The following is a 138,549-nucleotide window of genomic DNA, read 5'->3' on the forward strand; positions in this document are numbered from 1 at the left end:
TGGGTGACGGGCCCTGAGGGGGGCATTTGATGGGATGAGCACTGGGTGTTATTCTGTATGTTGGCAAATTGAACACCAATAAAAATAAATTTATTATTAAAATAATAAAAAAAAGAAAGAAACATCCCTAACGGATGACGAATGTCTGTAACATGCCCACGTGTATGGGGGGGGGGGCAGGTGAAGGTGGTCTAGAGCATGAGCGTCCAAGCTGAGGACCATCCCTTCCCCTGCCCAGGCCTCAAGGTAGTCAGGCCCTCAAGGTCAGTTCCCTTCCTCCGTCCGGGTCATCAGTCTCCCTCAGTCCCACCCCACATCAGCCTTCAAGGAGGGTGCTCTGCTTCCCCCGAATCCTCCCTTGCGTCAGGACTAACGGACCAAGGCACACAGTCCCCCTGTGTCAAAGGCCCAGCCCTGGGGGTAGAGCGGAGGGGTGCACGTCCTGGGTCCAGTCTCCCAGGGCGGCGACTGATGCTATCTGCGCCGGCGTCACTCTAGGTGGGCGACTCTTGGAAGGAGCTGCTTCCACCAGGGCCACATTCAGTTTGCTAGAAATAGAGACAGAGGGCTTCTTGACTTTGCATATAATTTGCATAATGTCATAGACACACAGTCTATTTTCGGGCAGATTCCAGGTTAAAGTGTTATCACTGCTGCCCTGCGGGGTGTCACGTCTGGATGAGTCTCTTCTCTGTTCTTTCTCACCCACCCACTCTTACTGACCTAGATCCCAACTGCAGGAGCAAGTGATGAGGTGAGGGGGAAGCGTGGGGTTGTCCAGGGAGACACGAGGACAGGGCAAGAGGCGCACTGGAATTTCCTTTATCCCGGCCACCACCAAAAGCAGAGCGTGGCGGCCGGAGAGCAGCTGGTAGGCCGAGGGCAGAGGAGCGGGGAGCGAGGTAGCCCAGGCTCTGTGCTACGTAAACCTTCCTGCCTCCTAACCAGGAGGACAGCCAGTTCTCATACTCTGGATTCAGGCTTCTGGCAGTTTGAAGAAGGACGTCTAGATAAACCTGTTCCTCTGAGCCACCCATAGAGGCCAGCTTGGCCCAGATATCCCTCTTGGGCGTTTATTTTCAGCACTAAGATGTGATCTTTGCCTCCTGTGAAATCTGACCCTCAGTCCGTCCCCCTGCTGGGAGCCCCATGTGGGAGCCCCGTCCTGGTCTGGTGATCAGTGTTTTTAAAGCACCTGGCACGTAGTAGGAGGTCAATCAGTGCTAGAGGGCCGCTCCTCCCCTTGGTCTGGAAGTCTCTGCCAAGCACTAATGGTCCCAGCCCTGGATGCCCAGCACAAGTGCCATCCTCTGAAGGCTCGAGGCAAACACACTAGAAGGGCCAATTGGGGTGACTGTCACTAAGTTGCCTGTGACCTTGGCAGGTCACTTGGCCTCTGCTTGGCTAGAAAGGAGGGGATTTGGTGGGTTTTAGGGCCAAGGGCAAACCTCATTTCATAGCTTGAGCTGTTTGGTGACTTGCCTTCGGTCACAGAGGGTAGGGATGGAGCCCCCCCCCCCCCCCACACACACACACTGTCCTGCAGACCTTTTGGCCTCGGGGCCTGTCTGGTGTGCGGTCTCACTACACAGACCTAAGGATTCACCGGATACCAAGGCAAAGAGCCTTACTGGGTCCTGGGGATCATGAGGCCACTTGGTGAGGCTGGACAGCAGCAGTGCACTACCCAGAATTCCCAGTCCCTGGCGTCCAGTCCTCCTGGACCTACCTCGTCCCCTTAGGCAGGCGTTTCCTGTTGATAAGAAGCTCAGTCGCAAACACTGATAAAGAGATGAAAAAAGGAAATTGACGGGCTTGGGTATAATGGGCATTTTGTCTGCCTTTTCTACCTTCTTCCTTCTCCCAGCATCCCTCCCCCACTGCTTCCCAGAACTGAGGGGAAAACAGGCCCCCACCTCCACTGTGGGCCCTATTTTGTAGTTTCCAGGAATTTGGCCCTACAGAGCCCTTAGGAGCAGGGCCTAGTCTGACCTGGTGGGGGTGGAGGTGCAGGGTCAGAGCTCAGGGGCAGGAAGCGCTGGGTGCTGTGAGGCCCCCAAGCCCAGGGAGCAGGGCAGTGGCAGCAGGAAGGAAGGACGGTCCGGCACAGGTTGCATCCATGACCTTCCCTCTTTTCCTCCCCACAGAGGCCTGGCTCCAAGTGCTGGTTAGGTGGCTGCATAGTCTATAATTAGTGGATTTTCCATAATTTTAGTCGTAGGCTCATTACTGGGAGATCTCATTAATTTTTGACTACTCCTTTGGAATCTATGATCCTTCAGGACAAGAAGCTGGACTGATCTTTAGAAAAATAAACAAAGCAAACAAGTTTGCAAAGCCTGCTGGGCTGCCCTTCTTGGGTTTGGATTTGTAAACTCAGCTGGACAAAGGCAGTTTTCCTCAGCCCCCACCCTTCTGCAGTTAAGATAACCTGCCACCAGGTGGGTGACAAGGTTTTACCCAACACTTAGGCATCAAGTAGCCGTTGCTCCTGGCAGAGGTGTTCTATAAAGATCTCTCTATTCAATACTTCTTTTTCCTTCTTCCCCAGAGATGCAATTCCTTAATAAAACTGTTAGGCAAACATAAAGGAGTGGAATAGATTGGTTCTCTGAATGGCCAGTGTTTAAAAGGAAAACAATGGCCATTTACCACGTGGTGACTTTTTCTCCTGAATTCTTAACTGTTTCCAGCCCTGGTACCCACCTGACCAGGGTCTCCTGGCTTCGGTACCTTGTCTCTTTCGTTGCACTTATGATACTTGGGGAAGGAGCAGAGCAGCGAAGAGCAAGGGTTTTTATCCCAGTCAAGATTCCAGCTGGATTTTTCTTTTTAGTAATTCGACAAATTTATTCTTACTTTTATATGGCAAAACAGAAATGTAGCTAAAGAGCTACATCGATTTTTCTCTTATTTTAGGTGACTTTTTGAATGGTTTATACAGTCACATGATTCAGAACCAAAAGTGCCAAAAATCTCTCTTCCATCCTTGTCTCCTGTCTGCTCAAGTTCCCTGACCTCCAAAGAAATCACCAAGTCTTAGTTTCTTATGCTTCTGTCCCTTCAGAGTTTATATAGAGAAAACATATTTCTTTATATTTATGTATTTACATAAATATATATGTAAATTTAATATGGATCATATCCTGCCCAGCCTTTTATACAGAAGTAACATTTTTTTAAAATATTTTATTTATTTTTTTATTTATTTAGAGAGCACATGAGCAAGGGAAGTGCAGGCAGAGGCAGAGGGAGAAGCAGATTCCCTATTGAGCAGGGAGCCTGACTTGGGTTCAATCCCAGGACCCTGGGGTCATGACTTGAGCTGAAGGCAGACACTTAACCAACTGGGCCACTCAGGTGCCCCCAAAGTAGCATATTATATACACTATTCTACACCTTACTTTTTTTCACTTAATAATATACCTTGAGGGTGCCTGCATGGCTCACTTGGGTAAGCGTTCAATTCTTGGTTTCAGCTGGGGTCATGATCTCAGGGTTGTGGGACTGAGCCCTGCATGGGATTCCATGCTCAGGGCCAAGTCAGCTTATCCCTCTCCTCCCTCCCCCTCTGCTCCTCCTCCCGCTTGTGTGCTCTCTCTCTCTCAAGTAAATAAATACATAAGATCTTAGAGAAGAAAGGCTAGGTTGTCTAGATACTGTGGGGAATGCTAGATCATGGTTTTGAGGGAAAATTTAGTTGGGTCTCTACTTCTACATCCACATAAAGATGGCCTCCAAGTGGATTAAGGACCAAAATACGAAAGGCAAAACTGTAAAGCCAATAAAGGAAATGGAAGAGGACTGACTCCTTGTGTCCTGAGAGTGGGGCAAAACTTAAATAAGACCCTAAGACACCAACTGCAAAACAGATAAATAATATAGATATGATGATATTAGTTCACTTTTCAACTAGAAACCATAAATAAAATTAACATAAATAAATTAATAAAATTAAAAATAGATGGAGATATTTGTAATCCCTAAAACTTTAAGGCTTTAATATCTACAATATGCAAGAAATTCCTGCACGTCAACAAGACCCAATGAAAAATGGGCAAAGATGCAAAGAGTCAATTCACTAAAAAGAAGCCCAAAAGATCAATAATACAGAAAGGAATGTTCACATTCACTAGTGATCCAAGAAATGCACACTTAGATGGCATAACAATCAACATCCATTAAATTGGCAAAATTTGAAAAGTGAATAATGCCAAGTGTTGGCAAGGATGTGGGGAAATAGAAACTCTTGCGCAATTCTTGTGCAAATGTAAATTGGCGTAGTCTTTTTAGTATTATTTAGTGAGAGTGAGTGTGCCCATCCCATTGGACCTCGTGTGCGATACAATTTCTGTGTCCATATCTCGGCAAAGTTCTCAGACAAGTCCACAAGGGGACATGAGTGAGGGAGTTCAACACAGGGCTGCTTGTGGCAGCAGGGAGGGAGCCAGCCTTGGTGTCCATCAATGGGGAAATAGCTAGGTAAAATGTTATAAACGAGTATTTCAGAATATTATGTCATCCAATGAACCAGATGATATTATGTCATCCAATGAACATACAGCAACGTGGATAGATCTTAAAAATACAAAACTGATTGGCAAAAAGAGAATGAGATTTATAGCACAGTACCTTTTATATAAATTTAGAATGCATAAGAGAACTACCATATGATCCAGCAATCTCACTTCTGGGTATATATCCAAAGGAATTAAAATCAGGCTCCAAAGAGATATCTGCACTCTCATGTTCATTGCAGCATTATTTATGATGGGCAAGACATGGAAGCAACCTAAAGGTCCATTGACAGACAGATGAATAAAGGAACTGTGGTATTTTGGGGCACCCGGCTGGCTCAGTTGGTGGAGCACACGACTCTTGATCTTGGGGTTGTTATTTCCAGCCCTACGTTGGGTGTAGAGATTACTTAAAAATAAAATCTCTCAGGGGTGCCTACAGGCTCAGTCCGTTAGCATCCAGCTCTTGATTTTGGCCCAGGTCATGATCTCAGAGTCATGAGATTGAGCCCTGCATTGGACTCCACACTGGGCATGGTGCCTGCTTAAGATTCTCTGTCTCCCTCTCCCTCTCCCTCTGCCCCTTCCCACCTGCTCAGGTGCACACCTCTCTCTCTTTCCCTCTAAGTAAATAAAAAAGAAAATGTGATATATATATGATGGAATATTATTCATGCATTAATTAATATTAATGTTAATATTTTAAAAAGGAGGACATCCTGCCATTTGCAAGAATACAGATGAACCTAGAGGACATAATGCTAAGTGAAATAAGTGAAATTATAGTAGGAGGAGTACTACAGGATATCACTTTTTTTTTAAAGATTTTATTTATTTATTCATGAGAGACACACACACACAGAGAGAGAGAGAGAGAGAGAGAGAGGCAGAGACACAAGCAAAGGGAGAAGCAGGCTCCATGCAGGGAGCCCGACGTGGGATTTGATCCTGGGTCTCCAGGGTCACACCCTGGGCTGAAGGCAGACGCTCAACCGCTGAGCCACCCAGGCGTCCCCAAGATATCACTTATACAAGGGATCTAAAATAGTCAAACTCATAGAAGCAGAGGGCAGAATGGTGGTTAGCAGGGTTGGCGTGGGGGGGTGGAAATGGGGTGTTAGTAGTCAAAGGTGCAAAGTTTCATTTATACAGGATAAGATGAGTCCCAGAGCCCTATGCAGTATACAGCCTATTGTTAACAATACTGTATTTTATACTTAAAAATAAGAGTGTAGACCTTATGTCAAGTGTTCTTACCTCCCCCCGCAATAATAATAGAATGCATGCATATTCAAAACAATGTCACATTCTTCTCAAGGGTATGCATGCATTTAAAGACATTAGCAAAGGGGCACCTGGGTGACGCTCAGTCAGTTAAGCATCAGACTCTTGATTTTTTTCTCAGACTCTTGATTTCAGCTCAGGTCAGGATCTCAGGGTCATGAGATGGAGCCCCAGAGGGCTCCACACTCAGCGGGGAGTCTGCTTGAGATTCTCTCCTTCTCCCTCTGCCCTACTCCCTGCCCCCCAATTCGGTTGTCTCTTTGCCTCTTCCAAATAAATAAATAAATCTTTTTTAAAAATTCAGGGGAGAGGGGCAGAAGGAGAGGGAGAAGCAGACTCCCTGCTGAGCGAGGAGCCCGATGTGAGGCTCCATTGCAGGACCCTGGAATCATGACCTGAGCCAAAGGCAGATGTTTAACCGGCTAAGCCACCCAGGCACCCAAATAAATAAATCTTTAAAAAAAAAATAGACATGAGCAAGTTCACCAGAATGCCTGTGGGGATGGAGATTGTAAAGGGGATTGGAGAATGAGGTACACAGTAAAATCCAAGAGGCGCCTGGCTGCCTTGCCCAGGCCAGAGATGCTAATGTGCAACCGCACGCCTAAGCTGAGGCCCATCATGGGGAGTGGTGAAAAAATAAAACCCACAACCGTGGAGTTTTGGGGTCCTGACAGCCCTTCATGGGCCTGTGATCCTGAGCACAACTCAGCACAGAATACTCAGCTTCCCCATCTTGAAATGGGGATAATACATAAGGGGGTTGTGAGCATATCGGATGAAGGCCCGGCCAGCGTTGCTGTTCAATAAATAATCACAGCACTGCCCGCGGTAGTACGCTGTCCCCACTGATGCACTGACGGCTCCGGTTCTGGGGCGCTACTGGCTTGGTGTCAGCGCTTCTAGCTTTGTTCCTCTCTCAAGTGACAAGAGAGCAAGGCAGGCCCTCGCCCCAGCCCCTGGCTCTCTAACCTCCCTGGCCTCCCTATCTGGGCCGCAGCTAAAAAGGAGAGACTTGCGGGCCAAGGTGAGAGCCTAAGGTCGCACACGCACGTCGGCTCGCTCCGTCCACATGTGTGTTCATTTCAATTAGAAAAAGGCTTCTCACCCTGTACTCACTGGCTGATCCCTTTGGATCAATACTTTAGTGAGGTCTTTTGTGAAATGAAATTTATATTCACGCTCCACTGTTCCCTTAGTAACAATCTCCGGCAATCAGATCTGCTCTCTGGTGGAAATGGCCTTTGGAAAGTGCCTGTGCGGTGCACAGTTGCACGGTCTTACCTTTGCCAGAAACAGTTTTCTGATGTAGCCGGTATCTTTTCCAGAAGAAAAAAAAAAAAAAAAGAAAGAAATTAACTACATTTAAGCAGACTTAACAAGGTCTTAAAATAGATATAAAGTGGTTTCACCCCACAAGGGGAATTCTTAAAATACTAAAGTACTGTTTTTAAGCCTAGTCAAGTACTTCAGAAAAACTAATTTACATTCCAAACAATTTCTATGCTAATTACAAATGATTCTTCCCCAACCACTAGGTAATATTTTGTGTTACTGTATGTACCTGAAATGAATAAAATTATCTTTTTCTTTCTTTTTTTTAAAAGATTTTATTTATTTATTTATTCATGAGAGACAGAGAGAGAGAGGTGGGGGGGAGACAGAAACAGGCAGAGGGAGAAGCAGGCTCCCCGCGGGGAGCCCGATGTGGGACTTGATCCCAGGACCCCGGGATCACGCCCTGAGCCAAAGGCAGACGCTCAACCACTGGGCCACACCCAAGTGCCCCTGTTTCTTTACTTTTTTTTTTTAAAACAATATTCACTCATTCAAACTGGCCTTCCTGCAATTCTTCCAGATTTGCATTTTTATTGTATTTCAGATGTGAATTTGAGAATTAGATCCCGTAGTATTGAGGTAAAACCACAAAGACAGATTGACCACAGTTGTCTAAATGAGATGGTTGTGAATCTCGGATTTCCACTGCTTTTGCCTTTCCACAGAAAACGAAAGCCCAGGATGCTCCTTCGGGCTGACACCAAACTTCTCAATTCGCCTGCATCATTATCTCTCCCCCCTCGGGTTCCCCCTTTCAGCTTCCTCTCTTATGTTTGAATAAAACTTTATTTATAAAAATGGGCAGCTGGCTTAAGGCCTCAGGTTCCTCTTTCTTAATGACCCTTCACTCTTCAGAATGGGTCTTCCCCTTGTCCTTCGCTCTGGGTCCTTCCCACCAGGGTGTAGACTCAGCTACAGACAGAAAACTCTCTCCCCCACCTTCCAACCACCCCAGTCTCTCTCTCAGCCACCCCTCCCCTGGCCGGTCACATTTATTGGAAAAGTCTCTGCTTCCTCACTTCCCACTCTCAGCCCACTGCCTTCCAGCTCTGCCATGGAAACTGATCTCTTGGTGGTTACCACTGGCCTCCTTGTGGGGGAATCCCGCGGCCCTTTATCAGTCCTTCCTTATTTAACTTGACCTCTTGGCAGTATTTGACTGCTAACCACTCCCGCCTCTCTGGGTTTTCCTGCAGCTTGACTGGTCCCCCTCCTGCCTGGGGTGGGGGTGGGCCTTTTCTTCTTGGCCTCTCCCATAAACGCTGTTGTTCTGAGCCTCCTGTCCTCCATCTACACACCCCTCCCGAGTGAGCTCATCCCACCTTGGTTTTAATGTTCACTGATGACTTCCAGGTCTGTGTCTCCAGCCCACACGTCCCTCTCGAGCTCTAGACCTCAAGCCCCAGCTGCTTCTGGATGGCTTCTTGGATGTCCCCCGGCTTCTCCAACTCCTCAGTCCCAAACGCAACTGGTTATCCATCACCCCAAACTTGCTCTGTGCCCGATGATCAGAGAATGGTATTACTACCCAAGCAAATGCATGGGATTTGTTCATGACCTCCTTCTACCTATGCCCGCCCCCGCCCCCCAATCCGTCCATCAGTCCAACCCAGGCTTTTGACGGGTCCACCTCCAGGTTACCTCTCCAGCTCTGCCTACCTCTCCCCACCCCCACCTTGGTCCCAGCCACCAGCATCTCACCTAGGTTAGTGGGAACTCTTCTTTCTGGCCCGCACCTGTCTAGTCCCTCCAGTTCATCCTCTATACTGAAGCTGGAGAAGTTCCCCTATGATACAAATGGGTATTCCATGATGTCCTCCACTGCATGTCACTATCCTCAGGTTAAAGTCCAACTTCTTACTAAAAGGCCCAAATTGCTTGACCTGAGCCAGCCTGCAACATGGGACACATCTCTTTCCACAGCCCTCCTCTCCCCTCATGGTCCAGTCACACTGGACTTCTTCCCTCCAGCTCCTTAGACCCACAGTTCTTTTTTTGCCTCCTGGCCTTTGCACATACCATCCCCTCTGTCTAGGACACTCTTAGGTCTGACTAACTTACTAGCAGTAAATGTGTGGTGGTGATGTGATGGAGTGGACTTCTGAGAGGGGCAGACTTGGGTCCGTATTCCAGCTCTGTCTGTGTGATCTGAAGCCTGTCCACTAACCTCCCTTAGCCTTGGTGTCCACACCTGTAGAAAGAAATAATGCTTGCTACGTCTGGCATATGCTGTTTTTTCTTTTCATCTACCTGACCCACCTCCACCTATTGCTCGCTCTTCCCTATTTGTGTAGAAACAGTGATGATTCCCGGCAGGCATGTTCCTATAACATGGTGAAGCTCAATCCCCCACCGATAATGGGGCCCGAGGTTGGCACATGACCCAAGCTGGACTATCAATCCCTACCTCCTGAAGGAGGAGTGGGGACCCAGAGAGAGCCACATGGAGATGTTCCTGTGTGGGTGGCCTGAGCATACACCCAAAGGCTATCAGGAGCCCTGTGTCCCCAGGGGAAAGGAAACAGAGAAAGCTGGTCTGCATCAAAGAAGTTGGAAACAGGTGCACAGAAGCCAAGGCCCGGAGTGGAAGAGAGGGTGGAAACAGAGAAAGAATCTTGTGCCCTTGACAGGCTGCTTCCAGTGACTGACTGGGACCAGCTGCACAGAGTCTGGGAGAAATTCCTGCATCCTTGAACTGAAAAAAAAAATTTTTTTTTCTTAAATAGCTAGATTGGATTTCCACTACTGGGAACCAACAAAGTCCTAAGTAACTTTAATTCTGATCTTACAGAGTTATGGTGAAAGGTGGAAATGAGTAAGTGTCTGTATGGTAGGTGCTCAATGAATAATAAACCATAATATTATTATTAATACATTCAGTGGATGAATGAGGTGAGGACTGAAGATATCAGAACTCTCTGGACCTGTTTCTCTAGAATAGTTTAGAAATAGGAAAAAGAAAAAAAAAAAGAAATAGGGTCCAGTGCTTAGCACTCTATCATCCCATGAGTAATTTTTTTTAATTAAAAAGGCAAATCATTGTATTTTGGTAATTTTGAAAGAAAGGAAAAAATTACACATAATCTCACCCTACCAAATTGAAGCAAATATTTCCACTGCATATGTACAGTACATACTTGTTTTTTTTTTTCGTACAGTACATACTTGTAATCATGGTACACGCTGCATTTTGTGCCCAGTATTTTTCACTTAGGATATCATTAACATTTTAATATTTCTACACAGGCTTTATAATAATTTTAATGATTACATAGTATTTAATACAGTGTGTTAGATAATTTAATAAGCCTTTCTCTCTATATATATTTTTTAATTTTGTTTTGTTTTGGTTTTTACCTTATATCACATTTCAATGTATATTTTTGTGGATAGGCTATTTTTTATTTTTTTTTATTTTTTAAAAGATTTACTTATTTATTTGAAAGAGAGAGAGGGTATGAGTGGGGGGAGGGGCAGAGGGAGAGAATCTTCAATCTGACTCCCTACTGAGCACAGAGCCCAACTCAATCTTACGACCTTGAGATCATGATCTGAGCCAGAACCAAGAGTTGGGTGCCCAACCCACTGAACCACCAGATGCCACTGGATAGGCTATTTTAAATTAGCTCACATTGATTGTTTTAATTACAAAAATAATATGCAGGACTCCATCCTGGACCCTGGGATCACACTTTGAGCCAAAGGCAGACACTCAACCACCGAGCCCCCCAGGTGCCCCCCAAGTCAAATCTTAATGCATGTGTCTAATTGCAGTATTTCTTTAGGATGAACTGCTATAACTCGAATTGTAGGTCAAGAAATATATGGATATTCTTGGGATAATTTCTAGGAAGGAAATTATGAGGTTCAGGTTTAGAAGTTCTTTAAGGCTCTTGATGTGCTATTTTGCTCTTTTAAAAAAGTCACCTTAATTTTCCAAAGTGGAATTTTAGTGGGAGAGGAGGGAAGAGTGCTTTTTTGTCCGCCTGGAATCACTGGGTTATGAGGACCAGCTCTCATCCACCTTCCCTTTTTCCTCTGCACCCAGGCATTTCAGGATAATGGCAAAGATTAAACGACTTGGATTCCAGGGGCTGTTCCCACAATTCACTGACTCAATGATTCAGGCAAGTCACTTAGATGTTTCTGAGGCCTCAGTTTCCCCATCTGTTAAGTGCGGTTAATTATACCTACTCTGGAATAGCATAGATTTCTCAAAGGTGAAGAGGAATAATAAATCAACTATAAATCCCTGTTCTAAGTCGTGTATTTGTTCAGCTTCACAAGGAGACAATGGTGTTCAGTACTGGGCTGACTTTCTTTCTTTCTTCCTTTTTTAAGATTTTATTTATTTCTTCAAGAGAGATGCAGAGAGAGAGGGGCAGAGACACAGGCAGAGGGAGGAGCATGCTCCCTGCGGGGATCCTAGTGTAGGACTCCATCCCAGGACCCCGGGATCACAACCTGAGCCAACGGCAGATGCTCAACTGCTGAGCCACCCAGGTGCCCTGGGCTGTGTTTCTGACAAGATGATGGGAGAGAGGGTGGTGGAGAGTGTTGAATCATGGGATTTGACCTACCTGGCCAGTGGTAGGACAGGCAGGGGCTAGACCTCTATAGGCTCCTCCCTCTAGCCCCCACTGTCTGGATCTATTCTATGGGGCAAGGATGGTGGCCAGCCTACTGTTGTAGTGGCTCCAACAGTAATGTGGGATTCTTTGGCTTTAATTCACAACCCCTTCTTCCCCCAAACCCAGGCAGCCCCTGTAGGTTCCCATGACAACAGCACGCCTGGGAAGGACCAGCCTGAGGGGGGAAAAAAAACAAACAGATTTTACTGTAAGAAAAGGTGGCCAGAAGCCACAGGCAGGGCAAGCTGAGACAAGGGCTAGTGGGGCTGGGTCCTAGGGGCAAAGACCACAGGGGTGTGAGGGCAGGCTCCCTGTAGCACAATACCTGAGATGTTTGGAGCACTTACTCTGGCCGGACACCAGTACATGTGCTGTATGTGTATATTGACTTGAGTCTCCCGACTAACCTGTGAGGTAGGACCAGGACTGTCTGTTTTACAGGTGACAAGACCAGTGCAGTGAGGTTGAAACTGCAGCCTGACTTCATTCAGAGCTTGTATTATGGATCTCTAGGAAGTCATAACTCTTCCGTCTACAGCCTTTGGCAATTGATAAAGTACAGCTTCCTTCTCTCCTCACAAAAATGTTGCAAGATAGAAATTATTATTCCCATATTACTGATGAAGAACCCTCAGGTCAGAGAGGTTAAGTGACAGGTCCCAAATCACACAGCAATGAATAGAGCTGGGATTTGAACTCAGATCTGTCTGAATCCATAGCTCATGGTCTTTCTTCTACCAAAGTGCCTGGAAGTCCATCCGGAACTTCCTATCTGCACATGGGTACACTTGCCTGTAAGCCTGAAGAGGCAAGTCATGGTTGCTTAGTCTAGCTTTAGGGGTGTGTGTGTGTGTTTCTGTGCCTTTAGCCCTGTGCCAACGCTTTCCTCACACACACACACACACACACACACACACACACACACACACGCATGCGTGCATATACTCACGCACACATGTGCACACAGGCCCTGGCAGGCTGACGCCCTCTTCCTCCCAGCCAGGAATGGGCCCGCCTACTCACAACAGACTTCCCAGGCAGGTGAGCCTGCCCACACCTGCTTGCCTCACCCGGGAGAGGCTGCTGGAAGGCACATCTCCCCAGCCCAGCTCATTCTGTGTAAACAGGCTGGGGTTTCCCAAGGGGGGAGGAAACTTCCGGAGGTCTGTGGGTCTACTGGGACTTTGGGGGATTTTTTTTTTCTAAATAGTATGAGGAGCCTAAACTTCAAAGCTTGGAGCCTCAGTTGCTCCAACGTTAGGATAAGGAAGTTTCTGGCATTCCAAAAGGAAAAGTGTCCCTATTGTTCTTCCAGTGTCTGTTTTTTATTTTATGCATGCGGTTTTTTTAAAGATTGTATTTATTTATTTATTTTACAGAGAGAGAGAGAGAGAGCACAAGCAGGGGGAGTAGGAGGGGGAGAAGCAGACTCCTTGTGGAGCAGGGAGCCCCATGCAGGGCTCGATCCCAGGACCCTGGGATCATGACCTGAGCCGAAGGCAGACACTTAACCACCCAGACGTCCTTCACTTAATGTATTTAATTACCTACACCTTGATTTAATTCTTTTCTGGATGTGGCCTTTGATTTTTAAAAGCCCTACAATCTCTGTGGTAAGTGCAGTGGTCTTCCATCATTCCATCTTTCTTTAAAGTTTTTCTTTTATTCCAGTATAGCTAATATACAGTGTTATATTAGTAAAAGTTAGTATACTAGTAAGATTAGTAAAATTATGACATTTGCATAAATTCAGGTGTTACAATACAGCGATTCAAGGGTTCTATACATCACTCAGTGCTCATCATGATAAGTGTACTCTTAATCCTCACCCCCTATTTCCCCCATCCCCCCCAAACCCCATTCTGGTAACCAGCAGTTTGTTCTCTATAATCAAGAGTCTGTTTCTTGGTTTGTCTCTTTTTTTTCTCTTTGTTCATTTGTTTTGTTCCTTAAGTTCACTAAATGAATGAAATCACATGGTATTTGTCTCTGACTTATTTCGCTTAGCATTATACACTCCAGCTCCATCCATGTTGTGGCAAATGGCAAGATTTCATTCTTTTTGATGGCTGAGTAATATTCCCTTTTTTATATATATCACATCTTCTTTATCCGTTCATCAGTTGATGGACACTGGGCTGCTTCCTTAATTTCGCTATTGTAAATAATGCTGCAATAAACATAGCGGTGCATGTATTCCTTTGAATTATGTCTTTGTATTTGGGTAAATACTTAGTAGTGCAATTACTGGGTCATAGGATAGTTCTATTTTTAATTTTTTGAGAAATCCCCATCCTGTCTTCCATAGACGTTTGCATTCCCACCAACAGTTCACGAAGTTTCCTTTTTTCCACATCATCACCAACGCTTGTTGTTTCTTGTGTTTTTTTTTCACTTTACCCATTCTGACAGGTGTACGGTGATATCTCATTGTGGTTTTCATTTGCATTTCCTTGATGATGAGTGATGTTGAGCATCTTCTGCCCATTTTTAAATTGGATTATTTGTTTTTCGAGTATTGAGTCATAAAGGTTCTTTATATATTACGGATACTAACCCTTTATTAGATATGTCACTTGCAAACATCTTCTTGCATTTCATGGGTTGTCTTTTAGCTTTGTTGATTGTTTCCTCCTCTGTGCAGAAGATTTTTATTTTGATGAACTCCCAATAGTGTATTTTTGCTTTTGTTTCCCTTGCCTTCAGGAGACATATCTAGAGAAATGTTGCCACAGCCACAGAGAGATTACTGCCTGTGCACTCTTTAAAAAATGTTCTTTTAATTTGTTTTTAGAGAGAGAGAGTGAGAGCAGAGGCAGAGGGAGAGTCTCCGGTAGACTTCCCACTGAATGTAGAGCCTGACATGGGGCTTGATCTCAAGATGCTGAGATCATGACCTGAGCCAAAACCAAGAATTAGACACTCAACCAACTGAGCCAGCCAGGTGCCCCTGCCTGTGGTCTCTTCTAGGACTTTTATGGTTTTGGGTCTCACACTGAGGTCTTTAATTCCACCATTCTATCTTATCTCTGAAAGACTATTCCATATTTTCACCTGGGAACTCACCTCAAAGTTCTTAAGTGAAATCGCTACATTTGCATAAGATCAGTCATTGCACAGATTTTGGTCCTATGCCTTCCCCTTGAAAGACAGTGTATATACGGGAAACTAAAGACATGTTTGGGTCCACCCCTCTTACCTCTATAGAGTCAAGGGAGGCCCGAGAAACCTCTTCTGCCAAGTGCCTCTGAGGTAGTCAGATGAGGGGCGGAGACCTGAAAGCCTGTTTTACAGCAGGAAGCTTCTACACACATTTCCCCCCCAGAAGCGTAGTTAAGGTTCTTTCCCCAATTCCATCAGTCTGACTATCTGCCTCTATCCTGTTCCCCTCTGAAGCACCCACAAGACATCCTTGGGGATGACCTGGAAACCATCCTAAGCGGCTTTCTCTAGCGTTCAGCAGACCCGCCATGCTTGGGTGTAGGCCCCATTTCTGTTCCGTGCCACCCTGCCAAGGATGGGAAGGGAAGACTAGCACATTACAGCTCCCGGTTTCTCACTTGTGTAGAAACCAGCCACGAAGCCTTATTTTTAGAGGACCCTGATGTCCATCCACAGGACAGCACGGACTCCCAGGGGGAGAGAGGCTGCCGAACAGGGGGCGAGGGCCAAAATATGTCAATATTGTGTTTGTGTTTCCCCCTGGGCCGGGGGGAAGGGCAGGGGCGAGCCTGGCTCACCTGAGGGCGCCTCCCTCCCCACAGGCCCCGCAGGCCGCTGGTGGGCATTTAGCAAGTGCACCCTAGGGCGGCTGGTGGTGTCCACCCGACGGCCGCACAGCACTCAAGTCTGCAAAGTCCAGACTTCTGTCTCTTCCGCCCCCTGGGAATTTCATAAATAAATCCCTGGACCTGTTCCAAGAAGAATTTCAAGGCTTCTCTGCGTGTGTGTGTTTCCAGAAACACAACAACTTTACATGCTGCCTGGTGTGCAACCTCCTAAGCAACTCCTGGGGAGGGATGAGGGCCGGGAGCCTGAGAACGGGGCCTGCCCGGGGCTGGGCTGGGGCGGGAAACCAGCAGTTAACCGGTGGCTTGGGCCGGCTCTGCAGCTGGCTCTGCAGCTGGCTCTGCTAACCTGGCAGCCGCCCAGCCGGCCCCAGGCTCAGGTTGCTCAGCCCCTCCCCCAGTCTTGGCTTTGGCAGTATTCTCCACCAGGTTTTTGCAAAGTGCTGGGGTCTTAAAATAGCATAAAGACACACACACTCTAGACTATAGTGTCAATTCCCGTACCACAGAATCATCAGAAAGGAGGGAGAGTGGAGGGTAGAGAGAGTGGAGGGCATCTTCCTGAGCAGAGGGCAGTGTGAGCATGAGGCCCGCCAGGAGACGGGGTGGGCAGCTGGTGCGAGGACGGGATGGAGGAACAAGAAGGAGGGACCAAGAGAGCCCATGTCTGGGTGTGTGTGACACAGTGACACAGCTGATCGTCGTGTGTGTGTGTGCGTGTGTGTGTGTGTGTGTGTCTGGTATCATGAAACCAGAGGCTGTGTTGGTGTGACCAGTTTGGTGAGGAGACTCTGCATTTCCCCCTTGGACTATGCACTTCTGTAGGGCAAGAGCTAAGAACTTCATCTTAACCATCCCCACGGCCTAGCCCGGTGCCTGGCACATAGGCACTCGATGCCTGTTCCCAGGATAAATAAATGATGGCTGGATGCGTGGATGTGCCAGAACATAGAATGATAGCAATAAAGGTAGTTCAGCCTCAGATGGCAAAATTAGAAATGGGTGCCCCAAAGTTAGAAGGTGCGATCAATCAATATGTATTGACGGAACTTCGGGAGGAAAACGGAAGTGGTGGGGTTTATGGTCTGTCTGGGGAAGGAAAGAGGAGCACACCTCGAAGGGGAAGGCTTCCTGGAGAAGTCAGGCCCTGAGCTCCTTCTGAAGGATGGGTACAATTCCTTGAGCTGGTGCTCTAGCTAAGGCGCGCAGGCCACAAGGACCAGTACGCTCAAATCAATGGAAGTGAAAAGAGGATTTCCTGGAAAGACATGGGAATCTCAGAGAAACGGGTAGCGGAAAATACAGCTAGGACTCATGGAATCTGAGAAGACACTGGGCTGGGTATGTGTTGAGGACAATTTGACTGTTCGAGTGGGTGAGTCTGGAGGGCGTGTGTGCACATGTACACACCCACAGGCACACCACAATAATCTCTCTCTCTCTCTCTGCCTCTGCTCTACTCCACTCTCCTCTTCTGGCTCACCCTGATGCCACATGGTCCAGGGTGGCTTCCAGGAACTACTCTGTAGCTCCTGTCACGATCTAAGTAACTCAATTACTATGCCTCCTTGGTTTCAAATGCCCACGAGAGAGAAACTAAACGGCTCAGCCAGTCTACTTATTGTTTTTCCTTGGTTCAGATGCCCAACCCTGGTGCAATCATCTGTGAACAGAGCGCAGACCATGCACTCACCCAGGAGAAGGGGGCGTTGGCTCTCACAATCCAGATGGAAAAGAAGGAACAAGGACTATCCAGGCAGGGAGGAAACTGTGAGTGAGGATTTGAGGGGTGTGTGTGTGTGTGTGTGTGTGTGTGTGTGTGTGTGTAAAAGGGGTAGAAGGGGAGAGAAGGCAGAGAGAAGCCAGGACAACAGGAGAGCTATCAGGACCAGGATTAGTTGAGTGACCTTGGGCAAGTTATATAATCTCTGTAGGCCTCAGTTCCTCATCTCTACAATGGAGTCGTGAAGATTAAATAAATATTCCATATAAAGCTCCTGGGGCACCAGGCTCCCTCAATCAGAGGGGCATGCAACTTTGATCTTGGGGTGGTGAGTTGGGTGTAGAGATTACTAAAATAAACAAACTTTAAAAAAAATAATCCACATAAAGCTCTTAGAGTAAATGGTCAGTTTCCGTACGCTATTTTTAAGTAAAGTCTGGATGGATATTAAGTTCTCATCATGTGGAGGTCTTGACTGCCAGTTTTGGTTCTACCCTGGACATATCATCGATCTTCTCTGAACCTCAACTTCTCCTTCTGTAAAATGAGATCTGACTACTATAATTTCTAAAATCTCCTCCAGATTTAGAATGTCATGGGTTTGGCTTGGTGTTTCAGGCAATAGGGAGCCTGTATGCTGTCAAGAAGGCAGATGACAGGGATCCCTGGGTGGGGCAGCGGTTTGGTGCCTGCCTTTGGCCCAGGGCGCGATCCTGGAGACCCGGGATCGAATCCCACGTCGGGCTGCCGGTGCATGGAGCCTGCTTCTCCCTCTGCCTGTGTCTCTGCCTCTCTCTCTCTCTCTCTCTCTGTGACTATCATAAATAAATAAAAATTAAAAAAAAAAGGCAGATGACAAAATGAAAGGGGATTTCTTGGACATGGGTACGCAGCGCTGTGCCCGGGGCCAGCAGAGAGTGTGGCCAGGAGGCAGAGAGGTTGCAGTGCCAGCAGTATCAGAGATGTGTGGTATGAGGCTCTGGACTGGGACCTCACTAAGGGTATGGAGAAGAAGGGGCCAGATAGGCAAAAGCGCAGAGGTCCACGACAAAAGGAGAATGACCAGGAGATCCATCCTGTGTGGCCAGAGGGCACGCTCAGATATAAACAAGCATGAATCATCAAGGCTGAGGGCACCAGGCCTGTTTACCAAGGGGGCACTGGAGTGGAACGAGGTCAGAGTGGGGATTAAGGGAAAAAAAATCTAAAATCGTGCAATGGCCTCTGGAGCAGCAAGAGGGTGAGAAAAGCCAGGGGAAGGTTTCCCTCAAGCACACCAGAGCTCAGCACCATCCCATGGGATCACGAGGCACAGACTGCACATGGCTGATGGCGCTGGGTCGCTGATGCTGTTGGGGCCTCTGGGCCTCAAAGAGCCACAGCAGCCCCACTGGCCAGCTTCCCATCCTCAGCCACCAGCCATAACATTCAATTCCCTCCCCTTCCTATACTGCCCTCCCTCTGCTTCCCTCAGCTCCCTGTCCGTTAGTTCACCCACCAGCCCCTATCACCCCACTCCCTACCCCTTCATCCTCCAAATGTCCCCTCTTCTGCTCCCATCCAGGGCTGCTGAGTTTTTCCAGAGGAAACTGTACCAAAGCTTGTTAGGACCTCGGCTTTATGTTCTGCAACGCTGGCTGGACCCTGGTGCCACTCTGACAATCCCTTTCTGCTTTTCCATGTCCCTGCACACCTTTCCCCCTCTCCACAGTGGCTTTTACAAATGCTCACCACTCTTCAAGCAGATCCACCATCATATGCCATCCTGCCTCCTGACCATATTGTACACAACAGAGGGACTGCAATTTGACCGAGAACACCCAGGTGGCCCTCTCCTGCCTGTAAACTCCCTTGGTTCACCTTCTCCTTCCAGCCTCTGGCCAAGGCTATTCCCTGTACCTCTGGATCTTGATCCTGTGTTCCCCATCCATCCTGGGTTCTGGCTCCATCACTTATTCCTTCTTCTTCCTGTATCTTTGAACTCCCGTTGGCTCCTTTATTGCAGTCTAAGTTGCAATCCCTCCCTTCCTATTAAAGCAAGAAAACACAGCAAACCCTTCTGTGACCTTGTGTATCCTCCTAGAAATCTCTTTCTCTCTCTTTCTCTCGTCCAATCTGGAAATCTATATCTTTAAATTGGATTATTTAGCCCATTCACATTTATTGTAATCATGGACGTATCTGAATTTATTTTCACCATTTTGTTTATGCTTTCTATTCATCTTACCTTAATATCATTTTTTTCCTTTCCTTTCTTGCCTCCTTTTGGGTAGATTATTTTTTCTCATTCTATTTTCTTCCTTCTCTTCACCTGGAAGTTATGTAATCTGCTTCTCTTTTATTAGCAAATATCTGACAATAAAGTATGCATGAATTCATACATAACTTATACACTTTTTATTTAGCCTTTATTTTTATAAAAAAATATTTTATTTATTTATTCATGAGAGACAGGGAGAGGCAGAGACATAGGCAGAGGGAGAAGCAGGCTGCCCATAGGAAGCCTGATGTGGGACTCGATCCCAGGACTCTGGGATCATGCCCTGAGCCAAAGGCAGAGGCTCAACCACTGAGCCACCCAGGTGTCCCTAGCCTATATTTTTGAAAGACATTTAAAAAAATATTTTATTTATTTATTCATGAGAGACACAAAGAGAGACAGAGAGAGGCAGTGACACAGGCAGAGGGAGAAGCAGGCTCCAAGCAGGGAGCTGGACGTGGGACTCGATCCCAGGTCTCCAGGATCAGGCCCTGGGCCTAAGGCGACGCTAAACCACTGAGCCACCCAGGCTGCCCTGAAAGTATTTTTTATGGGTACAGTAGCCTCCCTTACCTGTGGTTTCCCTTTCCTCAGTTTTAGTCATCTGTGGTCAACCATGGCCCAGAAGCAGATGATGCTTCTTCTGACATATTGTTGGAAAGTCAATAGAAGCCTACACGACATTACAATGCCCACGTCATTTACCTTATTCATTTCATGTTGTAGACATTTTATCATCTCACATCATCACAAGGAGAAGGGTGAGTACAGTACAATAGGATATTTTGAGAGACCACGTTTACATGACTTTTATTATAGTATATTGTTATAATTCCTCTATTTTGTTATTATTGTTAATCCCTTACTGCGCCTAATTTATAAGTTAAACTTTATCAAAGGTATGTATGTGGGCAGCCCGGGTGGCTTAGCGGTTTAGCACCGCTTTCAGCCCAGGGTGTGATCCTAGAGACCTGGGATCGAGTCCCAGGTCGGGCTCCCTGCATGGAGCCTGCTTCTCCCTCTGCCTGTGTCTCTGCCCCTCTCTCAGTGTCTCTCATGAATAAAGAAATAAAATCTTTTTTAAAAAAAGGTATGTATGTATGTATGTATAGGAAAAAACAGTATATAGAGGGTTTAGTACTATCTGCAGTTTCAGGCATCCATGGGGGGTCTTGGAATGTATCCTCTGTGGATAGGGGGAACTACTGCATACAATTTAAGCTGACTGTTATTTTTCTCTTGTCCCTATTTAATTGTTTTTGGATTTTTGACTACAGAGATTATATTTCTTGGAATTTTGTCTGTGAAAATTCCTTGTAGCCTGAGTTGAAGGTGGCTCATCTAGAGATGATCTGCTCTTCTTTCTTCCAGGTATTGTCAGGAGGTACCATCAGCCCAGGACCCTTTGATTCTAAACAGTGTTTAGTTTTTCAGATCGCACTGGTAGGGGGAATTTTTAATGAGGCCAGCTTGGAGTTGTGCTTCTCAGGGAAGACTTTCCCCCATTCTCACTCAGAGCCAAGGGTCAAGTCCGGCAATTTTCCTTGCCTATCTCCTCAAGGAGTGAATTATTTCTAGTTCATCCTTCAACCTAGTATATTATTACCCATGATGGGTCACAGCTTTGTGCAGATGGTTGCTTATTAGACTCCTCACCTTGGGCAGGGCTGGGCTCTGTCTTCTGTTCCCTGTATCCTGCTTGCCTTTGAAAACCAAAATTCAAGTTCACCTTGTATACAAATAATCTCAAGGTGAAAGCCAGCTTTGCTACTCTGCTTTCCTCTCTTTTGTTCCTTAGTTTTTGACTTGAGTAATTTACTAAGCATCTTGAGTTGCTTCTTCAGCAGAAGGTTTGCTCAGGGAAACTGGTCCATCATTTTGAAGGAAATCCAAACCTCCCTCACCGATCACAGCCACATTCTTTTATTTATTTATCTATTTATTGATTGATTGATTTATCTATCTATTTATGAGAAGGGGAGCGGAGGGGCAGAAGGAGAGATAATTATTTAATTAATTATTTATTTATTTATTTATTTATTTATTTATTTATTTTTAGGAGAGAGAATCTTAAGCAGGCTCCATGCTCCATGCCTAGCACCCAGTGCAGAGCCCAAAGATGTGAGACTTGACTCAGGACCCTGAGATCATGACCTGAGCCAAAATCAAGAGTTGGACTCTTGACTGACTGAGCCACCCAGGTGCCCCTCAGCCAAGTTCTTTTAAAGAATAGATGACTCTCGGCCTTTCTAAGCCTTCATTTGCCATTCACTTGCAGCCCACCAGGCCTCTACCCCACAGTGCACGGAACCCACTCAGGTAAGCTTCACCAATGGGCTTCTAGGCAACAGATCCTAGACACTCTTTGTTCCTCATCTTACTTTACCTATTCTCAACATTAGAAACCATTGATCTCAAGAGAACCCTTTCCTGCCTTGCTTCCATGATTCTACTCTTTCTAGGTTCTTTTCCTATTTGACTGTTCCTTCTCCATTTCCTCTTTCCTGCCAGTGTTGCTGTACTTCCAGCAACACCCCTGAGCTGTTTGAACAACTACGATATGCTGCTGACTTCCAAATCCACATCTTCACAGTTCCAGATACCTACGAGAGGCCCTTCAAACTCAGTACGCCCAATGTGGAGCTCATTACCTTTCTCCCAAACCAGCTCTTGCCAGTCTGTTGGGTGGAGCCACCAAGCATCCAGTCAACCAAGCCAGATCATCTTGGAATCGTCTGGGCCATCCCCACTTCCTTTTCACTTTCCACATCCACTCAATCTTTCAAATCTCTCAAACCCACATTTGTTATTTTTTTCTAAGACTTTATTTTTTAAGTCATCTCTTCATCCAACGTGGAGCTGGAACTCAAAACACTGAGGTCAAGAGTCATGCACTCCACTGACAGAGCCAGCCAGGTGCCCCCACATTTCTTTCCCATTTCCATCGCTGCTGCCTAGGGTCAGGTCCTCCTACTATCTTGTCTGGATTACTGGAATTGCCTCCTCTTTGGCTTCCCTACCACCAGTCCTGCCTTCCCCCAACCATCAGCACAAAGTTCAAGTTCATTTGGTTTAGCAAAGTGGTCTTTCTAAAACAAAAATATGATAAAAACAAACAAACCAAAAACCATGTCTGCTTAGAACCTGGCCAAGAACACTGGAGAAAAGTGCATTTCCAAGTATACTTCGACATCTGTCTATCTCCACAACATCCTTGGGGGGTGGTGCCATTTTGCTCATGCTTCCCCTACATGCCAGGCAATTTTACTTCAGTATCTTGCTCATTCTGCTCTGCTCTCTCTGCTGGAAACAACCTCCTGCTTCCCCTTGCCCCACACAAACCTGTCTATCTAGGGGACGTTCTTTGATCTTCTAAGAGTCAGCTGTAGCATGGCCTCTCTGTGAAACCTTTCCCACCTCCTTAGCTTGTGCCTGCAGAGTTGAATCATCCATTCCCTCCTGAGTGCCCCCACTGACCCTTTACTGGTGTGTATTGTAGCATATATAACATATTGTTGCCTTTTTTTTTTTTTTTTAGAGAGAGTGGAGGGGTGGAAGGAGAGGGAAAGATAGAGAATCTTTTTTTTTTTTTTAAGATTTTATTTACTTATTCATGAGAGAGAAGCAGAGACATAGGCAGAGGGAGAAGCAGGCTCCCTGCGGGGAGCCCAATGTGGGATTTTCTTTTTTTAAGATTGTATTTATTTATTCATGAGAGACAAAGAAAGAGAGAGGTAGAGACAGGCAGTGGGAGCCTCCATGCAGGGAGCCTGGGGTGGGACTCTATCCTGGGACTCCAGGATCATGCCTTGGGTCGCAAGCAGACGCTCAACTGCTGAGCCACCCGGGTGTCCCCAATGTGGGACTTGATCCCAGAACCCCGGCATCACACCCTGAGCCCAAAGCAGACACTCAACCACTGAGCCACCCGCGCGTCCCGAGAAAGAGAGAATCTTAAGCAGGCTTCATGCCCAGTGCAGGGCCTGACGTAGGGCTTGATCAGGACCTGAGCCGAAATCAAGAGTCAGACGCTTAACTGGCTGTGCCACCCAGGCGCCCTGTTGTTGCCTTTTTAAAAATACTTGTCTCTACTATTGTAAGATCCATAAGGGCACGGATCCATAAGGACCGTGACTTATCTGTGTTTACATGTTACACCAGGTATACCATAGGTGCTCCATGCATGCTTGTAGAATGGATGAATGAAGATGAGCTATTACCTTCTTGAGGTTAATGAGCCTGCTGCCCACCAAGGGGAACTGTGCCAAATCCCCTAAAATGACAATGTCCTGGTGCACTGTGACTAAGACGGCAGCTGTAACACTAGATGGTGTAGTCAGTAGAGAGCGTGGGGAGTAAGCTCTGAAGAATCCCATGACAAAGGGACTGAGCAGGGCAGGCAGGAAGTTTATAGATTGTGATGTGGGTCCAGTCCTAAGATTAAGGAGGTTTACAGAAATGGACACTTTGCTGAAGCCTTCAGGGATGGTCAGAGATCTGAGCTGTGGACGGGACACAGATAAATTGGGCTCAGTAGGGCTCGGCTCAGTACCTAAAAGGGAAGGTAGGCACATCACAGGGGAAAGCTCTAATTTGAAGGGATGAGCCAAACTCTCAGGAACGGGGTGTGAGGATCTAACTAACCCCTCCCACACTCCAGCCAGTCTAATTTCCCCCTCTTCAGCTGGATCTTAGAGACCAGTCCTGGGGGAAGCAGGAGATGCTATGATGTTGAAGGTGCACAGGACCAGCAGGTTTGCCTTCAACACTTAATTATATGTGAGCTTCGGCAACTTGCTCACCTTCCCTAGGTCTCAACAGCCTCACCTGCAAATTGCGCACACACTGACGTGCCTCAACCACTTTACAGGATTGCAGTAAAGGTCAAATCGTCATCATAATAATAGCTATTCTTTTTATATCACTTCCTATGTGTTCAGAAGCTATGCCAAGTGCTTTACATATGATATCCTCACAGCATCTTTGTAAGTTAGAACTTTTTTTTTTTTAAAGATGTATTTACTTTAGAGAGAGAGAGGGAGGGAGAGAGAGAGAGAGAGCACAGGGGAGGGGCAGAGGAGGAGAGAGAGAGAACTTCAAGCAGACTCGCTGCGGAGCTCGGAGCCTGACACAGGGCTCACTCTCCCAACCCTGAGACCATGACCTGAGCCAAAACCAAGAGTTGGATGCTTAACCGACTGAGCCACCCAGGTGTCCCTAGACAGAACTATTATCAGCTCCATTTTACAGATGAGTGAATCGAGGTTCGGGGAGGTAAAACGCCTTGCTCAAAGTCAATTGCTATCAAGCGAGACGGCAGAGCTGGCTTTTGGGTTGTTGACCCGTGTTCTGGTTCCCCAGGCTGTGTATACAGGTACGTAGCTGACCTTGCAGTCTAGGAAGCAGCCACAGGTTCCTTCTGTGTCTGTAGCACAGTGCTAGTGCTTCGCAAGGTTTTGGGGAAGGACAGTCCCTTCTTTTTGGCCTCAGAAATGTCCCCCTGATGGATCAGCTTTCTCTCCCCAACCACAGGGGTTGGTGAATGTAACTGTATTGAATAGTGTCTCCCCCAAATTCATGTCCACCCAGAACCTATGAATGGGATCCTTTTTTAGAAATAGGATCTGTGCAGATAGAATCAAGTTAAAATTACTTGAACTCATACTGGATTAGGGTTGGCCCTGATCCAGTGACTGGTGTCTTTATAGGAAGAGGGAAATTTGGACACAGAGATACACAGAGGAAAGATGGCCATGTGAAAACGGAGGCAGAGAATGAAATTATGCTTCCACAAGCCAGGGAACACCAAGGATTCTGGGAACCACCAGAAGCCAGAAGAGACAAGGAAGGATTCTTCCCTAGAGGCTTCAGAGAGAGCATGGGCCTGCTGACACCCTGGTTTCAGATTTCTAGCCTCCCGAACTGCGAGAGAATAAATTTCTGTTATTTTAAGCCACCCGGTTTGTGGTACTTTGTTAAGGCTCGGTAACCCAGCGCTGCGCACAGCATAGCTGGGTGCCCTCAGTATGGGTGGAGCAGAGCCTGAGAGACCAGTTAGATGGACTGGGGTGTGTGTGCCCATTTTGGGGTGATGAGGGAGAGCGGTATAAAAATAAGGTGTTTACTCATCCAGCCACTGACAAGCTTGTAGACAGGGTCTCTGCGTGACTTTGCACGTGTGTGTTTGTGTGTGAGTTGTGTCTGGGGAGTGTGGCTGCTGTCTTGTTTTTTTTCTGGATGCGAGGATGGGCATTCTTCAGAATGGTAATAACTTATGAGGATTCCTTTTTGGGAAACGCTGCCCCCACCTCCGGTCATCCTCTCCACGCCTAGATGTTGGATGATGAGGCGCTGTAATTAGGTTAAGAGGGGCACCTGGGTGGCTCAGTGGTTGAGCGTCTCCCTTCAGCTCAGGGCCTGATCCCAGGGTCTTGGGATGGAGTCCCACATCAGGCTCCCCACAGGGATCCTGCCTCTCTCTGTGTGGCTCTCATGAGTAAATAAATCAAATCTTTTCTTTTTTTTTTTTAAAGAGAGAGAGAGAGAGAGGTTAAGAAACTTGCCCACGTTTTCATGCCAGTTAGTAAGAAAAGGAAAAAATCAGATCTAGAACTCTGGTTCCAAAGACCTAGCCCCCTCCATGAGCTCAAATTATTTCTCAAACTAAAGAAAGCAAAGTCTTTTCTTTTCTTTTCCTTTTTTTTTTTTTTTTAAATTTCATTCACCCATTCATGAGAGACACAGAGAGAGAGGCAGAGACACAGACAGAGGGAGAAGCAAGCAAGCTAGAGGTGGGACTCAATCCTGGGACTCGATCCCCTGACTCCAGAATCATGCCCTGGGCCAAAGGCAGGCACCCAACTGCTGAGCCACCCAAGGATCCCCCAGCAAAGTCTTTTCAAAAAGATATGGGTGATTCAGTTAACCTTCTATAAGTACTCTTCTCTAAATTTGAAAGCAACACTTGTTTATTTGTAAAATATTCAGAAAACATTGAAATACTTCAAGAAAAAAGTAAAAAAAAAAAAAATTCTCTATCATGGCCATAAGTACTGATCATACCCGGTAATCCCTTTCCACTCTTTCCCCCATACAGTTATTATGCGTTCTCAACAAAATCAGAATAATAACTGTAAATAGGTTGGTCTTTTGCTTGCTCATTTAACATGATCACACAAACATCTTCTCACCGTATCAGCTTTTATAAACATAATTTTGTAATCGCTCCATAGCTCCATCCCATGGATGGGCCCTCATTTATTGGTCTTCCATCCCTGCCTACTTTTTTTTTTTTTTTTTTTAAGATTTTATTTATTCATGAGAGACACAGAGAGAGAGAGGCAGAGACACAGGCAGAGGGAGAAGCAGGCTCCATGCAGGGAGCCCGATGTGGGCGGGACTCGATCCCAGGACCCCGAGGTCACGCCCTGGGCCCTGAGCCCAAGGCAGATGCTCAACCCCTGAGCCCCCCCAGGCGTCCCTATCGCTGCCTACTTAAGTCTCCAGCTGCTCACAACCATCAACACGCAACCTGTTAACATTTTTTCCGCGCGTGTTTTGTCATCTCTTATTATTTCTCCAAGACGGGTAACAGCAGCCCGTGGGGAATGGGTAGGGGTAGTTTTAAGGCGTTTGTTTGATGCAGAATGTCAAACTGCTGACCTCGGGGCAGGATGCGGGCGCCTCCCGCAGTGCCCCCCTCCCCCCCGCCGCCCCACGCCCCTGCAAGACCGAGCTCAGCTCCGTCCTGCAAAGGGGCGCCGCAGGCTGCGATCGCACAGGTAGTGCGTGCAAGCATCCCCGCCGCGGGCCGCAGGGGTGGGGGGAGGCGGGCGGGACGGGGAGCGGAGGGGGGATGGAGGGGATGCGGGGGGCAGGGAGCGCGGCGAGGTGCGGCTGCGGGGGTCCGGGGGCCCGCCCCGTGCGCCCGCCCCGTGCGCCCCGCCCCGCCCCCGCGCGAGGCGGCCGCGGCGCCGGCCCCTCCCACCCCTTTAACACTTAAAGGGACACTCCCCTTTAAGGCGGGCGCCCGCGCGCCCCGGCCCCGCCCTTCGGGGGCGCGCGCGGCGGCGGCTCGGCCGGGAGCGCACGTGCGGGCGGGCGGGCGGGCGCGGGGGAGGGGCGGCGCCGGGGGCGCGCGCGCTGGGCGCTGCTGGGCTGCGGCGGCGGCGGCGGTTACTATGGCGGAGTCGGCCGGAGCCTCCTCCTTCCTGCCCCTCGTCGTGCTCCTGCTGGCGGGCAGCGGCGGGCCGGGGCCCCGGGGGATCCAGGGTGAGTCCCGGGCCGGGGCGGAGGCGGCCGGGCGCGCGCGAGGCCCGGGGCCGCGGCCCCCCCCCCAGGCGCACGGCGCGGCGGCGCGGGGGGCGCGGGGGGCGCGGGGGGCGCGGGGGGCGCGGGGGAGGCGGGCGCGGCGGCCCCTGCAGCCCGACCCGGCGCCGGCCCCTCCAGCGGGGCGGGGGCCGGGGAGCCCCGGGGGCGCGCGGCCAGCTCGGTGCTCCGCGGAGGGGGCGCGGGCGGGCCCCGGAGCCGCGGGCCCCCTCCCCCAGGTGCTCTGTGCCGCCCGAGGTCTCCTGGTGCTGCGAGCCCTTGCGCACCTCCGATGACAGGGCCAGGGGGTCTCTAACCTGCCCTTAGGGACCTGCCCTGGGGCGTCCCTACCTCCCCTTCCTCTCTCGGGTTCTGGAGAGGGAGACCCCCCCCGCCCCGACGCGCAGCCCCTCCGAGTTCAGCGGGGCAGCCCCCCCGGACACATGCCCGGAGGAAGCGAGACCAACAGGCCCCTAAACGTGGGTTTTTTTTTTTTCCCCTTTTTTTTTTTTTTTTTTTTTTTTGGAGCTTGGCTTTGGAATCTCTCTAACCCTAGGAACCCTGGTTCCACAACGGTTAACCTGCATCTAGGTGTATTTGCTTTCCGCCTGGCTTCCCCCCGCCCCCCACCCCCACCCCCAGCGCACCGCACCCCACCCCACCCCACCCCACCCCACCCCAGGGGGCCCATCCAGGTAGTCACTTTGTGGATGCCTCTCAGGTGAAATCCTAGAACCTCCCTCCTACCCCCCAAGATCATGCAAAGATCCCACCCCTGGATGGGCTCCCCCTCACCCCCCACCCCGCCACCCCCGCCACCCCTCCACCCCTCCACCCCTCCGGCCCTTGGTCAGCACTTACTTACCTGCCCACACGATCCCTGTGGCCCGGCCCTGCCCCCCACGCACTCCCCCACCCTCACACACCCCTTACCTTCCAGCCCCCACAGCCTTCTGCTCCCCGATCCCACCCCCACCCTCCCCCTCCTCCCGGAGAGAGGTGGGTACCTTTCCGTGGGACACACCGGCCTGGGCGTGTTGTTTATGAGGCTTTGGGGGCTGAGAAGAGCCGCCCCGAAACCCTAAAATACCCCGATTTAAGAGAGTCGCCTGGGATGTGTTTTGGCATTGGGGTAGCAGAAGCAGGTTATATGTGGCAGCTCTATTGAAGTGATTATTGACCCACGGATGGATCCGGGAGAATCCGGGAGAGGCGATCAGGGCTGGGCTGGCCCCTGATGTACAAAGCCCGGGCTTTGACTCCTCTGCAGCCCCTCACCTCCCAGCTCTGGGAGAGCCAGTGTGCAGTTCCCCGGCTGCCCTCGCCACTGAAAAATAAAGATTCTCAGGTGGGCTTAGGCTTCCTTAATAAAACCAGACAAACGCGAGGAGACATCAGCCTGCTTGGGAGCGTGGAAAACAAGTTCATTATCGCCAGCTTTGATATTTGTTCCCAGCGGTGGAGCCTGTGCAGTGGGGTCTTTGTTCGCTGGCTAATGCGTGTGTTAGGCACCTCGTGTGTGTTCCTGGGGCCCGCCGCTCTGCGCGCGGGTGATCTGCCGTGGGGTCTGGTGGCCGTGGGGAAGGTCTGCCAACGCCGGCCGACAGTTGTGCTGAGATGATGGTTTTGGTGAATAATGTTTGCTTGCCGGGCCTTATCGTGGGCCCTGTTTCTGGAATGTGTAGCATAATGTCATTTCTCTAGTAGGATAGTAAATAAGGAGACTCCGTCTCGGGGGCTGTCATTCTTGTGTGTGTCCGGAGAAATCTTGAGGTTCTTCCCATAGAACGTTTTGTACCCTGTCCCTGATATATTGAAGATTTTTAACCACCATTTCCCTGTTGATTTGGTGTAGCGTCTGCGGGGTTTTTCTTGTGGTGAGCCTAGTTAAGAATGTTTAATTGGTGATCCGGCTTAGGACAGAGGGGTTTTTTTTGTTTGTTTGTTTTGTTTCATTTTATTTATTTGATTTTTTTTTTGGTAGCCTTTCTAAAATGGATGTTTGTTAGGGTGAGGATGGGGTGGACATAATGGGGAGTTAGTTTCTTTTTTTGGTAAATTGGAAATTAGGTTGTGTGTCCAGCAAACATTCTCGAAGGCCTTTAAACTTCTTGGCCAGACACTACAGTTTTTTCCGGGACACATGTAGTTGCCAATAGTGCATGCTACAGAGACCACTGTTGCAAAAGGCTGAAGTAAAACGTCAGTTCTGGGAAAAATAGAGGCTGTGGGATAACAAGAAGTTGATTGCTTTCCTCCCCTGCACTTCCTCTGTGCGCTGCCCTAGGTGAGCTGGGGGAGTGGCCGGGCCGCCGCTCCCTGGGACTTGACCTGAGGGCGGCCCGGCCCGGCGGGGCGCTCCTGCCGGCGCGTTAACCGCGACCTAGGCAAAGGCCGGTGACCAGGAGAATGAATTCCGGGTAATGGGCAGCCTTCCCTTGACAGGCATAGCAGGTTTTCTAGCAGGTTTTCGAGGCCTCGCTTTGGAATTTTCACATGGGTCTTTGAAAATGTAAAGTCGCCTGAGTTGGTGGAGGGAGAACAGGACATTCGTTTCTCAAGACAAAAGCATCGAGGGAGACATTTGAGGTTCTGATGGGAACACTCTGAGTTTCCGTGAACAGACTTGAAAATCTAATTCCAGGCCAAATCCTTGTACTCTCCCGAGTGCACGTGGACTTGAGGTGCAGTGAGAGTGAGCTCTGTGAGGGAAAGAGAAATCTCTGCTTGGTTCCTTGTTGGAAGAGCTCCCGGAACAGATGTGGTTAAAACATAATAAACGGCCGCTCTGGTCAAAGGTTGGGGCCCGGCGGAGGGAGGAGGCCGCATCGCGGATCGTGGCCCCGGAACTTTGCTCCCTTACAGGTTGTCCTTGAGCGAGTCACTTGCTTAACCTTTCGGTGACTGCCTCAGTCTTCCCTCTGCCGTGGAGGACAGAGTCCGTGGAGTTCCTCCTGGGACATTTGGAGACGAACTTACTGATAGCCAGTTGGCTGGGAGGTATTTTTAGACACAGTTTCTGACTTCAGGGAACGAGCACTGTTGGGTTACTTCTTATCTTATGGGACAGAGTAACATGCTCTCGGGGTTGATAGAAGCACCACATGCACAGAGTGGTTCGCTTCTTCGGATTTGTGCCTTTTTTTTTTTTTTTTCCTCCTGTGGACCCTATCAGATCTCCTCCGGTTAATTTCTGTCCTTTGCCAGGCGCCTACGTCGGACACCGGGCAGGTACCTGTGCTAATCAAAGACAGTCTGGAGGGAGTGACCTCCTTTAGGCTTTATTGGTTTGGCAACGTTTTGATTCTTACGCAACTCTGGGTATGTTTATGGCACTATGTAAATGTTACATAAGAACATGGAGGCTGCGAGGTGGCTGGAATGGTGCCTGTGAACACAGGAAGGTTAGACTGAGGACTTCATCCGAAAGGACCTTGGGAATCTGCAGTCAGCACAGGAAGAAGCTGCACTTCATTTTCCTCTAAAAACCTTTTTAGATGATTGTGTCTTTCAGGTGGACTGCCGTGTTATAAATAGGTTTATTCTCCACCGGTGAGCTAATTGTAACCTTGCTACCAAAATATGAATCAGTAAACGAGGAGACGAGGAGACGTGCTGCTGCTTTCGGCGTGTCCTGTTGGAGCTGCTTGTTGCGTTTGGGAACATGAGTGGAACTGCCTTGCAGTCTGCTCTCATAATAACTCGGGAGTACAGGGTGTCGAGGTGGAATGGAATTCTCAGTTCGTGGTGCTTTAGATCTTCTTTATTTTTGAAGGTTAAATTAGAATACTGAAGTGGCTCTTTTGTTTTAATTTTGAAATCCTTATTGTTTACTGTTCAAGTTTTGCTCGGAGCAGCAGCGAACATTAATTCTGGAATCCCGCCTCTTTGTCTTGAATTCTTGTGTTATTTGTCTGTTACAGTAGGAGCTGATGTAAGAGGGTCTTATCTCATTTTCCTCTCTGTGTTTATAAAAAGAAGATCCTAGAGTCCTCTTTCTCATCCATCCTTCTGACGTTGGAGGTGCTGCTGGCGTTCGGAGCCCATCAGTTCCACCTCGACTGGGAATGCCGAAGCATTTGAAGGGATCAGCTCCTCAGACCTGCAGTCCAGTCTGCATTTCTCCCGCTCTGTAGGCACCACCTCATGGCCAGGTTCAAATACCTACCCACCTGCCATGGGGTTTTGCCCTCCTTAGTGCCTCTCGCACGTGTGGTCTGACCCGAGCTTGGGCTTCCAGAGGTACCGTTCCTGCCCTTGCCTCTTCTCTCTGCCTGCTGGCTTCTCCATCAAGGATAGCTGTAAAACCAAGCAAAAATACGATTTCAGAGTGTATCTCTCTTTCCCTTACTCGGTAGAGCTGCCAGCGTTTGGTTGAGCCGTGAAGTTTGCATCCCAGACCATCTTACCAGCTCGCTGGGTTTCAGAGACAGTGCCACTTGAGGCACTGTCTGGTATTCTTTTTGGTTCTCTTTCTTCTCTCTCCACTTCATCCTAAGCCTGCATTTGTCTTACTAAATATTTGGAATTTTTTTTTAAAGATTTTATTTATTTATTCATGGGAGACACAGAGACACAGGCAGAGGGAGAAGCAGGCTCCCTGCAAGGAGCCCAATGTGGGACTCGATCTCGGATCCCAGATCCCGGGATCACGGCCTGGGCCGAAGGCAGACGCTCAGCCGCTGAGCCACCCAGGCGTCCCTAAATATTTGGAATTTAACATAATGAAAGTAATTGCCCGTCCCTTTAAAGTATCCATCACTTCTGGTATTTACACGATTACATATAGGAGAGTTCTTTACTCATTAGGTTGGGTATATGCCTGGAATGGTTCTTGGCTTGGGGAAATAATCCCAAGAGAATAAGATGGACAAAAATCCCTAAATCCCTAACTGTCATGGAACTTAAAATAGCAGTGGCTTAGACAGAAAATAAATAAGTAAACACAATTCTCAGTCCTAAGTGCTCTGGAGAAAATAAAACAGAATTATGTGCTAGAGTGTGCTGAGAACCACCATGTCCTCTCTCTCTCTCTCAGATTCACTGTTTCATCTGTAAAATGAGGCTCATATAGTCAAGTGTCATTATTCATGGTACTTCTGTTCTATAAAGTTGACTGGAACACTGGATTAGCGAATACTGAGCCGCTGCTCCTAGGGGAATGACGGGGCTTGTTCCTGTGAGCCCCTGGCCGCTGTATTTCCACTGACCCATCAGTACATAACCTTGCTATGTATGTGTTTCTGTTTAAAGACGCCTTATTTAATATATATTGTTGGTTCGTTAACCTTGAACTCGAGGCCAACAGCACTATAATGCAAGCCTGAACGACAGTTATCTGATATAGGTATTTTCTCTGCAAGGCACATCGTTGTCTGCTTGAGCTTTGGAACGCTGGAGAGCATTTTAGCACCATTCTTGGGGGCCATTTTAAACAGTGAAATCCCCACCGCCAGCAAAAACAAAAACAAAAAGGTGAAAAGCATGGCACAGGGTATGCTGTGAAAAGAACACGTATTTACAATGTGAAAGCTGAGGCAAGAAGGCAGAGCATGGTTACCTTGTTCGCCATCAGCTGGGAACATGTGCATTGGGTGACTTGTATTTTTTTTTTTTTTTACCACTCTGAACGTGTCTGTGAATGACCACGAAAGCACCGAGAGTATTGATTTTGGGGTTACAGATAAATTTTAGTGAATATAGAATCTATGAACCATGAGAATCACCTGTATTTTGTTAAAGCTATATAGATCATTGTGGCAGGGAAAAATTATATCCTATGGAATTCCAAGGATTCCTGGATGGTTTCATTGAACCAGAATTTGAATATAGAGAGAAGTCCCATTTCCAGCCTGTAAATATATAATAATCTGAAGTAACTATGCCTAAATACAGTGATCTAAGTCAATATATAGTGATAGCTGAAGATTCCTTTAGCTCACTCATTTATTGAGCACCTACCATGTGCCAGGCACTGTCGTAGGTGCTAGAGGTGTAACAGTAGGCGAAAGGACATACAAAAATGTCTTCGTTGATGAAGCTTAACTTTCTGGCATGTGAGAGATAATAAGTAAAATATAAGGTGATTTTTCCTACCGCAGTCTGCCCTCTGCCTCACCCCCCAAGATTTCCTGCCTTTGGAGTATAGGACCTTCCAATTACTGAGCATGAATCTAGGTACTGCCTTGAAGGGATTTTGCTGATGCGATTAAGGTCCCAAATCAGTCGATCTTCAGCTAAGGGGACTGGTGTGATCGACCTGAGCTAACTACACTAGGTCTTTGAAAGCAGTTTTCTCAGCTGGTTGCAAAAAAGGAAGTCAGAAATGCTCCAGCTGGTTTGGAAGAAAGTAAACATCCATGTGTGAACTGCCCAGGGGGCCACCTGGCTGAGAGTGGTCCCTGGCTGTCAGCAAGGAGGCAAAAGGGAACCTCAGGTTTCCATCCACAAGGCAGTGGAGTTTGCCAACAACCAGTGAGCTTGAAAGAGGTCCCAGCCCTGGATGAGAAGGCAGCCCGGGCCAACCCCAGTCACGCTGTGCCTGGACTTCTGACCTACAGAAACTGAGATAGTAAATAAGTGGTGTTTTTAAAAATGTGTGTGTGGTGGCTCAGAGGGATACGTGAGGAGAAGGGAAGCAGGAAGGGAACTAGCTATCTAAGGTGGGCTCAGGGAGACTGAGACCTGGTGCCCGGTCGTGCTGTTAATGGAGCTCTCATGTGAAAAGTCCTTGGACCGCACGTGGCCTTCGCCTACTGCCAGTTACCTTCTCCTAGATATTTATGATTGATTGGAGGAGAGAGAGAGAGGAGATTGTGGGTGCTTTGGAGATAAGTTTTTTGGTTTTTTTTTTTTTTTTTTTTTTTTAGGTAGTCCCAATGTTTGGGTTGAGGAATCTGAACTGAAGCCTGTCTGTTTTTATTAGGTAGTTATGGTGAACCTGCCTTGTCCCAGATCTTCGTGTGTTGACTTGGTGTACACCTGTGTATTACAGTTTATTTTATTTTATTTTTTTAAAGATTTTATTTATTCATGAGAGACACACACAGAGAGAGGCAGAGACACAGAGGGAGAAGCAGGCTCCCTGCAAGGAGCCCGACGCGGGACTTGATCCCAGGACCCTGGGATCCTGACCCCAACCGAAGGCAGATGCTCAACCACTGAGCCACCCATGTGCCCCTGTATTACAGTTTATAATCGGGGTCGATAAGATTGAAATGTAATCAGTGTTCATTTCTAACATCCAGGACCAAGCTGAATGGTGAGAGGGATACCGAGGAAAGAGTCTGTCCTTGCCCTTAAGAAGTTTACACAGATTGACCTTTCTTCTTGTTGGAACAACCACAAAACTAGGAAGAGTTTCGACCCTTCTCGTGCACCTGGGTGACAGAAGTAGTAAAGGCATCTGGTTTACTGAACGTTTACTATATACTCAGGTGTGATGCTGGGGACTTGGGTTATGTCAGTTACTCTGTGCAGCTACCCTCTGAGCATTCTCATCCCCGTTTTACAGATGAGGCAACTGAGGCATGGGGAGGTTCAGTGGCTCAGGTCTGTTGGACCCCAAAGCATGTGCTCTGAGTGCTGTACTGTCCCACATCCTACGAGGACCGTGCAAGTCATTTTCTAACCAGTCTCTGCCTCCAGTCTCACACCTGTCATCCATCTCGTTGCTGGATTTAACTTTGGGGAGAGCATCCCCTCTGCGTCTTGTGGTTCCACTGCTTTCATGTGGCCTCCAGGATCAGCCCAGACCCCTTCACCTGGCGTCATGGTGCACCTGATGTGGTCTCATCTTCCGTACTGTTCTTGTCTCCAGCTGGAACCTGGCATTGTCCATTCGCTGTGGACCTAATATGCCTTGTGTTTTGCTTGGCCTTGGCCTTCTCTTCTTGGCCAAAGTGACCACCCTCCAGTGTGGGACCTCCTTTGTCCTTCTGCTGTCCCCCTGGTCAGTGGTTCTATCCTCTGTGCTTTTCTCTTTGGTCCGTCTGCTCCTCCCACTCTCCCAGCCTCTGCCCCGTAAAAATGGATGCTAGGAACTAGCTTATTCTTTTTTATGTGGCTTTGTCCTGTCACAGACCCTTGCACATTTTAAGTACTTAATAAGTTTGTTTAATTGGATCCATTCAGTTTTTTTCCATCCTCTCAGCAATATCCTAGGTAAATAATTCCAGTTCTGGCCTGCTCTGCTTTTGGTATCTCCTCTATATGCAGTTGGGTTTTTTGTTTTTTGTTTTTTTCAAGATTTTCTGTGTTCATGAGAGACACACAGAGAGAGGCAGAGACACAGGCAGAAGGAGAAGCGGGCTCCATGCGGGGAGCCCGATGTGGGACTCGGTCCCGGGACCCTGGGATCACACCCTGGGCCAAAGACAGATGTTCAACTGCTGAACCACCCAGACATCCCTCTATATGCAGTTTTTATCCCGGTCACTCAAAAATGCTGCAAACATTTGAGTTACTTGGAACACGATAAGCTCTCTTCCTACCTCACCTCTTTCATCTCTGTTTCATTCTACCACCTACCCATTTTATTCCAGCCAAATGTACTTGATCTCAGCCTCATTAGTTTTATTCTCAGCCCTGGCTGTTTTTTTTTTTTTTTTCTCCTTCATTGTCCCAGTTGCCTGAAACCATTCCTCCTATTCCTCTTCTCACTCAAAACCGTGACGTACACGACTCCTCTCCACTCATCCATAGTATAGTAAATAGGTCAGGAAGCAAATACAAAATACCGCTCATAAACATCCTCCCTGCCCTAATGAGCCACAAAAACGTCTATTTAAGTGCAACAAAGAAAGAACACAGAATGGTTTTCCATGTTCGTTATAAACTGTTAAGTAAAGGAGAAGTACCAGGTTACTTGCAGACTGTCTGAATGGGACAGCTGAGTCCATACGCTTGGGTCCGAGGAACGACCAGGCACGCTGTGTAGTAAGACGCGCTCATTCCAGTTTTACCGTGACCCTCTCCTGGGCAGCAGGTGGGCCCTTGCTAAGATATTCAGGTATTTACAGTCAGCCATAAATTAAGTTGCAATGACAGGTCTCCTTAGCATAAACATCAAACGTCTCTTTTTGAGGGAGAACAAAGCTTTCATTCTCTAGACCTGAGGCTTAAGGGTGAACTTGTTTAAACAGCTCTCTAGGGTTGGGTTTGTCTCCAAGTAGAATGTCAGAAAGGCAGTTGGTGGAATAGATAGTGTGTGGAGCTGGCTTTTCAAACACCTTTCTCTTATGCAAACCCCATTCCGAGACCTTTTCCCAGATTGGAATTAAATACCAGGCTTATCAAGTGTCTTATTGTTAAATCCCTGGGTTTTTTTTTTTTTTTTCCCCTCCTCATACAAATAGCTTCCTTTATTAAGTCAGTTACATTTTTTTTTCTAAGTGCTTTTTTTTCACCAGTACAGTTTTTGGTTTTGTAGGTACCACTCAATTGCACATGTAAAATTTGACTTCATTTTGGCCCTTGGGTACTTGAGAGGTTTGGTTTTATTTTGTTTTAATGTGTTTTTAAAATCTAATTTTGATGATTATGAAGGGTGAAAATGTAACTTGGGTCTCTTATCAACCAGTAGCGTCTAATCGCTTTACTTTAACACTGCATGATATTTCTACTTAGGTTTGAGTTTTCGCCGTTGGCGCATTGTCAGTTCCCAGTTACTGTCTCCCGTCACCCCTACCAGGGGAACCGACCATTACCTCTGTTTCGTGATGGTTTCGTGCCCGATGCCTCCATTTTTTAACCTGATTCAGGATTTTCCTAAACATTTTGGCAGTTGTCTAGATCAGGAGTTACTGGACAACATTTTTCTTTTTTTCTTTGCCTTTTTAAAGCAGCATGACCCTTTTAAGAATACAAATGTAGAAATGTATGTACAGCAGATGAAAGCCACTCCTGGGAGAGCCCCCTTCCCTCTCACGTTATTAGGCTGAGATTTATTGCCTGAGATTTATTAAGCGCAGCGCTATTTGCCAGGCACTTTGCTAGACACCAGTGAGAAAATGGTGAAGCAAAGCAGGGCAGTGGCTCCCCCCTTGTGGAGCTCTGAGGTTCCTGGGACATCTTGGAGAGCACAGGGATTCAGGATGAATATGGTCTGAAGAACACGAGACCTCCAGGTTGTGTTTTCCCTTGTTATTTATTTATTAATTTAAGTGACCTCGGCACCCACAGTGGGGCTCAGACTCATGACCCCAAGATCAAGAGTTGTGTGCTCTACCCTGGGCCAGGTGCCCCAAGTTGGTTCTTTTTCCTCTATGCACGTATTAGGTGTTTAATGTTTTAGTTTCATAATTGAGATTATACATACTGCTTTTCAGAGACTTGGTATTTTTTAAATTTATGGTAAAGCACAACAGAAAATTTACCATTGTTAACCATTTTATTTTTTTTTCATTTTTAACTATCTTAAAGTGTATAATTCAGTGGTGTTAAGAACTTTCATAATGTTATCACCACTATTTAGTACTAGAACCTTTTCCTTACCCCAGAGGAAACCCAGTAACCCATTAAGGAGTTACTTTCCATCCTCCCTCCCACTCTGCCCCCAGCCCCTGACAACCATTAATGTGCTTCCCGGATGTTTAATATAAATGGAATCATAGGGCAGCCCGGGTGGCTCAGTGGTTTAGCGCCGCCTTCAGCCCAGGGCGTGATCCTGGAGACCCGGGATCGAGGATCGAGTCCCACGTCGGGCTCCCTGCATGGGGCCTGCTTCTCCCTCTGCCTGTGTCTCTGTGCCTCTCTCTCTCTCATGAAAAAATAAATAAAAATAAATAAATGGAATCATAAGCTTTCACTTAACATAGTGTTTTTAAAGTTCATATTGTAGTGTATACCAACAGTTTATTCATTTTTTTTCAGTTTATTCATTTTTATGACTGAATAATACTCCACTGTCTGAATAGACCACATTTTGGTTTGCCTTCATTATTTGATAGACATTTGGGTTGTTTGCACCTTTGACTATATGCGTGGTGCTATTTTGAACATTCGTGTGCAAGTTTTTGTATGAACACTTATTTCCAGCCTTTTGGATATACACCTATGAGTAGAATTGCTGGGTTATATGGTAATTCAACATTTAATTTATGGAGGAACCATCAAACTGTTTTGTCCTGAGCCAAAGGCAGACGCTTAACCGCTGAGCCACCCAGGCATCCCATCTTTTTCATTTTCTTAAGGCCTTCCTAGTGGGTGTGAAGTGGTGTCTCGTGGTTTTGATTTAAACCTACATTTAAAATTCATTTGCATCTGGGATGATATTGGACATCTTTTCATGTGCTTGTTGGCCATTTGTGTATCTTTTTTGGGGAAATGTCTATTCAAGTCCTTTGCCCATTTTTTAATTGTTTTATGTTGTTGAGTTATGAGTTCTTTTATTATTGTTATTATTATTTTTATTTATTCATGAGAGACACAGAGAGAGGCAGAAACATAAGCAGAGGGAGAAACAGGCAGCATGCAGGGAGCCTGATGTGAGACTTGATCCCAGGACTCTGGGATCATGCCCTGAGCCAAAGGCAGGCACTCAGCCACAGCCACCCAGGCGTCCTGGGTTATGAGTTCTTTAAGTATTCTGAATACTAGGCTGAATACTAGGCAGTTATTAGATACATGACTTACAAATATTTTCTCCTGTTCCATAGGTTGTTTTGTATTCTCTTGATATTGTCCATTGATGCACAGAAGGTTTTATTTTTTTAAGATTTTAATTGTTCATTTGACAGAAAATGAGAGCACAAGCAGGGGAGCAGCAGGGGGAGAGGGAGAAGCAGGCTCCCCCCTGAGCAGGGAGCCTGATGTGGGGCTCGATCTCAGGGCCTCAGGATCATGACCTGAGCCGAAGGCAGACAGACGCCTGACTGACTGAGCCACCCAGGTACCCCACGGAAGGTTTTAATTTTGATGAAGGCCAGTTTATGTATTTTTCTTTAGTCCCTTGTACTTTGGGTATGCTATCTAAGACAGCGTTGCTAAATCCAAAGTCCTGAAGCTTTACCTCTGTTTTTTTTTTTTTTAAGTTTTAGAATACAAGTCATAGCTTTTATATATTTAGCTCATTGATCCATTTTGAATTAATTTTTTTTTATACGGGGATGCCTGGGTGGCTCAGCGGTTATGCATTTGCCTTCGGCTCCGGGTGTGATCCTGGGTCCCGGGATTGAGTCCCACGTCGGGCTCCCTGCAGGGAGCCTGCTTCTCCCTCTGCCTGTGTTTCTGCCTCTCTCTGTGTCTGTCAGGAATAGATAAAACAAAATCTTTAAAAAAAAAAATGTTGTATATGGTGTGAAGTAAGGGTCGACTTCATTCTTTTGCATGTGGATATCTAGTTGTCTAGCATCATTTGTTGAAGACTAGTCCTTCCCCCTGAATGGTCTAGACATTCTTGTCAAGAATAAGTCAGTTATGGATGTATAGGTTGGTTTCTGGACTCTCAATTCTATCCCATTGCTTTATGTGGCTGTACTTAATGCCACCACCACACTGTTTTGATTGCTATAGCTTTGTAGTACGTTTTGAAATCAGGACGTGTGAGTCATCCAACTTTGTTCTTCTTTTTTCCCCAAGATCATTTTGGCTATTCAGACTCAGAGTTGCAGTCCTGTCCTATCCTCAGGAAGCTGTAGGGGGATTGGATAAGGTCCAAGGAAGACTAATTAAAATAATCATGCGTTGTAATAGGCTATTCTTATCGGTTTGGCCTGTCTGATGGATGCTGCCATCTGGAAGGAGGAGGGCGGAGAGTCAGTTCATGATCGAACTGTAATGCGAAGAGGAAGGGCTACACAAGCTGGTTTGGGCAGCTCATCTTGGATGCTGTAGGACTAGAGAGCTGCCCAGTGAGGTTTGGAAGAGGCAAGCTTAGTGTCTTAGCGTACCTGAGCAGGACAGTGCCCTGTGGTGCTACAAAACTGGTGAAGCTTATTATCCCAAGGAGTGATTAATATAAGCTAAAAATCATAAATATTGTAGCTTTACAATGTTTAAGGACGTTTGTGGATCTTTATCTGCCGGGACGACTGCGGATGTTTTGTGGCTTGCCTCTTACCTTCTGAGGTTGGTGCCGCCGCCCTGTGCTCTCCCCCACATCTCCTGGAGATGTGTTCTGGGACAGAGTAGTGGGCTGAGTGGCTGAGTCTGTGCCCGGAGGGCGGTTCTTGGGAATTCCCATGAGCCACCACCCGCTGCTGAGTGTCCTCCCGGTGTATGCCAGTGGGTCAGAGAACCCAACCCATTGCCCTGCCTGCAGTGGGGTTGTCTTCGCCGAGACTCGGCTTTTAGTGCCTCCGTAACACGCAGCTAGACGGAGGCTGCCCAGGTTGGGACTTGTTGGTCTTCCTCAAAATACAGCCTCGCTCATGAATCAAATTTGCATCTACATCCTACCACAAACCACCTTCTAATCATGTTGGAGCCACATTCAAATCCTGCTTAGGTGGTTTTGTCTTCAGTTTAGTTTTGACAGACTTGTTAAGAGCACAGTGCTGTGCTAGTGAGAGCTCGTTCTAAGCACATTCGTGGGGGGCAGGGAGAGGGAGAGAGAGGATCCCGATCCCAGCACCCCGAGATCAGGACCTGAGCCGAAATCCAGAGTCGGCCGCCTCACCGACTGAGCGGCCCCGGGGCGCCCCCTCCTTCTGACCACTTTTTAATTCGGTTGTGTCTCCAGTGATTCTGTTACTCCTCTGTTACTGGTTTTCCAAATTATGTTATTTCTACTATGTAACTCCTTGGTTGTGGAATATGGAGAGTCTTAGGTATGTATTGTTTATATGCATGTGTGGAGACTGATTTAACCTGATGAGTCACTGTGAAGTAGATTATAAAGGGCTATTAGCATTCATTAGTCCAGATTTCGTTTTCAAAGAAATCGCGCATAGTTTTGTGATTTCGCATGCTAGTACGTTTATGGTTAAATTCAGTTATTTTTATGATTTTATTATCACTTTCTTTTGAAAAATGAATGTTAACAGAAAACTGGCCCTAATGTCTATCTTTAAAGTTAAGGAGAAAGTATATCCAGTGTAAAGCAGAACTTCCCAGTGTTGGATCAGTGGTCCAGACAATGTGAATTTAAAAACAAACTGGATTCAAATTTCAACTGGAGGATTTTAGAGGTCATCTAGTTCATTGCCTTCTTTCTGATTAATCATGAGGAAAATGAAGCTCAGAGGTTAAATGACTCGCCCAATGCCACACGACTAGTTACTGGCAGAGCTGAGGCTAAAACAGTCTCTTGCTGTGCTTGCTGCGGTCTTACGGTAACTTGCCACTTCCTAATTAGTGGTTAAAGAGACATTTTCTGTGTGCGTGCCTGCGTGTGCGTGCCTGTTTATGCTTGAGCGTTATATTTAGAGGAGAGGTTAGAATTTATTGAGCACCTATTTGCTGAGCACTTTTAAAATGTGTTATTCCATATAGTTCGCACACAGCCCTGTAAAGTGATTATCCCCAGTCCCACTCGGCAGATTAGGAAACCAGGGTGCAGGGAGGTTAGGAGCGTGCTCCAGGTCACGTGGTTAACGATAGCGCTGGAGTTGGGGCCGTGGGTGTCTGTGACCCGTCCGGGCCCTAGTGCCCTGCTGTGGCTGTAGCGGTAGTAACCGAAGCCTTTTCAGGGATGCGAGCAGCCGTGATGGTTCTCTTAAAAATCCATCCATCGGGATCCCTGGGTGGCGCAGCGGTTTGGCGCCTGCCTTTGGCCCAGGGCGCGATCCTGGAGACCCGGGATCGAATCCCACATCGGGATCCCGGTGCATGGAGCCTGCTTCTCCCTCTGCCTGTGTCTCTGCCTCTCTCTCTCTCTCTCTGTGTGACTATCATAAATAAATAAAAATTAAAAAAAAAAATCCATCCATCCAGACTTCTCCGTCACTCTGTAAACTGTGTCGATGTGCCCAGATGTGCGCAGAGAGAACCTTCCTCAGGACACACCACGCTTAGCGGATGTTTGGCTAATCTTCATACCATCTCCGTAAGATAAATGGCATTTTCTGGCGGGGCGGCCGAGGCCGAGGCCGGTGGATTCAGGGACTTGCCTAATCCCTTATCGCAAGCCCGCATGGCCCCGCTCCCAGTTCCGCTCTTCATCCCGTCTCACATAGATTTCGCCACTTTTGTTCTTTCCTGTCTTACACCAAGATTGTTTAAGTACTTCCCAAAAATAATGAGCCACGTGTGGGTGTGTTCGTTCTCCAGAATGAATCACTGTGAAAGAGGCCGTGAACCAGCGGAGGGAGAAGTATCTGGAGCTGGAGCCTCTCGGCCCTGCCGCCTGCTCAGGGGCAGACCCCGACCCCGAGGCGGGCGAGCTCTTCCTCGAAGGCCGCTCGGTCTGGGTCTGCCCGTGGCCCCTCCTGGCGCCCGGAATAGCCCCGACGCTGTTCTCTTTGCCGCGTGTCACGCACGCGTGTTGAGAGGTGTGCACCCCACGGGGAACCCCTTTGTGCCCCGGCCTCCCGACCCACGGGGGAGGGGCGCCAGCGGGAGTGGAGGGCTTGGCCTGAGGACCCGAGGGGTGCAGGAGCAAACTCCGGTTAGCGGGAAAACTAAGAGGGGGTAAGGGGGGGCAGAAAGGCATTTGGGGGGGATGAGGCGGTTCCTTCGGCTTTCTTGTGTCTAAAAGGGTTGGAATCGAAGTTCAGGAAGGACGTGCTTTTAAAATTCCTTTTATGATTTGGAGCCTAGTCCGAAGGTACCTGCTTTAAACTTCCTGCCCTTAAAAATAGCTCGTTCCCCTCCACGTCAGCAGGCAGCGCCGTGGAATTTCTCCCAGAAGAAAGGGCTCTGATCAGAGGCCTCCTGGGAGGCTCCACGGCAGCGTTACCTGTCAGTGCGCTCCTTTGTCTCCTCGGTGGGAGTGGCGAGGGATTGCATCATTTATGGAAAGCCTGAGGAAGGGGCCTTGGGCACAGAGAGGTCTAGAATCCGTCCTTGGAACTGAAAAGCCAAGAGACGCCTTCCAGAGCGTTGCAGGGAGAGACAAAGATAGCCTGTCCACAGCCCCAAGGGGTGACTTACAACAGGCGCGTTTTGCACGGGGCTGGTCATAAACGTCTCTTCTCCAGGGGCCTTGGTTTGAATGTCGTCCCACTTGGTACCCAGATACTCTTGGCTGAGTGTCCAGGCCGGGACTTGGGTGGGCCCTGCAGCCTCCACTGCCTGCGGCCGAAGGCTTCATTCAGCTCCGGGTCCCAACCTCAGGGTCCTGGCGGCCGCAGCCGCACTCCTGCCCGTTCCGAGAGGTCAGGGCTAGGTTAGGCCCATGGGAGACAGTGTTGGGGAGAACCAACTGCCGCTGTCTGTGCTATTCTTGTTAGACGGATAAATAAAGGATTTCAGATTCCAGGGCTGCTGAACTGGCTTTCAGAGGCGCCAAATTCATTTACAGTAATTTCCTGTCAACAGTGCACACTTATGTATAAAACACACCCAGCAGAACTCATTAGACCCAGGCATGATCGCACAAACTGCCTATTTCAGGGGGGAAAAGCATGTGTATGTGTGTTTGTATGTATAAAATATATATTTATATATATATATAGTGTGTGTGTGTATATATATATAATAAAGATATATAATATTTTTAAATGATATCCAGCGACCTTCCAGAGTAGGTTAAATTTATTGAACACTTTATGCGTCAGCCCATTTAATCCTCACAATAACTTTACGAGTTAGGTGTTAATATTATCCTCTTTGGAGGTTATTCTTTTCCCCCCCATGAGAGGTGCACCTACCATGGACTAAAGGGAGGAGGAGGACATTGGACTAGTGGATGGGAAGCTTTTCAAAGGAAGTGATGCTTAGGCTGAATTTTAAAGGATTTGTGAGAAGTAGCCAGGAAGAAAAGCATTGCCGCAAAAGAATGTGTGAGAGCATGCATACTGCATTCAGAAAACTGTGGGCATGCCTAGTGCCAGAGAAAGAAGATGGGGTTGATGAGCCATCCTCAAGCAAGGGAGCCTGGGTGGTTTTGGGTGGAGGATGGAGGGGTGGGGCGGGAGGTGGTATCTGTATCCTCTGAGGGGAAAGTGCCTTCCTCTCATCCTCGGGCATCTACATTTAAAGGAAAACTTCATTCCCAGCCACAAAATAATGTGTAGTAAGTCTAAGGCAAAGTTCAGAAGGTTTTTTTTCTGTTTCTCATAGGCCTAAGATAGGGTACTTAGAAGAAAAAGTTGGGGCTTGGAAGCCTGGTTTCTGAGCTGAATGAACAGGCGAAAAGTTGGTGCTCCCATTGACGGTGTCGTCTCTCTGGCCCTGTCTCCATCACAGCTCCTTATTTGGGAACATCAAGTGTGCTAGAGGATTATATTCTAAGTCTGGAAAAGGACCTAGGATAAGATCTCACCGTTAATGTCAGTGTACTCCCAAATTTCCTGCAGCTCTGCAGTGTGCGTGTACCAGCTGCCTCCAGGCCAACTACACGTGTGAAACAGATGGGGCCTGCATGGTTTCCATTTTCAACCTGGATGGGATGGAGCACCACGTGCGCACCTGCATCCCCAAAGTGGAGCTGGTCCCCGCTGGGAAGCCCTTCTACTGTCTGAGCTCTGAGGATCTCCGCAACACCCACTGCTGCTATACTGACTTCTGTAACAAGATCGACCTGAGGGTGCCCAGTGGTGAGTGGACACCCTTGTTGGACTATTGGCTCATCCTGGAGGTAGGGCACCCCTCCCATCTCATCCTACTCTACTCTTCCCCAATCCCTTTGTTTGATGATAGGTAAAGGTACCTTTTGGATGTTCCCCAACATGACGAGGGGATGGGATTCCTCCCCAGTCAGATTTGTAGACAAGAGTTTGGGGAAGACAGATTGTCAAGAGGTGAAAGCCACATTTTGGATGCTGGCTGAGCAGCCATGGGCAGCTGGTGAGGAGTGGGAGAGCCAGGCAGGGATCCCCATGGGAAGGTATGGAGATAGCCCCTGATCTGCGTGAAGGCAGCTGCTGGGTGAGTGTGATGGCAAGATGGGAAGAGGGGCCAGAGTTGGAAAAGAAGGACAGCAGTCGGGGCTGCGAAGTATTAGCTGGCAGCCCTTTGCAAGGGTCCCATTTAGAAGGCATGACTGGGGAGAGCAGAGGAGGAGGGACTTTCAGCTGCAGGGCTTAAAGCAGCTGTTTCGAGTGGAAGCGCAGAACCTGGCATCTGTCTGGGGCACTGAGGTGGGACGGCCCGGGAAATGCCGAGGATGACAGTGAGTTGTGAGCTGGACTGTCGTCGTAACGGCCTCCTCCGTTAGAGAGGTTCGCATATGAGGGCGCCAGGCACACCCAGAGCCCGGTAAGACCAGGGAGGTCAAGAGCACCTTGAGCGCAGGCAGGAGGGAAAGGGCACATTCCCGCGGACGGGGGTGTCGGGGACAGAGAGGGTCAGAGCTTTCCCGTGTTTTTACCGTGTTCTTTCCCTCTCCTCTCTCACTTGACCCAGGTCACCTCAAGGAGTCTGAGCACCCATCCATGTGGGGCCCCGTGGAGCTGGTAGGCATTATTGCTGGCCCAGTGTTCCTCCTGTTTCTCATCATCATCATTGTTTTCCTTGTCATTAACTATCATCAGCGTGTCTATCACAACCGCCAGAGACTGGACATGGAAGATCCCTCGTGTGAGATGTGTCTCTCCAAAGACAAGACGCTCCAGGATCTTGTCTACGATCTCTCCACATCAGGGTCTGGCTCAGGTACTGAGTGCTTCAGCAATTGTGTCTGTCGTTGGTCTTCGTCACCATTTCCCAGCAGGGATAGACCATGCACGGAGAAGGCTGGGCCTTGCACTTGTTTCTGCCGGCACCAAGGCGTTTGGTTTCAGGACACCCCTTCTTTTGGAGTCTGATATGGAATAAGATAATGGGTCCACAGAAAATCTTTGATTCCCTGGGATTCCAAAGGTCAAGAGTAAAACTCTCCATTCCAGAAACCCCGCCTCTCTCCCAGTCTTGTAAGCGTACATCTATTAAAATTCACCTGGTTCCATCTGAGCAGTAGAGTGCTCAATTGAAGGGCCCCTTGGAGAAACAGGAGTGTGCCGGGTTTCTGTGAGGTGGTGACAGCTAATCATTGATCTCTGAGCAACCACAAGGGGAGTTTAAGGACATTGAGTAAAGCTGAGAGCTGGGGTTTGGTGAATCATTGACTCGTACCCGTTGCCCAAGGGTTTTTTTTTGGTGGGGGTTACATAAAGGCAGCTTGGGCTTGCCGCTTGGTGTCAGTACCCTTTGTTTCCTGCACTGCCTATTGGTAACCGAGTCTTTCTTACTTGAGGGAATTGAACTGAACCCTGGCCCTTGATGTGAGCTCAGAATTCAGGATAAAGGGCCTGGGGTTGCTCAGGTCTCAGGGTATAGCTCAGCGAGCTATTAGATGTGAAACAACTGCAAAAGAGTCTTTTTTTTATGAAGATAGACAATTATTTTAGTGATGGTGGTATTCTTTTCTTGTGGAAAAAAAATCATCTGCAAAGGTCTCTATTGCCATTCTAGTTAAAACATACAGAATCATATTGTGAGAATTTTGTGTGTGTTTATGGTATGTTTCCTTGCCATGTGACAAGACTATTGTTCTGTAGGGAAATTATGCCATCAGTCATGGCCAGACATTCCTCCTTGAACACAGGGAATACTTTGAGCTGTGACATCTCCTGAATTTCAGTGGTTTTGCCTTTATTAAGCTCTGCAGTAGAGAGTGCCAAAATGATGGATATATTTAAAAGCTGCATATTTTTAGGAAGAGAGAAAATATATGTCTTGTTCTTTGCTGAAAGAGGTAGGGCAGTGGTTAGAACTGCCTGACTGACTCTCTGACTTGATTTGCTGTCACAGGAGGGTAGCTCAGGTTTTCTGGAGTCTTTTTTAAGATCAGAACTAGCTGAGGCCAGTGAAGGTCCATGGTGGTTACTTAGTCATCTGGAGTAAAATGATTAATAACTATTTCTCCTTGGATGTTTAGTCCCTTCTTAATCCAGGGCTTCCAAGGTGTTTGAGTTTCAGTACTGTGGTTTTTAAAGTAGTAAGTCCATGCTGCTTATGTGACTTTCAATTCCCTTTAACAAATACGTGTCGAATGCCCTCTGGGTGGCACAAGGTAAAGAAAGATAAAAAAGGCTGACCCAGGACTGGGTAGAAGAGACTGGGATTGCTGGGAAAGGGTCTCCTGGGGGAGGATGCGTTTAAAGGGGTCTTGAAGACTGAGTTGGAGGTTTTAAGAGTGGTAAGAGGACAGGGAACATTTCAGGCCAAGGAAAACCCCTTGAGCGAAAGGACAAAAAGGCACCAAAGTTCACCATGTGTTTAGGGAATGAACGCGGGGGGGTGAGGACGGGGGTGGGGACTGGCAGGACAGCCCGGGTGGGAAGGACCTTGGGTGCCGTGCTTTCTCCAGTACGGTGAGAGGCATCTACTGGAAGTTTTCATGTGGCAACATAAATGTTCTTATTTTCCCATGGAAGGAATTCTGGCAGTGGTGTGGGGTGAATTCACTCATTCACCAGCCTCCTGTTAGGGCAGGGTGAGGCAGGGCTGTGTGTGGGTGTGCAGGGCAGGAGCAGGGCGACCAGGGAAGCAGAAAGACCAGTTGGAAGTCTTTTAAAGAAGGGCCAGGACTCAGGCAGGCACAGAGGAGATGGACGGGAGGGTTGTGTAGTGTTGTAGTTGGAAGCATGAACTTTGGGAGACAGTTCTAGACTTTAGTCCCATCTTTGACACTTGCTGCCTAAATGAGTTCCAAGGAGTTACGTAACTTTCCCTTTCAAGCTTTAGTTTTCCCATCTGTAAAATGGGGATAATAACACTGTCTACCCAGCGTACAGGTGGTTGTGAGGAAATGAGATAATCTGTGTAAAGCCTCTATCATAGTGCCTGGTGCACCGTGAGCATCCAGTAAGTGGCTTTCCCGTCCGCAGGGCGTAGGGGTTAATAACATGTTTCTTTGGTCTGGGAGAGGAAGTGAGAGCTCGGCGTCAGTCTTGATGGATAGATAGGGAGGCCACTGACGGGGCAAATGAAGCAGTAAATGAGCCCTGTAAGGACAGTAGAGTCACCCTGAGGGTCAGCGTGGGCAGCCTGGTGTGCCGCATCTGGAGCTGGCCGGGGAGCAGGGCTTTGCTTGGAGGGCGGTGGGAGCCTCGTAGCCCCAGCCGCCGCCCGGCTTTCGTGGGCCACGCAGCGGCGCCCTCTAGTGGCTGCGGACAGGGCAGCCCGGGCACCCCCAGCCCCAAGCCCCGGCCTTCACCTTCTCTGCCCTCTTCCCTCTTCAGTCAGCATAAAGCAGATGTGCGTGGACCGGCCCGCGAGAGGCTGGCTGCACGGTTGGCAAATCTGGTCAGATGCTGTGTGCAAACCTGTCGCCCGTACTAACTGCAAGGAGAGATGCCTTAGATAAGGCACAGCTAACGGCATGCGTTTCCCTTCCTCGTGTTCACTCACTCCTGGTCGCGGCCTTGCTTGGCCCTCTGCTGGCTCCCCGGGCCGTGGTGCAGCGGCGCCTGCAGCTCTCCCTGGTCGGTGGACCAGGGCAGAGCGGAGGCACTGTGTGGTCATGGCCTTTCCAGTGTGGCAGTGAGAGTGGGAGTTGCAAAGCTTAGCAAAATTTACAATGTCCGCTTTCTGTTTTTTGGTCCACAGGGTTGCCCCTGTTCGTCCAGCGCACCGTGGCCCGAACCATCGTTTTACAGGAGATTATTGGCAAGGGCCGATTTGGGGAAGTGTGGCGTGGCCGCTGGAGGGGTGGTGATGTGGCTGTGAAGATTTTCTCTTCTCGTGAAGAACGGTCTTGGTTCCGGGAAGCAGAGATATACCAGACGGTCATGCTGCGCCACGAAAACATCCTTGGATTTATTGCTGCTGACAATAAAGGTAACGAGCTGGGTTTGGAGCCAACAGCAGCCCCAGATGGAGGGGTGACTGGGGAAGTTGAGCACCTGTGGGCTGCCTTCATGGTTATTACCTGTAGAAGGAGAATCTGAATAAGCCGATGGTCCTTCAGCTTCTCTTCTGTGGAAAGCTTATATAGAAACCCAGGCTGTTAAGCAAACAGTCATTAAGCAGATAAACAAGATAAACCCCTCACCCTTCCTGCTCACTTCCTGTTCCTAGCACCCCTTCCCCCGCACTCCTAGTGTAGTCCTGGCAGGGGCTCCAGTTAATTGACCTTGAAAATCACTGGAATGAAGAATTGTGGCCTCAACTCCTGCCAGAGAAGAATAGCCCAGAAAAGTATGGGATGTGCGTTCTGTGACATAATCAGCATCATACACACTTGTAGTGCAGCAGGCGCAGCAGGGATGACCTGGCTGCCCCCAGAATGTTACCTTGTGGTCTCTCAGGCTCGGCTTGTGGACTGCTTAGACCTGAGGTCTCTTGGTTCCTCCTTCCTCTCCCTTCTGATTTTTCTTTTCTTTTTTTTTTAATGTTTTTTTTTCTTTATTTATTTATTCATAAGAGACAGAGATAGAGAGAGGCAGAGACCCAGGCAGAGGGAGAAGCAGGCTCCATGCAGGGAGCCCGGTGTGGGACTCTATCCCAGCACCCCCGGATCACGTCCTGAGCCAAAGGCAGGCACTAAACGCTGAGCCACCTGGGCGTCCCCCTTCTGATTTTTCTTTAGTTTTTGAGTCCCTCTTGTGTGGCCAGGCACGTCCTTGTTTTTGAGGGGGCCTCACTGACCAGCAAAGGAGAAGTAAACTAATGGTTGATACAGGACATAATCAAACAGCAAGCTGTTCTAGTGAGCACGAATTGGGAGAGAGATAGGGGTCAGGGAGGCCATACCTGAGCTTGATCGAGGACAAGGTCAAGAAGAAAAGTCAGCGAGAAGGACACTGCAGACACACGTGTTGAGGTTTGGTACCCCACAAGTAATAGGGACGCTCTGTGGGTGCGGGGCAGTGGATGCCGGAGTGAAGGGCCTCCTTGAGAGGATTACATTTTATTCTGAGATAGTAATTGGAATTTCATTCATTAATTCATGAACATTCGGTGACCACTGTGATCATCACACGTAAGAATGACTCACAGTCCTAGCCCTCACGCTCGGGGTGGGGGGGGTGGGCAGCAGACAGTGGCCAGGTAGTGCACCTGAAGTCAGAAAAGCTGTGAGATGTTTGCAGCTTACGTTTTAGAAGAGTCTCCCTGGCAGTTGAGACCCAGGCTGCTCCCGTGACACGGCAGTTTTTACAAGTTAGTGTCTACAAAGCCTACGGAAGATGCTAAGTATTTATTTTTCCTTCCTAAAACAACAACAGACTGCTGATTCTTCACATTGCTGTGGGGGTTGGTCATGGCCTCAACTGCCCCCAAGCTGAAGAGGCTCGGACTTCAACACAAGGGGAAGGAGGGGAAGGGAGAAAGTGTTTACTCTGAGTAAGCTGTGCCTTTTCAAAACAGCAGCATCTTTTGATGACAGTTGAATTTCACCTACAGTTGAAAGGCTCAGAAGATGCCTTCCCTTTAACTTTAACTACCTACCAGGGTCCTCGCAGCTTCAGGGCCGGTTGGAGTGCAAGCGTATGTTGGGTAGACCCCTGGCTGGTCAACCGGAAGCCAGGCCTGGTGCTGTTCCAAGAGCCACTCCCTTTATTGATTCTGGCGGTTCGTGTGCGCGGGGATCTGGCTGTAAAAACTCACGTTAGGGCCAAGGGAGGAGAAAAATCGGACTCCTTCGTTTTTGCCTTTTTAACATGATATATATATAGTATAGTGTCCTGGAACTAGCACCAGCCTGGAATCTGGAGATCTCAATCCAATTTCCAATCTTCCTATTGACAGCAGCATAACCTAATTAGATTACCAGCTTTGGGTTTTTTTCTTCCTTCCTACTACACACTGCCTCTCATCCCCCACCCCGTATAAAAGTGCACACTGTCCACCTTCCATTGCTCTTCTCAGGAGAAGATGACCTCTCTGGAATACTTGGAATTGTGCTCTTCATGCATTGAAAAGCATTTTTTTTTTAGTCTGGAATACAATAACGCACAAAGGAGCTCTTTACTCCTCCCAGGGAGAGAGCTCATGGCTCGGTAGGAGCAGTGGACTGAAAGGAAACATTACAGATGAGCCAGCTGCTGGGGCTAGGCTGTGCTCACAGGATCTTGGAGCACAGAGGAGGGTCTGCGAAGCTTTCCTCCTTGGCAGCGGTGGGTGCAGCCAGTCATGGTCTAAAGAGTAGGTCTTGTTCAGACCCCGACAGCCACCTGCAAGAAAGAAGGGAGCGTGTCTAAGAAAGTATGATGTTCTTCTGTCCTTCCTCAAGGACACACATTGGTGAATAAGTGTAGATGAAACGGGGGCGCCTGGGTGGCTCAGCGGTTTGGTGCCTGCCTTTGGCCCAGAGCATGATCCTGGAGTCCCGAGATCGAGTCCCACATCGGGCTCCCTGCATGGAGCCTGCTTCTCCCTCTGCCTGTGTCTCTGCCTCTCTCTGTGTCTCTCATGAATAAATAAATAAAATCTTTAAAAAAAAAAAAAGTGTAGATGAAATGGGTACAGAGGGGGAGCCTCAGGAGGTATGGAGGCAAGAAGCACGGATTCAGGAACATCTCGGTGGAGTTTGTGTCGTTCACGTATTCTTTTTCTCCTGCCTTAACCTTTCTGCTGGTAGTTGTGCCTCTTCCAGAACTCCTCTGTGGTTCTCTGCAGATAATGGCACCTGGACACAGCTGTGGCTCGTCTCAGACTACCATGAGCATGGCTCCCTGTTTGATTATCTTAACCGATACACGGTGACGATCGAGGGGATGATTAAGCTGGCCTTGTCTGCGGCTAGCGGGCTAGCACACCTGCACATGGAGATCGTGGGTACCCAAGGTGAGTGAGCGGACCCGCCGAGGGGCAGTAACATTGAGTAGACTTTAAAGGCCTGTACCATTCCTGATTTAGTTTCCAGGACCCTTTTCTTTCTTTTTTTAATGAGGAGGTTGGAGGTGGGCCTAATCTCAGAGAGGTGTCTGCAGTGGGGTTTCTTCAACCTCCGTCTTGGGCTCTAGAACATAAAGATTCCATTGTTTGTCATTTGGTGGCCAGGCATGATTGTTGGGTGGTGAGCTCAGCCTGCGTTCTGAGTTATCACCCCAGAAGCCCACCATACACATGTGAAAGAATGGAGCCAAGAAGCAACAACCAGCTAGGGCAGAGGAGCAGCAGTGGGGTAATCCCACACGTTCACTGTTGGGACCGTTGGCTTACGGACTGCATAGTGCATTAGACACTGGGCTTTACTAACCTAGGAAGGTTCTGGAGGAAAAAGACCCCGAGCTTCCTTGTTTGTTGACTGTAACATCAGCTCTTTGGGGGATCGTGGTTCTCCTCAAGCTGGCAGGCTGTGCTGGCTGTGCTGATTCCTGGTTGACCAGGACAACAGCTCTTGCCGCCCATGACAGAAAACCAGCCATTAGTGTTGGATCCTGTTCCTTGCTCGCCCCTGTGGTGACAGTAGTGGTCCTTATCTTTGCCTGTTTGATGGTGAGAAGCTTAGCCAGTGCAGCAGCTTTTCTTGGGATTCCTTGGCAGTTCTGACCCGGAGCGTATCAGTTCAGGAAGGCGAGGAGGAGGAGGAGTAGAAGGAATGGTAAGAGCTGATACACACGCCCTTCAAAGCACTTCACTTACTTGCATTAGTGCATTTAATCCTCACATTGCTGTGAGGTAAGGACTGGGGTAGCCTTATCTTACAGAAGAGAAGACAGAGGTACACGTGGGTCAGGTTGATTTTTTAGGGTTATCGGGTTAGTGGGAGGCAAAGCCAGAACTCGGACCCATACAGTCTGGCTCCAGAGTCTATGTTTTTAACATTTTCGCTATCTCTCTGTAAAGATCCCTATTTTTTTCTCTGCCAGGGAAGCCTGGAATTGCTCATCGAGACTTAAAATCCAAGAACATCCTGGTGAAGAAAAATGGCATGTGCGCCATAGCAGACCTGGGCCTGGCCGTCCGCCATGATGCGGTCACTGACACCATTGACATTGCCCCAAATCAGAGGGTGGGAACCAAACGGTAGGAAGGCCCTGGGCCTCTGCCCTTGCCTTACCTTTGTACTGAGTAGCTCATGGGCACCCTCTCCCATCTACACAGGAGACAGAAGCATAGAGAAGGAGGTGTGGCCCTTGCTCTGAGACAGCCGAAAGCTGAATTGAAACCCCACTCCCCACACTGGAACGCTGCACTGGGGGCATCTAACAGATACAGGTGCCACGGGCATGGCTCCGTAGAACTATATACACCTAGCTAGCTGTTCATGGTATTGGGTAGGGAGAGGCAGCAGAGAAAGAATGTGCAGGAAGACTTGGAAGGGAGATGGGCAGCAGGCTCGGCTGGGACAAAGAGGAAGAAGGTGCCACCAAAGGGTTGCTTGTGTGGAGACCCTGAGGAGGCAGGGAGTAGGTCCTGCTGGGGGTTAGAGAGCAGCTTTGCCAAGCTGGAGCAGAGGTGATCTAGGTCAGAGACTGGGGGCAGCTTGAGGATTATGGGCCTGCTCCCTGCCTCCTACAGAAGTGAGGTAAGACATAAGGACCGTGACTGTAGATTGACTTCCTGAGTTAGAAATGGAACTGTCGTCTAATGGGTCAGAAGAGGAAGTCTGTTTACCTGCCAGATCCAGTGCATTTCACTCAAGTGAGCTGTTGCTTTCCCCCTTCCTCCTGACCTGAATGAGTGCAGCTACCGAGGCCCCAGAGTATGTGTGAGACCTGTTGACCTTCTTGGGGCGAACGGGGCGGGGGTGCGGTGAGGAGAGTGTCATGAGTAGTCTTAATTAACTGAGGGACACTTTGATGATCACCTAGAATTAATTTTCATTTCTCTGTAATTAGGTAAGATAACAAAAGAGATTCAGAATGAAATTTAAGCTCAGCCCATCACTGTAGCTACATTTAATAAAGCCCAAGACCCCAGCAGCAACCAGATATTATGGATCATTAGTGCCCTGTGACCCACTGTACAAATACTTCTGCCAAGAAATCAAAGCATGCTTAAAATACATCTCAACGGTTAAACAATAAGACCAGCCGAGTAGCACCCAACCTGCTGAAGGATTTGGATTTGAATCCAAAGCATGGGAGTTTGCAGTAAAGAGAATTGATCACTTCCTGCTCCTCAAGGGGCATTCTTGGGGTGATGCCTTCCCACATTGAGGGCCCCTGAATCACTACTTGGATTTAAACAAAGAAATCATCCTTCTCTCTGCATCATCTTGTTTCCTTTGCTGTTGCAGATATATGGCCCCCGAAGTGCTCGATGAAACCATTAACATGAAGCACTTTGACTCCTTCAAATGTGCTGATATCTATGCCCTCGGGCTCGTATACTGGGAGATTGCTCGGAGATGCAATTCCGGAGGTACCTTTCTTTTTTTGCCTTTTCTTGTTTCTACATCCCAGTACAGGTTGCTGGATCACCTGAGGGTGGTGCTCGGGAGAGGGCTGGTGTTTCATTGCCTCCTTTCTTTTTACAACATCTTGGGTGTTAGTGCCGCGGCCCATCACACATAGATGAGGGAACTTCAGATGTGGTTGTACAAAAGGTGTGTTGACTGTTGAATAGTGTTGTTGTTGTTGTTTTTTTAATTTTTTTTTTGAGTGAGAGAATGCACATGTGTGCTAATGATTGGGGGAGCAGAGGGAGAGAGAGAATCTCAAGCAGGCCCCACACCCAGTGCAGAGCCTGAGTAGGGCTCAATCTCACAACCCTGAGATCATGGCCTGAGCCAAAATCAGGAGTCAGCTGCTTAACTGACTGAGCCACCCAGATGCCCCTCTTGAATAGTGTTTTAAATTGTGGTACCCATGGGACGCCTGGGTGGCTCAGCAGTTGAGCGTCTGCCTTCGGCCCAAGGCATGATCCCAGGGTCCCGGGATCGAATCCGTCAGGCTCCCTGAAGGGAGCCTGCGTCTCCCTCCGCCTGTGTCTCTGCCCCTCTCTCTGTGTCTCTCATGAATGAATAGATAAAACCTTTTTTTTAAAAAAATTGTGCTATTCATTCTGGAGGCTTGTTTGGCTTATTTTTGTTTGGTTTTGTTGTTGTTGCTGTTTTTCTTTTTACCCTTTTTATACCTTATCCTTATTATATCCCTTATATACCTTTACTTATATCCCTTATATATAAGGGATACTTATATACTTATATCCCTTACATACCTTTATATCCTTATTAATCCTTGGAGGTTGGGAAAGCCCTGGGCAGGAATGGTACAGGACTGATGCAGGGCGTCTCCTTCACATGACAGGCGGTGGGTATGTTTTGGTACCAGCTCTCGGGCCGCAGTGCTGGGGTTTTGTTGATAAAATAATAGTGGTGATTTCTGTTCCACATGGAACAGACGGAACAGACAGTTTTTATTAACATAGAATTTTCTCAAAATGAGGTTTTTGTTCTGTGATTTTTTTTTTTCTTACATCTTTGGCATTTGCACCTGCTCACCCATGTCAGAATCCCATAAAAGGTAGTATCAGATGTAGCAGGAAACATTTTTTTGTCACTAGCTTAGTATATCAGTATTATTCAGTGACTTCCAAGTGTTCTGTTCACCTGAACAGGCTCAAGAACCACTAGAACCTTTCCCTCAGCCATTTATCTCTGATATAAGAGATTCAGGTCAATGGAAATGAAATAAATTAAAATTAAATGAACTTAAAAGAACCAGTCAGTCTCCCAGCAGAGCTCTCTTCTGTTTTACTGTCCTTTTCCATCTCTGATAGGTTTGGGAAGATTCACAATATGGAGCCAGGCACCCAAGTATTATTCATGGAATTGGACATCTAACATTTTTTTAAATTTATTTTTTAGGTAAACTCTGCCCTCAACGTGAGGCTCAAACTACATGATCCTGAGATCAGGAGTCACATGCTCTGCTAGACTGAGCCAGCCAGGCTTCCCTAATATTTTGACCATTATATACAGGTAGATTAAGAAAAACCTGGGCAGCCCAGGAGGCTCAGTGGTTTAGTGCCGCCTTCAGCCCAGGGTGTGGTCCTGGAGACCCGGGATCGAGTCCCACATCAGGCTCCCTGCATGGGCCCTGCTTCTCCCTCTGCCTGTGTCTCTGCCTCTCTCTCTCTCTGTCTGTGTGTCTCTCATGAATAAATAAATAAAATCTTAAAAAAAAAAAAGAAAGACCTGGTTACACAGATCTTAAACTGTGAATAAGCTAATTTGTTCTTTCTCACACCATCCAGAAATTGGGGCTAAGTACTATAGTCATACTAATATTTATTCACTACTCACTAGGTATGAACTTACCTAATCTGTACTATAAAACCTAAGAGGTGGGTACTATTATTTTCATAATTTTGTACATGAGAATGTGTCACAGCAAAATTAGGTAATTTTTCCAAAGTCACGCAGCTAATAAACTAGGATTGAAACACGGGCAGATTGAGGCACCTGGATGGCTCAGCAGTTGAGCATCTGCCTTTAGCTCACGGCGAGAACCCTGTCCCAGGGTCAAGTCCCGCGTTGGTCTCCCTGCATGGAGCCTGCTTCTCCCTCTGCCTGTGTCTCTGCCTCTCTCTCTCTCTCTCTCTCTCTCTCTCTGTGTGTCTCATGAATAAATAAATAAAATCTTTTAAAAAAATAAATAACATCAGTCCTGATTGAGATTTCCCAAGTTGCCTCCAGATATTTTTTTAAAACAGTTTATTTAAATTAGAGTTCACATAACGTCCATCCATTGCAATTGATGGATACACGTCTTAAGTCTCTTATAATCTACAGATTCCTCCTCCACTTTTTTTTTCTTCAGCAGTTTAGTCTATTGGCAAATCCAGGTCATTTGCCCTGTAAAGTTTTCCTGTCTAGATTTTGCCAATCACCTTTTTGTGGCATTCACGTTTTACCATTCCTGTGGATTTCCTGTGATAGTTACATCTAACGATTAGAATCTCATCTCATCTCGTCTCTCTCTCTCTCTCTCTCTCTCTCTCTCACACACACACACACACACACACACACACACACATATACACACATTTATATACACACACACACACAGTTTTTTTTCCCCATAAAGTTCTCTTACCAGGCACACAATGCTGGTTATCTCTTTTTTTGTGTCTCTGTGATGTTAACAGCCATCAGTGGTCTTGTCCAAGCCCAATTAATCCTCAGATATTAGCTAGAGATCTTTATTTTTTTTAATTTAAACAAATTTTTTAAGTAAACTCTACTCTACATGTGGAGAGCCCAGATGTGGGCTTGAACTCACATCTTGATGACTTGCATGCTCTCCTGTCTGAGCCAGCCATGTGCCCCTAGATTTCCTCTTTAAAGAGAAATTTCCCCTAATTGTCTGTTAGGTTACCAAGATGTGTAATTTGAATAGGGAAGGCAGGAAAAATACTACTTGATTCTTTCCATTTATTTACCATTTTCTTTCTTTTTTTAAATTTGTATTTATTCATGAGAGAGAGAGAGAGGCAGAGACACAGGCAGAGGGAGAAGCAGGCTCCATGCCGGGAGCCCAACGTGGGACTCGATCCCGGGTCTCTAGGATCACACTCTGGGTTGAAGGCGGCGCTAAACCGCTGAGCCCCCTGGGCTGCCCCCATTTTTCAAAACAATGAAAAATGAGCTTGTACTCTCTTATCCTGTAAAAGTGACTGAAGTTTTTGGTATTATTTTTTTTAAAGTATCACGAACTGGTGGGTTTAAAATATTTGCTTCCATTGAAGTGATTAATTAGTCTTGTGCTTAAATGTTCTCATCTCTGGCCACTTGGGAGCTTTTCAAGTTGGTGCCTTTTGACATGACCTTAGTATTTTTTGATAGTTTGCTTGCTTTGAAAAAAGTGTTCCTGGCTAACCTTGTGCATCTCTTATCCCATTCCTGGAACCCACCCGCCTCTCCCAGGAGCCCGAGCTCCTCTTAGAAGAGCGGGAATCGTATTTAGATCGCAGTGTAAGTGTTGTCATAGATCTTTGAGTACTGCCCTGCTTCTGTTGATAAGTCAGGTGGACCTTTTCTTTTCTCTCAGGAGTCCATGAAGAATATCAGCTGCCATATTACGACTTAGTGCCCTCTGACCCTTCCATTGAGGAAATGCGGAAGGTCGTGTGTGACCAGAAGCTACGTCCCAACATCCCCAACTGGTGGCAGAGCTATGAGGTAGGAAGCTTCCCTGCCTCCTGTGGCTTTTCCATCTGCCTGATTTTTCTACTTTAGAAAGAGGGTTTCCTAATTTAAAAAAAAGTTAAAAAGGGGTTTCCCAGCAGGAGGCCATGCCCAGAGGTAACCCCTGAGTGTGTCAGTTATATACTACTACGTGCTGTTGTATACTAAGCCCTGAGGGTCCATGGTGCCTTGTCCTGGGCCTGTAGGTCCCCTTAGGAATGGACAACCTAGTAGAAGAAAAATCTGTATGTTGGGGACCGAGCCAAGGGGTAGTCAACAAGAGGCAGAAAGACTGGGACCTCTTAGACCCATCTAACTAGAGACATGGCTCTGCTACCACAGAGGGGAGCTGAGCTCTGTACAAGAGGCCAGGAGAGGAATCTGTAAAAGAAGCTTAGCCTGGGTATAGAAGAGTCACAGGACAGAGCTTAGCCAGAAGACATGTCTGTGAGGGAGGTGGCCTTTCTAAAAACCTCCGAAGGGAGGAGTGTGTGAAGGATTGAGGGTTTGGAGGGTTGGAATTTGGAGGAGCAGGCAGCTGAAGTGGGGCAGAGACAGCATTTGGGGGGAAATGGAAGTTTATGGCATAGGTTTCTTATGAATATGGCATTCTGGGGTCTTCGAGTCTTCAAGGGGCACAGGGCTTGAGTAGCCAAGTACACGCGGGCCTCCTTTGCCCTCGAGGCTCTGCTTTTAGGGACTAGAACCACTAGAGGGCATTTCTGCATTTAAGAAGGAAATCCCTTCGTTCACATTTGAGGTGCTGTCTTCCTGTTGCATAATAGCATTTTCCAAAATGTTTCTCGACACCCTCAGGTCAGGGTTTCCAAGGATGAGGGTGAGGCTGAAAGAGCTGGTCTTTAGCTGCCCCTGTCCCACACCCTCTTCAGTCGGTTTTTGACATTTTGAAACCCAGTGGCCTAGAGTAGCAGCTGGGGACTTCTGTGGCGCCCAGGAGCCAGCAGAGTACGTAGGCGACCGTCCGGATCCATCTGTTGGCCTGACCACCGTGCAGCGGCCGTGAACCTTCCCGCCTCTGACAGGATTGCTGTGCGGGGGCTCCTGTCCTGTCCTGTCTATCTGTGAGCTGTGGGGTCGCAGCCGTGCACGTACTCGTGCCAGGCTGGGTCGCTGTTGTTCCCGGTTCATACAGTCTAGAACCGTCGAGACGGATCCTCCAGGCTGACAGCAGGATTTTCAGAGCCCTGCTGTTTTGGGTGCCCCCATGCAGAGCACGCCAGCCCCGGGCCGGCTGAGTGCGCTGGCCCCGCTCGCAGGGCAGGACCCCAGGCCCGAGGGAGGGCCTCGGTGGGGGTGGGCGTAGAGGGAGGCCCCGCAGGGAGGGGACGCCACGAGAGGTGGTGCTCAGGAAGGCCTCCCGGGGCGGGTCCCTGACGGCCTTGTGGTCCCCGAGCAGGCGCTGCGGGTCATGGGGAAGATGATGCGAGAGTGCTGGTACGCCAACGGCGCGGCCCGCCTGACCGCCCTGCGCATTAAGAAGACCCTGTCCCAGCTCAGCGTGCAGGAAGATGTGAAGATCTAAGCGTCGCCCTCCCTGCACGCGGCCCGGGCAGCGGGAACTACGCGCAGCTGCCGTGCGGAGCGTCCGATGAGGCCTACCTCTCGTTTCTGCCCAGCCCTCTGTGGCCAGGAGCCCTGGCCCGCAAGAGGGACCGAGCCCGGGAGACTCCGTCACTCCCATGTTGGGTTTGAGACACAGACACCTTTTATATTTACCTCCTAACGGCACGGAGACTCCGAGTGGACAGTGTGGAGAACTCGATGCCACACCTCAGACTGGCTGTGGTGGGAAGTCCCCGGACCCGGCGCGTCTGGCGGGTGGTCAGGAGTGGCGGCAGGCGGCCTGGGGGGACCCAGGAGGAGCCAGCGTCGCCGTCGCCCGGGCCCAGTGCGGAGCAGCACTGAGGGTTTTCCTCCAGGGACCAACCCAAGCACTCAGAGGTGGAGGTGGCCCCCTCTCCCGGGCAGCTCTGGGCCCCGCGCCCCTCCTGCCGCCGCGGACACCGCCAGCCGAGACGGGATCTGCCGCCTGTCTGTCCAGCCGTGTGTGCATGTGCCGAGGTGCGTCCCCCGTTGTGCCTGGTCCGTGCCACGCCCTTACACGTGTGTGTGTGTACGTGTGTGTCTGTAGGTGCGCACTTACCTGCTTGAGCTTTCTGTGCATGTGCAGGTCGGGGGTGTGGTCGTCATGCCGTCTGCGTGCTGGTGCCTCTGTGCAGTAGTGAGCAGCGTCCAGTTTTCCCTGGTGCCCTTCCCAGAGGTCTCCCTCCCGGCCCACCCCCCACCCCCACCCCGCCGTGGGGCTCCTTTCCCAGCAGGCTGCTCCACCCACCCCTGTGTCAGCACCTCTATTTCAGACCGTGGAACCAAAGCTGGCCCCGTTGTCCATGTCAGGCGAGGCTTTTGGGTCCAAGTGTGAGGCGGGGGTGGGCAGGGAAAGAATCTGAGTGGAAGTCTCGGGTGTTGTGATCAGCGGCAACCGTGGGAAATGAGCCAGCCCAAGGGCATCGTCCTCAACGGCATCAAGGGAGGGCGGAGGGCTTTGAAGCCCAGATCCTGGGACTCCGATTGGAATGTCACATCTGTCTTTCATATCCCAGATTCTGGAAACAGCAGTGTATATTTTTGGTGGTGATGGGTTTAGGGTGGGGAAGGGAAGGGGGGGCGAGGAGTGGGGAGGGAGTCGGGGTGGGAGGGAGGCATCTGCATGGGTCTTCTACTGGATTATCCAATCACGGTGGAGGGAAGATGTGAGACTTGCACCCACTTCAGGGGCCCTAGGAAAGGGAACAGCCCGAGCCAAACCTGTTATTTTAACCTGAGTATAGTATTTAATGATGCCTAGAAGCACGGTTGTGGGTGGTGGTTTGGTCAGCATATCTTAGGTATATAATAACCTTGAAGCCATAACTTTTAAACTGGAGTGGTTTGGTTTTCTTTCTTCTTTCCTTCTTTCCTTCCTTCGTTCCTTCGTTCCTTTGTTCCTTCTCTCTTTTTTAATTTTATTGGAAGGGTCTGAATTTAACTTTTTTTAATATTGTTAAGTTTTTATAAAAGGAAAACCATCTCTATGTGATGATTACCTCTCAATCTCTTTGTTTTTAAAGAAATTCCTACAAAACAACCACAAAAAAGTGCTCCAATCAAACGCACATAGCTCAATCACACTGGAAATGTTTGTCCTTGCACCTGAGCCTGTTCCCACTGAGCAGTGAGAGTTCCTCCCTCTTTGCCCTGGAGGTTAGTCTCTCTTGCACTGTGCACCCCCTGCCCCCAGTTCTGTGAGTGGTTTTTGCATCAGGGCCCTATCCTTTTGTGCATCGTTCAGCTGGTTGCACCTTTTCCTCCAGGCTCTTATTCAACAGATGTTTGCCGAGTGCCTGTCGAGTGTCAGGCACTGTGCTGGGCACTTGGAATATATAGATGTGAGCAAGACAGGCGTCGGTCCTCCTCTGGGAGCACTGAAGAAGGGGCTGATTCAAGTCAGTGGGTGCCTGTTTCAAGACCAGAAGTTTGCGTAGTTGGTTCTGAGAGCCTTTTGAGCCTGGAACGATTGCTCTTAGAGAAGACCACCGAGGAGCAGGTTGTCTCCCCACCCCAAAGAGCCCGGTGGTGGGCAGCAAGACCCTCCGGGCATTCGCTCCCAGCCTCCCTCCTGCCCCCGGGGGAGGCGGATGGTGTTTGCAGCCTGAGAGCTCGCCCGCCTCCAGCCCAGTGACTCTCTGCCAAAGCTTGTGGAGGAGGGGCGAGCCTCGCCCTGCTTACGGGGGTCTCCCCAATGCTCCTGGTCTTCCTATTTATTTTCCTGATGTGTTGCTTCTTTCCTTGCATTAAAGGAGATCCGCGCCTCACCCTTTGGGCCAATTTACTGGCTACTGACTAATTTCCCTTGAATACCAATTGTGTCATTAGGGGGACCTTCTTGCCCCACCCCTGCTGATCCCCCCACATTTGCCCTGCAGCAGAACCTGGCAGGGCAGAGGCGGTAATGGAACTTAGACTCCTGTGCCCAAGTCACAACCAGCCTCTGGGATCTGCCAACACTCCTCGACCCAGGGACTCCCAAGCCACTAGCCTGTTTCCCAGGGGGCCCTTCTGGCCTCACACCCTGGGGAAGAGTGAGCAGTTTTTTGGGGAAGCTCCCACCCCCATCCCGCCACTCTCAACACCAAGAGTTAGGAGTTAGAGAGGTGGGGGGACACTAAAGCCCGAAGCCGTGGTTTTTGGCCCCTGGGGCTAACCCTGATCCATAGGGCTACCTGCACCTCTGGATTCTGGATTCACAGACCAAGTCCAAGCCCGTTCTTACGTCGCCATCAAGGCCCCCGAACGGCATTCTCGGTACTTCTGTTTGTTTTTGTACATTTTATTAGAAAGGACTGTAAAATAGCCACTTAGACACTTTACCTCTTCAGTATGCAAATGTAAATAAGTTGTAATATAGGAGATCTTTTGTTTTAATATAAGAATGAGCCTGTCCAATTTCTGCTGTACATTATTAAAGTTTTATTCACAGAGCTTTTCTGGCGTCCTCTGTCTTTCGTGCGTGTAGACCGACTGCCCGGCTCTTGGGGGAGAGGCGAATGGGGCGGACGTTCTGAGGTGCTGTGACCACCCAGTCACGGCCGGTCCCGTTGTCATCGTCGGAAGAGGAGCCGGTCGGAACGGGGGTCTTCCTCCCTGAAACGCAGGGAGCGGCCTGGCCTGTGCAAGGGAGCACCTTTTCTTGGGCTTTGTCTGTATCTGCCTGTGCCTTTCAGCTTCTCTCCGCGTACAGAACACGGTCTCGATGCCGCTGCGTCCCCAGCCACCGACTCTCGAAGGCAGCCGGAGAGCTCTGCTCAGTCTGGGCCTTGCCCCTTGTCGATGAGAGAGTAAATGTGAACCGGGGGCACTTAGGTGACTGAGATGGGAGCCTTCCGTGGCTCCTCAGCCTTTCAGGGTATGGGTGGCGGTGAATGTCTCTCTAGGCCACAGGAACCCAAGGTAGCAAGTCCTCGGGTCGTGGAAGCTCAAGTGTAGCTGGGACCCTAGAGGCCGCCTGCCTGGTCCCTCGGTGTCGGGCACCGGACTCCCCTGCACACCGGCCCCCTGCTGCCGGCCCTCGCCTTCCACACCTGCACCTGCAGCCCATCTGCTCAGTCGCAGGCCCTCGTGGAACCAGGCAGCCTCTGGCGACTTCTCCACAGGCCGTTGAGAGCAGACCTCTTTCTTCCCTGTGCGGCCCTTCAGTTAACAGTAGTTAGGGTCACTGAAAACTCACCGTGTGCCCAGCAGCGCACCGAGTTTGCCTTAGGTACATGAACTGCTCTGACCCTCAAACAGCCTAGGAGGTGGGCTTACTCTCCCTTTGTGGATTAGGAGCTGAGGGTTAGGTTGTGAGCTGGTCATCTGTGGAGCTCGCAGGGTGGGAAAGACCTCGGGTCCAGGGTGCGCCTGTGCACTGTCCTGCCCGCGTGGTTCCCCGCCCCCGCCCGTGCCCACTGCTCCCCCTGAACCTAGCTGGGGCCTGCAGCCGGGACGGGGTTCTAGCATAAGCAAAGCGCGGACCGGAACAAGAACCAGGTTGTGTCCGACTCGCGCGGGTCACATGCGAGGACCCCAGGACTGCATCTCCTGGGTTGGGTGAAGCACAGCCACCTTCTTCATCCCGCACGTGGGAAGTCGGTATTTTGAGCTCAAGTGCAGGACCTTACATGTTTGCCCTGTTAAATCTCACCAGAGAATGTGCTCTGGCTCCAGCCTGTCTGTATTTAAGAATCCTGATTGTGGGGGCGCCTGGCGGGCTTAGTCGGTAGAGCATGTGACTCTTATCTCGGGATTGAGTTCAAATCCCATGTTGGGTGTAGAGATTACTTAAAAATAAAATTAAAAAAAATAAAAATGCTGATTGTTATCCAGAGTTTTCCATTGTTCTCTCATCTGAGACTGTTGGGCTGGGGAAAATCCAGTAACTCACCTCTAAAAGTTGGCTTTAAGTTTGGCACATATCCCAGTAACCTGGAATAGCTGCTAATTAAATTGTCCTTGTGCCCTCGCCATAATTCATTTATGGACAGAGATAACAGCAGAAGTCCAAATATCTCTCTGAAGTGGCAAGGTATTATTGTGGCTGTTGCATCTCTTTGTTGAAAGAAAGGTGAAGTGGCTCATGGGGAATCTCAACCCCATTAAAAAGCCATCCTGTGAAGAATCCATCATCTTGCCGGGCATGGGCCTAAAACTCATTAGGCTACGGGTTGCAGCTTCAGCTTTACCATTCTGAACATCAGAATGGCAACTGTTGTGATGCCCCTTTGTGTGCCCTTGACACAAAAGTCTCACCTTTGTGAGGCCCATGACACAGGAGACCTGGATTCCTTTGAACAGTGTATCACTTGGGTTTTTGTTAAACACATTGTAAATTTTTGTTCCCAGCAGGTTGTGTCTTCTGATCTTTACAATCCGGAGAACATGCTTGCTAAGTACAACCAAAACAAAATTAAAGTAGTGGAGTTCAAGAGACGCTCAGGAACATGTGAGGGATGCATAATGAAGGTGGCGGGAGGGGGGAAGGCTTTGGAACAAGCCAGGAATAGTGTACTAGGGTTTTCCAGAGGAACAGAATGGATGGATGGACAGATGGACGGATGGACAGATGGATGGGCTGATGGATGGGTGGGTGGGCGGGCGAGCTGATGGATGGATGGACGGGCAGATGGACAGACGGGCAGGTGGGCCGATGGATGGATGGATAGATGGACGGATGGACAGGCGGACAGACGGGTGGGTGGATGGATGGGTGGATGGATGGGTGGATATTTTTAAGGAAGTGACTCATGACTGTGGGGGCTGGCAGGTTTGAAATCAGGCCGACAGCTAGAGATCCAGGGAAGAGTTGACATTACAGTCTTGGGTCCGAAGGCAGTTCCTTCTTCCTCAGGGACTGCAGTTGGTTACGGCCTTCAACTGATTGGACGAGGCCCATCCACATAATGGAGGGTAATCTGCTTTATTCAAAATCTGATTTAGGGATGCCCGGGTGGCTCAGCGGTTGAGCATCTGCCCTCAGCCCAGGGCGTGATCCTGGAGAACTGGGATCGAATCCCGCATCGGGCTCCCTGCAGGGAGCCTGCTTCACTCTCTGCCTGTGTCTCTGCCTCTCTCTGTGTCTCTCATGAATAAATAAATCTTTTTTAAAAATCTGATTAAAATTAAAAAAAAAAAAAAGACTATTTGACAGAGTGAAGGAGCACAAGCACAAGCAAAGGGAGCTGCAGAGGGAGTGGGAGAAGTACAAGGGAGAGGGACAAACAGACTCCCCGCTGAGCAGGGAGCCCGATGAGGGGCTCGATCTCAGGACCCCGGGAACATGACCCAAGCCGAAGGCAGACGCTTAACCGACTGGGCCACCCAGGCACTGCTGCTGACTTCAATGTCATCACATCTAAAATATCTTCACAGCAACATCTAGACAGGTTTCACCAAACAACGGGCACCACACCTTGGAGGTCGTTGGGCATCCCGCGCTCGGACAGGATGGAGCTTAAGGAACATGGCGGAGCCTCGGGTCCATCTGGGGCCGCTCCTTGGGAGCCGTGGATGGGGGCTAACGGTGTAGGAAGGTCTAAGGAACAACTGCATAGACGAGGCTCTCTTTAATTTGTTGAGCAACCCTAATGTGTAGAGCGGACAACACCAAGGCCACCTATGGCCCTCGCCCTTCGAGACAGAGGGTTTGTACGGAACAATAGGGCAGAGTGTGGTGTGTGCCGAGGGAGCCCCGTGCATCCCTGCCCCCGAGGGGATCCCCAACTGCTGGACTGGACCAGCACGTAGATGACCACACAGTGCGAGGCACATGCTGGGTAGGGGTTGACCCAGGGCATCTCAGGAGCACAGGGTGACGTTAGTTGGGGTCAGGAGAGGGGACCTCTCTATTTTGTTGTAGGTGTTGGCCTGCTGACTGAGGAGAGGGTTCTAGTCAAAAAGAGTGTGTCACCAAGAGCCACAGATGTCCTCACAGATGTCTAAGGCTAGAGCAAGGGAGCCAGAGCTGCAATGAGGGAGCCTGCTGGGGCTGTCACACGCTGAGAAGACAAGACTCCATCCCTCGTGACAGCTACCTGCGGCCGTCGAGTCAGCGGTCTGGGCTCGGCCTCCAAATGTTTCTCCGTAGCACGGCTTGCGTGGAGTTGCCGTAGGTTGAAACCTCTCTGGGGTCCCTGCTTCCTGGTGGAGGGCATAGGCCATTGGCAGGGGAGTCCCGTGGTCCTGTCTGGGAAGGTCGCGGTGCAGACGGCCGGTGCGGTGGGGGGGTGGGGGGGTTCAGGGGGAGATGGTGGCGGGCAGAGCGCACAGGCTTGGGGCGTGACCAGAGGCAGGCAGAGAAAGAGGGGGGCTGACTTCAGATCGGAAGAGGTGGGAGGAACTTAGTTGGGTGCACAACACCACTGTGCCCAGGGAGAGAGAACCGGGGATGAGCCACCAGAGCCAAGGGGGGAGGTGGGCCGGGGTGTCCGAGGCCCCAAGTCCGTGGTTTCTGCCTCCTGTTATCCGGTGTCCTAGCAGCGGCGTGTGGATGCCGCGTGGAAGGCTGGGGAGTTACCCCTCCCTCTGTGCGACCAGCCTGCTCACGGAGACCCCGTGCCATCCCCACCCGAGAGGCAAGGTGCTCCCAGGCCTCTGGCCAGACTGCACCCAGAGGCCACCCATATGCAACACAAACTACTTTATCTGCTTTGCCCTGACTCCCAGATGCCTCAGCACAGGCTCTGGGGACTGCGCTGGATCCTCCCTGCTGCTGGGCTCCCCTGGGCCCCAGCACCAGGCACGCGCGCGCGCGCGCACACACACGCTCTCTCTGTCTCTCCAGTGGAAACTGTTGGGCAATAAGAACCAGTAGGAAAAACAACCACTCCCTGCCCAGGCAGCTGCCCACCGGCTGTCTGTGCCTCCCTCGCTGTCATGCGACCAGGGGGCCCAGGCCCTCATTTGCGCCAGAGCACCCGCTGAGGCCCAGGCCCCTCTCTCCCACCGCCCGGCTCAGAAGCAGCGCCAGTGCCCACACAGGAGCCTCGGCGACCTGTTACTCATCGTCCCAGGTCTGGGATCAAGTGACGATGCTGGAGCTGAGTTAGACTCCAGAGCGGCCCGAGCTGCTGGCGCCCTCGCCCCAAGTGCCCCGACTCCCCGACCGTACCCTAGACCTGAGCACGGAGGTGGGCACAGCATGCAGCTGTCCCGCTTCCTCTGCCGGGGACTGGGGACCCGTAGGCATCCAGGCAGGGGCTCATCCCAGAGAGAAGGGGTGTCCCGGGGGCCCTGTTCCTGGGCTGAGCCCCCGACACAGACGGCCAGCCCCATCCTGAGAGCAGAGCCAGGGCAGCTGGAGCGAAAGTAAGAAAAGCTGGGGAGCTGCTCGTTCTGACAGGGACTGGCTCGGGGATAAGCTACAGATTGAGTGCAGATGTCTGGGGAGCCGGAGCCCTGGGACTTGTGCAAGGAGGCCTCCCGGAGGGACGTGTCCTCGCACGCAGTTGCAGGCAGCGTGCAGCATGCCCCCCCATCCTCCCCGCCACCCCCGAGCTTTAAGGAGCTGCGGAAGGTAGGATGGGGAGAACAGATGCTAGACAAGAGACTGGGCTTAGGAGGAAGTCGCGGAGGGTGGGAGAAGGCACAGCTTCAAGGACCCCGCGTGTCTGCCGCCCAGAGGACGCCTGCCAGCTGTCTGCCCTCTGTTGGTTGAGTCTGCGCCTGCGGCACAGCAGCCCTGGGGTTGGTGGGGGTGGGGGGTGTCACAAACAGAACTTCCGAACCGCGACAGCGGCCAGGCTCCAGAACTCGGTGACCCAAGCGTGGCGTCTCAGAGGGACACAGGCCCTCTTGCACCGGAGGAGACGCGGGAGCTCCGCAAACCCTGCTCTGGGCCCAGGAGGAGGCCGGGCCCCAACCAGACCGGCCTGTGCTGCGCGGGTTTGAAGACTCTCCAGCAAGAGACGCGTGGCCACCAGGGGGCATCGCCACCCAGGTCGCGTGGCATCCTGGGCTCCCCATCCATCCCCTCCCTGGACGACTGGAGCCGGGAGCAGGAAGCGGGCACAGATCTCAGCCCCCGGGCAGCTCCTAGCCGCTGAATGCAGTCCGGAGACCTCGGGCCTAGTGGCTTCTAGCGCCCAGCCTGCCGCCGGCTCTCCTCCCTGGCCTCGGTTGGCCCCCTCTGTCCTTGCACCTGTGTCGTGCCCGGGCCCGGGGCCCTTCCTTGGCTCTCCAGCTCCGGGTGGGAGGGCAGGGTGCAGTGAGCCTCGCAGGAACTGCATCTCCTGGGCCCACCCTGACCCTGGGGTTCCGAGCTACCGGGCCTCTCTGCTGCTGCGCCCTCCCTGGGGGGCAGAAAGGCGGCCTCCGGGCCAGGCCAGGGGGAGGAGTGCCTCAGGGGCTGAGACGCAGGTGCCCTGTCCTGTCGCCCGCGGCGCCCACCGCTCCGGCTTTCAGACAAGGCCGAGTCTTTGGGTCGCTGGCCCTTCCCACGACAGGTGCCCTTCCGCTGCTCCCTCCAGGGATGGCTGACCAGGAGCCCAGAGAACAGAGGCCATCGCCTCTCGCTCCGCACCGCCACCCGCACCCCCGCCCACACCCCAGACGCCGTCTGTCGGGGGAGGCAGCAGACGGTCCGGGGGTCCCCATCTGTGCTCGCGCTTCACAATACAGTCCCGTGTTTCCCCACCAACACCCCCTCGGCCCTCGGCTGATGGCCACTTGGTGGTGCCCCGGGGGAGGTGGGAGGAGGGAGAGGAAGGCACCGAAGGAGCTGGCCCTCGGCTCCCAGCAGCCCGCGGCCCCCGTCTGCCGCCCCCCCACCCAGCAAGCAGCCTGCCATCTGGACTTGTGCACCCCCCACCCACACCTCCCGTGGGCACCGGCCGGGGCTGGGGCTGGGGCCGGGGCAGGGCAGAGCCGGATCCGGAGGCAAGGGAGCACAGAGACGGAGCCCTTCGGGGCTCTCCGGGGGGACCTGGCTGCCTGCCTCCGCACTCGCCAGGCCGGTGCTACCGCAGCTACCGCAGCTTGCGACGGGGAAGCAGGCAGGGCCGCGCTGTGCCAGCCTGGGCCGCACCAGGCAAATGGGGACCCGAGGGACACAGCGTCTCACCGGGTGGGATCGCAGGCTCTGGGACCCGGCTGCCTGGGTTTGAGTCTCGGCTCTGCCACTCAGGGGCCTAGAGCGAGTCACCCAACCCCTCTGGGCCTCAGTTTCCTCAAGTGCGAGGTATCGATTTCATAGGGTTGCTAGGAAGAGCAAGCGAGTTAATGCACGCAAGGAACAGCCCCCGCAGGACAGTGTGCGCGGCCCCACGGCAACTGCCCAGTAAATGTCAGCTGTGAAGGTGAAACACAGGTTTGGGAAGACTGGGGAAGGGGACAGATGGGGACAGTACCCCCAGCCCCGTCCGGTGGCCACTGGTGGGGTGCGGAGGCCCCAGCTGGTGCTGACGCCCTGTGGTGGCTAGCTGCTCTTCAGACGCCAAGACTGGCCTTCCACTTCCTCCTCTCACTTCTTATTTGGGCACCTCTGACGACAGAGACTTCAGCTGGGCCACCCCAGTCTCTCCCACTGCCTGGCAGCCACGGTAACACAGGCGGCAGGTCGGGGGCTGGGGGGAAGATGATCCCAAAGTCCCGTCAGACAGTGGTGGAGCACCCACCCCCCCGCCCCCCAGCACCCACGCAGCTCAGGCACGGTCCCCTCCCCAGCAGTCAACACAGAGTGAAGATTTTTCTGCTGCAAAAAGGGGCATCTGAGCTCCAACCTCAGGAGCTGGGGAAAGGCACATTCAGGAGGGACCGCTCCTGACCCCCGGTGGGGACAGGCCGTGGGTGTCCACTGCCTCCTTTTTCACCTCTTCTGGGGCAGCTCTGGAAGGGGAAATGCTCGGGCCTCACTCCCGGGGGGCTCGTGCAGAGCCAGGGGTATTTCTAACCTTCACTTCCTTCAGGCACTTCACCCCCCTTTGTCCATACCCCTGCCCCTGCACTGCCCTCCCGACCCTCCCCCTGCCTAAAGGCTCCCGCAGCGCCCCGATGGCCTAGACTCTTCCCTGGGCTTCCGACGACCCCTCTCTGTGCCCCCCACGCCACCAGATTCCCCATGAATCTCCAAAGTCATCCATCTCGGGATTTTCAAACCTCGTGCACAAGCCCCTTACACGCACGCACACACACGCAGACACGCACACCCGCCGCAGGTACCCGGGGGACCCCCGGCCCCTCCCCCGCGGCCAGGCTTCCCCCGGGGCGCGCCCGGGTCTCTGGGCTTCCCCAGCCCCGCGGGGCCGGGGACGCCGTGGGCGGGGCTTGGGGCAGCGGCCCCGGGGGCGGGGCCTGCCGCGCAGGGGGGCGTGGCTACGCGAGGCCCCGCCCCCGCCCCCGCCCCGCTCCCCGAGCCTATAAAGGGAAGCGGCCCGCCGCCCGCCCGGCTGGCAGCCCCGAGCCGCTGGCAGCCCCGCCGCGCCGAGCGAGCGCCGCCTCCGAGGGTCGCCGGGCGCCGGAGCCATGACCCTCCGCCGACTCAGGAAGCTGCAGCAGAAGGAGGAGGCGGCGGCCGCCCCGGACCCCGCCGCCCGGGCCCCCGACTCGGGAGCGGCCCCCGCCGCCCCCGCCGCGACCCCGGCCTCGGGCCCCCGTGCAGCCGCCGCCGGCCCCGGGGCCCCCGGAGACGAGCTGTACGCGGCGCTGGAGGACTATCACCCGGCCGAGCTGTACCGCGCGCTCGCCGTGTCCGGGGGCACCCTGCCCCGCCGGAAGGTGCGTGCGCCCCCGCCCGCCCCCGCCCCCCGCCCGCGCCCGCGCCCTGGAGCGCGCAGCTGCGCCGCCGACCCCACCGCGCTCGTCCTGCTGCCCCGCGCCCGGCCCCCTCGGCCCCGTCCCGCAAGGGCGCGAGCCTGCCCCGCCGCCCCGAGCCCGCCGGCTCCTCCCGAGCACCCCTGCTCCTCCCGCCCCGTCTGGCCCCCGCGCCCCGCGCCCCGCGCCCAGGTGCCTCCAGCCCCCCCCGGGAGCCCCCGTCTGCGCGGCCTCGGTTGCAGCGGGGAGGCCCGGGGCTGCGGTCCCGCCGCGCGGGGAGCGGGCGCGGGCGGGGTCCCCGGGGCTCACGCTTCCGAGGGGGCGCGCGGTTGCTGCGCTCCGGCTGCCGCCCTGCCCGGCGTCGGGGTGCGGGGCGCCCGGGACTCGGCCGGGACCGGACGCGGCGGGAGGGGGCGCCGGCGCCCGCGGGGCAGGAAGGATGCGAGCCGCGCCCGCCTTCTGCGGCTCCCCCTCCGCGGCGCTTCCTCCGGCCTGGGGGCACCTGAGCGCCCAGAAGTGGGGACACGCACCCAGGTTAGGGAGAGGGCGCTGGTGGCCTTTCCTCGCTCAGCCACCCCCCCTCCCCTGGCCCCCGGCTCCCCCCCATACAATGAACAGCTTGTTGAGAATTTGCATTTTATGAAAATCGGAATGAAAGACAAAGGGGTCTCTCAATGCTGCGCAGCCCTTCCGTCCCGGCCCGGTTGGGAGCTGCCCCCACCCCTGAGGGCCAGTCTTGGGTTCTGGAGAAAGAGGACTCGCTTCTCTTCCCAGCCTCGGGTGGGCCCCCGGGGGAGGGTTGACTGGGCGGTTGAGGGCACGCGGGACCAGGGCTGGCCTGGCAGGGCCTCCTCCAAGGCCCAACATTTTAGGGAACGAGAGAGAGGAGCCGCTCCCGGGGCCCCAAGGAGGCAGGAACCCTCAGCTCTGACATCTCCCTCCCGCCCACCTCCCCAAAACCCTCCCAGTCTCTCTCCTAAGTATAGTGAGACTTAAGGACAAGTTTGAGATTCTGTGTGTGTTTGTTTTGTCCCAGAGAGCAACAAAATAAATGGCAATGTCCAGAACCCCGGGTGGAGCAGGGCGCAGCTGGACACCTGCAGCTGGCATCCACGTGGGCCCCTGAAACAGCCTGTAGTTTGGGAGAGGAGGGTTGGCCCTACCCTCTCCTGATTTTCCAAGTTCAGGCTGGGATTGCCGGCCCTCCAGACCCGGGTCTCCGACCCCAGCTTCCCCGAGTGGCTGAGACATTAGAAGGAGATGCCTAACTGTGTGGCCGGGGGGTCTCTGGAGGACCTTGATGGGCAAGCCCAGGGTCCCCCTGCCCTTCCTTGGCAACATCTGTAAAGAGCCTCTGCCTCAGCTTTCAGGGTTTGGGGGGCGCCTGAGCCCTGCAGACACACACCCCGAGGGTAGAGACTATTCTAGCTTAATGAGTCCCCTCAGCGCCCCCGGCCTGGACCAGCCACAGTGCTGAGAGGTTCGTGCATCTGGACCCCAGGAGGACTGCTGTGTCTCACAGTCTCCCTTATGGGGTAGAGCCTTAGGGAGAATTTTGTGGAGTGATGCTAGAGCCGAGCGGCACTCAGCAAATAGTCACGCTGTCGCCAAAGCAAGTATGGAACTGGGACCAGCCAGGCGGGCACCAGGAAGTGAGGTGCTGGGTCCAGGAGCTGGAGCCCAGGGGAGCGTCTTCCCAGAGTGGACTCTCAGCACCTGCTCCAGGACAGTCCTCCTCTCACCTGCTCTTTCCTCTCTTTCTTCCCACCCAGGGCTCAGGATTCCGCTGGAAGAATCTCGGCCACAGTCCTGAACAGCAGCGGTGAGTCACCAGCACCCCGGAGCCCCTGCCCTGGTCCAAAAGGGTGAGGTGCTGAGGTGGGGGTGGAGGGCAGCACGACACAGCTCTCAGCCCAGGGGGAGTCATGCTCCTACCCTTTCAGCGTGGTTCCCTCACTAGGAGTGAGGGGCAGGTGGGGGTGTGGGCTGTGTTAAGGGGGTGGCAGAGAAAGGAGGTAGGGACTTTTGAGTCATCAGGTACTCCTCATGCCACCCCCAGTCCCTGCCAGTCACCCCTCCCCGGGCAGATCTAGATCTGGGAGCCGGAGGAAGTAGAAGTCCTTGGGGGCTCCCCTGAGAGCTCTCCCAGCCCCAGCAAAGCCCCAGGGGGCCCAGACCCTAGCCCAGCTGTGTCCAGCTGTGTCCAACTGCTTGAGTGTGGCCGCCTCCTGCCTCCAGGAGCTCCGTCCTCTGCTGCTCCCATCCCATGGCAGCCCTCTTTGGAAGCATCCGACGTGAGGGCAGAAGTAGGCGCTGCCCTCAGGCCCTGAGCCGCTCAGGCCAGGCAGACTGGGGCCTGGCTTCTGAAGTGGATCAGCGGACTCCAGCCTGCTAGCTAGACTGGCCTGTTGGGCCCTTGAGCGAAGAGTTGTTTTTATATTTCTAAAGGGTTGTAAAAATAACAACAAAGAACAATATAGGACAGAGGCCCAACGGAGCCCGCAGAGAAAGCCTAAAATATTTACTAGCTGGCCCTCTGCAGAAAAAAGTTTGCCAACACTTGAAGAAACCCAGAGTAACCCAGAACTTCAGTCACCCTGTTGCCCGCCCGACACAAAACACACACGGAGCGGGCGGCCCAGCGATCCCAGTGGGGAGGCGCTCCAGGGAGCGCTGGGAGTTGCTTGCTGCTCAGCATTTGGGGGGCATCTGGGTCGGGCTGGGAGCTGTGGACCCGCGTCTCCAGGGCCTTTCAGAGGCCGGGAGACTCGAAGGGGCCTTTGGAGGCTGCTGTGACTCTGCCTCTGGCGGGGGCGGGAAGGAAGGGGGTGGGGGTGGGCAGAGGAAACTCTGGGCTCCCCCAGCAGGCGAGGATCTGGAGCGGCTCCAGACCATTGTGTCCGGCGGGCAGGCCTTCAGTGCGGGAAGGGGCGGCCTCCAGGCTCCCCTCCCCCGGCCTCACATCTGGTGGGCTGGGCTGGCCCGGCGCAGCTGGGAGGAGCAGCTGTGGTCTGGGCTGAGCCTCGTGACCGGCCTCCGGGGGTGGGGCCAGCCCGCTCCCCAGGGCCTGGAGTGGGGCCCCGGCTAGGCAGCGAGTGGTACTCCAGGGCTCGCTGGAAGGCTGCAGGCCTGCCTCCCAACCTCCGGACGCCCGTTCCCTCTGGGGACCAGTGTACGCTGGAGGCCAGACTGATTGACTCTCTGTGGCTCCACGAAGCTGATTTCAGCTGGGGACTGGGACGGGCGTTCCAGCGACCCATGATGAGAGTGAGTTGTCGCTGGAGACAGTGAGCCCCGCCGGGTGTTCTAGAGCAGACCCCGTCAGTGGAAGGCCACGCGACGGGACCACCAAGCTCCTTCTAACCCTGACAGTCCCGAAATGGCCCCCGTGTCCCCTTGCAGGAAAGTGCTGACTTTGGAGAAAGAGGAGAACCAGACCTTCGGCTTTGAGATCCAGGTGGGAGAAGCTGGGTGCAGAGGAAGGGGGGGATCCGGAGGCCGGCCCGAGGGAGGGCTGGACCCTGCTGCAGCCTTGGCTGATGGTCCTCCTGCCCCTTACAGACTTACGGCCTCCACCACCGGGAGGAGCAGCGCGTGGAGATGGTGACTTTTGTCTGCCGGGTCCATGAGTCCAGCCCTGCCCAGCTGGCCGGGCTCACACCAGGTGAGGTCTGAGCCCAGGTGGCAAGGCTCCGGGCAGGCGGGATGGCCTTACTCCCAAGCAGAAGGGGTGAGAAATCTCTTCTGGAATCAACTCCCCTTCCTTCTCCTGTTTTGAGAAGGCCGGAAAGAAGAATGGATAGAGTCTAAGCTTTGGATCCAAGCAAATTGGCCACGTACTGTGTGCTCTCAAGCAGTCCCAGCTGCAAAATGGGGGCAGTGACCCACCGAGGGTTTCCCTGGGCACAGAGCTGAGGCCTGGTGAGTGGCAGATGTTGCTGCTACTGTTTGCCTCCTCCTGGCGTTCTGGCCCTCTGGCCCTGGGCAGGAGTCGGGGAAGGTGCGCCACTCCATTAGATCTGCTTGATGGCGGCGATCAGGGCCCATCCTGTGCCAACCTGGCCCAACTCCGCGGGGCACCTGTGTTACTTCCTCCAACAAGGAAATGGTGCTTCCAGTTGGGGGGCCCTTGGGATTGGCCAAGTCTAGAGTCCCCGGGCCCCAGGAAGGGGATTGAGACTGTATGAACCCCCCCAATTCCATCACCACTTTCTTCTCTAAGCCCCCGCCTCCTTGCCCACTTACCAGCAGCCCCTGGTAGCCTAGTGGTGTACAGCAACTCTGCAAAATGCTCTGAGGCCCGCTCTCCCTCCTGATCCCCGAAGTAGCCACAGTGAGGATCCACATCCTTTTTCTACAGATGGGAAATGGGGCCCTTGGAGATGGTGGCTTGCCCTGCCTCGAGTCAGGAGGCTCTGCGGTGGCGCGGGGAGTCAGAAGCCGAGGCCTCTCATGCCTGGGGCCAGTGGTAGTTCCCAGCTGCGTGCTCCTCACCCTGACCCCTTCCTGTCTTGGCTGGGTCTCATGACCGCCTGTGGGCTAGACAGGAGTAACCGGCTCTGGTTGCAGCCCACGGTTGCTGAGAGGGCTTGGCCTTTGGGTGCAGCCTCCTGAGGATGGGGTGAAGGTGTGGGCGAATGAGGGCCTGACCCCCACGCCCCGGTGCTGGGTCAGGACCAGGTTTCCCCACGACCATGGGGAGTGGCAGGAGGGAGCTCAGGAGTGTTCTGTGGGGTTATGACCCTGACCCTTGCCGGCTAGGCTAGGGGGCTGGGACCGTCCCGTCATGCCCCATGGGACACACGCTGACCCTCCTCTCCGCCTGGCAGGAGACACCATCGCCAGTGTCAACGGCCTGAACGTGGAGGGCATTCGGCATCGAGAGATTGTTGACATCATTAAGGCGTCGGGCAACGTTCTCAGGTACGTCTGCGTGCCGCCGCCGTCCTTGAAGATTCCCCAGCTCAGCTTCTCTCAATGTTTCCACACCCCGTGGGCTCGCTCATCCTCTGATTCCCCAACCTCCTCAGGCTGGAAACTCTCTACGGGACGTCCATCCGGAAGGCGGAACTGGAGGCCCGGCTGCAGTACCTGAAGGTAGAGCAGCCCGGGGAACGCCCAGCCGCCACCCTCTCCTCCCCAAGCCCGTCCCTCCAGGCCTCACTCTTTAGTTGGGGGCTCCTTGATCTGTCTGAACCTGCCTGGAAAAAACCTTAAGATGCCTCCTGGGTGCCGCCTGAGCCCTCCCAGCCTGCGTGTACCCACCTCCTGACAGTGCGACGACCTGGGGGGGTGTCTCTTGCAGCAAACCCTGTATGAGAAGTGGGGAGAGTACAGGTCCCTAATGGTGCAAGAGCAGCGGCTGGTGCATGGTGAGTAGGGGTGGGGGTGCAGAGGGTCCCCTACGTACACCCCTAGTCATGCTTCCCCCCGCCAAGGGAGGGGGTTCCCTCCCTCTCCAAAGTGAAGAAAGGTTGGGTGCGCTCCGGGTGCAGCCCTGACCTGGGCTATGTGACCCAGACATTTGCACTTACGGGGGGCCCCAGTGTCACGGGGCACTGCGTGCATGCCCCTTCCACGGAGGAGCCCCATGCACGGGTCCCCGCGCCCTGACCACCCCCCTGCCCTCCCCCCGCCCCCCGCAGGCCTGGTGGTGAAGGACCCGAGCATCTACGACACGCTGGAGTCGGTGCGCTCCTGCCTGTACGGCGCGGGGCTGCTGCCGGGCTCGCTGCCCTTCGGGCCGCTGCTGGCTGCGCCCGGGGGTCCCCGCGGGGCTGCGCGGCGGGCGGGGGGCGACGCGGACGACGCCGTCTACCACACGTGCTTCTTCGGGGCCGCCGAGCCCGCGCCCCCGCCCGCCCGCGCCCGCGCCCCCGCCCCCCGCCGAGCCCCCCGCGCCCCCGGCGGCGCCCCCGGCCCGGGCTGCGCTGAGCCGCAGCGCCAGCGTGCGGTGCGGGGGCCCCGGGGGCGGCGGGGGCGGCGGGGGCGCGGGGGGCGCGCTCTGGACTGAGGCCCGCGAGCAGGCCCTGTGCGCCCCGGGGCTGCGCAAGGCCAAGTACCGCAGCTTCCGCCGGCGGCTGCTCAAGTTCATCCCCGGACTCAACCGCTCCCTGGAGGAGGAGGAGAGCCAGCTGTAGGGGCGCCGGCGGGGAAGCTATTTATTTATTTATTCGTGGCAGCCTGTGCGGAAAGGGGGTGGCGGGTGGGGGGGACCCCGGGAGCCCAGCAGCCCAGCGCCAAGGGGGAGGGTCCCCCGGCCCCAGCTGGCCTGCCGCCCCCCACCCATGCAGGGGCGCCCACACCCCTCCCCGCCTCCTCCTCTAACCCCGGCGGGGAGCTTGGTTGGGTTGGGGACGGTTTGGGGGCGTTCATCCTACATCCAGGTCTGTAGTGCCTTGTGGGGTGTCCAGGAGAACTCCCCTGGAGGGGAGGAGCCCCCTCCCACGAAGCCCTCTCCCCAGCTTTACGTGCTCCTCGCCCTGGCCCTGGGGGACACAGGGCCTGGGGTCGGGCCTCCCCCCTCCCTCCACGCACAGCCTCCCAAGGTGCTGGGCCCCCTCCTTCCCGGCCTGGACCCCTAAGGGCTTGGCCCCTTTCCAGGGGCCTGTAACTAAGTTGGGTCCTGCCGGGCAGGGGTCCCCAGTTCTTCTCCGCCCCCTTGGGGGACAGGAATGGGCACGTCCAGGTGGGGTGGGGGCAGCACAGACTGTTCCGCCGTTTTGCATATTGTTGCTTCTGAACCACAAACTGTATAAAATTGACGGTTTTTTTGCATCTGTTGTCAGCGTGGTGACTGCGGGGGTGGGGGGTGGGGGCAGGATTGGGCTCCGGCAAGCTCCGACTCTACCACGCACCCCATCCCCCAACACACACGCCTCCCCCCCCCCCAACATAGACATGCGCAGGCACACACTGTATTTTACATCTTATTTGCTTGGAGCCTGCAGCCAGGGGGATTTTGACTTACATGTGTGAACCTGAGCAAGAGGCCCCACACCCTCCCCAGAACTCCCAGCAGGTGGTGGCCAAGCCTCCTCTAAAGTCCTCGCCCACCCTGCCCTGCGCAAATAATTGTGCTTGGAACCCTCTGGGCCCTAGGCCTGGGTCACCCACAGCCACCCCGCCTGTGACCGGCCCAACCACTGACCGCTCCATTGTCGAACTCCCTACTTCTAGAATGAGATTCTAAGTCCCACGCTGGCTTATCTGACCCTCGCCCGCCTCGTTTTCTTGTCCCCCTTCTCGCTTCCTGCTCTGGCCCTTTTGCTCCATCTGGTGCGCTTCCCACCCCATCCACTGGGGCCTCTGCATTCGCTCTTCCCATAATTGGCCCCTTCAGTCCTCAGCTCTGCCTCCCGAGGGACTCCCCACCCAGTCTGAAGTAGCCGCACCTTCCACCGTGACAGAGCCCTGCTTTTTTCTGTCCTATTACTCATCACTGTCCACGGTTGTCTTGACTTTTGTGGATTCTGGTGTTTGCCTGGCTCCCGTCCCTATTACGAGGCACACTCCTTGCAGCGGGGCCCAGGGGTCTTTCCTGTCTTAATCTGCTGCTTTACATCCTGCCTGGTACGAGCTCATAGTAGAACCCCAATAACGACAGTGTGTGCCCACAGCATGTCCGTGAGGTGGACGCTACCTTTCTTGGCAGTGACCAAGGGCAAGCGACCTGTCTAGGGTCACACAGAAAGCAAGTAGCAGAGCTGGGCCTGGGACTGGAGCCTCGTGTGCCCGTCCTCCCTGGCGGTGACCAGCATACAAGGAACAGCTTCAAGGGGTCTAAGCAGCCCCCTCCCCGAGCCAGGCCATCTCCCACCTGCACCACTGCACTTGCCTCCTGCATGGGCTCCCTGCTGCCTCTCTTGGCCCCAGAGACCCCTTCACACAGTTTGGGAAATTGAATCGTAACCCTCCTCACTTAAAACCCCTATGGCTTCCCTTCAAATAAAAGAATAAAATCCAAACTACTGCCCGTGGTTCACCCATAACACGTCGTCCTTCCGGGCAGACAAATGACAAAAGGACACCCCTTCCTCTGAGCTGACAGCAGCCACACAGGCCCAAGAATTTGGTACCTGGGAGCCGTTGTGCTGGGACGCCCGGCAGGAGGCCCTGCAGGCCAGAGCTCTGGCCTCTCTTCAAGCTCTGATCGTTTCTCCTCCCCTGACACACGTCTCGCGTTCTCGTGTGTAAGCCGCACGCTTCTTCCTGTCTCCTTCCTCACGCGTGCCAAGCTCTTTCTCGTCTCTGCCCTTTGCCCATGCAGCGCTCTCCGCCTGGAATCCTCTTCTTCACCAGGCTGATTCCTCAGCTTAACACTTTCTCAGCTTCCCCAGATCAGATCAGCAGTTCCCTGTCCTTACGCTTCATCTCCAGGCCTCTAGTGGGTTTTTTTGTTGGTTTGTTTGTTTGTTTTTTCCTTCACACCACTTACCCCCATTGGTAACTATACCGACTTCTCTGCACAGGTGTCTGCGCCTAAGGCAGGCACGGGAAACAGCCTTGCTTACCTCGTGCCTCCAGGGCCTGACGGGTGGCACGCAGCAGGTGCTCAAGAGTGGGGCCAGGCCAGCCGAGGGGAGGTCATCGCCCCCCAGCCCCGCTCCAGCTGATGCTGGCATCTGCGGGCCCCTCTCATTATATCCCTTCGGGGCTGGGTGTCAGCTCCAGGCCTGACACCTGCACCTGGCCGCCCTGCCCTCCCTGGTTCCCGGGGAAGGAGGACATTTGATTAAGAAAATGGAGCTTCCCCAAGCTCCCTGTTTGAACAGCTGCTCTGAGCCATGACAAACTGCAGCTCCCGGAGGCTCAGGTCTCGGGGAGGGGCCCTACCTTTGTTCCAGCGCCCAGGACTGCCAGGAGACCAGCCGCCCAGGGGAAGCCTAGCACCTTCATGGGGGCAGGGTCTGTGGCTGCCCCGGCTCTCCTCCCAGCAGAGCTACCAGCCCCTCGCTGAGCAGCCTCTTCCTCCCTCCCCTCCTCCCATGCAGCTAGCCCTGGGAGTGATGTCGGTACCCCTCACCCAGGTGGAAGGGGGCTCCTGGCCCGGGCACGCACCGAGCAGGGTGAGGGGGTGCCCAGAGGGGGGCTGGATCCCACCTCACAGATGATGGGATGACGGCACCAGCACAGCAGCCTCCTGCCGTGTAGGTGGGTGACAGGGAGTGACTAATGTGCGAGCTGTGATGCTAAAAATTAACCCAGGGATCGTGTTTGGTGGAGGGTGGGGGTGGATGGGAAGGGAGCAGGGACGCGGAATAGTGTGTGGCTGGTATTCCCCTGCCCCTGCCTCCCCTCCTTCAACTCCCACCAGCCTTCTGGTCCCCTCAATGCCTCAGGGGACTCTGTGGGAGCCCTTCCCCAGCCCCAGGCCACGAGGGGCCCCGAATAATTCCAGGGAGAAGAGTGGACGCCGCTCTAGGTCTTGTGTGCCGTAGAGTCAGGACACAGCCCTGCAGAGGGAGTTCTGGTCTGGGGTCCCTGCAGAGCCCTGCCTCTGCCCCCATCTCCCTAGCATGGGGTGGCTGCAGGCCCCTGAGTGCCCCTGGGGCTTCCCCTCTTCCCCAGGCAGAGCTCTGCTCAGGAGTGGAGTGGGGAGCAGAAGTAGCCAGTGCACGGAGACAAGGGCAGGTTTCCATCCGCAGTGGAGTTGGGGGTGCGGTACCTGAAGGAAAGGACAGGACCTGCCTCCCAGAACACCTGCATATGCCAGCACGCGCTAAACACTTCCAGAGCCATTGACCACCTCGGCCTCACAGCGTATCTGAGAGCCATGTGCCACTGTCCCCACTTTACAGATGAAGAGGAGGCTCAGAATTGGAGAAGTTGGATGCCTGGGTGGCTCAGTGGTTGAGCATCTGCCTTTGGCTCAGGTTGTGATCCTGGGGTCCTGGGATCGAGGCCCACATTGGACTCCCCGCAGGGAGCCTGCTTCTCCCTCTGCCTGTGTCTGCCTCTCCGTCTCTCATGAATAAATAAATAAATAAAATATTTCTTAAAAATTTAGAGAAGTTAAGGTAGCACAGCTAGTCCCTGGCAGAGCCAGCATTCCTGAGAGCCCGGACTGGGCAGAGGGAAGACTTCCTGGATGAAGGAGTGTGTGAAGGACAGGATGTCAAGATGCTAAGGAACCATTTAGAGGAGCCACTTCTGGGGAGGGAAAGAGGGAGCATGGAGGGTGGATGAAAGGTGGGACCTGGGGGAGCAGGGTCTGAGATGTGCCAGAGAGCAGATGGAGATCAGGTCCAGGACGATCCAGGCTCCGTGTGCGTGCTGTGCTGGAGCAAGGTGAGAACATTCCCATCTAAGGATCGAGGGGCTCTTGAAACTGGGCTCTGGGTGCCACAAAGGGACCTGGGCTTGGAGAAGAGCTTTGCTGACACACATAAGAAGACACGTTAGAAGGAGTAACTCATAAACCCTCCCATTTTGCTTGGAGACAAAACCAGAGAACTTGAGCTGAAGGGCGGCCCCGAGAAGAGATAAGATAGGAGAAAGCACTTTCTGCTCACTAATTAGTCACTCCTAAAGTCGGGGAAGTGAGAGGCTGTGGGACTCCCCGGGGGTCAGAGAAATGCCAGGCTGTCTAGTCTGGAGGCTGTCTGGGCCTGCGCTGAGGCTGCATGGGCTGGCCTAAGGGAGGAGGAGCGGGCTGAGGGAGGCGGAGAGAACGGAGCCTGGGGTGGGGAGAAGCGGGACCAAGGAGGGCTCCTCAAAGAGGTGAAAGAGCCAAAAGAGAGGGAGAGGGAGAGATGACACCGCAGGCGAGCCCGACCCCTCGTGGTGACCTCAGAACACTGCGCCTCTCAGCCCTGACCTTACAGAAATAGGGTGCGGGGTCTGCAGAGCAGGCCTGCCCCACCCACGCTCCCCCAGAGGGGAGACGCCTCTGGCCTCTGAACCGCCACCCATCCGAAGCTCCCTGCGACCTCGATTCTCCTGGCGCTGGGTGGGCCGTTCAGACCACACAGCTTGAAGGCAGGTAAGTCTGAACGAATGAACAACACATTCAGAACTGATAAATCATCAGGCTTAATTTATTTCAACCAACATAGCTTCTCTGTGTGGAGGCCCACTGAGTCTGAAGGTGCATAGACTGGAGTTGGGGGGTAGTGGAACTCGCCTGCTGAACTGCAAGACGCGGAATTTCTGCCCTAAGGGAGACCTCCTAAGCTTCAGGGGATGCTTCGCTCCTGGAGTTTCAAAAACACACCAATTTACACACAAAGAAAAAATTATGGAAAAGAAAGGGTGCTAATTAGTAGCAAGAAAACAGGTAAGGATAAATCTTATTGGAAAAGCATATGTGCTGCCAAAGCAAGCACGGACAAGTAAATACACAGGGGCACCTGGGTGGCTCAGTCAGTTAAGTGTCTGCCTTCAGCTCAGGTCAGGATCCCGGGGTCCTGGGATTGAGCCCCACATTGGGCTCCCTGCTCAGCAACGGGTCTGCTTCTCCCTCTCTCTGCCTGCTGCTCCCCCTGCTTTGCTCTCTCTCTGTCAATTAAATAAATAAAATCTTTTTAAAAAGTAAATATATAGTAAAGGTAGTAGGTTAATTATTACAAAGCTAGTATGAAGGTTAAAAGACAAAAGTAGTAAAAATATGATTACAATAATTGGTTAAGGGATATAAAGGTAAAAAGATGTAAAATGTGACATCAAAAATACAACATGTAGGTGGGGGAGGAGAGTAAAAATGTTGAGCTTTAGGATGGGATCAAACTTAAGTTGTTATCCATTTAAAACAGATTGTTAGGGGATCCCTGGCTGGCTCAGGGGTTCGGCGCCTGCCTTTGGCCCAGGGCGTGACCCTGGAGTCCTAGGATTGAGTCCTGCATCGGGCTCCCTGCATGGAGCCTGCTTCTCCCTCTGCCTGTGTCTCTGCCTCTCTCTTAATCTCTCTCTCTCGCTCTCTCTGAATGAATAAATAAATAAAATCTTAAAAAAATAATAAAGCAGATTGTTATAAGTTGTTATATGTAAGCCTCGCAGTAATCACAAAGCAAAAACCTATAGTAAATACATAAAAAACTAAAGAGAAAGGAACATAAGTATAGCACTAAGGAAAGTCGTCAGACCACAAAGGAAAAAAGCAAGAAAAGAAGAAAGGAGCAGACAGGAACTACAAAAACAGCCAAAGGGGATCCCTGGGTGGCTCAGTGGTTTGGTGCCTGCCTTCGGTCCAAGGTATGATCCTGGAGTCCCGGGATCGAGTCCCACATTGGCCTCCCTGTGTGGGACTTGTCTCTCTGCCTGTGTCTCTGCCTCTCTCTCTGTGTGTGTCTCTCATGAGTAAATAAATAAAATCTTTATAAAAAAAAAAAAGGCAGAAAACAATTAACAAAATGCCAATAAGCATATGCTTTTTTGTTTTTAAGATTATTTATTTATTTATTCATGAGAGACACACACACAGAGAGAGAGGCAGAGACACAGGTAGAGGGAGAAGCAGGCTCCATGCAGGGAGCCCAACGTGGGACTTGATCCTGGGTCTCCAAGATCAGGCCCTGGGCCAAAGGTGGCGCTAAACCGCTGAGCCACGCGGGCTGTCCTAATACTGACTTTAAATGTAAATGGACTAAATTCTTCAATCAAATGACATAGTGGCTGAATGAATTAAAAAAAAAAAAAAAGAATACCTGGGGATCCCTGGGTCGCTCAGCGGTTTACAGTGCCTCTCTTCTGCCCAGGGCATGATCCTGGAGTTCCAGGATCAAGTTCCTCATCAGGGTCCCTGCATGGAGCCTGCTTCTCCCTCTGCCTGTGTCTCTGCCTCTCTCTCTCTCTCTCTCTCTCTCTCTCTCTCTCTCTCTCTCTCTCTGTGTCTCTCATGAATAGATAAATAAAATCTTAAAAAAAAAGAAAAAAGAATACCCTTCTATGTGCTGCCTACAAGAGACACACTTTAGATGCAAGGACACATAAAGGCTGAAAGTAAAGGATGGAAAAGATATTTCAGGCAAATGGAGACCAAAAGAAAGCTGGAGTAGCTATGCTTCTATTAGACAAAATCCAGCAAGAGGATATAACAACTGTAAATATTTATGCACCCAACATAGGAGCACCTAAATGTATAAAGCAAACATGAATGGACCTAATGGGAGAAAATGACAGCAATACAATAATAGTAGGGAATTTTAATACCCACCATTTACATGACTGGATAGATCATCCAGATAGGAAATCAATAATAAACATGGCCTTAAATGACATGTGAAACCAGATGGACTAAACAGACATTTATAGAACATTCCACCAAAAAGCAACAGAAATATACATTCTTCTCAAATGCACAAGGAACATCCTCCAGGAGAGATGATATGTTAGGCCACAAAACAAGGCTTACTAGATTGAAGAGAATTGAAATCATATCAAGCATCTTTTCCAACCACAATGGTATGAAACTAGAAATTAATTACATGAGGAAAAACGGAAAATTCACAAATATGTGGAGATTGAAACGTGCTACTGGGCATGGCACTAGGCCAAAGAAGAAGTCAAAGGAGAAACAAGGGCACCTGGCTGGCTGTCAGTAGAGTGTGCAACTCTCAATCTCAGAGTGCTGAGCTCAAGCCCCACAGTGGGTATGGAGCTTATTTTAAAAAAAAAAAATTCCTTGAGACAAGTGCAAGTGGCAATAGAATATACCAAAATTTATGGGTCACAGCAAAAGCAATTCTAAGAGGGAAGTTCACAGTAATAAATGCCTCTCTCAAGAAACAAGAAAAGCCTCAAATAAACAACCTAACTTATTGCCTCAAGGAACTACAAAAAGAATAAATGAAGCCCAAATTTAGTAGAGAAAGGAAATAACATAGAGAAGAAATAAATGGAACAGAAACTCAAAAGACAGTAGAAAAGATCAAGAGCTGGTTCCTTGAAAAGATAGATAATACTGACAAATCTTTAGCTAGACTCACTGAGAAAAAAAAGAAAGAGGACTCAAATAAATAGAACCAAATGAAAGAGGAATTGTCACACCTGACACCACAGAAACACAAAGGATAATGAGGACCACTATGAACAATTACGTGCAATAGATTACACAGCCTAGAAGTGGCTACATTCCTAGAAATGTGCAACCTACCAAGACTGGATTAGGAAGAAACAGAAAATCTGAACGGGCTGATTACTAGTAAGGATATTGAATCAGTCGTCAAAAACCTTCCTGCATGGGGCGCCTGGGTGGCTCAGTGGTTGAGCATCTGTCTTTGGCTCAGGTCACAATCCTGGGGTCCTGGGATCGAGTCCCCACATCGGGCTCCCTGCAGGGAGCTTGCTTCTTTCTCCCTCTGCCGATGTCTCTGCCTCTTTCTGTGTCTCTCATGAATAAATAAACAAAATCTTTAAGGGGAAAAAAAAAAAACCCTCCTGCAAACAAAAGTTCAAGATCTGATGGCTTTACTGGTGAATTCTACCAAACATTCAAATACTTAATATCAATCCTTCTCAAACTCCTCCAAAAAATAGAATAGGGGAACAGTCTTAAACACACTTTACAAGGCCAGCATTACTCTGATACCAAAACCAGACACAGACGTCACAAAGCAAGGAAATTACGGGCCAATATCCCTGATGAACATAGAGGCAAAAATTCTCAATGAAACATTAGCAAACTGAATTCAACAGTACCTGAAAAGAATCACACACCATGATCAAGTGGGATTTATTCCAGGGATGCAAGGATGGTTCAACATCCACAGATCAGTCCATGTGATTACACCAATAAACAAAATGAAACATAAAAATCATACGACCATCTCAATAGATGCAGAAAGAGCATTTGACAAAGTTCAACATCCATTTATGATAAAAACTCTGAACAAAGTTGGCACCCCAACACAACAAAGACCATGTACGACAAACCCACAGCAAACATCCTACTCAATGGCAAAAGGCTAAAAGCTTTTCCCCTAAGATTAGGAACACGGCAAGGATATCTACTCTTGCCAGTTTTATTTAACATTGTATTGGCAGACCTGGTCAGAGCAATTAGGCAAGATAAAGACAAAAAAAGGCATACAAACTGGAAAGGAAGGAGTAAAACTGCCAGTATTTGCAGGTGGCATGATAGTATACAAAGACTCTATCCCCAATCTGCCAGAACTAATAAATAGATTCAGTAAAGTTGCAGGATACAAAATCAATACATGAAAATCTGTGTTTCTGTTGTGTTTCTAAACACCAACAATGTTTACAATAGAGAACTATCAGAAATTTACAATTTCACCATAAAGAATAAAATACCTAGGAATAGATTTAACCAAGTAGGTGTATATTGAAACCCACAAGACATTAATAATGAAAGAAATAAAAAAAAGACAAATAAGTGGAAAGCCAATGCTCATGGATGGGAAGAATTATATTGGTAAACCAATGTCTATACTACCCAAAGCAATCTACGGATTCAATGCAATCATCATCAAAATTCCAATGGTATTCTTAACAGAAATCAAACAATCCTAAAATTTGTATGGAACCACAAAAGTCCCCAAATAGCCAAAGGAATCCTGAGAAAGAACAAAGTTGGAGGCATCACATTCCCTTATTTCAAACTATATTATAAGGCAGCAGTAATTAAAATAGTATGGTATTGGCATAAAAACAGACACAGGACCAAATGAACAGAACGGAGATCCCAGGAATAAATCCACGCTGATATGGTTAATTTACTACGAGGGAGCCGAGAATATACAATGGAGAAAGGACAGACTCTTCAATAAATGGTGCTGGGAAAACTGGACAGCCACATGTAAAAAACTGAAACTAGACGACTGTCTTACACCACACACAAAAATTCCCTCAGAATTGAACGTAAGACCTGAAACCATGAAACTCCTAGAAGAAAATGTAGGCGGTAAGCTCCCTGACACAGATCTTGATGATGATCTAACACCAAAAACAAAAGTGACAAAAGCAAAAATAAGTAAGTAGGACCACATCAAACTGAAAAGATTCTGCACCCCAAAGGAAACCATTAACAAAATGAAAAGGCAACCTACTCAACGGGAGAAAATATTTGCAAATCATGTATCTAGGGATCCCTGGGTGGCGCAGCGGTTTGGCGCCTGCCTTTGGCCCGGGACGCGATCCTGGAGTCCCGGGATCGAATCCCACGTCGGGCTCCCTGCATGGAGCCTGCTTCTCCCTCTGCCTGTGTCTCTGCCTCTCTCTCTCTCTCTCTCTCTCTCTGTGTGTGACTATCATGAATAAATAAATAAAATCTTTAAAAAAAAATCATGTATCTAATAAGGGGCTAGTATCCAAAATATGTAAAGAACTCCTACAAAACCCAAACGATCCATGTTAAAAATGAGCAGAGGGGGGCACTTGGATGGCTTAGTCAGTTAAGCATCCTACTTGATCTCAGCTCAGATCTTGATCTCAGGATCATGAGTTCAAGCCCCATGTTGGGCTCCACACTGGGCGTTGGAACCTTTCTTTCTTTCTTTCTTTCTTTCTTTCTTTCTTTCTTTCTTTCTTTCTTTCTTTCTTTCTTTCTCTTTCTTTCTTCTTCTCTCTTCTTCTTTCTTCTTCTTCTTTCTCTTTCTTTCTTTCTTTCTTTCTTTCTTTCTTTCTTTCTTTCTTTCTTTCTTTCTTTCTTATATTTATTTATTTATGAGAGACACAGAGAAAGAGAGAGGCAGAGACAGGCAGAGGGAGAAGCAGACTCCCTGCAGGGAGCCCGATGAGGGACTCATCCTGGGTCCCAGGATCACACCATGAGCCAAAGGCAGACGCTCAACTGCTGAGCCACGCAGGCGTCCCTGGAACCTACTTTAAAAGAAAAAAAAAAAAAAAGATGAAAAAAATGGGCAGAGGATTTGAATAGAAATTTTTCCAAAAAAGACACACAGATGGCCAAAGACTCATGAGAAGATGCTCAACATCACTCATCATCAGAAATGCAAATCAAAACCACAATGAGTTGTCACCTTATACCTGTCAGAATGGCTGGTATCAAAAAAACAAAAAAAGAAAAAGAAATAATAAGTGTTGACAAGGATGTGGAGAAAAAGAAACCCCCTGCACAGTCGGTGGGAATGGAAACTGGTGCAGCTACTGTGGTGCAGCTACTGTGGAAACAGCATGGAGTCTCTGCAAAAAATGAAAACTGGAATTACCATATGATCTGGCCATTCCACTTGTGGGTATTTATCCGAAGAAAATGAAAACACTAATTTGAAAAGTTATCTGCACCCTCATGTTTACTGAAGCATTATTTATAATAGCCAAGATAGGGAAACACTCTGAGTCTCTCAAGGGCTGAATGGATGAAGAAATCATGGTAGATATTATGTATTCCTCAGCCATAAAAGGCAACTTGCCTTCTGCGGCAACAGGGATGGACCTCAAGGGCATCATGCTAAGTGAAGTAAGTCAGAGGCAGACAACTACTATATGATCTCTCATATATGGGATCTAAAACAAAAACAGGGATCCCTGGGTGGGTCAGCGGTTTGGTGCCTGCCTTCAGCCCAGGGCACGATCCTGGGGTCCCGGGATTGAGTCCCACGTCGGGCTCCTGGCATGGAGCCTGCTTCTCCCTCTGCCTGTGTCTCTGCCTCTCTCTCTCTCATGAATAAATAAATAGAATCTTTAAAAAATAAAATAAAATAAAACAAAAACAACCCAAACTGATAGATACAGATAAAAAAATTGGTGATAGCAAGAGGCAGGAGGTGGGGGATGGGATAAATGGGTGAATTGTTTTGATTTTGTTGTTGTTGTTTAAATAAATTGAATAAGGGGATCCCTGGGTAGCGCAGCGGTTTCGCGCCTGCCTTTGGCCCAGGGCGCGATCCTGGAGACCCGGGATCGAATCCCATGTCGGGCTCCCGGTGCATGGAGCCTGCTTCTCCCTCTGCCTATGTCTCTGCCTCTCTCTCTCTCTCTCTCTGTGTGACTATCATAAAGAAATAAAAATTAAAAAAAAATTTTTTAAATAAATTGAATAAAAACATTTTTTAAATTAAAACTTATGCAAACAGTGACCCTGTGGGCCTCTTTCCCCAATGCTTCCCCCGCAGAGTCACTCAAGAACCCCCTCACAGCTGGCCAGACGGCCCCCCACCTGCTGCCTCACAGGCCCACCCGGCCTGGCTCTCACCCCACTTTCTCTGAAAAACTGGTCTCTGGTGAAGTGAGACTGCAAGACCAGTGATGACCAACTGTGGCAACAAACCACCTGCGAGACATTTACAGTAACTAAGACCCTACCCCTTCCCTTGAGATTCTGATTCAGGACTCTCCGCGTAGGAGGCCCCTCCGGTGTTTTAAAGCCACCCCAGATGCTCAGTGAGCAATTACTGAATGGGTGATGACTGAAGATGCTTCTATAGACCTCTGAGCTCCCTCCCACCTAGACCCGTGGCACTCCACGGTCCACCGAAGTCTGGCTCCCCTGAGGTCACATCATCCACAGGGAACGATGACCCGTGTGGCCCACTGGCCCTTTCTGCCCCGCGAGGCGGTGGCCGCTCCCCCACAGGCTGGGAGCTCTTGGAGGGCAGGAGACCCCATCGGACACAGGTGTGTCCACACCTTGGTAGGAGCGGGGACACTGCAGAGGCCTCCGGGACCTGCTCCAGGCCTCAGGCAGGTGCTCAGGGGGGAGGGGAGGGGACAGGAGGCTGGCACCTGGGGGGCAGGCAGGCTAGGTCTTCCCTGCAGGTGGCTGGTCCTTATGGGTTCATCTCTAGGCTAATAGCTGGGGGTCGGGGGGTCCGCAGGGGGAGAGCAGACTCGTGGTGGTGCTCGGTGGGGGAGCCCCAGGAGCTGCCTCAAGGGCCACAGGAGTGACCTTCAGGTTCTGGGTTTGGTTGAAGTGGGCTGGGGGTGGGGGTGCCACTTCAGGGCACCACCTGGAATCAGCGGGCGGAGGAGGACGAGGAGGAGGAGGAGGAGGAGGAGGGCCCTCCCCCCACTCTCAAGCTGCGGATTGCAGACGCAGGTTCCAGCCTGGGGGCGCAGCCGTCATTAGCCGGGCTGGGGGTGGAGACGGGGCCTCTGGGTTGCGTTTGGCTGGAAGCTGGGAGGGAAGCAGGTGGCGAAGCTCGGGTGGTAACCGCCTCCCCGCAGCAGCAAATCCCTCTGCCCTGGGAAGCCCCACAGACGCTCTGCACCCCCGCCCCCCGCCCCCCGCCCCCCGCCCGCGCCGGGACCTGCTCCCTGCAGACGCCCGCCCCGCTGCAAACCCCCAGCTCGCCCGCGCGCCCCGGCACCTGACCCGGGGCGGGCACCCACCCGGCGGCCCGGGCACCCACCCCGAGGCCCAGCACCTGACCCGGGGCACGGGCACCCACCCCGAGGCCCAGCACTCACCCCGAGGCACGGGCACCCACCCGGCGGCCCGGGCACCCACCCCGAGGCCCAGCACCCACCCCGCGCCCTGGCACCTGACCCGGGGCGGGCACCCACCCGACAGCCCGGGCACCCACCCCGAGGCCCGGGCCACCTCTCCGGGGAGTAGTCCCCGCCCCCTCCCCCGCCCTCCCGCGCCGCAGGCCCCTCGGCACCCCTCGGCACCCCTTGGAGCAGGGGGGCGGCTCGGGGTCCGGGAGCGCGCTCCGCGCAGGGGGCGTGGCCCGGGCGGCCTCGCGGAGCCTGGGGCGCCGCCGCCCCCTGCCGGCAGACCCGGGAAGCGCGTCCCCGCTGCTCCGCGACCTCCCTCCCGACCCGGGGCCTCTCCGCCCTCCGTGACCTCCGCCCCAGGAATCCGGACGCGCGGCCCGGGGATGGGGACGGGGACGGGGACGGGCACTGGCTCTCGGTACACAGCGAGGCGCGCTGCTGGGCCTCCCCTACTTCCCGGGGCGTGGGTCACGTTTAGGGGGGACCACCCTCCCCCCACCCTCCCATGTGGCCCATGGGGAGCTGCAGCAGGTTCACCCCTAGGGATCCTCCCATTTTGATACACTGCCTGGTAGTCCTTGCCCCATACACAGAAGCATATACACGGATTTTAATACAAATGTGACCGTACCCTACATACTGTTTTATATCTGGCTTTTTTTTTCCCTCTCCAGGTGCACAGGTCCTGGCTAAAAGCCTTGACTCTGCAGTCAGACAGACACCTGGATTCAAGTCCTTCTGTCCTCAGGCAAACCACGGAGCCTCTGCCCTTCGCAGCCCGTTCCCTGTCTGCAAAATGGTGCTGATGCTGGGAACAGCCGTTCGCAGGCCCCGGCACATCCACCCCAGAACCTGGGTCAGCCCGTGTTGTCTCGTGCCTGTATTTTCAGCAAGACTCTTCTCCAGCCCCGGGATTCTTGGAGTGTGCAAGATGTTCCCCTTCTACGTGAGCCGAAACAGCCCGGGGCAGAGGGAGAGCCAGAGGGAGAGCGGGAGGGAGAGCCGTCCCTCTCTGAGCTGCCCCCACCCCAAAGCTGCTCTTGGCTCACGGGTCCATTATCCTTCCAGCACACTCGGAATTCCCCCTCCTAAGTGCACTGCAACCGCCCTCTGCCTCACCGGCCTTCCCCCACCTAAGGGCTCTTCCCCTCCCTTCCCTGGGGTCCCTGCTACCTGGAGCCCCTCTGGCTGTTCCTTTGTGATTAGCAGCCCCAGGGGCGCCTGGCTGGCTCAGAGGATTGAGTGTCTGCCTTTGGCTCAGGTCATGATCTCAGGGTCCTGGGATCTAGCCCCCCCACCCTCCCACCCCCATCAGGCTCCCTGCTCAGTGGGGAGTCTGCTTCTCCCTCTCCCTCTGTGCTCTCTCTCTCCCTCTCATAAATAAATAAACAAACAAATAAATAAAATCTTTAAAAACCTCTCTCTCTCTCTCTCTCTCTCTCTCTCTATATATATATATATATATATAATTAGCAGCCCCAGGCATTCCGATGCCACTTACTTGCCCTGTCTGTCTACACAGCACTTCTCGGTATGTTACATGTGTTTATCTGTACCTCCCCTCTCCCCAGCAATATATCTTTTTTATTTTATTTTATTTATGTATTTGAGGTAGAGCACACGAACAAGCAGGGTGGAGGGGCAGAGGGACAGGGAGAAGCGGGTTCCCTGCAGGGCGGGGAGCGGGGTGCAAGGCCTGATCCCAGGACTTTGGAGCCAAAGGCGGACACTGAACCGACGGCCCCGGCACCCCTCCCCAGCAACATAATCTTCAAGGAAGTAGAGACTTACGGAGGGTTTTTTATTGCTCTCCCACCCCTGTGGTCCCTAGAAGACTGCCCCGCACAGAGTGGGCCCTGGACAGGTTGGGGTGTGAGTATGAATAAGCCCCCCACCCCCCTCGCAAGCTCCCTTCCCAGGCAGCTGCCCGCCAGAGGCCACGTCTGTCCAGCAGAGGGCACCACCGCACAGCATTTTGGGGGTGGTCCGGCCTGGGACTAGGATGGGAGACACTGATGAAGCCCACGGGCTTCCCACCCCGTGGGCCTCTGTGGGGCTCCTGGGCTAAGCTGTCCTGCAGCACGGAGCTGGCGAGCCCTGGCCCCGTCCTCCAGCAGCCTGGTGCCCGAGGTCGGAGTACCCTGACTGCTGCCCCGAGACACATGCTAGCAGCTGATGCCTCTGGGTGGGTCACGCCGGCCCAGGCGGTGCCAAATGAGGGCAGTGACACCAGCTGCGAGGCTTGCTCCCCGGTTCGCCCCCGGGCCCAGAGAGGAGCGTGCTCCACGTGTTTTGTGAACATAAATACCAGGCAAATGCGATTTCTACACGCCTTCGCTGGTGGTGGCGGCAGGTCAGCGACAGAGGAGGAGAGATCCGAGGGCACTTGAAGGGAATTGCCAGGCTCAAGGAAGGTGGGCTTAGGAAGATCAAGACAGCGAAGGAGGAAGAAGTTGTTAAAAATAACAACTACCTTTCACCAAGAGCTTATTAGGAGCCAAGGCTGAGGAAAGTGATCTGGAAGGCGGTCTAATTATAGCCAACACTTAGGCGACGCTGCCCTGTGCCAGGCACCGCTCAAGTGCTCCTTGCCTCCAAACCCATCGGGTCGCCACAACTTGGGGAGCTGTGGCCCATCACTGCCTCCAGGCTGCACATGAAGAAGCTTAAATCCCCAGCTTGAGTAGCTTGCCCGAGGCCACACAGATAGGGCAGGGACACAGACTTAGGCAGTGGCCTCCCGGAATGGGTTCCCAAGCCCCCGTGGTCACAACCACTCGGAGAAGCGGCTCTTATTGTTCTGTTTCCCCCGTGGGAAATTGAGGCTCAGCAGGCTTTACAAAGGCTGCGAAGGCCATGATGCAAACAGGTGTATTTGAACCCTGCTTGAACCTCCCAGTCCCCGTGGAGTCCAGCAAGGAAGGGGCTGGGGTGGGGGGGGCCGGGGTGTCTCCGAGGGACCAGCAGCAAACACGCCTGCTTTCCCCTCTGAGGGTCAGGGGAGGGTAAGAGAACAGAGGCCGCATGGGGCCCAGTGGTTGAAAGAGGCTGCTGGGCGCCTCAAGTTCGTGGAAGGAAGGAGGCTGAGCCGCCTTCTGGGCCAAGACGGGAGGGAGGAAATGAAAAGGTGCCGGTAGACGCCAGGCTGTTCACCGTGATTCCACCCAGGCCCATGAGCTCCCTCCCCTCCCCGCCACCCCCTCCACCCCCTCCACCCCCTCCACAGGTAGAAAAGGGGCGCCGAGGGGCTGGCCAGATAGTGGGAGGTGGGAGCAGCCCCATCCCTTGCCACCAAGGCCCCCAGCCCAGCCCCTGGCTTCCAGCCTGTTACATAAGCTGCTCCATACCCGGGGACTGGAAATAGCCACGGCAGTGCCGGGCTGGGCCGGGGGCATGATGAATGGTCCCCAGGAGCATCAGCTGACCGCTCCCGAAGTGACCTGAGGGCCTGCCGGCGGCTCAGGTTACCCAGCCCTCCCTGGGAGGAGGCCCTGCCTGGCTTGCAGAGGACAGTTCCAAAGTGACTCTGCGTCTGGACATTTATGGTGCGAGCGTCTGAAGGATCGTCCTGCTCACAAGCCTGAGTGGCTAGGGCAGCTCATAGCCACACTCCGCCCCCGCAGGCCCCCAGGATGTAGGCAGCACCAGGGACAGCGGGAAGCTCTGCTCCTCTGGGTCCTCCACTCAGGGCCCCAACAGAGAGCAGGAGGACATTGAGAAGTTGGGGGGCGATGGGGACAGCTGGAGGCTGTGGGCCGCATTGTTCCAGCCCAACCCCGCACCCACGTCACACCTGCCCGGTCACTGCCCTTACGGCCCCTCAATCGGAGGAGGGGCTCACGCACTCTGACACCCAGTGGAAAGGGCAGAGCTGCTCGACCTCCGGTCACTAGGCACACACCCCTCCTCCTGAACACAACTTGGGGACACCCTCACAGAGCCCCCGGGGCATGGGGGCTGTTCTCCCAGTGTACAGGGATGGTGTGTGAAGATAAGGGGGAACGTCTGGGGGGCTCAGTGCTTGAGCGTCTGCCTTGAGCCCAGGGCGTGACCCCGGGGTCCTGGGATCGAGTCCAGCATCGGGCTCCCTGCAGGAAACCTGCTTCTCCCTCTGCCTGTGTCCCTGCCTCTCTCTCTGTGTCTCTCATGAATAAATAAATAAAATCTTAAAAAAAAAAAAAAGAGTGATGATAATGGCTATTATAATTTTGTGCCTTTAAGATACTTAGTCCTCAAAAAACAAATGACAACAACCAAATAACAACCACCGCCCTCTCCCTAAAAATATAAGATTAACGCTTTATGTTACCTAGCAATTAGATCAGCTAAGTATTTTCCCCCAAATCTTTGCGTGGAATGAGCACTCCCATCCGAGGGAGTTAAGACCTCTTTACTCCAAGACTCCAGAACCCTCTGACACGTAGGAACGCCCCAACTGGAGCAGTGTGGGAAGTTTTACAAAATCAACAGAAGGCAGGTGAGTTGCCCAACAGAAGGCAGTTATCTTCCTGATGACAGATTCCCTGCTCAGCGACCAGACCGACAGACAGACACACACACGGGCACACGCCGTGCTGCTGTTCTTGGCGCTCAGGAGTGGGGGCGGACCTCCCCTGCCAACAGCCTTCTCCGGAAAGGCCTGCCTATGCCTGGGCACTGTCCACCCTCTGCCACCCTCCTGTGCGCCTGTGGGTCCTGGACCTCTGGGCCTGTGGAGGAGGCACAGGAGAGACGGGCCCCAAAGGCACGCCTGAGGGTTAAGGGATACCCATCCCGCTGCCAAGTAAACCCATACGGAGAAGGGCCTGGCCTCTCCTGTTCCCCTGTCTGCCTCCGTGTCTCTCCAGGCGCTCCCCTGGGTGTTGTCACCGGTAACCAAAGCTGGCTCTGCTGGTGAGAGCCGGAGGAGGTGTCGCTTGGCAACAAGGACAGCACACAAGATCCAGCTAATCTGGGTTGCCCTGGCAGGCAGCTGCCTGCTGGCTACCAGCAGACCCCCAGACACAGATGCTTAAAATTTTCTACCTATTTCTGCATCAGGAAACGCCAAGTGCTAGGCGAGTTCCAGAAACCCCAAAACGTCTGGGCTGAGAATGCTTTTTCTCCCCATCCTTCCTATCCTCCCCGTCCCTATTCCTTTTCTTGAGCCCTATCTCCCCTCACAGCCCAGTGACCTCTCTGGGGATCCCAGGCCCTGGTACCAGCCGTGAGATTGAAGGCGAGTCAGTTCACCTCTCTGAACCGCACACTCCAATCGGGGAGGCAGTAACTGGCGGTTCAGTGCATAGGCTTTGAGGCCCTGCTGGCCTGGACACTAATCTGCACTGTGCTATTTCTCAGCTGCGTGACATCTGGCACGTTCTTTAGCCTCCCGGAGCCTTGGTTCCTCCAAGGCTCCACACTAAATAGTGCCCACCTTAGAAGGCTGTTGAAAGAAAGAAGAGACAAAGCAAGGAAAGTGCTTGGCCCAACGCCTGGCACGCGGTCCTGCAGCCCTGGGCCAGGCGCTCCTCTCTGGCTGCACGTCCCGACACCCTCTAGTCACTGGGCTCGGGTCATTCACCTTCCTCTGCTGCTCCAGGGAACCAGACTCTCTCCCAGCTCTCCTTTTGCGCATATTGTTCCCTCTCCCTGGAAAACTTGACACACACACCCCCATGCTCCACCTGACAAAGACTCCTCAGTTGAAAAATTACTTTCTTGGAGAAGCATTCCCTTACCCGTCACCTCTTCTAAATTACAGCTCCCCATTAAATATCTTGCTGGCATCCTGCATTTAGTTTTTCTCTTCTCCCTTCTCTCTCTCTTTTTCCCCCCAGGGCTCAAATGATTTACTGCACAGTACTTCTTACCCATCCGGCTGCCCCTGGAGGGGCAGCCCTCTCGTTTTCTCTCTCTCTCTCTTTTTTTTTTTTTTTTAAGATTTATTTATTTATTCATGGTGGACATAGAGAGAGAGAGGCAGAGACACAGGCAGAGGGAGAAGCAAGCTCCATACCCGGAGCCCGACACGGGACTCGATCCTGGGCCAAAGGCAGGTGCCAAACCACTGAGCCACCCAGGGATCCCCTCGTTTTCTCTTTATGGCACTTATTTATTACTTATTCCCAGGGTGGTTTAGCATTAGTCTCCCCTACTGGGCTGTAAGAGTTCGTGTGGGAGGACAGAGGCTGTGTCTGTTTTGTTCTTTAGGATGTCTCCACGGAGGACTTGGCCTAGGTGTTCTCCAAAGTACGTTCCAGCTCCTGTATCTCTTTATTCCTTTGTTTGTTTGCTTTTTGAGGAAGGGGGGAACAGAAGGAGAAGGAGAGAGAGAGAATCAAGCAGACTCCATGTCCAGCGGAGCCCCACTCGAGGCTCCACCTCACAACCCTGAGATCCCCACCGGGGCAGAAATGGAGTAGGAGGGTTAATGCACTGAGCCACTTAGACACCCTTGTTTCTCTTTATTTCTTATTTGTTCCTCTTCCTCAGCTCCAAGTTGACCTAAATACTTAAAAAAAAAAAAAAGATTTTATTTATTTATTCATGAGAGACACAGAGAGAGAGGAGGGGCAGAGACCCAGGCAGAGGGAGAAGCAGGCTCCCTGCAGGGAGCCCGATGCATGCGGGGACTGGACCCCAGGACGCCGGGGTCCCGCCCTGAGCCCTGAGCTGAAGGCAGATGCTCACTCACTGAGCCCCCCAGGCGTCCCCTGACCTAAATACTTTTTGCATCATTTCTTAGGTTCACCGACTCTCCAAGAAACGAGGTCTAACTGGAAAGACAGCTCAAGAATTAAGGGAGTTGGGCAGCCCGGGTGGCCCAGCGGTTTAGCGCCGCCTTGAGCCCAGGGCGTGACCCTGGAGACCCGGGATCGAGTCCCACGTCGGGCTCCCTGCACGGAGCCTGCTTCTCCCTCTGCCTGTGTCTCTCATGAATAAATAAAATCTTAAAAAAAAAAAAAAAAAGACTTAAGGGAGTTGAGCCTTGAGTCTACTCTCCTGTCCCCCGGGGACGGGCTGGACCAGGCCCCAGCCCCTGCGGACTTAGGGACCCCTCCCCCCTCGACCCGGGGCGCGCGGGTCCTCGCCCAGGCGGCTATTTGCATACCCCGCACCGGGAGGAAGCGGAGGCCCAGCGGCTGATTTGCATACGCTCGCGCTATTGGTCGGAAGGGCCGCAAGGCAGCCAATGGTTTGCGGCGGCGTGCGCCCCGCGGCCCCGCCTCGGTGACGTAATGGAAGGCTGGCGGCGCGGCGCGGGCTCCCCCCTCCGCGCGGTGACGTAGCGGCTTCCCCGGGCCGCACCCGGCGGCGGGCGGGGGGCGGCGGGGGGCGCGGCCCGGGCTGAGCGCGGCGGCGGGGCCCGGCCCTGTTCCTTCCGGCCTGGCGTTCCGGTCCCAGCCGCATCTGATCTCTGGCGAGGCGGAGGGAAATCTGGAAGCAGACGCTAGAGGATTAGCAAACCCAGCTCCTTGGGGAGTCGCTGACCAGCCTCTCTCTCTCGTAAATCATGTCGCTCCGTAACATTCTGCATTTGTTTACAAGCCTGCTTGATTTTGTGACTTTAAAAAAAAAAGAAAATTAAGTTGTCGAGGTTTGCTGCTTGTTTGCAATGAAGGGCCTGGCTTGCATTTAGGGGAAATCTTGGCCTTCATTCCAGCCTAGTGACCTTGGTCGCTTTTTCTTGCTGGGCCTTTCTCTCATGACAACCAGGGAAAAAGCAAACGTGGAGGCACTTTCGAAAAAGCACCCAGCCAGGCCTCCTCCTCCTCCTCCTTATGTAATTCAGAGCGTGTAACCCCATCCGGGCGGTGTCCCTGGGAGGCCCCTGATCCCTGGGAGAGCCCCAGGAAGGCCCTGCCCTGTCTTTGCGTCCCTATTTTTCCCCCCTTGAATTGCTCCTAAAACTGGGGAGGGGTGGGGGATCCCAGCGAAGTCTTTCTTGATTTCTCAGGATGAGAAAGGGAACCATGAAGGGAATCCCCTCCATAGCCCCTCTCCTCACTCAGGACAGGGGAGCCCCTGCTGGCCCCACAGGGGCTGGGGAACCCCCTTGACATAGTTTTACCCCCAGCTCCGGTGGGACAGGGGTGTCATGGGGTAGAACCGCATCTCCCTGACTGGGTGGATCAAGAGTTTGCTGCTGTGAGAGGGAGGGGGGTGTGGGGAAGACCACCAGGACTCCGTTATCCAGGTTCTGGGGCTTTCCACCCCCAGGCTCTCCACCCTGTCCCCCACCCGGTACCTAAAACCTTCAAGGTCAGCCTTTCCCCTCCATGGATGCCCTTGCTCCTCTCTGCCTTGCCTGGTCCTCTCCCTTTACACCCTGAGTGCTCCATGTTCTCTTCTTCAAGGGAGGCCTCTCAGATTAACCCTCCAAATTCCCATCCCAGTGCCAGCTGGAGGCCTCCTGGAGGCCACCCTTGGCGTCTTCTGGCAATGTTTTCATAACCATTCCGTGTCCTGCCTCCCCCATCACACTGGGAAGCAACTCTCTGCCCCAGGAGCTTGTCCTTCTCCCTTGGGAATTTCCCAGACTGTGACAGCACTGGCCAAGGGGCCTGTTGTCCCCTCTGGTCCTAGCTCCTGCTAGTCCAACACACGTGGTTGGACTTCCCTCTCGTCAGTTTTCCCATCTGCCAAAGGGGCTCGTGTGGTAGTTCCTGGAACTTGTATAGCAAGAAGAAGGGCTTGAAGGAACAAGATGGTGCGTAGAAACTGGAGCCCTGGTCTGGGAGTCAGAAGACCAGGGCTGTGGTCTTAGCTTGGACACTGACTAGCTGAGTGGCCTGGGTCAAGGAGGCAAGGGGGGGCTGAGAGCTATTGGACGTCTGTAATGACACTAAAAGGTGACATTGCCTCCATCACTGTGTAGCTCCTTCTCAAGCCCTCAGATAAAACATACCCGCTGGACAAAGCTAGGTGCGTATCCTGCATGTGCACATTCAGGACCAGTTCCCAGGTCCCCCAAGGCCTCCTGCGTGGAAGTAGCAGGTCTGCTACATGAGCCAGGCTACTTCCTACATCCTTTGTAACCACTACCAAAGACACACTCTTCACGACAGCTCTGTGACATCTTGTCATCGGTATGTTTTCATCTTCTTGTTTCAAGCGAAGCAACTGAAGCCCAGACCGGATGAGTAATTTCCCTGAAGTCACACAGTTGGTAATAGTTGGCACCGGCCTCTTGAACCTATGCTCCTTCCACCACCCCGTGCGGCCATCGGAAGCCACACAGGTGTGTGTGTGTGTGTGTGTGTGCTTTGGCATGACATATCTTAGTATATGATTTACTTGATTATAAAACAGGAGAATATATAATAAAGCCAAGTTGTGCTAAAGTATTTATAGAAGGGAGAGACCTCTGTGGGTTGGAAGCCTTCATGGAAAAACTGGTAATCAAGCCTTTTTCTTTCTTTTTTTTTTTTTTTTATCCTTCCTGTCCAAATAAATGTATTTCTCCTACACAGGCAAATATTTTTAAAATGTATTTTGAAAGTTAGATTTCTGGAAAAAGAAAAAGAGAGGGTGGGGGTAGTGGCTTCTTGAAAATGCCTAATTGGAAGGAGCTGCTGGGCTAGGAAGGAGAAGGGGTTGCTGGCCCCAAGGCCTCCCTACCTTGCCATTTTGAAACTTCAGTTTTTTTTTTTTTTTATTTCTATGTCTGCCTAATCCTTGAATCTGGGAAAGAAATGTCGAGGTTCCGAGGAGAACCTGGATTTTGAGACCAACCAGAGGTCCTTGGGATCATTCTGAAGAACGAGAGAAAGGGGCTTCTGAGTTGCAGCAGTTTAGGACAGGTCCACAAAAGGATTTCTGCGGGTGGGCAGGGAGGTGGGGAGAGGAATGTGCCCCTGGAATGAGGGCTGAGTGGGGCTGTGGGGCCTCTTTTGGACAGTTTTGAATACAGAAGAGATTCTTTGCTGCGTGGGGCCTGGCTTGGGTGCTGGGGATATGATAGCATGCTTGTAATTTAAGGTGGCTCTAAAAATGAGCAGGGCCTGGTGGCTGGCGCAGCAGAGTCCTGGGTCCTGGGTCCTGCCTCATGGCTGTTCCCCAAGAGGCCTGCCTGACCCAACCGGCAGTACAGAGCAGCCCCGTAACCCAGCCCCACCCAGTCAGCCCCCACCCAGTCCCGCTCTCCAGCCTTGGCCTGCCTCCCCTGAACCGGCCACTCTGCAATGGGGAGCTGGTGGGGGGCGGCAGGGGGAGAAGGATTTGTTCTGGACAAGGTAGTTCCCTCCCAGGTGTGAGAGAGAAACCTTCCGAGTACTCCCACCCCTAGGACGATGCTTACTGAGGAGGCAGGGGCTTGGAGACTCGGGCCAGAAGAGGGGGGACACTCATGGCTTCCTGGGCCCTGTGGGGAGCCCCTGTGTATTTCCTGCACGAAGCCCTCCTGTGTGGACTGGGGGAAGTCCGACTCCGAGGAGGGAGCAAGGAGAAGAAGGTAAGCATGAGTGCCTGCTGCGTACAGGGCCCCTGCGCAGCTGTCCCATCTCCGGATCACCCGAAAAGGTGGGTCATAGTATCACCCTCGTTTCGTGGGTAAGGAAGCCAAGGTCAGAGGGGCGACGTGACTTGCCCTTGGTCACACGGGAGCGCGGGAACAGCTGGATCAGGGAAGCCAGCACCGCCACCCCGGGGAATGCCTCGGCCCCGCTGCCGGCTTGCGTGGAGGCTGGGTCCCTGGCCCTTGCGGGGTGGCACGCGGGCCAAGCCATCGAGGCCGGGGGTGGGGGTGGGGGGGCGCCCAAGGCTCCGAGGCCCGGGCCCTGTCCCCTTGGCCAGCCCAGGTGCTGTGTGCTCCGCCCCGCGGGGCCTCTCGGGCGCCCCTCTCCCTCTCCCTCTCCCTCTCCTCCCGGGGACGCCCGGGGACCTTCAGAACCCAGCTCCAGCTCCAGGTGTGCTGCCCCGAAGGTGCCCGCGCGCCCCAGGGCCGCCCCGGCCGCGCGCGCCCCCGGCCGCAGCGGGGCGGGTTATGCAACGGGGGTGCGCGCGGGCGGGGGGGCGCGGGCGGGGCGGGGCGCTCGCGGCTATTCCGGGCGCCGCTATTTTTAGCCCCATTGATGAGGCTGCGTCGGCCGCCGCCGCCGGGATTCCGGAGACGTCAATGGGCGCGCGTCACGGTCCCCGCCCGCCCACCGGGGGAGGCGCGCCCGGGGCTGGGACGGCGGCGCTGGCGGCCGCGGGCTGCGGGGGCGGGGGGCGCGGCCGCGGCCGGAACTGCGGGGCGGGGGGCTGCCCGGGCGGGGGTCCGAGCCGCGGCCCTCGAGCGCGCGGCGGCGGCGGCGGCGGACCCGGCGGGGACCCCGCGCCCCCCGGCCCCGGCCCCGGCCCCCGGCATGGGCGCCCTGCGGTGCGGAGCGGCTCCCCGCGGGCGGGTGCGCGGCCCCGGAAGGCGGGGGTGCGAGGCGAGCGGACTCGGCGGCCCAGGTGACGGCGGCCGGGTGGGGGCGACGGGGTCCCCGGGAGGCCCGGGACGGTGCGGTCTCCGCGAGGGCCGCGAGCCGCGCTGGGGGTCCCGGGGGTCGGGGCGCAGCGAGTGCGGGGGGGCGGGGGGTCGGGGTGCAGCTGTGCGGGGGGGGGCGGGAGTGCACCGTGTGCGGGAGGGGGCTGGGGAGGTGCAGCGTGTGCGAGGGGGGCTCCCGGGGGGGGTGCAGCGTGTGCGGGGGGGGGCTGGGGAGGTGCAGCGTGTGCCGGGGGGGGGGTCGGGGGGTGCATCGTGTGCGGGGGGGTCCCGCGGGAGGTCGGGGTGCAGCGTGTGCTGGGGTCCCGCCAGGGGTCGGGGTGCAGCTGTGCGAGGGGGGGGGTCCCGCGGGGGGTCGGGGCGCAGCGTGTGCGGGGGGGTCCCGCGGGGGGTCGGGGTGCAGCTGTGCGGGGGGGGGTGGGGGGTGCAGCGTGTGTCGGGGGGTCCCGCGGGGGGTCGGGGTGCAGCTGTGCGGGGGGTGCAGCGTGTGGGGGGGGTCCCGCGGGGGGTCGGGGTGCAGCTGTGCGGGGGGGGCGGGGGGTGCAGCGTGTGGGGGAGGTCCCGCGGGGGGTCGGGGTGCAGCTGTGCGGGGGGGCGGGGGGTGCAGCGTGTGGGGGAGGTCCCGCGGGGGGTCGGGGTGCAGCTGTGCGGGGGGGGCGGGGGGGGTGCAGCGTGTGCGGGGGGGGGGGGTCCCGCGGGGGGTCGGGGTGTAGCGTGTGCGGGGGGGCTGGGGAAGTGCAGCGTGTGCGGGGGTCGGGGGGGTGCAGCTATGCGGGGGGGCGGTCCCGCGGGGGGTCGGGGTGCAGCGAGTGCTGGGGGGGGGCCCGCGGGGGGTCGGGGTGCAGAGAGTGCGGGGGGGGGGCTGGGGAGGTGCAGCGTGTGCGGGGGGGGGGCGGGGGGTGCAGCGTGTGCGAGGGGGGTCCGGGGGGGTCCCGCGGGGGGTCGGGGTGCAGCGTGTGCGGGGGGGGGGGGAGGTCGGGGGGCGCAGCGTGTGCGGGGGCGGGGGGGGGGGGGGGCTGGTTCCCGGAGGAACCTGCCGGCTCAGTTAGCCCCCGGGTGCGAGTGTGGCGGCCAAGGCTTTCCAAGGCTTTCTCTCCCCGCCGCGGAGGGTGGGGTTTGGCCCACGAGGGGCGCTGGAGGTGGCCAGGCCGAGACATTCCTTCCATTTCCCCACCGGCTGCGGGGGGGGGGGGGGGGGGGGCGGCGATGGGTTCCAGGAGTCCAGGAGTTGGGGAGGGGAGGGACCAGACTTGCCCGGTGCAACCCCATCCTGGGATTGAGTAGAAGAAATCAAACCGGAGAGGGTCAGGTAGTCAGGAGCCGACCTGGGGTTAGAAATGCTGCAGAAGTGGCACTTACAGGGCTTTCCAGCGAAGCATTCATTTGGACTTGGGGCTAGTGTTGGGGCACGCAGGGCAAAGGAAGGCTGGGGAGAGGCAGGTGTCTTCACAAAAGCTGTGCCCAAAGGGTGCTGATGGCTCAGGGGGCTGATAACACCCTGGACAGGGGGCTGGGGGGTGGCTACAGCCATGGTCCCTACACCCACTGCAAGTGAACGTTTAGATCAGTGATTTGGATGATTTGGATGAAGACTTAAAAGGGAGGCCGGCTGACTCTTTCTAAAGACCTAGAGCCAAGGGGAATGACAGGTGTACGATAGGATAAAATCAAGATTCCAGATGATGGCAGCCGGGCAGAAGGGTGGACCAAGATGAACAAGATGAATGTGACTGATTATAAATGTTGGGGCCTGTGCTGGAGTGAAGAAAATTAGTTGCAGGAGTTCAGGCCTAGAGCCTGACTCTAAGGCCCAGAGCCTCCCACTTGCTTTCTGGCGTCAGCTGCCAGACAACTCTGTGCAATCTGAGACCTCTACCCACTAGAGTCGTCCAAGCGGGGAAGAAGGAGGCCTGGCCCTGGGGCTCCCTGGGTCCTCATCCTGGTTTTGTCACTTCCTAGCTGTGTGACCTTCAGCAAGTTGCATAGCATTTCTGCACCTTAGTGTCCCCTCTGGTAAAACTTAGTTCGTTATAATAATCCCTTCCTCATAGTGTCATGAGGCCGAAATGAGAATGTGCATGTAAAGTGCTGGGTAATGTGTCTAGCGCATGGTGTTCAGTAGGTGTTATCTGCTGTTATAACGTTAATACTAGTAGTATGCCCGTTTCTGGGGGGCGGGGGGACTTGGCTGATGCAGAGCTTACATCCAGGAAGGCACCAGGGCTGCAGAGGGTCTGCCCACCACGTCCTGTGGTGAGGAGAAGTTGAGTTAAGAGAAGACAAATACTTGGTAGGAAGGAGGAGGAGGTTTGGGGGGGGCCTGTGTGGAGCTGGGATGCAGGGCTGGGGCTCTAGGAGTCGGGGTCGTAGCCCAGCGTAGGGAAGGATCCTCGGACTTTGGATCTGCCGTCGAACAGAAGGGACAGTTCCTTAGCTCCGGTGTCCTTTCCACACCTCCTTCCAGGCAGCTGGCCGGTTCTCTCAGCCTAGTTCTTTTTTGTTTTTAAAGATTTTGTTTATTCATGAGAGACACTGAGAGAGAGGCAGAGACCTAAGCAGACGGAGAAGCAGGCTCTACTCTGGGAGCCTGATGAGGGACTCGATCCCAGGACCCCGGGATCATGCCCTGAACCGAAGGCAGACGCTCAGCCACTGAGCCACCAGGCGCCCCGCTCAGCCCGCTTCTGAGGCAGGCATGCGTGAGTCTTCTTCTTCGGCAACATTCCTCAAATATTTCCCAAGTACCTAGTAGCGCTGAGCTGTGTTTGGGAGAGTGAAGACCACAGCGATTAGGGCAGATGAGTGAACAGCTCGCTCCGCTGCAGCTAATCAAAACAGGGCCGTGTGCCGGCGGCGGGGGCCGAGGCTCTCCAAGGAGGTGAAAGAGGACAGGAGGCCTGGCTGCTGAGAAGGAGCTAAGCATATAGACCCCCCGGGCAACGGCCTCGGTGGAGGGGACAGCCAAGCAAAGGCCCTGCCTGGGGAGAGAAAGCCGGTGTGCAGGGGGCAAGCAAGGAGGGGGTGCAAGAGCTGGGTCCCGGGTCTGGCCTGATGCTTCCACGCCACTTAGGGGGCATCAGTCTCTTCTCCTCCAAGCCCCCTCGGCCCTAGGCTCGCCCTCTGCACAGGTGACTGACCTGGATTCATTCCCCCATCGCAGCCTCCCGGGGCCCAGACATGGGGTTCGTGGCTCACTGCCTGGCCCTCCAAGGCCCTCCAAGGCTTGTGGAGGGAATTTTGATCTGAGACAGGAGACGGCTTCAGATGTCGGCTCCGAGATGTTAAGAAGCACTTTCTGGGCATGACCGATCCCCGACTCTGGCCCCTATTTCTCAGAGTCTGGGGAAGATGCGTGCGGAAGACCTGGGCACTTGGGGCGGGCCTGACTGTGGTGGGAGCTGTTGGTCCTTCCTGCCCTTCCTCCTCAGCTGTGGACTGGTAGGGAGAAAAGGGAAGGTTGTGCAGGGGAGCCCTGGGGCCTTATTGCAGACCTGTTTCCGGGGTACGGGACGATGATGGTGTCACTCTGGGAAGCAGGTGTAGCCTGTGAGCTCAGACAGGTTGGAAGCTGATTTGGCCGCCTTTTTTTTTTTTTTTTTTTTTTTTTAAGATTTTGTTTATTTATTCATGAGAGACACAGAGAGGCAGAGACAGGCAGAGGGAGAAGCAGGCTCCCAGGACCCCGGGATCATGCCTGAGCCACCCAGGTGCCCCCTGATTTTGCCCTCTGTTAGGGTTGGAAGCCCCCCAGATGCTCAAGACTGCTCCCCTGCCTTTCACTCCCGGTGCCTTCACCCCTTGGTCCATTTCACGCAGAGGAGCACGGGAGTGCTCATAGCTCTGTTAGAGGAGGATCTGGGTACCATGGTGCAGAGTAGCTCCCTTTAATCTGTGGACCCTGGGGCAGGGGTCAGGAGTTCAAGGAAGCCCATTACATCATGTAGCCTCCTCCTTGCACCCTCTACCTCCCAGCATGGGAGCATCTACTTCCCTTTTTCCACACCTCACATTGCCCCAGAGGGCACCCGGTCCTGCTCTCACTTTGAGGCTCAGTTGAGAGAGGAGAGGGCTGAATTGGGGTGAGAAAAAGGGAAGGAGAGATGTAGGGCCTGGAGTACTCTGGCTGGAAGGGTGGTGCTCACAGTTGGCTCTGGAAGGGGAGACCAGGTGCCCACAGATGGCTTGGAATAAAACCCAGGGCCTGGGACTGGCTCTGACGTGTCCTCATTTAATTTCTCCTAATAACCATAGTGCTGTTGTGTGTGTGTCTGGCGCTCTGCTTTGTCCTTTACACACGTGGACTCATTTTAAGTCCCCCGGCAGCCCCGTGGTTGCTCATTTTGGAGATGTCTATCACTGGTTGGCATTTCCACAGTGGGGGAGCCTGGGGCGCAGAGAGGTTCTGCAACTTGCCCAGGATGACAGGTGACAGAGCCAGGACTTGAACGCAGGTGCCGGGGTTCCAGCGTCGGGGCCCTTAACCACTTTGCTTCAAGTTGGGCCTTCGTGTTTGGGGCCCAGAGTGACTTCACAGAGTTTTTCCTGGGAGTCCCCATTGCTCTGGTTAGAAGTCTGGGCTGCCTGGAGTTGGGATGATTGAGCCCCTGCCTTGTGGGGTCCTCAGAGACTTTAGGGCCCAATGTGGAGCCCCCTAGGGAGAGAGGGGTATTATTAGCCCTGTCTTCACAGTAGCTCCCTTTTCTCTGCCTACAAAATGCCCTTTTGTGCACATCAGGGCCAAGTGTTGGACTGAAGCCTCCCCACCCAACGCAGGAGTGGGGAGGACGCTGAGGGGCTGGATGCTGGCACATGTCTCCATGGCCCTGACACGGCCCAGATACTGGCAGCAGTTCCTGATCACGTCCCATGTCCCCAAGAGCTGTTTGCCTGCGGCTCTGTGTGCCTCCCGGTTCTGCTGCCCAGCCCAGGGCAGTCCTCGGGCTGGCCTGTCGCCTCTCATGGCCTGGGTCCCGCCCCTGTTTCTACTCCTGTGTTTCCTGGCTGTGCTGTCTCTAGGGATTGTCCCTGCTGGCGGGTTCCTCCTCACTCACACTGATTCTCCCTCTGTAGGCTTCCACCATGGACAGAGGCCCGCCCTGGTCCCTCTCTGGTGTCCCGGTTCCTTCTGCCAGACCCTGAAGGCCCAGGGGTCGGTTGACTGTTGTCCGAAGTCTGTTGGCTCATCCAGACTGGTAAGTGCTCTACTGTTGTCTTTTGTACACCTCTGGGGCCCTCAAGCAGGTGGGGCTGGGGGAGCAGAGGTGGGTGTGAAGCTGCCGTAAGGGGATGTGGTTTGGGGGATGGAGGGGGAAGCCCTGCAGAGGTGGCAGGCGAGGTGCTGCTCAACTCTGGGAGATCTGATTTCTTTGGTGACAGGTGGGGGGTGAGGAGGGATGGAGAGGGGGAAAGCCCAGCTTTCTTAGCAGGATAGGCTGAGGGGCTCTGTCTGGGGGGCATGGGCTGGTGTGGGAGGAGAGGGGCAGGGGTGGGGGTGAATGACGACTGTTACCAAGGCAGCATGTGTCTGGTTCTGATGGGGTGTGGCCGGATGGCTCAAGGCCAGGCTGGGAGTATAGCGGGGCATAGGGGATAGGAAATTGGTTTGTTTCCAGGGCGTACACCAGGGGAGTGCACCGGGGAAGGCTGGGATCATCTCCTGCATCAGGGCAGTGACCACCCCCTTCCTCCACGGCAGGTATGGGGAGGTGCTTCTATGCAGGGGGAGGATCTTCCTGACTAAGGGCAGTGCTAGACCCTCAGCGGCGACTCACCCAGCAGCCCGGAGCGGGAGGGGAGAATCTCAGACTTATGGCCACGGCCAGAGGGATTCTAGGCCTCTAGTCCACCTTCTCCTCTTATAGATGAAGAAACGGAGTTATAGAGCAGAGAAGTGACTTTTTAACATCCTACAGTGAGGATGTGTAGAGCAGAGTTTTTTTTTTTTTTAAATAATTTATTTATTCATGAAAGAGAGAGGGAGTGAGGGGCAGAGACACAGGCAGAGGGAGAAGCAGGTTCCCTGCTAGAAGCCTGATGTGGGACTCGATCCCGGATCCCGGGTACACGCCCTGGGCCAAAGGCAGACGCTCAACCGCTGAGCCACCCAGGCGTCCCTAGAGCAAAGCTTAGAATCAAGGTCTACCAGAGGCCTGACCGGCTGGTGGACACACGCCTTCCTCGCCTGAGGACACTTCTGGAGAACTCTCTGGTGGAGGTACAAGCAGATTCAGGGGTGAGGGGTGGAGTGTAGGAATTGAATTTTCACCTGGCCTTTCCTGAGCCATCTCAGATAATAGGATGGGGCCAAGGGCACCATGGTCCTGGTTACCATGTTTACCTAAGAGCTGGAGTTCAGCCTGACACCCGGGCCGGGGACCTGTGATGGCCTTCCTCTTCCCCCAGAACTGTCTCCAGAACTGTGCCACAGCCCCCTTCAGGCCTTGAGAGATCCCCAGATGAAGTAGGGGCTGGCTCTGTATCTCCCCCAGCGCCCCAGACACCATTGTCTCATGTGGTGTTGGCATTCAGGGCACACATGTTGGCATGGAGTCCCACAGAGGTGGCTGCCAGTGGGGGAGGATGGGGTGTCCAGTCGGAGCCTGGGTGGAAGGAGGGGAAGCCCTAGGAAGCAGGGCCTCCTGTTCCAGGGGCTGGGCTGGGTGTGCACCTGGCCACCCGCTGGCAGCAGGCTCCGTGCCACCGACCTTGGGCTGGGGGCAGGGAGAGGAATTACTGTACGGAGGAGAGGCAGGTGTCCCTGGTCAGCCGGGGATCTGGACCCGGGAGGCACGTGAGTGAAGATGACAGCAGCAGGCCAGATGGCTTCCCCCAGCCCGGCCCCCACCCCTACCTTCCCTCCGGGTACAGAGCGGCCCCCGTGGGCAGAGTGCTTGTGTTCCCCTCGTTGTCTGGGTGATGGTGGTGCCTGAGTGGAACTCCCATGCCATATACACTGCCAAGGCCACCCCGAGGGGCTGCCAGCCGGGGCCCCGTGAGTGCTAGAGCTGTTGGTCTTGTGACGTGGGCACCTGTCTGCCAGGCCCGGGCACGGGCCCAGGGTCACGCTCACGCCGGGGCTCCCGTCAGCTGACTATTTTGGGCTCTTGCTGACCTGGGCCAAAGTCAGGCCTCCGCCAGGAGGGCCCCGAGGCAGCTCCCTCTGTCCCCAGAGGCCGGCTCTGGTTTCGGCTATATAAACAGAGCAGGACATGCTGGCTTGGAGACAGCTCCACGTCCTAAGCCCGCTCAGCTGGTGCATAGCCTTGGCCGGGCAGGCCGGGCTAACCGGGCAGTCCCGTCTGTTCCCGCAGGGCTCCCTGAGGCCGCCAGGAAGAGCCCCTGACCAACCCCAGGATTCTCGCCTGGTGCAGCTGTCCAGGATCTCAGAGAGTCTAAGCAGATCGTGAAGAGATAGCTGGTGAGTCTCAGGGATGGGGAAACTGAGGCACAGGAGCTGAGCTGTGTGGCTCTTGTGCCATTGTGACCATCCGTGTTGTGGTTTCTTTGGCCTTGAGAGGAGGGGGGCGGAGGAGGAAGCAGGAAGGGCTGACCTTCCCAGGCAGTGAGAGTAAAGCTTGACTGGGGTTGGGTGGGGGGGGGGAGCTGCCCTTGGGAGCTCGCTGTGGTCAAGAGCTGGGAGACAGGGAAGGAGACAGGTGCTGGCATCTCTTGGCCCTCCTTGGAGATTTCCACCGCGTTCTCGGTCCTCCCCTTCTGCTGCCCCGGCCCTGGAGGAGGCACGGGCCTGCTAGGCTGGGGAGGGACGCTGAAGTGGGCTGGGTGTCCCTGGGTGGGGGGGCCTCTGCGTGGGTCCCTGAGCAGGGTCCCTGAGCTCCCCTTACCCCCCGTTGGTTGGGCCTAGGGGACTTGGCTTCCCGGAGCTCTCAGCCCCTGCCCCGCTCTCCTTGCCTGGCTCCCTCGCTGGTCTTGGTGCCTGCGAAACAGGGCTGGAGCAAGGTCTGGCAAGTCCGCCAACCATCCTGCCACAAACACGCTCCCCGGGCCCGGGGCCAGGGGCTGCAGCCCGGCATGGAATAAGTGGCAGCTCCTGACGTGGGAGGCTCTTGTACTCTCCTCGGTTCTCAAAAAAAAAAAAAAAATTTTCCCCCTTTCTGAACGTGAGTCTCTAAATGAATCCAGAGCCTGTGACTAAAAATACTTTAACAATAGGAAAATGCATCAGTCTTTCCGGCTGGGGCTCGTTATCGGAGGGTTTTTATTTTGGAATTTGAAATTTTGCCCAAGGAGGCTGGGTGGAGACCTTGGGCAGGGGCAGGAGAATTTGGTGGGTGGTGATGTTCTGCAAGGTGGTGGGAGGCCCTCCAAGGGTGGAGGAGAGGAGCTGGCCGGGAGCTGAGCAGGCTCGGGGGGCACGGAGGAGCCGCGAGGAGGGTGCAGCGGAGGCGTGGGCCGAGCCTTCCCAGAGGCACTGGGTGATCTCGTCTGGTTTCTCCAGCACCAGCGCTGTCTGGCTCTTCTTCCCAAAGTCTGATCTTACTCTTTCGAGCTGATGCTAATTCCTCCTAGCCCTGGAGGGAGGTGAGGGTCGGACTGAGGCAGCCTGGACTAGAGACAGCCTCCCTGGAGAGGGCCGTGACCTCCTCAACTCACAGGCTTTCTCCAGAGTATTAGTTGAGCACTTGCTGCATACAGAGGCTGGTATTTTCCCAGTGCTGGGTGGAGCCACGTCTCTGGGCACGCTCTCATTTCCTTCCACTCAGCCCTGGAGGGGGGAAGAGGTGTGGATGGGGTTACTGGTCTCCATTTCTTGAAGGGGGTGCTGACTCCCGAGTCCAGCTGAAGGTCCTGGTATGGGCCTGCCCACTGCCCCAGGATCCCAGCTGCGGGGTCCTGGAGTCCGGGGCCCCAGGCCTGCTCCATTTCACTGCTGAGCCTCCCGGTGCCCTTAACGAACTGACCCTCCCAGCCCCGGGGAGTGTGGTGCGGCTGCCTTGGGCAGATGAGGAACGGCCTCGGAGAGGGCAAGGGACTGGCCCCGGGTGACACAGCAGGCTTCCCAGCTTCTGGTCACAGATGCCTCTGAGAGCCCTCCATCTTCTGTCCCTGCCAGGGCTGGGGCAGGAAGCGGGGCGGGGGGGCAGTGGGAATCTGTTTCCAAGGAGGTGACTGCACGTGTGGTCGTGGCAGAGCCAGGGCCGGGGCGGGGGGGATGAGAGCCAGAGGCTGGGGCCTGACCCAGCTGCTGGCCGGAGGCCCCCTGGGGTGGCAGGCGCTGCTCCCTCGCCCACAGCACAAGTCCTCCTCCCCACTGCCGAGGCAGGAAGAGGAATGACCAGGTCGTGCAGCGGAAGGGGGGACGCTCCCGTGGCAGCAGGAGGCAGAGGTCACCCCTGGGCCCACCACGCGGGAAGGGTGTGGAGGCCTGTGGGTGGGGACGGTCTTGGTGAAAGTAGGGCAAGTCCCTGACTGGCGCTGGGGGGGGGGGGGTGAGGGCTGGTGCAGGGGTGGGGGGGTCAGCGTGAGAAAGAGGCCGGGCACTTCCACTTCCTCATTGCCCGTTTACCCACATCCACGTCCACCCTCTGGGCTGGTGAACGATGCTGGACACAGGCTGCCCATCGGGGCCTGCCCTGGGCTAGTTACTGTTGATGCATGAAGCCGCCCCCCCTGCTGAGGTCGGGGAGCCAGGGCCTTGCTCTCACATTCACACATAGGTGTGAGGGATGAGTCAGCACATTAGTCCCCAGGCCACATTACACTAGGAGGGGCAAGGGCTCTCAGGAAACATCCAGGGTTGAGGGAGGCATCCTGTGTGAAGACCCCTGTGTAACGGGAGACGATCGCCTCTGCTAACTGTAGCTGTGCCCGGCGTGTGCCCACACACCACCTTCGTGATGGGAAACGGGCACTGTCCTCTGATGCCAGCAACACACACTTGAATGAATCTGTCCTCAATGAATTCCAGCAGCATTCTGCGTCCGTGTGAATGAATGCGTCTCTCCCATTTAGGCGTGGCTATTTTTGAAACTTTTGTCTTTGAAAATGTAACCTACATCACAGAAAAGTGCACAAATCATAGGTGTGAAATCTTTTTTTTTTTTTTTAAGATTTTATTTTTTCGTCCATGAGAGACACAGAGAGAGAGGCAGAGACACAGGCAGAGGGAGACGCAGGCTCCCTGCAGGGAGCCCGATGCGGGACTCGATCCCAGGACCCTGGAACCCCGGGACCATGACTCGAGCCAAAGGAAGATGCTCAACTGCTGAGCCCCCCAGGCACCCCCCATAGTGTGAAATCTTAAGAGGACAGTGGGATGACTTTTCCCGGGTGAACACACCTGGCTGATCCTTGCCCTGGTTGGAAACTGGAATGCTTCCGGTCCCACCAAAGACCCCCTCATAGGTGCTGCTGTTTCCAAATACAGGCTGTGTGCGTGTGTGCGTGTGTGTGCGTGTGTGCGCTTGCACACACTTGGATCTGTGTACACTGGGAAGAGCCAAGGCCCAGCAGGCCAGAAGCCACTGTCTGCAGTCCAGAGTGGATCCATGGGCCGAGCACAGGCTTTGGGGGTCAGGGCACCTATATTTGAGTCCTGCCCCCGAGGCTCCATCTCCTCGTTGATAAAATTTGGGTCACAATCTAAACCTGAAAGGTAGGGGGAGGAATTGAGAGGAAGAAACCCTGTGCAGTGCCATGGACTGAGGTCTGACCCTCGAGGTATTCCCCATAATCCCCCTCACCTGTGAGAAGGTGCCTATTATGAAGAGTTAGGCTGGGGAAGGGGGATGGCCTGAAGTCTTGGAGGAGGAGCGGGATTAGAGCAAGAGGGAGGAAGAGGGGTCACTATGCTCACCGAGTGGTGAGAAGTTTCGCCCCAAGGTCCTTTTAGGGGAGCAGCAGGGAGCTAAAGGTAATGAGAACACTGGTGCGCTGGGCCAGGCTGTGCTGTGGGAGGCGGGCGGGGACTGTCGTCTTATCTCCCACATGACCTGGTCTCTCCCCGCACCTCTTGGGCTGTCATGGCCCTGCCTTGCCTTCTAGTCCTTGCCTCTAGTTTTGAATCTGTCCCATCATTACCTCTTTGGTCATTACCTGTCCCTCCCACCCCACACCTCCCCCCACAAGGGGCTGTTCACCCTGACCTCGCTCTTGGGGGCTGGACTGCGGGATCCCTTGGGAGGCTAGGACCAGCTTAGGCTCCAGGCTTGCCAGGGTCTGCCTTCATTGAGCCTGTCCCCAGAGTTGCACCTTAGCCAGATTCCACCCTCAGAGCCCCAGGATGACACCCTGGAGGGCCTCTGTCCCACAGGGATGAGACCCAGGGTCCCAAAACCCCTCTTGCCTCAAGCTAGGTGCTCCACAGGAGTGAATGTTCACCACTGAAGGGGTGGCCCTGGCTGTGCTCCCACAGAGGGGCTCTGCCTTTTCCTCCTTAGTTGCTTATTTCCAGAGCATAGTGTAGACAGAGCCCACAGCATCCCTGCCTCCACGAACATGGCCAAGTGGCGGCTGTGGTTGTCTTCCCCTCCATCTGCCTTTGGGGCAGTGAGAATGCAGCCTCCAAACCTGTAGTATCCTGGGGACGTGGGGCCTGGGCTGCAGGCACACATCTGAAGGCTGATGCTGAGATCTGGAGATTTAGGCCAGGCCCTGGGGCAGCTCCTCGCCACGCTTAGTTCCCTGGGGCTCCCGGGTGGGCTGGCCACAGATTGGTCCAGCTGCCCCGTAATACACCTGTTTAGCTGGTGTGGGATGGTGGGAACATTGACTTGGCTAATCATGTTTTGCTAACTTTGGGATTTTTTGTTTTTTGGGGTTTTTTTGAGAAAGGCCCTGCTGGGGTGGAGGGAGGCACCCCAGGGTGGGGTGACAGGCTAGATGGGAAGCCAGCCCATGATGTGGCTGGGGCTAACTTCCCCAGCCCAAACTTGCTATATACTTCTGAGCAAGGCATGGCTCCTCTGGGAATCGTTGGGTTTCTAATCTGCAAAATAGGATGATGTGAATTATATTGGGGGGCAGCCTGGGTGGCTCAGCGGTTTAGCCTCGCCTTCAGCCCAGGGCCTGATCCCAGAGACCCAGGATCAAGTCCCACATCGGGCTCCCTGCATGGAGCCTGCTTCTCCCTCTGCCTGTGTCTCTGCCCCCCACCCCCGTGTCTCTCATGAATAGATAAACAAAATCTTTAAAAAAAAATTATATTGCAGTTTTCTATTTTTTAAAAATTATTTTATTTCTCTTTTTTAAATCCCTATTTAAAAAAAGATTTATTTATTTTAGAGAGAGAGGGAGCACGAGCCAAAGGAGGGGCAGAGGAGAGGGGGAAAGAGAAGCAGACCCCCACTGAGCACGGAGCCCCACCCCCACCCACCCCCATGGGGCTCCATCTCAAGACCCAGAGATCCCTGAGAGATTCCCTGAGATCCGGGACCTGAGTTGAAATCAAGTCAGGGGATCCCTGGGTGGCGCAGCGGTTTGGCGCCTGCCTTTGGCCCAGGGCGCGATCCTGGAGACCCCGGATCGAATCCCACATCAGGCTCCCCGTGCATGGAGCCTGCTTCTTCCTCCGCCTGTGTCTCTGCCTCTCTCTCTCTGTGACTATCATAAATAAATAAAAATAAAAAAAAAAATCAAGTCAGACCCTTAACTGACCGAGCCACCCAGGTGCCCCATATTTGCAGTTTTAAAGCCCTTTTGTTTTTTTCTTTCTTCTGTGGAATCTCTTTTCCAAGCAAAATCTATGCAAAAACCCAACACAAAGAAAAACAAAACTTTGGTGTGGAAGTGGAGCGTGGATCTTGGATAGGCCCCGGTGCATTATTCGGCCCACGCTTCACCTGCGCCCAGATGGCCCTGAAGGGTCTTCGGATGATGGTTTGGGAAAGACCAGAGCTTTCCGAAGACTGGTCCATGTTGAGACTGTGTGCTGAAGTGGGGGAGCTGTGGCAAGTTCTGACCAGATCCCTGAGTGAGACTGGTGTTGCATGAAGACTGCTCCGCTGGTGGGGAGGGGGCGTTTGGGAAGAGGAGACAAGCTGGTCTAAAGGCCATTTCCTTACTGGTTGTGGGCAAGGAGGAGTGGAGGTCACTGGCCTCACTCAGCGGGCCTGCTGTCCTCCCGCGCCGGTGAGGCGTGGGCTGTGGCTGGCAGTAGGAGCGGGGATCCGAGAGACGTTCCAAGATAGAATTTCAAGAAAAAATGAGAAGTTGCTTGTGGGGCATCAGGAGCAGAGACGGGGCAGTGGGCAGAGAGGGTACAGCGAGGACAAGCTCTGTGGGCAACGCATGAGGTTCGAGATGCTGGCCGGACCTTTGGGCAGCAGGAGAGGCTGGAGACAAGGGTGTGGTGAGAGTGGAAGTGAGGAGGAACAGGAAGTGCCTCAAGGCTAGGGGGAAGTGCTGTCGGGTGACCAGAGGAGGTGAGAGTAGGGCCATCAGCGCAGGCGCAGTGGAAGCAGGAACTCTTCAAGCTGACTTGCGGGGAGAAGGGGACCGGGTGGGACCCCAGTGTTTGGGGGGGAGGGTGTCTCTTCTTGTAAACGTTAGCACTCCTTCCCCTCTCTCTCTTACTTAGCAGGTGCAGGCTCCCCAGGTTCAGGCGTGGAATGGGGGTGGAGAGGTGACAACCTGACCAGGGAGGCCTCCAGGTGGCTGCAGTGCGGCCTGTGCCTCCATCCATCCATCCATCCATCCATCCATCCATCCATCCATCCATCGATGCAGCCCTGGCCATCCCTTCTGGCTTCATGGGGCAGGTCGAGGCTCCCCTCTCCACAGGTGGTCAGGGGAGGGCGTGAGAAGATCCCCTAGAGATGCAGTGAGAGGCCCTGGGGGCGGGGGGCAGCGTGTGCCACCACCTCGCCGTGTGACCTTGAGCAAGTGCCATCATTTCTCGGAGCTTGTTTATTTATAAAATGGGGGGAAAAAAAAGAGTCTGCACAAATTGGGCCAGATTTCTCAGGCCCCACCCGGTTCTGAAATTCGGTCATTTCCCAGCTGCAGCGCACCCACCCTGGAAGGGACTGGGAGGCTCAGGGCCAGCGCGTGGAGCGGCGCCCACGGCCAACGCCTGCCCTCGGAAGGTGCCCTGCGTGGAGAGGAGGGGGCCGAGGCAAGCGTGGGGGGGGTCGAGGCTCGGACGACCCCGGTGACCCTGCTGCTGGGGAGTAGTGGCCGCGCTGCGCCGCGGGCTGGAGGGGGCGCAGGCTGCGGGGGGGGGGGCCCGGGGTGCGCCCCAGGCCTGGGGGAGGCTGCGCGGCTGCGAAGGCGGAGCAGCGGGCGCTGCAGGGAGCTCAGCCCGGGGAAGCCCCGCGGCCGCGGCTCTAGAGCGCCCCCTCCTCGGGGTGCGCGGCCCCGGGGCGCGCGGGGCGGGGGGAGCCTCGGGAGTCCGCGAGCTGCTATTTTTAGCGGGCGCGGCGGGCGCGCGGGGGCTATTTATAGATCAAACGCCCCGCGCTCCCTGCGTCAATGGAACCCCGCGTGCGTCACGCGCGCAGACATTCCAGCCCTCTCGCCCCGCCCCCCGGGCTCCCCGGCCCGCGCCCCCCCCGCCGCCTCCCGCCGGAACCGCGCCGCCCCCCGCGCCCTTGTATGGCCACAGCTCGCCGGGCCGCGTGCGTCAGTGGCGCCCCCGCCCCTCGCCGTGCGTCACGGAGCGCTTAAGAGGAGGGTCGGGCTGCGCCGGGGAGCCCCAGCGGCACAGGCTGCGGAGCCCGAGCGCGGCCCGGAGCGCACACGCGGCGCGGACGGGCGGAGCGGAGCCGGCCGGGTAGGTGCCCCGCGGGGAGCGCGCGCCCCAGCCCCGGTCTTCGGGGGTCGGGGGTGTTGCATGGGGCAGACGGGCGTCCGCGCGGGCAGAAGGGATGTCGTGGGGTCGGCGTGCAGGGCGCGGGCGCTGGGTGCAGCCCGGGCGCCGGGGGGAGCGCTTGCAGCGGGGGCAAGCGAGAGGTGCAAGGTGGAGGCCAGGTGGAAGCCGCGGGGGGGTGGCCCCGAGAGTGGGGACTTGCTGGGGACGAGGCCGGCTGTGGGTCAGCGCCCCCCCCCCCCCACCTGGGTGCGCGAGTGGCCCAGGGCGCCCCGGACCGAGGTGCTGATGGGCTCACTCGGTACAGTGGGGCGGGGGGGGTGTGTATGGGGGGGAAGATCCCCAGAACTTGAGTTGCAAGGATCCGCGGGACTCCTGCCAGCTCTGGGTTTCCAAAAGGGTCTCCCTCCTTCCTCCCCGGCTTGTGGCCTCCTCCCCCCCCACACACACCCCGTTCCTTTAGTTGTTTTCTTAACACTTTAGAGGCTGTGGCTTAGTTTGCAGGGATCCCCGAAGTTGGTGCCTGAGCCTTAGGAGACTTGTGGATCGCTGGAGGAAGTGGCCAGCATGGGTGGCTCGGCGGAGCTGTGGAGGGGGCTGCTGGTGTTCCACTCGGTCTTCTTAGAGGCAGGGTCTGGGAAGCACCGGGAAGATTGGTTAAGGGGTGTCTTGGATCCTCTGGGGCGTGTGTGTCTCCACGGTGTAGACAGAGAGAGAGAGAGAGGTGTGGAAATCTTGGTCCTTGGGGATCCGAGTGAGAATTGCCCAGGTTGGAGTCCCTGCTGTAGTACCTGAAGGACACCCCCCCAGCCCCACAGGCCGGTCACACCCGTGCCCCCCTCCCCCCAGTCCCCGTTGGATCCTACAGGTAGGGTGCAGCCCCAAGCTTGTTCAGCATAACAGGTGCAAACCACATTGTTGCCAGGACCTGCCTGAAGCCGGATCCTCCCTGTTCCCTCCTCCAGCCCCGCCTCTTCCTCCTCCCTGGGGGACTGCTTCTCCCCCACCCCCTTGACGCTGGATGCAGGTCCATATCTGCTGTAGTTAAGTACCTGCGCCGAGGGGGGTGGAGGGGGAGGACAGGTTGGTGGGGGTTGATCCGGATGTGGGATGTCCAAGTGGAGAAACAGGATTTGAATAAGGCTGGAACACCCAGCCTTATTCCAGGTGGCTGCTACCTCTTCTCCACCCCAAACCCATCCCTGCCCCGGCTGTCTTAGCGCAGGGAGACGTGGCCACTCTTATCTCTTGCAGGTGCCGCGTATGCCTGCGGGCGGGCAGGCGGGCGGGCGGGCACTACAGGGTGGCTGGTGCAGAGCTTGAGGGGCTGTGTGGCCCCCGGCCGGTTGTGGGAGTGTCAGGCCAGGGGTGCGTCGCCCGTGGAGGTGGGAGAGGGCTGGACCCCCCCCCCCCCCCCGCCCCGGGCTCTTGGCCAGGAGGTGGTGCCAGCCTTTGCCCCCTCTCTGTTCCCTTGATCGTGGCACTCTGTGTTCCAGCTTGCTTTCTTGCCCCGCCCCCCCCCCCCCCCCCCCCCCGCCCTGGCTGGGAGGGCCAGAGCCGTGCAGACCCCAGGCGTGGACATGGGATGGGAAACGGTCCCGGGGCCGCCTCTGCGCTAGTTTGCCACGGGGCTGCAGACTTACGGATCTCCTAAGTGGTGCTGTCTCTGCTCCTTCAGGCCGCTCATGATTGAGGGTGTAACCAACCCTCTTTGCCTGAGCGCCTGGGTTCTTCAGGGCCCAGAAACTCCTTCGTGGAGGGACCCAGGCGGGGGCAGGATGGCTTCCATCTGCCCACCTCCCGCCAACAGGCTCCTCCCTGTATGGCCACCTCGAGCCTGCTGGACTCAGAGTTCTCTTATAAAACTAACAAGAGGCGATGCTTTGGGGGTAGCAGAGAACTTCTTCTTAGGGACTGTCCATTCTCCTGGAAGTCTAGGGGGCCTGTTCTCTCCTCCTTCCTGCCCCTATTCGGCCTCCCTCCGGCGTACAGCCTTTAAAGGTCTGGAGTCCGGCTACTTGATCCCCTGGGGAACTGGGGATTGCTGAGGAGGCCCCGGGCTCCCTTCCTTTTTGCCTTTGGGAGCATCCCAGGCGGTGCTGAGTGGGTGCCCATCCCCAGATGGCAGGACTGGGGTGCGCGTGGGAGCTGCAGCCTTTGTTCAGTGTGTCGGGTGGGGGCAGGGATGGGGGACTGGCTCGGGGCTGCTTAGGCCTCTCGCTTGGCAGCTGGGCCTTCAGTCTCGGCTCCTCTTCCATTTTCAGGATGTCCTTCCCAGGCACCGTGTGGGGAGGAGGAGAGGGGGCTTTGCAAAGGCTGGGCTGTGCCTGGGAATATTCCCAGAAGTGCCAGGTTGGAGAAATGACATACCTTCACCCAGAGAGTGGGCTAAGTAAGGCTTTGCCTGGCTGCCTCTCCCACCCACCCTTCTTCCAGCCCCTACCCACGCCTTACCCGGTGCGGGAGGGCAGGGGGCTGAAGGAACACAGCTTCCCCCTGTTCCAGCAGAGAAATGCTGGCTAGATGCCTTCCCTAGGGTTCCCAGGCTGACCGGGGTGTGGCTGGCCTTCCAGCTGAGCCCACTCCTGCTGGGCCACTGCCCGGGGGCTTTGGGACATGGGGGTTGAGATGGCACTCAGGCTGCAGACCAGGGTTTCTGGGTTCTCTGGTGGGCCATGGTGCCCTGCGTCTGGCTGGGACTCCTGCCACCTGGCTGCTCAGGGACCTAAAAGGTCAGGCTTCAGGCTTCTCTCGCTGACTCTCACTCCCCGCAATCTTGGTCTCCTCCCCCTGCAGAGATGCCCTGTATCCAAGCCCAATATGGGACACCAGCACCAAGCCCAGGACCCCGAGACCACCTGGCAAGCGACCCCCTGACCCCCGAGCTCAGCAAGCCCACCATGGACCTGGCCAGCCCTGAGGCAGCCCCCACCGCCCCCACGGCCCTGCCCAGCTTCAGCACTTTCATGGACGGCTACACGGGGGAGTTTGACACCTTCCTGTACCAGCTGCCGGGAACGGCCCAGCCATGCTCCTCGGCCTCCTCTTCGGCCTCCTCCACGTCCTCCTCCTCGGCCACCTCCCCCGCCTCTGCTTCCTTCAAGTTTGAGGACTTCCAGGTGTACGGCTGCTACCCTGGCCCCCTGAGCGGTCCCCTGGACGAGACCCTGTCCTCCAGCGGCTCCGACTACTACGGCAGCCCCTGCTCAGCGCCATCCCCCTCCACGCCCAGCTTCCAGCCATCCCAGCTCTCTCCCTGGGATGGCTCGTTCGGCCCCTTCTCACCCAGCCAGACGTACGAAGGCCTGCGGGCATGGACAGAGCAACTGCCCAAGGCTTCTGGGCACCCCCAGCCGCCCGCCTTTTTTTCCTTCAGCCCCCCTACTGGTCCCAGTCCCAGCCTTGCCCAGAGCCCCTTGAAGCTGTTCCCCTCACAGGCCACCTGCCAGCTGGGGGAGAGAGAAAGTTATTCCATATCCACGGCTTTCCCAGGCCTGGCGCCCACTTCTCCACACCTCGACGGCCCAGGGATGCTGGACGCACCGGTGCCTTCGGCCAAGGCCCGGAGCGGGGCCCCCAGTGGAAGCGAGGGCCGCTGTGCCGTGTGTGGGGACAACGCTTCGTGCCAGCATTACGGCGTCCGCACCTGCGAGGGCTGTAAGGGCTTCTTCAAGGTACTGGGCTGCCCTGGCTGCGGCTTTTTGTGGGAAGCGGGCAAGGCCGGTCTCTTTTCCCAGCAGGTTGCCTCTGTGGCAGCCTCCCTGGGGTTCTCTTCCCAACTAGTCCTGCCCTTCAGGAAGGGGTCACCTCTGCAGGTGGGCCACCCTCCTGGGGACCCACAGATGGCAGCGGGCTGCCTGTAGAGGGATGGTGACACGTGGGCGAGGGTGCAGGCTGCGGGGGTGCCCCCGGGAGGGTACATTCGAAAGGCCAGCCTCTGGTTTCCCTCTGCCCGTCCTCCCCCAACCCAAGGTCCTGGTGAGAAGGGGGCCCCAGGCACTCATGTTCCTGGCGTGAGATAAAAGGATCCGGGAAGAGGGCTGGGGGTGGACTAGGGAACAGGCCGTATGTTTGTCCCAGCTCTGGGTGCCTGCTCAGCTTCCCGTCCCCACCCCCTACCCCTCCTCTGTCCTCGCCTGTCTGTCCCGGAAAAGGCACGTTGAGAAGTCCAGATACCTGGGCTGCCAGGGAGCCCCGAACCCCTGGCCCCTGATCATGTGTCCTGGGGTGGAGGGGGGTCTCCCTCCTTCGGCAAAAACCTCCCCCAGTGTCCCCAAGATTTTCTCCTTCCTCCCCCCCCAACCCCCCGCCATCTCTCCCTCCCCTGCCACCCAAATGTTAGAAAAATAGCTGTGAACAGAGGGTGCTTTTGTCTGTGATGGCAGCAGGATCTGGACGGTCCCCTCCCCTGCCCCCCCCCGCCCGACTCTGACAGCCTGTTCTCTGTTGCCCCCCCATCCAGCGCACAGTACAGAAAAACGCCAAGTACATCTGCCTGGCTAACAAGGACTGCCCTGTGGACAAGAGGCGGCGAAACCGCTGCCAGTTCTGTCGCTTCCAGAAGTGCCTGGCTGTAGGCATGGTGAAGGAAGGTGGGTGGCTGGATGGGCTGGCCGGACAGAGGCAGGCCTGAGGGGGCGGGGGGCCGTCCCAAGACATCTGTCCTGGTGGGCCGCAGTGGATGGTATGATCTGACCTTACCTGCCTGCGCTCCACCTCTGGTCCACCTGCCTGGCTCATCGGGGGCGGGAGGGTGCTCTCTGTAGGGTCTCAGGGGCTCTAGGTCCTTAGGCTCCAAGGTACCTCGAGCATCGATGCACAGAGCCTGAGTGGAGAGTCCCTTCCCTGGGGACTCTCCACTTCCTTAGCCCTGCCCGTTTCTCTGCAGTTGTCCGGACAGACAGCCTGAAGGGGCGGCGGGGGCGGCTCCCTTCGAAGCCCAAGCAGCCCCCGGATGCCTCCCCTGCCAACCTCCTCACGTCCCTGGTCAGGGCACACCTGGACTCGGGGCCCAGCACAGCCAAACTGGACTACTCCAAGGTGAGGCCCGGCGCGCTCCACACCTAGGGCCTTGGTGCACACTGCATGCGGGCCCTGCCCCAGGCCAACACGTCGGGGAGAGCGGAGCCCCCTTTGGGCTGCCTGGCTGAACAGTGCACCCCCCTTAGGTGGGCGGCCAGTTAGAAAAATGTGCTGCTTCCAGCAGCCTCGGCCCCGGGTTGGTGTCTGAGAATTGGCGAGCAGGAGCAGGGACTGAACCTCGGTTCCTCTCTCTCCCGCTTCCCCCCGCCCCCGGGATCTGGTGATCATCCGAGTGGGAGACGGGGCTGTACGAGGGGGCCCCGGTGCAGGGCCCTTCACGTGGGGATGGTGACCCCGCCCGACCACCTCAGTTCCAGGAGCTGGTACTGCCCCACTTCGGGAAGGAAGATGCCGGGGACGTGCAGCAGTTCTACGACCTGCTTTCGGGTTCCCTGGAGGTCATCCGCAAGTGGGCCGAGAAGATCCCCGGCTTTGCCGAGCTGTCCCCGGGCGACCAGGACCTGCTGCTGGAGTCGGCCTTCCTGGAGCTCTTCATCCTCCGCCTGGCCTACCGGTGAGTTGCCGCTGCACGCTCAGCCCCTCGCCTGCTGCCCTGTCCTCGGGCCCCCCCACCGCCCTGACCCACATCTGCATCCTCCCTCCCCGCCAGCTCGAAGCCGGCCGAGGGGAAGCTCATCTTCTGCTCGGGCCTGGTGCTCCACCGGCTGCAGTGCGCCCGCGGCTTTGGCGACTGGATCGACAGCATTCTGGCCTTCTCTCGGTCCCTGCACGGCCTGGTGGTGGACGTCCCTGCCTTCGCCTGCCTCTCGGCGCTCGTCCTCATCACAGGTGAGTGGCCAGTGGGGAGCCGGGGAGGGTGTGAGGGCCTGGCATCTGGCACTTCGGGGGGCGGGGGAGCCCACATTTCGGAGTGAGGGCGCCCAGATGCAGAGAGGGGCAAGCATTCGCTCAGAGTGACACAGCTAGGAGGCAGCAGAGCCGGGGTCCAGGCCCCGCAGCGTCTGACCGCAAAGCCCAAGGCAGTCTGTGAATTATCCCCTGCCCTCCAGGATGCACCCTGCATGGCTGTCATGTGGGGCCTGGGGTTTTGGGTTTGTTTTTAAAATCTTCCTGAATTGTGTCACATGCAGGAGAGCTTACGGATGCTAAACCTTGGTGAGCTCAGCACACCCACGTAGCCAGCACCTAGACCAGGAAACAGAACCCCACCTTGGACCTATCCCCTTAGTGTCGTCAGCTCCCCCAGGGGTAACCGTTGCCCTGACCTCCAGCAGCATAGGTTACCTGTGCCTGTTGGTTACTTTATGCAAGTACAGTTACTTAGAACACAATTTTTTGGTGTTAAGTGAAGAGGTTTTCAGATCTTTTTTTTTTTTCTTTTAATTTTTTTTAAAGCCCCCGAATCTGCACCCATCTCCCTTTCCACTTAAATTCCACAGAGGACCCAGCCAATATAGGACAAAATCCGGGGCACTTTGGGCTTAAGGAGTGGTGGGTTTTGGTATCAGCTTTCCGTGGAGGTGACCTCTAAACCATACTGCTCGGCTCCAGGGCTTCTCAGAACCAACAGGGAGAGAACCAACAGGGAGAGAACCACTGGCCAAGGCAGAAAACCTGGTTAGGGATTTAGTTTGTTTGAGTGACCTTGAGCCAATCATTTAACCTCTTAGGGCCTCAGTTTCTCATTTGGAAGATGAGGATAACGAGTACGACTGCCTGTCGAGACCACTGGACTTCCAGTGGGGCCTGAATACGGCTCCTGTGGGAACTTGCTTTTGCAGAGCCCGGGGGAGTGTGAGGGATGGCCAGTGGGGACAGTTCTCGGGCAGGGAGCAAGTGGGGCGAGGCGGGGTCTTGGGGTGCGGGAGTGGCTGTTCCTCTGGCAGGTGGCTGACCTGCCCCTCCCGCTCTGTGCCTCCCCCCCCAGACCGGCACGGGCTGCAGGAGCCAAGGCGGGTGGAGGAGCTGCAAAATCGCATCGCCAGCTGCCTGAAGGAGCACGTCTCGGCCGTGGCGGGCGAACCGCAGCCGGCCAGCTGCCTGTCACGCCTGCTGGGCAAGCTGCCCGAGCTGCGGACCCTGTGCACCCAGGGCTTGCAACGCATCTTCTACCTCAAGCTGGAGGACTTGGTGCCCCCTCCGCCCATTGTCGACAAGATCTTTATGGACACACTGCCCTTCTGACCCCAGCCCAGGAACACGCGTGCGCCGTGAATGCACGCTCCTACACCACCCCACGTGCCTTTAGCCCATGGCCCACGGACCCTCAGAGCACCCCCAGCCTGGGCTTGAGCCGCAGACCAGCCGGCCTCCCCCCTTGTACTGGGTGGTTGGCAGGGAGCTCACGCCCTGGGGGAGGGGGATGCATTCATGGGGGTGACCCCTACTACTTGTCTTAGCCCCCAGCCCAGCCCTGGCCTTCATGTTTTTGTAAGATAAACCGTTTTTAACACACACCGCCGTGCTGTAAATAAGCCAGATGCTGCTGTAAATATAGGAAGGAAGAGGCCGAGATGGGAGTGGGGGCTCGGAGGGAGGGGCGGCCCCCACCAGCCTGGGCAAGCCTCTCCCGCCTCCTTGCACCTACTCTCTCTTCCCACCCTCTTTCCACATGTACATAACCTTACTCTACAAAGAAGACAAATGACAGATTCTGACATTTATATTTGTGTATTTTCCTGGATTTATAGTATGTGACTTTTCTGATTAATATATTTAATATATTGAATAAAAAATAGGCCTGTAGCTGAAATCGGGAGCCTGTCTATCTCTGACACCTTACCCCACACCACAGCTCCCTGCCCCCCGGCCCCTTTTCCCCATAATTACCGAAGAGACAGAAATAACTCTAGGTAAGTCGTGGATATTACCAACCTGAGCTAACAGGCCTCAGTTTACTCTTCTGTAAGAGGTGGATAATAATGACACCCATTCCCTGGGGTCGTTACACAGAGCACTCAGACTAGTCTCTAATGTGCGGAGAGCCTCAGATAAGCCCCCGCCTCATGGATGGGGCCTGCAGCAGAGCCCAGCTGGCTGAGGGACGAGAGCACCACTCTGGGGTCACGGTCTCTGATTGGGCTTCCACATCTGCAAAACGGCGAGGGGCAGTGCCTACCTCGTGTTGTTGCTGGGAGTACAGGAGCTTGGGCGGGAGGGCTGAGCCTGGGGCTGGGTACAGGGCAGCCCAGGATGGCATTAGCTGTTGTTAGTAGAAGTTTCTTTTCTGTCTGCATTTTCACCATTCCTCCGGACCTGCCTGGCACCCCAGTTATAAGAGCCGGGTTGCTGGTGGCCCTTGTCCCTTTGGTAAAAAGATTGTTCTGGGGTGCTTACCTGTACTCAAGTGCCCCATGTACATCCTCCCAACTTCCAAGCTCATCAGTTGCTTAACTGGCTTAAAATGCAGATTCCTCAGATCTATGTAAGAAACTCCGATTAGCTGAGGGGTAGGACCCGTGAATCTGCGCTTATGCCAAACACCCAGAGTGCTTGCCAGGCAGCTGTCTCAGGGCCACTTTTTTGAGAAACATGAACCTAGGTCGGCCCTAGCCTGAGAGGCCCGAGGTAGCTGCCAGCCGTGCGGGGTCCAGCCCGCTTCACTGAGCTCAGTGCCTTTCTGGAGTTCTTCCCAAGGACCTGGTAGGAGACCTGAAAGCACTGCCCCTTACACCTGCTCCTCACAACCCTCGGCCCAGGACTCGAGTCTCCACCTTTGTGGCCCCTGCCTGGATGGAAGTCATATAAACTAGGGATTTGCTCCCGAGGATGGAATCAAGGGCCTTTCCTAGTGCTCCAGCCACAGCCCCGGGAGCTCTCTATCACATGCCCTTGCTCGGGTTCTAGGAAGTCAGTGCAGCCCCAGGCCTCGTCAAGGGTCTCCATGTGGTTGGGGTGGGGAGCCCTGGGCCTCACGCACGGGGGCCACCACCTCCAGCATGTGTCCCCGGCACCCCCAGCCAGAGTCCCCGAATGAGCCTCTGTCAAAGCCCATACTTGGCAACGTCCGAGGCAGGCAGGGGTCAGTTAGATCTGCTTCTATTCTCCGCCCTGCCTCCAGCTCCGTGCTGCTCTCTGAGAAGCCCCTCCTCCTCCCTGAGCCTTGATTTCCCCATCCGCTCATTGGGGAGGTGGGTGTGGTGGCAGTCCTCTGGTTAGGAGCCGAGCTTGCTGGGAAATCTCCCACCTGCTGTGGGATTGGATGGAGTCCTGTCCCTTTGGGTCACTCTCTTCCATACCCCCAACTTCAGCAAAGATAGATGCGGAGCACAGGGCAGAGGATGGGCAGGGGCAGGAGTTGGGGCAGGGGCAGGGGCGGGCCGTGGAGAATCTTGGTCCATATGGGTATCTATGCCCGGAGTGATGATAATCACCACCACCCACGAGGTTCCATCACCCACCAAGTTCTTTTCACATGGTATTTGTCATTTCGAACCCTCACTACCACCCTATAAATTGAGTGTGGTTATCTCCACCCCATGGGCAGGGAGCAGAGCCGAGTAGCAGAGAGCAAGACCCCTGGAACTGGACTACGTGGCTCTAAGTCGGTTCCAGAGCTCCTTCTAGCTGTGGAATTTTGGCTAAGTTAGCATCTCCCTCTGTGAATGGGGAAACAACTGTATCTATGGCGTAGAGTTGCTACAGTGCCGAAGTGTTTCAGACAGCGCCTGGTGGGGAGCAAACGCGGGATAAATCATAGCTGTTGCTTTTACAAAAGAGGAGAAAGGAAACGACTTTCCCAAGGTCACTCGCCTTCTAAGCGGCGAGCAGGGTGTGTCTAACCACCTAACCACTAGGTCTCCCTGCCCAGGGCCTCGTAATGGAAGGTGCTCCATCCGTCCGTCCATCCATCCATCCATCCATCCGTCCATCCATCCATCCGTCCATCCATCCATCCATCCATCCATCCATCCATCCGAGGTGGCTCCTCTCCAGGACTCCGGCCACTGGGGTACAGGGTGGGGGGCTGATTTCCCCAGCCCCGCCCTGCCCCACCCTGCCCCGCCCGAGGGCCGAGCCCAGAGGCAGGCCCTTTCTTTCCACTGAGCAACTGGAAGAACTGGCCCCCGAGTCTTGCTAGGGGCTGGGAGGGCGAACAAGGGGGCATTGAGCCTGGTGGGGCCTCACAATGGCTGCTCTGTCCCGGCTAGCCGGGGGCTGGGCCCGTTTCCGACGGGGACAATAGTCAAAAGGCAGTGACGCCGGCAGGGCCTGGAATCCCAGGCGGGATTTTCCAAGGCCTCAAAGCCTGCTGTTTGTCCTCACATGGAGACCCAGGAAGCCTGCCTCCCTGTCCCCCCCCACCCCACCCACGCTGGGCCCTGTGCCCAGAGGCCCTGGCCCCCTCCCCAGGCCCGAGGTGCCACTGTGACGGGCTGGGGTGGCTCTGAGGCCTAGGATCCGAGTGGGCGCTCTGCACCCCGGAGTCTGTCTGGTGTCCTCTCTGGGGCCTGGGCTCTGGCCACGGGGGCACTTGGTTTAGGAGGGACCCGGCGAAGGTCGGCCTCAGGGAGGCTGAGGAGGCCCTGAAGGTCACGGCACGGCCCGGACCTGAGCCGCGGTGCGGTGCCCCGCGCTGGGCCCTGGGCAGCCTCGGCCCGGCTGAGGGCAGGGCCGGGCCCCTCCTGCCGCGACAGCCAGGCCCGGAGTGTCCCGGGGGTTCTCGCTTGAATCTGAACTGGCCCCCGCCCCCGCCGAAGCCCCAGAACGGGGCCTCCTCAGAAGATGGGGCTGAGGGCTGAGCTTCCGGCCGCCCCCCGGGAGGACACAGCCCGGCGCCAACCCCCGCGCGCCCCTGCTCCCGGCTCAGGCTCCGGCCGTGCCCTGTCCCTTTGGGTCACTCCCGGCTGGGGCTGCTGGGGGCCGTCCAGGCTGGCCCGGGGACCTCGAAGCCGCCAGCCTCCAGCTGTGAGGGCAGGAAGGAGCGCGAGGCTAACCCCCCTCTACTCCCCCAATACTGCCTTCCGCACACCACCAGGGACGTGCTGAGGGCAGGAGGCCCATCCCAGGGTCCCCAGCTAGGCTCCGAGCCGGCCTGAGGACCATGGGGCCCTGGAGCCTTTGGCCTTGGCTCCTGCCCCCTTTCTCCCACCGCAGGCCTGTGCTCCGTCTTCTTCCTACCGTCCTGGCTCCCCCTGGCCTCCTGCTGGGCCCTGACCCTGCCAGGCCAGGGATTGGGGGGGGGCACCTGAGGTCTCCTCAAGGTCTGACTCAGGCCCTGGCACCGTCCAGCTCCTACCCAGGCATGGCCGCGGGGACTGGGGGTGACAGCCAGGCCGGGAGTTGGGTGCCGGGGTGGGGGGGTGTAGGGGGGCCGCCCTGGCACGTGCTGTGTTAGCAGGGAGCGGTGCCCAGCTGCAAGCCGGGCGGCCGGGAGGCTGAGTGTCGCTGCCCTCCTCGTCGGGCACATCGCAGGGACCAGGCCCCCACCCAGCCAGGCCTTGGAGACCTGGACCCTAATCTGGGAACTGGGGCACTAAGAGGATAGACAGATGCCCCTGACCTCACAAGAGACCAGGGGTACATGGAGAGAACCCCTTACTGGGGTGGGGGGAAACCCTCTCCCTTTGCAAGGACAGTCGCAGAGAATCCTCTGGCCCAGGGAACAGATACACACACGGCTCCCAAAGGAACAGGTGCACAGACCTTGCAGGACAGTGAGACGACGGACCCCCGACCCCTGGGGACCCAAACAGAAACTAGCCCCCATCCCACCCCCGACTTGGCCAGGGAGACAAACACGCACCTCCCCAGAGCGAGTAGCTGCCACCGGTCCCCAGCACCGAAGGACACGGGCCCACCTCCCCCAGGAGAGAAGGCAGCGCGGGCCAGGTCCAGAGGCTGCCTGCCGAGGTCGGGGCTGGGAGGCGCCTCTTTCTCACGCTCTCTGCCACCCGTCGGAAGCCCAGCCACTTCCTCTGCCTCGGAGGACAGGTTGCTGGGGGGGGGATGGGGGAGCCCCTGCCCGGGGACCCCAGCGGGGGAGGGGGACACATGTCAGAAGGAGACGGCCGATTCTCCTTGGCCCGGCAGCCTGGCCAGGGTTAGAGGGTCAGCAGACAGGGTGCTGGCTGCCGGGCCAGGCGAGGCACCGTCAGGAGCCCCCGGCCTGACGTCAGCCCCACTCATTGTTGTTGCTGGGGCTTGAGTCACTCCCCGTGACGCCACTGGGGTCAGCTCCGGAGCGACTGGGGGTGGCCTGCAGGGCCGGCTTCGGGGCTCAGCTCTCCCCTGGGCACAGGCTAGGATGGGGTGGGGCCGTCCAAGGCCACAGTCACCGCACAGCCAGCTGCCTACTCCCAAGGTCCTGGGTTGGCCTTCAAGGTCCCTGCACAGGCCTTCGCCGCCGGCCCGGCCGCCTGGCTGGCCGGGGCCCTGGGCTCTCCGTGTTCGCCTCCTTGCCCAGAGCGTTTCCAGCCTGAGCTCTCAGCGAGAACTCTCCCCCAGCCTCTTCCTTCTCCAGGAAGCAGCAGCCCTCCCCCGCCCCCAGAATAATGCCCTGTAGCTCCACTCCTTTCTGGAACCACTCGCCCGCCCTGCGCATCCCTCACGTCCCATCCTGCGCCCTCTGCAGCCATCTCAGTCTTCTGGTGGCCAGTCACCCCTCACCTTGCCGAAAGTAGGGCTCGGGCCCCTTCTTCATTCTCAGTGTAGGGCAGCAGTCTCCATCCTCGCCCCTGCGGTCCCCGTGAAGCCTGCTGCCATTTCTTTCACATCAGGCCTTGTGTCCTCCTGCGCAGGTGCAGCCCCCTGGCCCATTTCCTTTGCAAGACTTTGAGCTTCCAGAGGGCCACGTTGTCCTCCTTGGTATGACACGGCGTGGCGTGCGGATAGTTACATACGCGTGGCATGAGTGAATGAATGAATGAATGAATAAACAAGTGAATGAATAAGTGGTTACATCTTGAGGGGCACCGGGCTGGCTCAGTCCCTAGAGCATGAGACTCTTAAACTCAGGTGGTGAGTTCAAGCCCGATGTGGGGTGCAGAGTTTTCTTAAAAGTAAAATCTCTAAAAACAATGGAAAAAAGATTATATCTTGATCATGAAGAGAGTGGCATGGGGTGGGATAATTCACGCCACACGGTCTCTCTTTTTGGACCCTCCCTCCCTGACAGGACCACCCACATGGACATAGGACCCAAGGTCTGAGCTGCAGTGAGAGCTGCCCTGTAAGGATCTGGGGAAGTAAGAGCAGGCAAGGACTGGCCAGCATCTGGCAGGAGACAAGCAAGGTGAGAGGGCTTAGCTTCAGCCTCAGGCAGAAAATTCTCCAGGGACACAGTGAGTTTTGGAGGAGGGACAAGAGTGGGTGGAATGAGGACAGAGGAGCATGTGGCCTTGGCAAGTGTGTTAGTCAGGGTTCTACAGGGAAATGGAACTAATCGGATGTATATCTGTAGGAGATTTATTCTGAGGAATTGGCGCATGTGGTTATGGAGGCTGACAAGGCCCCAGATCTGCAGTCGGCAAGCGGGAGCCCCAGGCAGGGCAGGTATTGCAGGAAACAAGCAAACAAGCAAACAAACTAATGTCCCACCTTGAAAGCAGTCAGGAGTTCTCCTTAGCGGCGGCAGGCTGAGCCCTTTTATGCTAGCCGGGCCTTCAACTGATTGGACAGGGCCCACCCTCATTAAGTGAGGCAGAGGTCTGCTCTACTCAAGGCTACCAGATTCAAATGTTGATCTCATTCAGAAAATGCCCTCACAGACACACCCAGAATAATGTTTGATCAAGTGTCTGGGGCAGCCCCGGTGGCTCAGTGGTTTAGTGCCACCTTCGGCCCAGGGCCTGATCCTGGAGACCCGGGATCGAGTCCCACGTCGGGCTCCCTGCATGGAGCCTGCTTCTCCCTCTGCCTGTGTCTCTGCCTCTCTCTCTCTCTCTTTCTCATGAATAAATAAATAAAGTCTTAAAAAAATTAGCCATCAAAGTAAGTCACTACATATCACTGAGCCTCAGCTTCATTAACTGTAAATGGGGGGGGGGGTGGATTGTACTTACCTTCAAAGGTAGATGGAGAAATCAGCATGATAGTGGATTCAAAGTGCTGGTGGTGCCTTGTAAGGCTCAGGGCTGGGTAGCAATGATGATGATGAAGTCAGGATAGTGGCCTCCAAGGGGTGTAGGGGGTGTCAAGGGTAGAGGAGAGCTCAGCCATTCCCTTCACTGATCCCCTCGCCCACCCAGGGCTGGTTCTCACCTCCTTGGGCCCCCCTTTTTTGGCTCCTCATACACTCTCTCCTTGCAGCATTTTATGCTGATTCCTCCTGGTTAAGTCCAAGTGCAGCCCGAGGAGGCTGCTGGTCTGTAAGGCAGGCAGCTTTCTCACTCCTGAGGCTGGGGTTACCCTGAGGCTGCCAGGGGACAGGTAGCTGCACCTGGGATAGAGACAAACCAGAGACCGAGGCTGCACAAGGACCCAACTGCAGAGAGGAGGAGGAGGGTGGGTAGGGAACTGATGAGGAGGGGGAAGGGTCAGCCAGAAAAGGAGTGGTGTGGTGGTTTAGAAAACCTGGTGGGATTTAAAAACAAAAACAGAAACAAAAACAAACCTGGTGGACCTGGGGATCAAGCCTCCTGACACCCTCCCTGCTCAAGTGGGGAGCCTGCTTCTCCCTCTCCCTCTGCCCCTCCTCCCACTTGTGTGCACACTCTCTCTCTCAAATAAATAAAATCTTCAAAAGTAAAAACAAACAAACAAACAAACGAAAAAAACAAACCTGGTGGGAGGGTGTCTGGGTGGCTCAATCGGTTAAAGCGTCAAAACTCTTGATTTTTGACTCAGGCCATGATCCCAGCGTCGTGACATGAGCCCTGTGACTGGCTCCGTGCTCAACTCAGAGTCTGCTTGAGATCCCCTTTGCCTCTCCCGTGCCCCTCCCGGCATCAAACTCTCTCTCTTTCCCCTTTTCTCTAAAACAAACAAATAAATAAAATTTTTAATTAAAAAAAAAAAAAGAAAAAGAAAAACTGGCGGGAGAGGGGAAGCCTAAAGGGTGGGTGGGTGACACTGGTGTGCTGGAGCCAGCTGGCACTGGTGCTGGAGACCCCACTGTACCTCTGATCATCAAAATGTCATCCTTCATTCATTCTGGACTCTGCACTCAGTGACGTCCTGTAGCTTCAAATCAGACATCGTAGAAAACAACGAACACTAAACTGATCAAGGCATTTTCCCACTAGAGAGCAGGCTTTGGAGCGGGGTGCACTGGAGAGCGGTGGTGCATGGGGAGGATCAGGGTGGAGGAACCAGAAAGAAAACCCTTGTAGTGGTATGGAATCCTGCATTTGAACCCCAGGCTCTGCTACTTACTGGGTGACCTTGGGCAAGTTATTTAACCTCTCCCAGCATCAGTTTCTGTTTCTTTTCTTTCTCTTTTCTTTTTCTTTTCTTTTTTCTTTTCTTTTCTTTTCTTTTCTTTTCTTTTCTTTTCTTTTCTTTTCTTTTCTTTTCTTTTCTTTCTTTTCTTTTCTTTTCTTTCTTTCTTTCTTTCTTTTCTTTCTTTCTTTTCTTTCTCTTTCTTTCTTTCTTTCTTTCTTTCTTTCTTTCTTTCTTTCTTTCTTTCTTCTTTCTTCTTTCTCTTTCTTTCTTTTTTCTTTTTTTCTTAGATTTTATTTGTTTCAGAGAGAGAGAGAGAACCAGCATGAGTGGGGTGGGGTGGGGGGGAGAGGGAGAGGGAAAGGAGACTCCCTGCTGACCAGAGAGTCCCACACCAAGCTGATCCCAAGACCCTGGGATCATGACCAGAGCCACCCATGTGCCTGCGGCATTAGTTTCTTTATCTGCCTTCTAGTATCGATCGTTATCAGGCTTAAGTTTTTTGAAAAAGATTTTATTTATTTATCCATGAGGGACACAGAGAGGGAGGCAGAGACACCGGCAGAGGGAGAAGCAGGCTCCCTGGGGAGAACCTGCTGTGGGACTGAATCCCAGGACCCTGGGGTCACGACCTGAGCCAAAGGCAGATGCTCACCCGCTGGGCCACCCGGGCGCCCCCAGGTTTGAACAATTCATGTGCATAAAGCGCTTAGAATCCTGCGCTTCACCTGGCGCTCCACGAATGTTACCTATTGTTATGCTGAGAGAGAAGGTGTGTGTTAGGAAGAGGAGCTTCTGGGTCCTCGAGTAACTCGGCTGTGCGTGGGCTGGGGCATGCGGGGTTCTGGGGGTGCTCAGAAAACAAGGGGTAGGGGATCCCTGGGTGGCGCAGCGGTTTGGCGCCTGCCTTTGGCCCAGGGCGGGATTCTGGAGACCCGGGATCGAATCCCACGTCGGGCTCCCGGTGCATGGAGCCTGCTTCTCCCTCTGCCTGTGTCTCTGCCTCTCTCTCTCTCTGTGACTATCATAAATTTAAAAAAAAAAATTAAAAAAAAATTAAAAAAAAAGAAAACAAGGGGTAAACCTCGGCCTGCCCGGGCTTGCCATCTGGGCGGAAAACCAGAGGGACGCGGCACTAAAAACGCACTCATCCGTGCAGGGCTTTACATTCCGCCAAGACCTCCGGTGGGAATTCTCTCTTGGGATCCTCACAACAGCGCCCCATTCATAGAGGAGAACATCGCACAGGGGGAGTGACGTCAGGAGGCTCCCACGGGTGGGGGGCGACGGCGGAGTGAGGCGCCCTGGGGGCTGCCCCAGGTGGGCCGCGGCTGCCCGCCAGGCGCTCCCCTCGCCGGCGCCCCGGGCCGGGAGGCTGCTCCGCGCACTGCGCAAGCCTAGGCCTGGCGGTGCCTCCAGCGCCCGCCTCCCGCCGGCCTCCGACGGCCCCAGGGCTCCGCGCCGATGACTCCGCTCGGCCTCGGGGGGCGGCCGAGAGCCCGCGGCCCGGCCCGGCCCGCCTCCCGCCTCCCGCCTCCCGCCTCCCGCCTCGTCTCTATGGCGGAAGTGCCGGCCCGGCGGCGCCCGAGCAGCTCGCGGCGGTGAGTGGGCCCGTCCGCCCCGCCGTCCCGTCCCCGCCGAGGCCCCGCGGCCGGCAGGTGACCCGGGACTCGGGAGGGCCGTGCGCGCGGCCGGGGCGGGGCGGTGATCGCGCACCTGCCGGGGGCCGGGGGGGGGCCGGGGGGCGGGGAGGGGCGGGGGGGAGCGAGGGGGCGGGGGGGCGGGGAGGGGCGGGGGGGAGCGGGCCGGGGGGGGGGGCGCGGGGGGCAGGGGAGGGAGGGGGGAGCCGCCAGGGGGCGGGGAGGGGCGGGGGGAGCCGCCGGGAGCAGGGGGGGAGCGGGGAGGGGCGGGGGGAGCCGCCGGGGGGCGGGAGGGGCGGGGGGAGCCGCCGGGAGCAGGGGGGGAGCGGGGAGGGGCGGGGGGAGCCGCCGGGGGGCGGGGGGGAGCGGGGGGATGGCCGGGGGGCAGGGGAGAGGCGGTGGGGAGCCGCCGGGGAGCAGGGGGGAGCGGGGAGGGGCGGGGGGAGCCGCCGGGGGGCGGGAGGGGCGGGGGGAGCCGCCGGGAGCAGGGGGGGAGCGGGGAGGGGCGGGGGGAGCCGCCGGGGGGCGGGGGGGAGCGGGGGGATGGCCGGGGGGCAGGGGAGAGGCGGTGGGGAGCCGCCGGGGAGCAGGGGGGAGCGGGGAGGGGCGGGGGGAGCCGCCGGGGAGCAGGGGGGAGCGGGGAGGGGCGGGGGGAGCCGCCGGGGAGCAGGAGGGGAGCCGGGGGGCAGAGGAGGGGCGAGGGGGGGAGCCGGGGGCCGGGGGGAGCGGGGAGGGGGCCGGGAGGCAGGGGAGGGGCGGGGGGAGCCGCCGGGGACCAGGGGAGAGAGGGGGGGGGGCCGGGGGAGCAGGGAGGGGCGGGGGGGGGGAGCAGGGGGGGAGCCGGGGGAGCGGGGGGCGCAGCTGCCGACGGGGGGCGGGGAGGGAGCCGCCGGGGGCAGGGGGGCCGGCGGGGGCTGTAAGGGGGGCGCGGCCGGGCCGGGCTGTGCTCGCGCTCCCGCCGGGGGCCCCGGGGTCGGTGGGGGCGGGGGGAGGGGGGTGGAGCCGCCGGGGGGCAGGGGTCCGTAAGGGGGGCGCGGCCGGGCCGCGCTGTGGTGGGAGCCCCGGGGGCGAGGGGCGGGGGCGGGGCGGCCGGAGGGAGCCTCCCGAGGGCGGGGGGGGGCGGGGGGGCCGCTCCTGCCGGCCGCCCCCTGCCCCCATCCCTGCGAGGCTCGCGGGCGCTCCCGGGCATCCCCCCCACCGTTGGAGGGAGCCAGGGGACCCGCGCCAGGCCCTCCCTGCGGCCCCCGCCCCGCCCCGCGTCCGCCGCCGCCTGGAGCCTTCTGTGTTTGCTCCTAGGCCACCCCTTGCGCTCAGTCGGGGCGCACCTGCCGAGGGGACACCTGCGCGTGGGGAGCAGCCGGGACCTGGTCCGCGCCGGAGGGACCCGCGCTCGGCCTGTTCGGGTGAGTGGGCGTGGGGCTGCCCTGGCTGCAGCCTGGCCCTGTGCTCGCACACCTGGCCTGGGGGTGGGGGTGGGGGCCGAAGGAGCTCAGGCCCAGGTGGTTTGCTGCGGGGTTGGTGGGGCCGGTCAGTACCGACTTCCCGGAGGAGGTGTGGGGAACGGGGCCGAGGTAAGTGGCCTGGGTGAAGGTTTGTGGGGGACACCGGAAGAAGGGGCAGCTGGGTCAGGGCTGGGAGCCTCGCTGCGGGGGGCGGGGGGGGGGGGGGGGGGGGGGGAGGCTGTTTAGGGAAATCTTACTAGAGGGCAGAAGTGAGCAGGAGAGCAGGAGTCCTGAGTGCAGGCCATACCCGCCCAGCAGCCCCTGGAAGGACCTGGAGCCTCTGGGTCACGCTGAGTCATCAAGCCGTTGCTTAGTACTAGGTCCCAGGCACCGGGCTCCCAGGGATGAGTAGGGTCCAGTCCTCGCCCTGGAGGATCTGTCCGTCTAGTGGGAGGGCCAGGACCAGGACGGGAGGACGCCGGTGAAGAGAGGACTGCCGGGACAGGGAGGCCGGCGGGTAGCGGGCGGGAGGCAGAGCCAGCTGGACCTCGAGCGTGCGCAGGCTGCCTCGTGGTCACTGCTGAGCGCCGCTGTTGAGTGGAGATTGAGACGAGCTGAAGTACACCTGGAGGAAGCTGCCAGATAAGATGTGACGGCCCGCGGGCAGCTGGCGTGGGTGTGGGGCCCGGGGACCTCTACCCTGTGGTGGGAGTGGGCGGTGATGGTCCAGGTACCCGAAAGGCCCATTAGTGGAAGGGGGTGAGCCTTACTCTGGCTCCTCGGATCAAAACTACGGCGGGCGGGCGGCCGTGTGAGGCGCTGCGGGTGGCTTCCCCCTGTACAAGGAATGGCTGAGTAGAGCGGTCTCAGAGTGGGACGGAGCGCTGGGACGGGTGGTGAGCTCCCCGTCAGGGCAGGTTTGTAAGCTGAACACTCGGCAAGAAATTCGACTGTTTTCCTCCTCCTTTGGGGCTCATACTCAGTTATTTACCAAGGCCTGGTTCTCAAGTGTGTTCTGGCCTGCGCCCTTGGCCCACCAGTTCTGTGTCATAGCCTGTGTCCTCTCGGCCACCGTGATCGTAACGAATTATAGTGGCGGAGGATACTTAGTGTTTCCTACTTGCCAGGAACTGCTTTAAAAGTGCTTTGCAGGGGCCACCTCCTCCAATCCCTGGGACAGTCCTTTCAGGGTAGCTTTTATAGATCCCGTGTATATAGATTTGGGAAACTGAGGCACAGTTAAGTAGCTTGTCCAAGATCACACAGTGAGCCAGTGGCAGAGCCGGGCCGCCTAGCTTTAGAGTCACTGTTCTTAACCACCATTCTGGTGTGTTTTATATACGTGATTTTATTTGATCCCCACAAGAATCTGTATTTACAGGTAAAGCACACGTAGAGAGGGTGAGTGATTTTCGTGAGGTCACAGAGCTAGGCACAGAGGAGCTGGGGTTCCCCCCGGGACCGTTGGACATGACCCCCCTCCCCCCACTCTGCACTTCACTGTCCCGCATCCCACGGCTGCGTCTGTAACTCCCTCCTGATGTGGCTTCCAGCTGGACCTCTTCTTGCCCAGCCCTTCTGCCTTCAATCTAAAAGTTTTTACCCTGGAGGCTGTGGCTGGCCCCGGCACCGGGTGAGATTTGGGGTGTGTGTGTGTCCGTCAGGTGTTAGAGCCCTGTCTTCATAGTTTTACTGATTTCTCCAAGCAGTTTCTGGCCGCAAAATAGTTGAGAGCCATCCCTCGCCTCGTGTCCCGAGTTAACTTTCTGACACGCAGATCTGATCTTGGCACAGCAGGGCACTGACCCTCCACCGCCCTCAGCAGGGTCCGGATGCCTTAACCCGGTCAGGTCATCCAAGGCCCAGGCAGTCAGGCTCCAGGCTTCCTTTTCCTTCTCCTCCCGCCTTGTGCTCTGGCCGCTCAGGTAACATCACCTGCCTCACTCTAGCACTGCGGCTTCTCGGGCAGGGGCCCTGCTTGCCTTGAACGGCCAGTGCCTGACGGCTGCTGCACGGGGACCGTTTGCCGTACGCTGCGCTGGATGCCCTACTGAAGTCGAGCCTTTGCTGTTGTTCGCCGGTAGCTTTGAAGCTCCCTTCCCCTTCTCCCCCACGAGCCTTCCGATAGTAGGCCTTGCCGGGACGCAGAGGAGGGCCAGCAGAGGCAGAGGCTGGCTGGGCCGGGAGGAAGGGGACAGGTAGCCTGTGGGTCAGTGAGAAGGTGTGAGCTCTCTGACCTGGCTGCTCTTGCAGGGTGGCCCCTGGCCGGGGTGAAGCTCCCCGTCTCGGTTCCCATCCCCCGCCCTGGTGTGGGCTGCTGGCCTCAGGATGAACTGTCGCTCGGAGGTGCTGGAGGTGTCGGTGGAAGGGCGGCAGGTGGAGGAGGCCATGCTGGCCGTGCTGCACACAGTGCTACTGCACCGTAGCACAGGCAAGTTCCACTACAAGAAGGAAGGCACCTACTCCATTGGCACCGTGGGCACCCAGGATGTGGACTGTGACTTCATCGACTTCACCTACGTGCGCGTCTCCTCCGAGGAGCTGGACCGTGCCCTGCGCAAGGTTGTGGGCGAATTCAAGGTAGGGGTACGGCCCGGCGGCTGGCAGGGGGTCCTCGGGCCAGCTGAGCCTTCCTGGGTGCTCAGGTCAGGCTCTCCCGTCCCAGGGAACAGGGCAGGGTGTTCAGCGCTCCCTGCGGGGAGGATGGCTGTGGGCGGCATGGCGAAGAGG

General features: G+C 54.5%; 4 protein-coding genes across 21 annotated transcripts in view; all 4 read left to right on the forward strand.

The window, feature by feature from the left end:
* Window positions 1-27,634: 27,634 nt before the first annotated feature.
* On the forward strand, window positions 27,635-63,494 carry ACVR1B (activin A receptor type 1B). 7 transcript variants are annotated; one of them, XM_041736162.1, is made up of 9 exons: window positions 27,635-27,812; window positions 45,248-45,487; window positions 46,296-46,544; window positions 49,482-49,712; window positions 52,494-52,661; window positions 53,690-53,846; window positions 55,063-55,187; window positions 58,820-58,950; window positions 60,374-63,494. In XM_041736162.1, the coding sequence occupies exons 1-9, from the start codon at window positions 27,722-27,724 to the stop codon at window positions 60,497-60,499; spliced, it is 1,518 nt and encodes a 505-aa protein (XP_041592096.1). In that variant the 5' UTR covers window positions 27,635-27,721; the 3' UTR covers window positions 60,500-63,494. The 7 variants fall into 7 exon arrangements, with proteins under 7 accessions (XP_041592096.1, XP_041592098.1, XP_041592097.1 ...); XM_041736164.1 differs by lacking the exon at window positions 27,635-27,812 and adding an exon at window positions 28,976-29,196; XM_041736163.1 differs by lacking the exon at window positions 27,635-27,812 and adding an exon at window positions 30,685-30,848.
* A 7,941-nt stretch (window positions 63,495-71,435) lies between these two features.
* Window positions 71,436-78,573, forward strand: TAMALIN (trafficking regulator and scaffold protein tamalin). Its single transcript, XM_041736969.1, is given in 9 exon segments — window positions 71,436-71,760; window positions 73,569-73,618; window positions 75,199-75,253; window positions 75,358-75,460; window positions 76,626-76,719; window positions 76,827-76,893; window positions 77,102-77,168; window positions 77,442-77,677; window positions 77,679-78,573. Coding segments are annotated over 9 exon segments (1,182 nt in total). The 5' UTR covers window positions 71,436-71,508; the 3' UTR covers window positions 77,937-78,573.
* A 23,879-nt stretch (window positions 78,574-102,452) lies between these two features.
* On the forward strand, window positions 102,453-125,169 carry NR4A1 (nuclear receptor subfamily 4 group A member 1). 6 transcript variants are annotated; one of them, XM_041736652.1, is made up of 10 exons: window positions 102,453-102,576; window positions 107,681-107,802; window positions 108,223-108,305; window positions 109,921-110,027; window positions 120,171-121,048; window positions 121,837-121,966; window positions 122,263-122,414; window positions 122,768-122,970; window positions 123,067-123,245; window positions 124,345-125,169. In XM_041736652.1, the coding sequence occupies exons 5-10, from the start codon at window positions 120,173-120,175 to the stop codon at window positions 124,599-124,601; spliced, it is 1,797 nt and encodes a 598-aa protein (XP_041592586.1). In that variant the 5' UTR covers window positions 102,453-102,576; window positions 107,681-107,802; window positions 108,223-108,305; window positions 109,921-110,027; window positions 120,171-120,172; the 3' UTR covers window positions 124,602-125,169. The 6 variants fall into 6 exon arrangements, with proteins under 6 accessions (XP_041592586.1, XP_041592581.1, XP_041592585.1 ...); XM_041736651.1 differs by lacking the exon at window positions 102,453-102,576 and adding an exon at window positions 103,800-105,309; XM_041736647.1 differs by lacking the exon at window positions 108,223-108,305.
* Window positions 125,170-134,207: 9,038 nt separating this feature from the next.
* The window catches only part of ATG101 (autophagy related 101), a 7,105-nt gene continuing 2,763 nt past the window's right edge, over window positions 134,208-138,549 (forward strand). Inside the window, exons 1-4 of one of the 7 annotated variants that reach the window (XM_041736794.1) lie at window positions 134,208-134,338; window positions 135,674-135,780; window positions 137,373-137,452; window positions 138,073-138,399. In XM_041736794.1, the coding sequence (XP_041592728.1) occupies window positions 138,148-138,399 (252 nt within the window). In that variant the 5' untranslated portion in view covers window positions 134,208-134,338; window positions 135,674-135,780; window positions 137,373-137,452; window positions 138,073-138,147. Of the gene's footprint in view, window positions 134,396-135,673; window positions 135,781-137,372; window positions 137,453-137,768; window positions 137,900-138,072; window positions 138,400-138,549 lie in introns of those variants that run through there. The other 6 variants (XM_041736795.1, XM_041736796.1, XM_041736797.1 and 3 more) reach the window with 6 other exon arrangements.

This window comes from Vulpes lagopus, chromosome 21 (genome assembly GCF_018345385.1).
Source record: "Vulpes lagopus strain Blue_001 chromosome 21, ASM1834538v1, whole genome shotgun sequence".
NCBI lineage: Eukaryota > Metazoa > Chordata > Mammalia > Carnivora > Canidae > Vulpes > Vulpes lagopus.

What these genes read in the sequence shown, in the direction of transcription:
- NR4A1 (XM_041736652.1), top strand. Translation starts at nt 120,173, where the DNA reads ATGCCCTGTATCCAAGCCCAATATGGGACACCAGCACCAAGCCCAGGA. An exon ending in ATCCTCCGCCTGGCCTACCG is followed by an intron (nt 122,971 to 123,066) that starts GTGAGTTGCCGC and finishes CCTCCCCGCCAG; the next exon opens with CTCGAAGCCGGCCGAGGGGA. An exon ending in GGCGCTCGTCCTCATCACAG is followed by an intron (nt 123,246 to 124,344) that starts GTGAGTGGCCAG and finishes CTCCCCCCCCAG; the next exon opens with ACCGGCACGGGCTGCAGGAG.
- ACVR1B (XM_041736160.1), top strand. Translation starts at nt 42,922, where the DNA reads ATGGCCCCGCTCCCAGTTCCGCTCTTCATCCCGTCTCACATAGATTTC. An exon ending in TCACGCACGCGTGTTGAGAG is followed by an intron (nt 43,280 to 45,247) that starts GTGTGCACCCCA and finishes AATTTCCTGCAG; the next exon opens with CTCTGCAGTGTGCGTGTACC. An exon ending in TCGGAGATGCAATTCCGGAG is followed by an intron (nt 55,188 to 58,819) that starts GTACCTTTCTTT and finishes CTTTTCTCTCAG; the next exon opens with GAGTCCATGAAGAATATCAG.